A 143,215-nucleotide genomic window follows, 5' to 3' on the forward strand; every position below is an offset into this window, starting at 1 on the left:
AAGGAATTTAGCATTTGTCAGTCTTTTTTCTTTGTCTGGAATTAACTTTAATTAATAGCACAGGCTCTTCAAACATGGCATGTAATTAAAATTCATTGAAATCTTATGTCTAGGCTAAATTTGAAGAAAATAGGTTGTAATTAAACAAAGTTATTAACAGTTACTATATCTAATTATTGTGACTACATGGTTCTACTTAGGGTCAGGTGGGAGATCATTATCCCAAACTCAAACACATCCAGGAGTTACAATGAGAACTAATTAAGATGGGAGATATGCACAGTTAAAACACCCCAAATAATGCCAAGTCTCTGCAGTTATGATGCCATACAGCAGCAATGTTATGACTAAGATGTATTACCTCCTGTGGCTCCAGATTAGATGATATTGGGATGTTTAAGGATATTATGTATGTTCCCTGTCCTTCTCAATCTTTGGCATAATGACCAGGCGAGGACTAAGTATGTGTTCCCTTACCCCGCTATGTCTGGAGTTCTTTTTTTCAGTGTAAGCTTAACTGTGTTTCCATAGTTATTCTTGCCCCAGGGAATAATTGCAAGATTCCTCTGTCATTTGTAACTCTTAAATTAGTTACATGTACTTGTCCCTTTTAACTCTATTTACACCTGGTTGCATGTCTTGCAATGAGATAGGGATGCAGAGGCATTCTGCTATCTGCATTGTGTTATCCTGAATGCCAGCTCCCAACATCGGTATTTCTTGCAGGTAAAGACTTTTCCTCTGCCCCTCCTTTCCTTGCCCTCTATCTTTATTAGCAGAAGAGCGAGAAAACAAAGAACTGACAAAGATGAGTACACTCTCTAAATCAAAGCCCCTGGAAATGCTTTTGTCGGTTAGTTACCTTCCTAGCAAGAGTGGGAGTTTTATACAAAATTTCCCTTGAACTGTTCCTTCCCCTGCCTAGAAAAATGCCAAAGAACTTGGACAAGAGCATTTTAAATGGCATCTATCTAGCACTCCTTTGTTGACTATTTTGCTACAGCTAATTAAAAGAGAAAAGCCTTTTAATATTTAAGCACCATTAACTCAGCTGAATTATTAAATGTCAATTTGCATTATGTGCATAAAAGGATCAATAAACAAAGAGAATAAAACAATGGAGACGGCTGGGGTTAGGGAGATGTCAGCTCCTCTTATCGGAACCAGAGGGAATCGCTCGCCTGGCTGCCGGGTTGCGGTTATTAATTATTGGTACTCAAGAGGGAAAGAACCGGGGACTTTTTAGGACTCTTCACACCAAAGGCATTGCAGGGAGGTAAGGGATGCTGTCAAGATAAAACACTATTTGGCTTGATTTCCAGGGGTGTTGCACAGCCCCAGTTGCCTCAGCTTTGCTGACAATTCGCAGGCATTTCCTTGCTGTGCTCTCTCTTCCTTTGGGGTGGAGTTGAGCTGTCATAGTTGTTTTTTCCTCTCTAGGCCATTTAGTTTGCTGCCATTAGTCTTTGTGCTTGAGTTGCCTGTGCTGGAGAAAAACAAGATGAGAGAAAATCCAGTGGAAATCAGTTTTCCTTTAATAAACCCTTCTGACCTGCACAAGAAGTTTCCTTCCTCTACTCCCTGTGAGCATGAATTTAGTGCTGTATTAAGCAGCCTTGGAGGCCAAAGGAGGGCCTTTGCATTTTAAGGCACTAGACTAGAATTTGGAGGTAAGGGATCAATCCCTGGCTGTGCTTCAGCCTTCCAGTCTGACTATGGATGTGCCATTTTGTTTCTTTGGCTTTCCCAGCTGGCAGTGTGCAATAGCAGCATTTCCCCACATAATAGTGCTGCTTGGGGATAAAAGCATCAGTGTTTTGTGAGGGGCTCTACAGGAAACAATATGAGCACAAAGGTGCTCATATTTCCACAGAGGTGCTATATCACGAGCAGCACCACCGTCTGTAATCTTGCTCTTGCAGGGAGCAGATAAGCACCCCTCAGAGGGATGCCAAGTCCCCACTGTCCCCTCGGTCCTTGGCATCCCTGCCGGGGTTGTCAGTGAGTGGTTGTGCTGGGATGTGTGCTGTGGTTGCCTGTCCCCCATTAAGCAGTCTGAGCCTGAGATCCGACCTCGTATAGCCACTATACTCTCATCTGCGAGGAAGGAGCCTGCTTGCTGGTGACCTGGGGTGCCTTTGGGCCTGGGTATCACTGTGCTTAGAGCTTTGAATAGAGAGAGAAGTGCACTTTCCCTGCTGCCTACCACTTTTCAGTAGCAATATTAGATTTTAGATAATGAATTAAAGGTAACATTTGTGTTTGCAGTTCTTTCTGACTGTGGCAAGAACAAAATGGAGATTTTCATCATTCAGTGTTTTAGTATCTTTCCTGCTGCTCTTCTCACCCTCTCATTCCCACAGCAATCTCCCCTCCCTCCATTTCATGATTTAAAATAGCCTTTCACTTTCTGCAGAGGTTAGGTATAGCAACAGGTAAACACGGTCATTTGTTGAATCTTTCTTCCCTTGCATGGAGGAAATGTTTGCTCTGCCATCAGGGTGTGATTGCCCACACGTCCCTAAACTGGCTTTGAACTATCTAGACTGGGCCCTGGAAGCAGCAGAGCTGTGACAGGTGAGAATTTAGCATAGGTTAAGTGCCTGAGTATTTACCCAATTTCTCAGGTGGGTGTTGTGGTCTGCACTGAGCTCTGCCTCTGCAGAAGCTCTCCTTACAAAGATGGAGCTGGTTCRGCCGTGCAAACAGCGAAGTCTGCAGAAGAGCTGGGGCACTAGCTGGTCAAAGCCCAAAGTGCCTTGCTTCCCTTACGCCCCTGCCAGGTGCGCACCCTCTGGGGCAGCAATACTGAACATGCAATGCTCCCTTTGGTCCTCCATATAGAAAAGTCCTCTCCTTGCGCAGCTCTTTCACTCCTCCTAACGTTCGCCAGACCCCAGTTTCCACCTAATCACTGAGTCCAGACCTCAAGGTTTAGCTTATTGACCAGCATCAGCTGGCTTTTCCTGGAACTATTCCTTCCCAGTCTGAGTTAGTCTGCCCTGATTTGTCCCTGGTTTGTCCTTTGTTCTCCTCCTTGTCTTTTTTTTTAAATTTTTTTTAATACTCTTGATGCTTGAATCTCTCTTTGTCTTCCTGTGATTCCAGAAATGGCTTTAGCACATGGGTGAGATGTGAGTGAAGTTCTCATTTGGTCCTTAGCAAAGTCTGGAGCATTCTCTGCGCGTCCTGCCAGCTGGGCAACCACGTTCAAAACCACTCTGTCTGCCTTTCCCTCTTTTAGTGATTCAGGAGCTGCAGCTGTTGCCTGATGTTTTTTTCCCTTTTGATATGAAAAGGAGCCTGTAGTTATCCATTGACTGGAGTTCAGGCACCTTTGCTGCTAATCTAGTTGACAGATGATTAGCAAATTGACATTCTTTTCTTCCTTTTGAAGGGATGAAGAGTCTGTGTTGTGCTCTCCTTTCATCTCCTGTGTTAAATGGTCCAGCAATAAAACAACAGCTGAGTTTCAAAGTGTGCAGTCTGTGTGCTCAGGCCGCTTTGTTGAAAAGTCACTGCTGTACCAAAGTGGCTTAAAATAGAAAAAGGGAAAGGAAATGGAACAAGCAGTGCCAACAGTGACTTTGAGAATGAGCTGATCTTGAATTCAGGGAAGAGAGGAGAGAGGCAAAACCCTTGGGACTGCTTGAGCAAAGCGCATTTGCTTGCAAAGGCTGTTAGGTCCTGGGGATGTTGTCTGTTGAACTCTGCTGCGTGCACTGGCAAGTGCATCACGCAGCACCTCTGCGGGGTGAAGGGTAGTTTTCCTGGCTGAGTCTGGACCTGCAGCTTCAGTCAGTCATCCACGCTGGGAGGGAGGAGTGAGAAAGGCAAAGAAGAAAGTGCGAGATGTCTGAAGAGCAGGTGACTTATGCCTCGGTCTGAATCAGCTCTTACAGGTTGGCCCTGGTGCCCAGATGGCTGCTCGGGGCCGCCTGGAGACCAGAGGCAATGGCAGCCCAGGCTCTAGTATGGTGCATGCAGGAGGGCAGTGGCTGGGGTGTTGTGTGTGTGTGTGTGTGTAACCTGCTCCAGATTTGCTTTTTGGAGCTTTTTGATGCCTGTCATTCTCGTATCTGTCTCTCACCACCCTCCCTGTGAAGGGGTTGCATCATTGCCATGGTAGAGATGGGATCTCAGGCTCGAAAAATGAATTGGGTAGACTGTGAACCAAATACAGGTTTTTCCAATTTCCACTCCAGAAGATAGTTTCTCTCTCCTTTTCTGCATTTTAATGATATTAGCAACCTCTAAGTACAGGAGTCTCATAAACTTTCCAGATTATGGTGGTAATAACATTGTACAATACATTGCTCTGGGAATAAAGTTATTTTATCCTTTCCACTTTCCTTCTGTTTTAATGTGTAAATATATCATGTGACAATATAGTTTGAAATCTCAGTGTAGACACAAGGACGTTACAAGCCAGCCTTTTCCAGAGGACAGGCCTAATGCTGCGTATTCAGAGGCTGATTTTTTTCCCCTTGGAAAGCAGTTGGCTCCAGATATACGGTTGGCCCAGTTGCTCTGGAGCAGAGCAATTTGTGTTGGGAGCCTTCCCTAAGCTGATCTCCCACCTGGAAGTGGAATGGAGGTGATGGTGCATCTGTCCCTTAAAATGTTGGTGGAGAAAAAGGTGGGGAACAACCTGGCCTGTCCCCTCTTCCCCCTAGAGGTCGAGGTCTTTTTTGGGGTGTGTCTGGGGGTTTGCTGACCCAAAGGGTCAGGCTGAGAGGGATCCTGCTTCAGCAAAACTTAGCAGGGCAGGTTGTATCCTTGCAAGGCTCATTCTCAGTGGACCCCTGCTGAGAACAGCCAGGATTACTGCTTCCATTTCAGCCACTTGGCCTCATGCTCCAACCTTTCTTGTCCTTCCTGAGAGACTTCTGTGAAACTCTGTTTACTCTGACAAGCTTGGTCCTGCCGTTCTGTTGTGCTGGCAACGCGCAAGCTAGTGCTGTGATTGCAAGAGAGATGCTACAGCTTGATGAGTAGTGGGGATTCATTTACAGTGGTGTCTGCTTTCTATGAATACAGCTGAGGGTCCTACTGAAGGTAACAAAAGCAAGTTATAAAGACATCTGTGAATGACACTAGATATATATAGCCTTGCATTTTAAGCTTCAAGGCAGCCCAGTGGATCCAGGGAGAATTTGGGAGGGGAGGGCATAATGACATAAGACAAAATTATGACAGAGGGCTTATCCTTAGGGTTGTAGTTTTGCTGTAGACTAGTGCCATATAATGCTTCATACTGCAGAACAAGGGTTAGTTTGAAATATATTTCTACCAAACCCAGAGAGGAAACAATGATGATGAATTATTTTGGCACTGGAATGGTAGCAGAAAACCTTCAACTCTTGTAGCACTGAACTTCATGCTTTTGCTGTGGAACTTCCTCATATAGAAATGCCTCTAAGCAGGTGGCAGGAAAGGGTTAAACAAGATAGGAGAACATATGGGTGTGGGATGGCTAAAGGGAAAAAAGTAYGCAGGCTGAAAGACTTAAGGCTAGAGAGATTGTATACCATGCAGGGTACAGCAGAGCAACTTAGGGAAATATTTAACTGGGAGCAAGAGCAGCAGATAAAAATTCTGATTCTCCATGGGGTAGCTGGAAATTAGCTTTTGCAGCAAAGTCCTGTTTGCAAAGGGAGAATAGAGGCACCAGCCAGCAAACACAGCCCAGAGAAGTTGAAGAGAGTTAATAGGAGCTTTGCTGCAGCAGGGCCCAGGACCCCACTGAAATACAGACAGCACAGGTTGAGGGGAGGATGTGGTACAAGATGGAAAGGAATGGAGTCTCTCTTTTAATCGGAGCAGGGATTTTTTGGCACAATGAACTGGGCCACAGTACTGTGAGGGATGCTCTGTGCAGTGTGTGTAGGGTAGAGGTGTGATGGCAGGTCTGCTGAGAACAGATCCAAGGGCTGAGACAGCACAATGAGGGACTACCATCTGGATTAAGGGATATTGGCAAAGGTTATACAGGCATATGACTTGCTCCTCTGCCCTGTTTGTTTGATGACCTTTCATGTTGATTTCTCTTGATAAGTCACTATTTCACTTAATTTAAAATGTATAAATATACTGTATATTATGTACACACACACACATTCCTACATATGTGCATACACACTCCTACATATATGCACATATATAAGTGCACACACATATGCTTGCACATATATAGGTTTCTGCTTGCTGCTTTCTTCTTGTGTGTTCAACAAGAATCTGCTGCCCTCCAGGCAGGGGAAGGTCTCTCATCTGCTCAGCTGTCTCAGTGAAGCTTAGACTGTCAGTTTCAGTATTTCATGGTGATCAAGCGATGGCAGGCATGTTCCTAGGAGCCCTGCAGATGGTGAAGGCAGGGGAGGCTGAGGATTTCCTCTGTTTGTGCCATCATATTGTTCCAATAAACACACTGTTTCTGTTAGTCAACAGTTTGGATAGTAATAAGCCTACAGTGATTTTGCCAATGAAGTGCCGCCAAGCTGGAAGGACAGAAGGGGTGTGGAAAGAAGGAGGAAGTAGCTTCCTGCATGCCCAGTGCTCTTGCCCCGGTGCTGGGCGGCTGTCACAGGCGGGGGAGCCCCAGCAGCAAAAGCAGCTTGCTGCCGTTCAGACCTGTGGCCGCTCTGCGTCACTGCTGCACGGTCAGTGCATTGGAGCGACACCAGTTTACACAGGCCCTCAAGGGCAGATCTCCTCCACTACTCAAGCCAAACTCGCCCTGGGTCTGTGCTGCTGGTGGATTAGACCAGTGTAAATCTGAGCACTTCTGTTTCCCAGGTGACTGTGTTTAGAGCATTTTTGTCATCCCTGTGGCTTAAAAAAAAAAAAAAGTCCTTGAAGCTCAGCTAACCTTTGGGGAAAAAGTGGGTGCTTGGTTCAGCTTTAACAAGTTGTGCAAAACCTGTGCTTGGTTCAGAAGGCTTACTAAGGCTCTTTGCTTTAAACCCTTTGATCATCTCCTCTGTGGCTTGTTGATTTGCATTGTATTTCACTAATGGGAACTAGAGCTGTGACACTAGAGTCACCTGGAAGCCTTGTAGCAGCAAGATGGGGAAGTATATTCCAGGGGACTCTCACTGAGGTGCCAATTCTTAGATGCATTTGTGGGTTTCTCTGTTCCTTGAAGTGCGACCAGAGTTTTCCCCTTGAACAAGCACAGGTGTCCCACTGGGCTGCCCCATCACCTTCAATATATCACAGCTGCTCTGGTGATCACATGAATGCTTTTGCAGTAAGGAGCCAAGGGCTGTTCATGCAGGCCTCCAGAGCTGAGGCTTTTTTCTCCTTATGAAATCCTGTTCTTCGAGAGATTGTCTTTCCCTGTTGTTGGTCAGGGCTACAGTGGAACATAGCTGTTGTTTCAGGACAGGAAGCTTTTCAGCTTTTCTCTGGGAATTATTTTTCCATATATTTTTCCACTGCACTGGTCTCTGCTCATTTTTCTGGCTAGAGTGGCAGTAACAGGGCTCTGCTTTGAGTCCTGCCAGGAGCAAAGAGCCGCAGAGAATACGGTTTCCCTGCTGCTTCAGAGGCTGTTCCCTCTGGGTCAGGACTGAGATATGTTGCTTTGTAATTTGGGGAAGAATTGTATTTCCTGCCGAGTGTGCTATGCCTGTTCTAGGGAAGCATGCTAAGAGCCATACAAAGCTTCAAGGCCCTTTCTGACATTGCTCAGTAGTTATCCTGGCCCCCTGCAATGTAAATCATAGTCATCAGATTTGCTTAGACAGGCACAGAGCAGCTGTGATTTCACCAAGTTCTTGCTTTAACCATTTGCTTATACTCTATCCCTGGAAGGGATGAGAGCAGGGGAGTCTTCGGTTCCCAGCCTGTACAGGATAGTCTCACAGTAAAGCTTCATATGTTGCTCTTCAGTCCCTAGAGCTGCTAATCCCAATAAGACTAAAGGTTTTAAAACAGCAGTTGATACCAGCCGCTCAGCAGATGGGGAGAATTGCTCAGATTTCCATCCCGTGACACCTTTGGGTCTCTCACACCTGGCGCTGCTGGTTTTTCCTGCCTCTGGCTCAGGAGGCTGCTCTTCCACCCTGCCGTGAGAGCAGCCACCCCGGTCAGTGGGCGACAGGGGCTGCGGTGCTGCTTGTTTCCCTCTTTACCTCTTCTTGCCTTTCCACAGCTCCTGCTCAGGCCCAAATCATCCATGCTGGGCAAGCGTGCGTGGTGAAGGAGGACAACATCAGTGAACGTGTTTACACAATTCGGGAAGGGGACACACTGGTCCTGCAGTGTCTGGTCACGGGACATCCCCGGCCACAGGTAAGCTTTCAGTCTCACCTGTCACCCATGCTCCCCATGGCATGTCTCTGCTCTCCCCACATAGAGGAGAATCGCAGGCAGCAGGGTTGCCCAGCATGTTGGAGTTGGCTTCCTCTTTTTCATTCTTTCTGGGCTTCTTAACAGGTTCTGCAGCACAGAAGCTGGGTTTCTTGCCCTTTAGTGGCTGCAGCGTAAGAAGAGACTAGAAGTCCTTTACAATACAGTGGGTAGGGATGCCCTACAGCACATGCACTAACAATTTAAACTACAAAGTAACAAGCTTTGCTTTTGTGGATTATGGTCTCAGGAACCTACCTAGAGATTCTTGTGGTCTTCAGTATGTGGAGTCCTAAAAAGGCCGGAAGCCAAGGCTGAACCCACTGTACAAACCACTCTCAAACCATATCTCTCTCTACAAAGCAGGCACAGCCTGAACAGGGATAGAGCAGTCTTTCCCCACAGGCTGGCCATAGGAGTTGGTCCTTCATGATCCATCTGTCTCTTAGTTTCTCTAGATGTGAAGGCAGTGGGAACCTGCTTGGGGGAATTTGAAAAGTTGTTTGTAGTGCACTTGACTGAGCTGTGCACAGAGTCCCTTGGTCACTGCTTTTTGCCACTGACCAGAGGCAGATTCAAACTTGCAGTGCTGGATATGTCCACTCTGTGGTCAGAGTCACAACTCACTGGAGTGGTATGGAGCTGAGCATGGCTACCTGCTGTAGCCCTTCCCCAGGGTCTCCAGCAGGTTGCATAGCCTCAGGCATGTGCAGTCAGCTCCCCACCCTTCAGATACTTAAGCAGCCTGGTTCAATGCTAGTGTGTATACGTCTATAGAGATACTGGAACAGAACATGTGTCAGCCTGCTCTGGGACAGAGTGTGGTAGGAGCAGTGGCTGGCACATACTGTAAGGTTGGATGTGCCAGAATACACCCAAGGGAGCCAGCCACACTATGTGTGCCTTCTTGGCCCCCTTCCCCAACCCTGCCAGTCAAAGACATTTGTGGTGAGAAGCCATACATCTGCCTATGCCAATCATCCCCTCCATGGACTTGCTTATGAGGAGATACTTGGCTGAAAAGAGGTGACAAAGGAGAGGGAGAGAGACTCAGCCAGCAGAACTGGAAATGGATTATTCATCAAAGCATACCCTAGAAACAGTAAAAAGAAAATGTTCTGAGCCAGGCTAGCCAAAATGATCAGCCTAGGCCTGTGACAGTGATGGGCAGAGGATGGCTGTCTATGGCACAAACAAGAAAGACTGCAGGGCTGGTCCTTCCTGTGGAAGTTGAGAGTGTGGGAAGATTCAGGCAGGTCATGGGGTTTCGAGCCTGGAGCAGAAGAAAAGATTGCTGGAGCAGAGCCTGATGGAGACAGCATGCTAGTGAGTGACACTGTGGTTTGTCACTGCCCAGACACTCATGGGGACACCAGAGTGTAGAACCACACGTGACCATGGAGGCTGGAGCCAGCTCACATAAAACATAGCATGTGTCCTATCTCTGCTCTCCTTCCTCATGGACAAATTTCTCCCCTAACTAAACTTTTCTCCTAACCTTTTTTAAATCTTTTCTTTTCCCTTCTATCAGACAGTCATTAAAGCTTGAAAATGTGGCCAAAATACTTAAATGAGATTGAAATTGATAAGATTAAAGAGCTGACTGTCCCTCCTGTTCACAAGGACACTTCAATCTGAGATACTTGGGGCCTTCATACAATTTTGTAATAAGCCTACAAAGGCTAAATAAATCCATGGTCATTAGCTGAGAAAATCTGCTCAGTCTGGTGCTCTGGGAATGGGATGTAGACACACCTGCTTCTTTTAGAGCATCAGCATCAATCAGGTGATGACAATGAACTTTAGGTGAAGGCTAGGGTGGGGTCAGGGTATCTGCTGCTTCTCATCTGTGGCCAATGTTGAATGAAAGTCCTTCTCCTTTCTGTTGGCTGATGTTGCTGGATCTCAGTCCCAGAAGCTAGACAGCACTGCCATGGGAGACAACCAGAATCACCAGCCCTGAGAAAGGAGGTTGTTGACTTAGGAGACCACTGGGCTGAGAAAAGCCATCTCTCTCTTTCATTGTCTGGGCTGCAGAAAATGACAGAGAAGCCTGTACCGCTACTGCTCAGGCTGTATCTCCTTACAAACATGAGAATAACGGTTCAATGTTTAAGCATGCTGTCCTCTTGCCACCATTCACCGTAAAATACTATATGACTATGTTGGCCCAACAAGCCAGGATCTAAAGACTAAAACATGTGACATAAAGACAAAAAATGCAAAATAGTCCAAAATCTGAAGGGATTTTTTCTTTTCTTTTTCTGTATCTTTAAGAAAAAAAAACAAAGTAAAAGCTTGTGCACTGCAAAAGGATGACTTGCAAAAATAACACACAAAGGGATTCCTTGAGGGAAGGGGCAAGAGCAATAGCAACTGCAGTTGCACCTCTTACTTGGAGAGGCAAACAGCTGAAGTAGCCTTATTATCCAGAGAGAGGCAAAAGGGCACTGTGTGAAGTGCAGTAAAAGCTCTGTAGCTGTGAGCTGGTGTCTGTTGTAGATTCAGGCTTATCGACCATACGGGCTACCAAAGCTTATTGCTGAAACTCCTGTGCTGTGCAGGTGGTGGTTTTAAACTAAGTTGCTGGGTTTACAGGACCAGAGCAGGAGTGGCAAATATGCAGTGTGGGTCTGTTTGAATTAGGGGATTATAGTGGACACTAGGATGTGGGGGTTGGTGATGGGTGAGAATTGACAGCTGGTGTATCGAGACATATGGAGATCGGCAGTTGAACTTGGGTAAGGTCTGGCAGTAATGGGCTTTAGGGTCCATTTGTGTGAATTCTGGGGAGGAAGGGAAAAGGAGAAAAGGGAGTGCTGCTATCCTCTGTGATCTCCGGTTTGTATTGCTGATAGCTTGCATTTCTCTCATTCTCTTCCTGCAGGTGAGGTGGACCAAAACCGCTGGCAGTGCCTCGGACAAATTCCAAGAGACGTCGGTGCTTAACGAGACCCTTCGGATTGAGAAGATCCAAAGGCTGCAGGGGGGCCGCTATTACTGTAAAGCAGAAAATGGGGTTGGGGTCCCTGCCATCAAGTCCATTCGAGTAGATGTGCAGTGTAAGTCATTTAGTGGCAACCCAGACCTTCCCACAGTTCTACTGTGTGTCTCTGCCTTGCTGCGGGGCTGGCAGGGAGCTGCATTGCCCTAGCACCATACGTACCCAATTCAGGAGCAAAGGGACCAGTGAGATGTCTCCAAGGTCCATCTCCCCAAGGGGGTTAGGTCTGCCTAAAGAAAAAGATGTCTTTGCCTGTCCGTGTAAACCATGCTTATCTATATACCATTATCCCTGTCACTGCTAGGGGGGTTCCTAGCACTTGTCTGGGGTGTAGTGTTGTAGATGGCTTTTGCTTTCTTTATCTCCAGTTTGAAAGTGGCTTGCTCTGCTCTTTGAAATCAGCAGCACCTCGAATGCCTAAAGCGCCCCTGAAACCAATGTCCTGCTCCCAGTAATGCCACCTCTGCAGGATGGTGGAAATGGAGTAAAAGATTCTGGGATGCACCTAAGGAGGCTGAGTTGTGCATAAGTAAACATGAAGGAAGCTCTGAGGACCTCTCAGTTTTAGTASTGACCCAATGTTTCTCTGGCTGGTTGTGCTGCCTCTCTCTTGTGCCCTGGAGATGCCCTTAGTGACTCTTCATCTTGCCATGGATCCCATGTTTTAAAGGTTTCTCATGCTGTGTTAATGTTTATTCTTGGGCTGCTGTGGCCAAAAGGGAGGAAAATTAAATTTGTCCAGTACCCTTTGCATAGGAGGAATCAAAGATCTAATGTCTAGGCCACTTTTGAGGAGACATGGGGAAGATTACCAGTCTGCTCATTGTCTGTGGCTATCAGCTGCTGCAGTTTCCTACAACCCTGGTAGCACCAAATACACCTGCTCACTGTACTGCAAGGGCCTTGCCATCAAGAGGTTGATGATAAAAAGATGTGAAGTATAAAGAAGCTGGAACTCTCCTTTCACCCCCACCCCATTCCCCAAAATCCTTCTAGCAAGCCTGTCTTCTGTGCTGAAGTGCTCTGTGGTTATCTCTCAGCAGAGCAACCTCCAGGTTTCACAGCCCAGGTACCTGTCTGGAGTCTGGGCAGAGTTTTGCTGGCAGCAACTGCTGCCTGACTAGGTTCCTCTTGGGCCCACTGTCTAGCCCTGAGATGTGAGATAGTGCATTCAGGCAAACTGCTGCCTTCAGTTTAGATTTGGTACCCTCCCAAAGTACCCCATAGACTTGAACATCCTCAGGCTTTGGTAGACTCATGATCCACAGTTGCTTTATGTGGATTGGAGAGGCTCCTGTTTTAAGCCAGCTTTGCCTGCTGCTCTCTGTGTTGGTTTTAGCATCTCTTTTCCTTCCTTGCCCTACCTGCCTTCCTCCTTGCCCCCTACCCTCTTGCCCCACCCTGTGTTGGAGGCAGTGTAGTGTGAACACAATCCTACAGTCCAGGAACACAGATTGCTTCAACTGCAGCTCATGACACATTGGATAGGATGAACATTTCTTCATGGACATCGAGTAGGTCTGTTCTGAGGAGTCCTGACACCCACCTGGATTTGCTTGGCTCCTCTGCCCCTTCCTCCTCTTGCCTGTGGTGGAAGCATTTGATTGCTCTCCATTGCAAAAGGAACTTGCTTTTCTTAGTCCTCAGTATGACATTTTGCCAGGGCCTGTGTCTCTAGGAGCAAGTCTTTGGCCTCAATCTCTCTTTATGTGTTGTGGGCAATCCCTTTACTTCTGGGATGTGGACTGGAGCTAGAGTGATGTAGCGTCCCATGGTGCCTTGTGCAGCTCTGACCTGTAGAACTATGGGGTGGCCAAGGACTTTCTCATACTAACATCTACTCTGCAGATGGACTTGGTAACGCACCTCTGTTCTGCTCGCTTGGTTTTTGGGGAGGAAAGTCTATTTTCTGCTAGTATTTGCTGTAGGTACAAGGAAACACATAGGAAAAGCCACAGTTTTTGTTGAACACTCACCCAGGCAACCTTCAGCCGAATGAACCAGAATTTGAAAACAAATCCCTTCTTTCCCTGCACCCCGATTCGTAGTTAGAGGTAAGTAATCACTCTCATGTGAACCTTGGTGTTCTTGCCAACCAGTGCTAGTGCTCACTCATACTTTCAGTATTAGGTGGYAAGCTTGTATGGAGAGCACCATTTGGTGCAAAGAGGATATTAAACTGGAAGCACTAACCTGTGTAGCAAGATACTCCCTTGCCCCTAGTGTGCATCAAGTGAGGCTTTTAAGCACTGGTTAGACACTGGCAGAGAGGCAGCTGCTGCTTGGAGTATTTCCATGTGGGAGGGAGGAAAGTAAAGAGAAAGAAAGAATGGATGTTTACAAGCTTATATTGTGCATGAAACATCCCATGTGATCATCTCCATGAGCAGCCTTGGGCCAAATTTATCATTTGTGCAGCTCACTGACATCAGTGTTGTTCCTTCTACATCAAGGACATGTATATCATCGTAGGTCTTATTTTAGCTTTTCTCAGGAGGGTTAGGCTTAGGGCTCACTGGTATTAAAAAAGACTGAAAGATTTGATGGAGGAAGGGTTTAGCAACCAAAAGGAAGATATTGCTCCCCTTTTGGGGAGTAGCTGGGAGTGAGGAGACCTGGATGGGAGGCCTCTTCTTTGAGGGGCAGGGGAAATGTTTTGCTCTACATCCTACTGAGAAAGGGGAACTCGGTGAGGTGGTAACTGCAGTTACTCATGTAAGGATGAGCAAATAAAGGGGCAGTAAGAATAAGGAAGCGGGGAAGAGGAGAGGCTGTGCCCAAGGTCCTGGTCCAAGAGAGTTTGATTTAAAATTCCATCACCTTATGGCTGAGTGCAGACAGCACTGTATGGAGAGGGGCCTTTTTTCTCTACCCACAAATGTTTTTCTTCCATGTTGTTTTTTTCTGCCTTGTCGATGTTCAGCTAACAGCTCTACTCATATTGCTGAGCTGTGGTGTGGTCAAGTCAACAAATCTCAGGTCCCATTACAAGTGCTGTCTTCCAAGCATACAACTCGTTAAAATATGCAAATCCACCAGTCCACGCTTGTGATTCAGCAGGGAACATGCGTTATTTGGATGACATGTTAACAGAAACTCATCCTTACCCTCCTGCTTCCTCCATTCTTCCTGGAAACCAGATTCCAAGCTTGCAAATCTCTTAAAAAAAAAAAAAATCTCTAATTTTCAATATCTTGAAAATTAAGTGGCACAAGACAGCGGGAGATGATGGGCATATGTTCTCTCTGGCAACATGTGCAGAGGACAGTGCTGGCAGCACGAGGGCAGGCTGGATGTCTGTGCTTCATGTTTTCTTGCAGTTGAAGATGGGGTTGCAAGGTTGCTGAATATGCAGAATTGCTCCATTGAGCTCAACAGGCGCCTTACAAGATATGCTTTAGGGCATGAGGACAGATTGCTGTTTTAATGGGCCATTTGGCCCAGTCTTGTCAAATGGGATCTTTATGTTTAACCCCAATCAATCAGCGTGATTCTGGGAGGAGAAAGACTCATGTCCTCTGAGGTTTTCCTCATGCTTCCTTGACTTTCCAACACTCGTGTCTGGTGTAAAGAGAAAGCTCCCTTTTTATAGAAAGGCAGCCCTTGGGGAGCAGTGTGCCCTGGGCTCAGACTGCTGGGTGTATGCAGAAAGCATGCTCTCTGCAGGGCTATTGCTTGTGTGCTTGCAAATGACAAGGTAACTGTTGATCAGGTCATGATGGCTGTGTCTGTTGTGGGTATGGTAAGGGAGGATTTGGGAAGAGTTTTTTTGTAAAGGGAGAAAAAAGAAAAGAATCTGATCACTTTAGGAGTGGGTGATGGGATCACAGTAAGCAGAAGCTGGTGAAAAGAGGGAGAGTCAGTGCAGACCTTGAAAAGGAGAAAGTACCCAGAGGTTATTTTAATAGGAAAAAGAGAGAAGCTGTACCCAGGTATCACCATGTTTTGCATCTCGTGTTCTCATGGCAGACACCCCACCAGACTTGCTCCTGTCTAGGAAATGACTCTGCACCTCAGCTCCTTGATCTTGTCCTGATTTCTACCCCCATCCCTTGACCTGAAGGTTTGTCATGTCTTTTGGGAGGGCATCTCAATGCCATGGGCTTAGACCCATGATCTCAGGAGGGGCCTGGGAATTGGAAGGTGGGAGCAGCAGGAATGAGGATGCAGTAGGGTTTCCTGGGATCCTTCTGGCCTCTCACTGAAGCAGAGAGCTGTGATTTGGGGTGGAGGGTGTCACTGGGGAAGGTGAGGCAGCCTGCTGGTCTGAGAGGTGTGTGGTGGACAGTTTGCTTGAGGACCACGTGGGAGCTGCAAATCAGAGGGTGCTTTCTATTCTCTGAATGTTGTGTGGTGAGTGGGAGAATTTTGGCTTCTCCTGTCCGTTCCCTTTAGATATCGTTTGTGCTATCTGGCCTCAGATCAGCTCTTAATTCAGCAGTTGTCATTGGCCAAATGCGTGGGAACTTTACCTCTCCCCATGGCCCCTGGAGTGCCATCTGCTCTGCAGGCTGTCTGTGCTGGCCAGCTTCACTAACAACTGCTGTGGACCTCCTTACCTTCCTTCCAGACCTAGATGAACCTGTTCTCACTGTTCACCAGACCATCAGTGATGTACGTGGCAGTTTCTATCAGGAGAAGACTGTCTTCCTCCGCTGCACCGTCAACTCCAACCCACCAGCTCGCTTCATCTGGAAACGGGGAGCTGAGACGCTTTCCCACAGTCAGGACAATGGGGTGGACATCTATGAACCCCTCTACACACAGGTGAAAAAAAGTATACCTGCAGCTTGTGTTGCACATCTCGGTGATGCAGGTTCTCCATTCTGGGTGGTGTTTCTCTCCCTGCCTGGGTTAGGATGGTGGGGAGAGGGTGGTGGTCATTGCAAGGAGTACTGTCTCCAGAGGGCTAGTAGTGCATACTTACAGCGTGCAGATCTCCAAAGAGCAGAGCAGCAGGAGGGAACGTAGCAGCCAGGAAGTCCCTGCCTTGCCAGCCTGTCTCCCTCAGAGCAGGTCACAGTTTACATGAAGCCAGTTGGATGACTGAGACTATTCACCAAGCAGTACCTGGGATTGGGTCTCCTCTGTCTCCCAGCACTAACCTTTTTCTTAACTGAGCTCCAAGCTCCATCAATAGGGAAAAGCGCCTCCTGTTTAGCAGTGCGAGTGAATGGTAGGAATTACTATAGACTTCATGAGGCAAATAATGAAGAGCTCTTCCTAATGGCCGCAAGTAATGCAGGCAGCCTAACTACATGAGTACTTTCTCAGCGTCTCCCTGTGATAAGGTATTATTCCAAGTCCTTTCTGCTTTTCCTGCTTACCTATGCTGGATTTGTCCCTGCATAGCTATGTTACCCCTGGAAATGCCGCTGTCTTCACAGTAACAGGTCTGCCAATGAAGTGGGAGAAACAGGGGAGCCTTTCTTTTGCTGAAGCATTCTGGGCACATTATCCTGGGCTTTGCTCCAGCTTTGAATGCCCTTCAGCTGCTAACCAGCCCTAGTGCTTTCAGCAAGGCTGTTGGATAGCATGAGGCAATGATGGGCCAGAAGGGAGGGCTGAAAGGGCAGTTCCTGGGGCACCCATTTCATCCCACGCACCTCTCTGTGCGCCCAAAGCTGGGTCCTGAGCACATTCTGGCTGAGTTTGATTTCTGAGCAATGCCCCGGGCAACCTTTCAGTTAATGTAGTCATGTTCATATTTTATTGAAACACGCCAACCCTGTAAGTCATGGAAATGGGCAGTCAGATGGAAACATTCGGGGGGTTAGGAGAGACAACAGAGAGCTGCAGGTTAGCAGCAGATTTGCAGAAGTGCTGTAGGCCAGCGCTGCTGTTTGTCCCTGAAGAGAGCTTTGTCTAGTTGGGTGCTGTGTGGCATCCAACCAGGACGTTCTTGGCCTTAGAGGAAGTCACYATGCACTCTTCCAGCTTTCATTAAGCTCAGTGTGATTACCAGGAGACATTGCTTAATGAGGGGATGTCTTAGGACTTGAGATATTGTCTTCAGCTAAATAAGGCATCTGGCAGAAATTTACTTATATGTTAATTAGCATTAACATATAAATGACCCAGTGTCCTGCAGTTCCTGTCAGGCAGTGTTCCTGCCATGATGGGTCATTCCCAGCTCTGAGAGAGTGTGGTAGGACTGCTACGCTCACACAGGCATGCCCTTGTGGTCCTCTCACTAATACCAGTGTAAACCTGTGAGTTTGGGTTGAGAAGAGTTGTGGTTAACAAAAACACACTCTCACTGTTGGGAGAGTAGAACTGGAAAGGAAATGAAAACTTTACTGTATGAGCTTTTTAAAACTGATTTACAATGTAGGTTTATACACATTTACCCAACATTTACTAATCAATAAACTGAATACATATGACCCTGTGCAAATCACTAGCTGACATGCACATTGTAAATGCCATCATTTATGTGGCATAGCAACCAATCTCAGGGGATGAGACTTTCATAGGGTTACTCGTCTCCTAGGTATTTATCTTTCTAATTTACCCAGTTCAGATCCTTGTTCTCTGAATATTAGCATGAGCTCCTTGTCCTGTCGCTTGAGGTTGTCTCAAGAGGATTTGTCAAGCTGACATCTTCTTATGTTGTCAGGCTTTTACAGAATGGTTTCTCCAAAAGAAATTTAGACAAACAAAGGCAGAAGAATAGCGACAAGCTGTCATGGAAGACATATGAGTTGCAGGGGGTGCAAACCACAGGAAGCATCTCAGAGCTTTCCACATCCTGTAAATATAAATTTACAGAATACATCTATGATTAAATTAACAGCTTTATTCTGTTTCTACAATATGCCAGTAACTGATAGAGTGCCAGAGTGTGAATTTTTTCATCACCCATAGTATAAGAAAAGTCTGTCGATTCAGTGCAGTCACTCTGGATTTATGCCAGCATGAATGCGATTAGAATCTGAAGAAAAAGAGATCAGAAAGGTTTGAAGGTTTCTTTAAACATTTCTCTGAATTATCTTTTTTTTTTTCTCTACTGCAAATTTTTACAATTTAACTGTTGAACATGCCATATTTTGGTCAGCATTAATGCCTGAATCTGCTCTGGTTTAGCTTGGGTTTGCAATGTTGTGACCCCACTGACTTCATTTGGGTTCCTGCTGTTTCTTGGTGTGAGAACAGGGTCTGGTCTTGGACATTTAGGGTTTTTCAAGTTCTGCAAGATGATTCTGACAGCAGCTGACAAGAAATTATGCCTAAACATGTTCAGCAGTGCTTTCAGGGTTACATGAAGTCAGTTGCTGGGGGTGTTCTGAGCACTTCTGGAGAAGGAATTATCACTGCAAACATTTTGTGTCTCCTTTATATACAGCTAGGGAGGCTTGGAGCCTGCACAGCTCTCTGAGGTTTCAATGAGAGCTGCTGGTAATCTGGCATCTCTGGGTTAGGTTATGGATTTGCAATGATGAACTGTGCTTTGTGCACCTGTGTCTTTGTCCCCTTCTTTCCCAACTCCCAGGGTGAAACAAAAGTTCTGAAGCTGAAGAACCTGCGGCCCCAGGATTACGCCAGCTACACGTGTCAGGTGTCCGTCCGTAATGTCTGCAGCATCCCTGACAAATCAATCGCCTTCCAGCTCACAAACACCACAGGTAAGAGCAGCCACGAAGGAGCCTCAGAGCCCTCTGACAGCTTGCCTGCTGAACAGCTATTACCTCTCTAGGCTGGTAACGTTGCACCCAGTCTAGGGCCTACAGCAATTAGTATATCACCTCATGCTTACATCTGTGGGGGTAAAAAAAGAATCCTTAATGCAGAAATTTTTTGGCCGGGATACTTTAATTTCTTTTAACGCTGTGTATAGCTGGTGCCTTGGCCAGGCCTGTCATGAGATCATTAAAACAGACTACAAGTAGGTGTTGAGGCACTATATAGATTTTAATCCAGACACTTTTATTTATTTATCATTTTAAGTGACTAAAAATAGATTTGATACAGTGTGGAGCAGGGCAGATACTGCTGAAATTCTTACAAATGTTTCATTTATGAGGGACTCTTGCCTGGTTTGCAAGACTGCACTCTGGAACCTCCCAGTTAACTGGTTCTGCTGGTGTTGATGTTTGTGGAAAGCAAATCTCTCTGGCAACATACATACTACATACTGATATGCATGCTGGCAGTGCTTGAGTGAGCCTCCAGTCGTGAACAGAATCAATGTGGTGCCTCTTGCTTGACCTGCCATGACCAGTTGATAACTAAATATCACATACCAAGTACTTGCAAGGACAWGACTGCAATCCATCCATTAAAAAAAAAAAACAAAAAACCAGCAACAAAAAACCCCAAACCAAAACCCTCAAATGTGTTGAATATTTTCAAATAATGAATAAATGTCAGAAAATTGCTTCGGGCTCTGGAGTATTTCATGATCAGAAAGAGAGGCAATGTAGTTGTTTGAATTATTCACCTCTGTCTAATATAACACAAAGCAGTTTGTATCCCTTGTGTCATCTTTGTGCAGTGGAAGCAGAACTCTTTTGATGTCGCCAACTGTTGATGGGATATTGTTAGTACTGTATAAATTATGTTTATTGATCTGACTGAGCCCAGGGCGCCCGACAATGGTTGCATCACTTTATGTAGAAAGAAGAAAATAACGAGCTTAAGAAAAAGTGAACTATAGCTAATGTCAGGAAAAACTATTCTCCTTGTAGTAAGATCTCTGTGAACATGTCTTAAGTAACTCATGTCACTGCTTGAGTTCATCTCAAAATGAGACTATAGAGAATGCTGGAATATTCCCTTTAAAAACTTAACTTGTACTGTTGAAGAAGAAAGGGATCTCACACAGCTGTTCTTTCCTGTTGTGTCTACCTTTGAAGAGTTAGAAAATCAAATTTTTCTTTCTGACCATTCTTCCCCGCTAGCCCAAACACAGGGTAACTATCCCTCATTTTGGTCTAACCCCTTCACTGAGTAAACAGGGAAAATGTATTTTCAGGCTGAAGCCAGATCAGAAGCCAGTATATAGCTGAATTTACACCAGCTTCTTTGGTACTTACCTAAGCTCTGAACTTGGTCCACATAGCACATGCATCTAGTGCTTTTTTCTTGTTATTTAGGTTTAAATGCATATTTCTGCACAGTTACAGTGCAGCTTGTTACAGCAATCTCAAAGGGACTATGGAAAATGTTCATGTTCATAGCAAATTGTATTCAAAGCTACTGGTGAATATGAAACTGGCATTGCACTGTAAGGAGGGTTTGTGTTAAATAATATTTCATGGTTGTGTTATCAGGCTTACCCTGTAGGTAGTATTGTGTGTAGATGAGAAAATATTTAAAGAAAAATATTTAATTTTCTCCTCTTTCCACATAGATCTTTTCTTTCCCTCTTATGGCTCGTGCATTAGCAACTTCCTTAGCTGTGGCCGTGTCCAGAATTCTGAGCAGCTTTGCTCGCGATGTCTCTGCTTTTGCCACCGAAGAAGGCCCAAAGGGCGCTAAGGTGCATGGAAATCAATCTTTTAAATATTTATAGACCCAACTATTACAGACCTTGAGGAGAACTGATGGGTCAGGTCATGTAGGGCCAAGGGAATCTTCTCTTCCCAGTTTGTTTGCTACTTCTTAGCTAGTTCACTTTGGCTCCTTCCGCAGTGGCCTTTAGACAGATTGTAGGCTCCAGTGTGATGTGCTTCTCCCCTGCTCTGTGTCTGCAGGTTGGTCCATACAGCCGGGGATCAGTTTCTGATGTGCAGCCTTAATGTGGAGGAGGCTTTTGCCTTCTCCTCTTCCATTCTGCTGCTGTTTCGTGGCTCCAGAGCAGCGGGTCAGGTCCGGCAAGATTACAGGCCCGGTTCAGTGCTGCGTTATCGTTGCTTGCTCTGATGGGGTTGGGCTGATATTTTCCCTTCCCTTGATTTCTGTGAAGTTAAGCAGCCCAGCTGGTTAATTCTTCTGCAGTTTTACTGCAGCAAATTGGACTTCAAAGGGAATTGAAAGTGACTCTTTGTTTTTAATGGTCCCCTTGCTGCTCGACAGTCTCCGCCAGCAGGTTTTCTTCGCCAAGAACAAAAGGATTTGCCACAGGTTACAAATAAATGATATTCATCGCCTGCATAACAATGTCTGCATACTGTTAACCTCCGTCCACTGACAGGAGTGGGAGTGGGAGCCCATGCAGGCTCCTACAGCCAGGGCTCTAGTTGTGGCATGCTGCGGGAGCTTGCTACTTAGAGCTGTGTGGGCAGCACCTTTGCTGGTTCCCTGTCCCCCGATACATGCACAACCTGCCCTGAGGCGATGCTTGCCCCAGCATGTCACTTTTTTTTCATGTTGCCTTGCCCAGAACATGTCACTGCTCAGCAGGATGAGTGTTGGTCAGATATGTGCAGATCAAACGTTGCAAGAGCCCTAAATATTAGCCAGGACCTGACTCGTGCTCCCTAAATCTCATGTCTTCCCTCTGGACATAGACTGATCTCAGTCCTTCTCTAGCTCTGACTGGGATGGGGGAAGATTCCCAGGCAAGAGGCTGCATCTACCACCATGTGCTCTTAGCTGAGACCAGTTCAGCATCAGAGGGCAGGAGCAGCTCTTCGGTATCAGTGAGACCCAGCTGACAGCCTGTTAGAGGCAGGAAGATGTCCTGCCCGCCTATGGCAAGTTGAGCCACTGTGTTTTTGGGCTTCGCCGAGTCACATGAAACCACTCAGAGCCCAGGGAGGACATAAAAATCCTTCTGTTGCTGCTTACTGCACACCAGCCTTTGGACACTGTTTCAAAACTCCAGCAAAGAGGCCTGTCAAAGGCGCTGAATACAGGCTGTGGCCCCTCAAAATTTAAGGGCTCCAACCAAAGTCCTCAAAATGGCCCATACAGCTGGCAGGAGAGCATTGCCTTCTTCCTTTGGCACATCTGGCCACATCTGGCATGAACAGGGTGTCTGCCATGGTGAGCGAGAGGACATTTGATTTGGTTCGCCAAAGCAGTATGCCAGCATAGCAGTAGTTGCACTGCTAAATTATGGTGCTTGTGCTAAGGAGAGAGCAGTACTCCTTGCCTTGTTTGTATGGGCTGTAATTCAGAGATCCAACACAAACCCAGCACAGCTCATTAACGCAGGGTCCAGGGAGAGGAGAGACAGAAATAATGATGCTGTTAAATCAGGCTTCATGAATATGGAACAATGTCTGATTTTGCATTATTATGGCTGTTACTTGAAACATACTTCCCTGCCTTTGTGCGGAGGACTGTTACTTTCTCAGTTCTGTCTGGATGGAGCCAGTGATGGGGCTGACAAGGGCTTTAAAGAGCTTTTCATGAGGTGAAATGGAGAATACAAAGGGAAGCTTTTTGGATCAGTTCTGGAGAGGGATGGACGGGGGGAGGAAATATAGTGAGAAGCATGCAGAAATAAAATAAACCAAAAATCAAGACTAATGTATCCAAAGAAGGAGAGGTTGCCTAGACATTTTGGATCAATCCCAGTTGTTGAACTACAGCATAAAAGAGGATCCCCAGGACCTGTACCCCAGGTCTATAGAAAAGTGTATGTGACAGCTGTGGAGGTGAGTGGGAGTAACAGTGGGTGCTGAGCTGCTGTTCGTGGTCTGTTATGGTGCAGGCAGGTTCTGTCCTTCCAGGTCAATCTCTGAGCTTAGAGAGCCTTCAAATGGCTAGTGAAGGCTTTGCCTCTCAACAACAGCTAGTTGGGTGTGAGAAATGGAGCAGAGTATCATGATAGGTTAGCTGAAGTCCTTTTTTATTGGGAGACCTTCCTCAAAGCTCCTTTTTGGATGGCACCTGTACATGAGAAGAGTGGACTGATCCTGACTGATCATGAAACCAAACGGATGCTGGGATTGAGCATCTGAGCCTCTGAGACTGTCCTCTGTCCTTCACCTCTCTTGGGGTGAAAGAGAGCCTCCTTGCAGCCTCTTCTTGCTCCTCCCCAGCTGAAGGAGGCCCTCTGCTCTTCCCCATGGTCCCCTGAGGCTTGGGGCTCCTTTCTTCTGGTTTAAATATGTCTGCACTGTGCTGTTCTTCTGCCTTCTCCTTCTCTGTCCCTGTTGGTGTCTGAAATCCCAGAGATGTTAAAAGTAGCATGGGGTAAATTAGTTTAGGGGAGTGTGTCTGAGGAGTCCCCTTTCCCTACACTACTGCTCTTTTGAGCTCAAGTGGATCTCTTGCTATTCAGAGCAGGCTGGCTGCAAGTATTATTGGCAATCTCATGGTAGAGGCATCTGTCCTTGTGAGGTATGTGGTCCGTTTATATACAGATGAAAGGCGAACATGAGGTTGAGAACTGTGTGCAAATCAGATGTGATCTTTCAATCTGGGCATCCAATTAGGAATACTCTTCTGCCAGGTTTGCGCCCACTAGCAGGGGTACATTCCCACAGTGCCAGATGGTCAGGCAGGAGGAGCCAGTGCTCTGCCCTCACCTCTCTTGGGAGGGTGACAACTGTCCACCATACACTGAAATCCCAGAGAGCTTTCCAACAGTCTGGATCAGGCCCCGAGATGCTAAGCTCAGTCCATGGCTGCAACTTCCTGTGCCCTGTGACAATGAATCTCTTGTTTTTGTGCCTTTTTTTTTCTTCCCCAGAGCACACTCAGTCCAGTGTCCTGGTCCTGCCCAAGGTACAGGCAGATTAGTTTTTGATTCATGAAGCAGTGTTACAGCAAGGGAGATACAGGTGCTCCAGTAGGAGCAACCAGTTGAATTTTTATTCCAGTGCTGCTTCTGCAGGTCCTGCTTAGAGTCAGGGGTGTTAAATACAGAAAAAGCAGAAGGCACTGTGGTATCTGCAGAGGAGTGGGTTGGAGTGCAGTACAGGAAGGTAATGCCGAGCCACTGTGGCTTTCTGTTGCCCTTCTGCCTTGCTGCAGTTGTTTGTATCAGGAGTCAAGAAGTCTCTAGCCTCTGTTTTTTCACTGCCTAATTTTGTCTGGTTGCCATTTCTACCTGTGCAAAGGAGATTTGTTAGGCTTTTCCTCTGACCTGACCTGACTAGTCTTGATTCTGGACCTTGCTTGCTTCAGCCCTTCAAAGAAAGTGTTGTGACTGGCTTTTGATGCTTTTTGATGCTTTTAAAGTCCTAAGCCCTGGAGGACCTGCTCTGAACACTGTTAAAATATTACTTAGACCTAATTGTGCCCCAGTGCTAAGCACTGGTTGTGGAATGTTTCAGGTATCATCTCCATTCTGGGTCTGTGTGAGGTTCTGCCCGTGCTCTTTCCTAACTGTAACAGAGGTGGCTGCTCTGACACAGAGTTATGATAATGATGATGCTTTAAGTTCACAAATGCTATGTATTTGTAATGAATTCATGGATCCCTCCAGCTCTTCCTGCTCAAATCAGCTTTCTTTAAGAACAAATCCTAGAAAGTATGAAGCTGTGCGCAGGCAGGCGGGTGGGTCTTCCTCAGGCTCAGAATTGTCCCTCTTTGTTCTCTTCCAGCCCCACCTGCTCTGAAGCTGTCAGTCAATGAGACACTGGTGGTCAACCCTGGTGACAACATCACCATGCAGTGTTCTCTGATAGGCGGCGACCCACAGCCAGAGGTGGTTTGGTCTCACTCGCCTGGCCCAATGCCTCCCAACAGCCTTGTGCAAGGAGGCAACTTTAGCATCTGGAGGATCCATGTGGAGGACTCGGGCTACTACAACTGCACGGCCATCAACAATGTGGGGAACCCAGCAAAGAAGACAGTGAACCTGCTGGTGCGATGTAAGTTGCTCTTTTTCTTGAAGGATGGGTTTTCAGAGTGGAGGGGCTAGATTTACATTTCTTCTGATTGTTCTTGTACAGCTGAGGGTGAATGTGATATTTAGCAGAGATTACTAGTCTGGAGAAGATGTTATGCAATCTCCTTTGCTCCCAGACCTGCAGCTGTTCCAGGGCTGCTTGGACTGTAGCACTATGCTCGGCTGGAGAATGATTCTAACCTGCCAGATGTGAGGCCCTGGGGATCTTTTGTGGGATCACAGCGGGGTGAGATCTTGGGACAGATTTTGTGCAGAGGTGTTGCCTTTCTGAGGAACAAAGGACTGGTGTCCTGTCCCTTGCAGGACATTTTGCTGTTCCTAACTGGTTTTGCACTTGTGTTCCTCCCAGCCATGAAGAATGCCACATTCCAAATCACCCCTGATGTGATCAAAGAGAGTGAGAGCATCCAGTTAGGGCAAGACTTGAAGCTCTCATGCCACGTGGATGCTGTCCCCCAGGAGAAGGTTGTCTACTCCTGGTATAAGAACGGGAAACCAGCCAGGTTCTCAGACCGGTTGCTTATCACCAGGAATGACCCCGAGCTCCCACCTGTGACCTGCAGCCTGGAGATTATTGACCTGAGGTTCAGTGACTATGGCACCTACTTGTGTGTGGCTACCTTCCAGGGAGCACCCATCCCTGACCTCAGTGTGGAGGTGAACATCTCCTCAGAGACAGGTGAGCCCTCTTGGTGGTGGCTGGGGGCCTCAGAGAGCATGGGCCAAGGTTGGCGTCACTATCTGCCCCCCACTCAGTCTCTCGGGTTCTTTTGAGGGACCTCACATGAGTGTCTTGGACCCAAGTGGGGAAAACTACATCCTCAGGCAAGCATTTGACTGTGACTGGAGATGGGTAATAGTTACAGCTCCTCTGCCAGTTGTGCTGTGTCCTGACAAGGTCTCCCTTTATGTTTTCTTCCTATGAGAAGTCCAAAGTGCAATTCAGCCACAGCCACAGAGACAGCTTTTTAGGGTATGATTGTTCAAAGAAACCCCCAAATGTGGATATATTGTAAAGGAAGAAGGAGGGAGTGGAATTTCACTCAATTTCCAAAGTCCCTTTGGTGAGAGGGTTCTAAAAGGGTATTGAAGCTGCTCTTCCTTCTCTTTGGCATTGCTTATGAGGAATGTCCCTTTGTCAGGGCTGTGTCCAGGAGAATGGTGTCATCTGTTGCAGCAAATTCTGTGAAGAGCTTTAATGTTTTCTGGAGCAGTTGTAATCTGTCTTGGGTACTCTCTGAAGGAGTCCAAACATTATAAATGCCTCCCCTCTTTAAAATCAAGATCAACATTCACTGCTCCCCCTTCCCATGGCTTGGTGAGAACAGGACTAAGCCTTAGGTGTGTGTCAGACACCTCTGGTGACTGTAATACAGGGTCTCAGGCCTGCCTCTGAGCTTCTGGTGAAGCAGGGGGTCCAGCTTTGCTCTCCGTTATATCCTTCTCATCTTGCAGCCTTCCYGGGACCTCAAGGGGATGGCACAGAGCAGCCTTGGACTAATAATCTGAGAGCTCCCAAGGGGAGCCAGCTGCCTGCAGAGTCTGTCTTGAACCATCACAGAAAGTTTTATTTTAATCTCTGGTTGTATTGAGCCTGTTAGTCAGGCTGATCCCAGTCTTGATTCTGGACCTTGCTTGCTTCAGCCCTTAGAAGAAAGTGCTGTGACTGGCTTTTGATGCTTTGGGAATGCCCTGGCTTTCAGCAGAAACACTTGGGCCAGTCCGCTCTCAAAGGGACTGCACCAAGCACTCATTAGCAGCCCCGAGACCAAGCCCTGACCATGCCATGGACCTGTCAAATGCTGAAGGCTGGCATTCCCTTTCTGCTAACAGCCCTGGCAGGTAGGGCCATGTCTGTGCCAACCAAGACTGCCCTCACTGAACTGCCAGGGAACAAAATGGGGAACCCAATCCTGGGTACCAGTGGCTGGCTCAAACCCGACTTTCCCAGACCTTGCATGGCTGCTGTCACCAAGAGCAATCYTTTTTGCCCAAGATCACTAGATGGCAGAGTGCAGTTGTCTCTAAGACCAAAAGGGTAGGAGGTGGTGGGAGGGAGSGTTCGGAGATCCTGGATGTCCCCACCACAAACCTGGGCAGTCTGTTGGCATGGGCCCCAGCTGGACACTGCCTAACAGAAAGCGCCTGCGATGGCGGGGTTGCCCCGCACTCTGGCCCTGTCAGCCAAGGGTGAGCCCCACGTGGGTGCGCCAGACAAGGAAGGGCAGGAGAGCAGTGTGGAGCATTTTGAAGCTCCTCTTCAGCAGCCTGGGCCAGCAGACCCCTTTGTGGCTGTCCCTTCCAGAGAGGCCCTGCATGCAGCGTGACCAGCAGCAAAGGCCCGTTCAACCTGCTGCATCCCCGTGGGGAACAACAAGCCTCCTCTGATGTGTGGGTCCCACATGAAAACCCAGTGGGTTTTCCCCAGGGGCCAAATTGGAGGAGGAGGGTGCCAGTCATGGCCCCATATTTCCCTGCCATCTGCTTCTGTTCAGCTAGCGAGGCCTGAGCTTGCCAAGGTGGATCCCTCCACTGAGCAGCTCTGAGGAGGTGGCTTTAATTAAAAAAGATCTTCAAATGCAATTTACAGCTTTTCCCCATGAAGAAAATTGCCTCTCACCAGGTGAACAGCCACTGGCAGTGCCAGGCAGCAAGAGCGCTGTTGTCCCTTCGCATCGTGCGGGACAGGATGTGATGAGATTCCCTAGCCCACAGGAGACCTGCAAATTGAAAATGTGGCCTCTCTGTTGCATAGGGGGGTCACTGCTGAGGGAGACTGGGCTAGAGCCAACCTAAATTTGCTCTTAAAGCAGCTGTGGGCTGTAATGTGTGCAATTATTGTCTCCTTTGCTGGAGCTGAATTGAATTAATATTGGTCAGATCAAATTGTTATGACCTGTGTAGTTCTGAACTTTGTTTTAAAAGGAAGTGAAGTACTTGGCCCATGAAGCTGTGGAATCATCAGTCCAAGTGTCACTACTGTCAGCTAAAAGACTTGAAACAGGAGCTTTCCAGAAAATGATTGCTGCTGTATTACCGCAGTGGACTGTTAACTCTGAAGCCTAATACAAATACTATGTCAACATTACATGGGTTTAAGCATGAACATCCACTTCCTGGGTTCTTGGTGGAGCTGGGGGCATGAACAATGAACCAGTTCCCACTGAAACCCCTGCTCCTTTTAGCTGCAGTCCTTGGATTTCTTTTGAGCTTTATCAGCAAAGTTTTGTTTGTCAATTAATAAAGGGCCTGTGCCTTTAGCTCTGGCCCCAGCCAGACAGCAGTTCTGCTGGATGAGCTGTTCTCAGTCTAGCCTGGAAAAGATGCACAGGAGTGGTCTTTGCTGGGGCCCATCTCTCCCTTAAGTGAGCCAGAGAAAACCAATGCACTGTAAATCTCAATGTAAAAGTAAACAGACGTTTAACAGAACTGGCTCCTTGCTGTGGCTTAGGAGGGGAAAGGGGTCCTGGATGTCTGACAAGGCTGGAGATGAGATCTACAAAGCATTAATCCTATAGGCCTTGGTTCCAGACCAACCCATGTGAGAGAACTAGATGCCTTGGCAGATGTGACTTTTCTGTCTTGGCCAGAAGAGTGAAGTTCCATTCAGGGAAATTCACTGGCCAGAAATGGAGAAATGGATCAAAAAGGCTTTTGCCTTGGGGTTCATTAGTGCTAGCCCTCTGTTTGACAGCATTTTGCAACTGATGAGGTGGGAGCTGAGGAATGTCCCAAAACAGCTGGCCCTTGTTGTTGGCATTGGGATGCATCATTGGAGAAGCTGGGATCTCCTTTGGTGCTCTGCAGCTCCAAACCCTGTGGGATGACTTACAGGAAACGTGTCCCTATGAAGATTGTACTGGTACTCCCAGTGCCATGTTGAGTAGAAAGCTTTGGAGTTCAGGTCTTTTGGGGTGAGTGGATGCAAGCATCTCTCAGTGTTCCTTGCTGGCTGGAAACTTAGTGTAAAACCAGTCCCTTCTTGTTATCTCCATTTTAGTGCCGCCAGTCGTCAGTGTCCCCAAGGGTCAGTCCACCATCACTGTCCGGGAGGGCTCCAGGGCTGAGCTGCAGTGTGACGTTCGAGGGAAGCCCAAGCCACCCATCATCTGGTCCCGGGTAGATAAGGAAACCCCCATGCCTTCAGGGACAATGACGGTGGAGACATATGATGGGAAGCTGCGCCTGGAGAGCGTGAACCGAGAAATGAGTGGGACCTATAAGTGTCAGACAGCCAGGTACAATGGCTTTAACGTCAGACCCCGGGAAGCCTTGGTGCAGCTCAACGTGCAGTGTGAGTATAACCATGTGGTACTGGAGCGCTGGTCTGAATGCTTGTGTGCACAAAAGCCTGTGGACTTTCATTGCTGCTTTTGGGCAGGGTTGACCTTTCTAACCAGGGTTTAGCAGAGACATCTCTTTCATTTGAGGGTCCCTGAACAGTTTATATTTAACTGGCCTGGCTGCACAAGGCAAGGGCCAGCATGGATAAGTGATAGGGAGGAGGATGTTGTGTGTGTTCATACACAGTGCTCTCCATTCCCCTCTAGGTGGATCACCTCAAAACAGCTATGCCAGGTGTTTGTGTGCATTAAGTACATGCAAGATACATTCAGGATATGTTAGTAAGATTGTAAAGTTAAGCACTTTGTATCAAATTGTATCAAATGGGTGTTAATTAGACCATTTCCACTCCACCACCCCTTGTGTGACTTTGTTTCCCCAGCTGTCATTTTTGTATGTGCCTGAACCATTTTGCATGAATATTCCCCTGTGAGGGGGAATCACCATCACAACAAAATCAGTGTTAAGCAGACCCTAGTAGGGAATGCATAATCCCAAATGGTTTCCATGCAGTAAAGCTGCAAGTAACAGAAAACTGATTCTTAGCATGTGGTGTATTTGGTGATTTCAGTAATGCGTGGTGCTCCCASCCCCACTTGCAGGTGATACCTGCACATGAAGGAGAAGGTAGAGGGAAGGATGCTGCAGATGTCTGCGCTGCATGAGTGTCTCAATCCTTTCCTCTCCCTCCGCAGAACTGCATGTCTGCTCAGTTCCCCGGCTGTTGAGGTGTGTTTTGACATGAGGGGGACAATAAGACAAGCCTTTGAATCCGACAGGGCAAAGGCAGTTGGGTGAAATGGCTCAGTCTGGAGGACTGGGACTGCAGGAGCAGCCCTCCCTGCAGAGCACATCCCAGCAGGAGAGTGTGATTGCTGAACTCCTGTGGAGTCTTCCTGGGAACATGGCAGGCATGGGAATGGTAGGGAGCAGGTTAATTTGCACCTGGGCACGCTGTCTCAGGGCTGTGACTGAAGAGCCTCCACGCACAGCACAGCACAGCAGTGCTCATTAGACACATCTGCCACACTCCTCCCAGGCTGGCCACCCCAGGAGAAGAGAAGTGAAACCTGAGCTCATAACCTGGCTGAAGCCAACCAGACACACTGGTGACAGATGTGAGCTGTTGGGAGCACAGCAGTAACACAGATGAGCCAAACCCTGCAGGYACTTTGAGTATTCAAAGATCCCCCTTTAAAATGATCTGTCTGTCCATTTAAGAGCATGTCAGAAATTAAATTACAGGATGCAGACAGGGCAGTCTATGCAGATTTTGGGGCAGGTGAGTGTGTGTGGAGAAGCTTCCCCTAAACAGGGTGGAATTGTATATCTTGGTTTAAGCATTTTTGGAAGTTAGGCTGGGACAAGTATACAGTGCTCAGCAGGATATAGGAGAGAGGGACACTCTTGCTCACTGCAAGAGCTGATGTGAGATGGAGCAAAATTTCGCTCTGGAGCAAAGAACCATCAGACCCACTGGTGTCCCCCATTCATTGTTGGTGTTTGGTGAAAGCTGTGTGGTCCCTACAGACTGTCATGCCCTTGGAGAGAGAATGGAAGTGCTGAGCCTGGGATGAATTCGGGCTTACTAGATGGTCTGGAGGGAAATCACAGCCCTGAGTCTTGGCCAGGAGGGAGAGGATGTGACTCCCCACACAGAAGAGATGGTAGGTAGAAGCCAGAAGCTGTTGTGGGGCTGAACCCTTGATGTGACCTCTGGGAAGGCAAAGATGTGATTAACTTCAGTGCAGTGTAAAGAGCAACTCAGTGTACTCTTATTACAACTCTCCCTATGGGTAAGCAATGCTTTGTGGTGATTTAGCCCAAGTAATGGTGGCATGGTCCATGTGGTAGTCCACCCAAACTGCCCTCYTCCCTTCTCAGTTAGTTCCTTAGTTGGCTCTGGGTTGCATACTGACCTTGGGGCAGACTGAGCTGCCTCCTCCTGCCTGGAAACTGTTTGTGGAAGGAGCTTACAGTGGCACGATCTGTTCTGTGCCTGAGCAGGTAGCTTTGGTTTTGGGGCTGTCAATTTACTCCTTCCTTCAGCATGAAAAACAAACTGCAAAGCAAGTAAATAGGGCAAGCATCGCCCCCGTCTCCTTTATAGACCCTGCCCCTTCAAAAAAAAAGAAAAAAATAACATACTCCCTGTTTACGCCTTTCCGTCTTGTTCATGCAGTTGGAAGGAGGTGGATGCCCCGGTGGGGACCTGCTGTGGTTAATTGAAATGCTGCTCTCCAGTTGGGGCAGCTCATTAGCTCGGTCAGTTGCTCTGGAATTCTAATCTTGTCGGAAATGGGAATCGTGTGGCTCCTGCAGCCTCCGTGATGAGTGCTTCCCCCCGCCTCCCCCCAGCCTGCGCTTCCCATCCGAGCACCCGCTTAGGTGGTGTGTGTCCACACAGGCCATGGGTGCCCGTGGGTGTGTGTGTGCATGCAGCTGTGCTTGTTTGTGTGTGTCCGTATGAGCTCCTTTTGAACCAGCTCACTCAAGGGAAGAGCGAATTCTGGGTGATAATGTGATGGTTTCTCTGATTTGCTCCAAAGCTAAAGTTGCAAAATCAATACAGCAGATCTGATTAGATGTCAGAACCTGTTTCTGTGTTTCTCTTTTCTTTTTTTTTTTCTCCTTTCACCCTCATGCCTATAGTTCTGTATTGTAACAAACCAGCTCAGAAATAGGCTTTGCCAACTGCACTGCAGTATTGGAAAGAGAGAGAATGAGAAGACAAAAAGAATAAGTCAGCTGTCAAAAGAAGCGTTTGGGCTTTTTATTATTTTTCGTTTTTTGCAAGCAGAAAAATTTGCTCTTCTTTTATCTTATGAGCTGTAATTGTCCATCATTGGCTCTCAGACAGGCTGGATAGTCTGTTCCCTGGACTTCTTGGCCTGAATTGTAGAGCTTTGGAAGATTAATAAGTTCATGAAAGTCCTTGCAGCCTCATAGTTCTGTTGTTAGGATGAAGAAATGTTATATACTAGCTAGAGCCAGAGATTGGGCTTGTCAGAACTCCTGGGAATCTAGTTACCAATCGGAGTGACAATTTCTTGTCTTTTCCTGTATCTTTAAAACAGGRATAAAACTAACCTGCCTTTTTGAGGATTTGTGAGGCATAATAAAGATAGCACTTTGAAATCTTTAAATAAAAGTAGTCATAGAAGGGCAGGGTATTGTTATTAATAATATCAATCTTATTGCTAATGCTGTTGTCCAGGCTTTTTTCAGAGCTAGGTATTCTCTCAAGAAAACCCCAGCAGAAAAATGAATCCTTTTCAGATATGGGTTAAAATCAGAGCTGGGTCACCCTGTGCAGATGAGATCAATGTAGGGCTGTAAAACACACTGTGGGCTTGAAAATGGGCAGTCCTCTGTAGATTTTGGAACACAGAGTGTCATTTTAACCAGTATGTATGAAAGAAGGAAAAAGAGAAAGCATGCATGTGTGTGGGTCAGTGAAAATGATGCTACCTAGATGCAAATCTAGCAAGGACATAGCAACTAATTGTGAAAAATATTTCAGCCCTGTGTGCTAAAAACCTGGCCAAAATAGCATTTCCATGACTTACAGATAATAGAAGTGACTCTAAACTCTAGCCTTTGCAAGAATCAGCCTTTGAGATGACTGCTTTATCATGGTGATGTGACATTTGCTTTGTTAGAGGCTCATGTAACAGTGTGGTGTAAATAGCAACCCACGTACATTATCCTGCTTGGATGATAATGTGTCAGCCCTGATGCTTTGTCAAGCCTGAACACCATGTCATAAGCTGCTGGACAGCTCTGTTACAGTCCAACTCTACCTTGCCTCCTCATCGCACCTCATCCTTGATGCATCTACTCCAGTATTTCCTTACTGATCTATTTATTTATCCTTTCTCATACCACTCAGTACTTGCTGTTTCAGGTCGAGAAGTCCTTGATTGTCAGAGTCCCTTCTCAGATACCCAGGCATAGAACTGGTGTCATTTTACCCTAAACCACAGCTCTCCTTACTGCACTGCCTGTGGTTTGGTGGCATTATGGGGCCTCAGTCATGGGCAGCAGCAGAAGTCTCCATCTGATGTGGTTCTCTCCATTTTTTTTTTTTCTGCTGCCTCAGTGACTTGCAGCTCATCCAGACTGTCCTGCTGCTGTGCTCCTCTGAAGGAAATGCTTAACTTCATTTATTTTTCCAGCAATGGACCTGGCCTCAGTGTAGGGGACAGGAGGAGGCTGGGCAGCTTGCCTCTTGTCGGAAGATGGAAGAATGCCCCCACTCCCACAGCATCAGATCCCAGGACGTAGAGGGATGTCATAAGGACAGGACTTTTGGTGGGGGCGTGACTATCCCTTTAGGTTGTCTTTCCCTTTAATGGGCCTTGCAGCAGCTGGTTTTCCCCTGCAGACTTGTGGAGGACAGCTAGGCTGAGTGAGCTGGAGTGAAGGGGCTGAGCATCATACGCCCTTCCCACCATCCCACGTGTCATGGCATCTCACGCCCATCGGCTGGCTCTGTGGGCAGGAGAAGGGCCAGGTAAGACTGGACCAGATGACTGTGCTGGGCAGTGTTGCCTGGCCCCCTTTTTTCCCCTCAGCAGGGAAAGAGAGAGACTGGATTGGAAATGAAGGATGAAATGATTATTGCTCTTAGGGCCTTGAAAAGGAATTCAGCAATCTACTGGCTGCAGCAAACTTCACAGCTTAATTGCCATGCTAACCAGGGAAGTGTAGTCTTGAGTGGCCACAGTCCACTGTGGTTGTGGCTGGAGAAGAGGGTCTGCAGACCCACAGCCATGAACCCTCCTTCTGCTCCTGTCTGCTCTTACCACCTACATTGCTCTGCCAGTGGGAAATGCTCACCTGTATCCAAAAGATTGGGGGCTACCCTCTCCGTGGCTGCTTGCCCCACTCAGGTGAGGCTTCCTGTTATTTGAAGTCAGGATTCCTCCCTAATGAGGAGCAGGAACGTACTTGCATTGCAGACAAGGACTTTATAGCTTTGGAGACTACTGATTACCTGAATAGATTGTCCCTCTTGGCTAGATGCCAAAGCCCCATCTTTAAGTCTTAGGGCAGAGCAGCCCTGTCTGCTCTATTGAGAGATGCAACTAGTTCACCAAATTCTGATTATTGGAATAATCAGACTTTTGCAAGTGCCATTCTTGTCCTTGGCAGAAGTCTTGGCATATCTAAGTGCCCAGAGGAAGAAGAAGGAGGAGACATTTACATAGAGTTGACTTTGTTTTCAGCAGTCCAGACTGAAAGCTGATCCTGTTTCTTATCTTTGGGTCATGCTGCAAGTGAGAACTTAATAGCAGGGAAAACCAGAAAATGGATCTGCATTAACCTGAATGCTTCCTTCCTTGGAGTAACCTGGTCTGCAAATTTAACCCCTCCTGGATCCAAAATAACAGTACACAAGCAATCTGGGATTGACCTCCAAAGAGTTAAGCTTATTGCTCTTAGGTAGAGTTTTGCCACATGAAGCAGCAGCTGGATTATTGTATTTTATCCTCAAAGTATATTGAATATTTGGTGCAAGTAGGAAAGTAGATTGACGTTCTCTTCACAGGGACAGTTACTGTAATTAATAGGATTTCAGGAGATACTGCATAGTCCTAGACATAGGCATTGCCCTAAGGCCAATGACCAATAGGTTTGATTCTACCCCTACCTGGAAGGCAGCCAGAATATGCTCTGGTAGGAGATCTGTTGTCCTTGTCACTTAAAGAAATGTTCTGGTATGCACGGATATGTTTTTCTATCCCAGCTCACAGGCTGGCAAATGTTATTCCTGGTCACACACCATTGACTCATTCCTCTTTAAAATCCTGCTGAACCCATTGGCAGTGCTGTACGTCAGATGGGTGATAGTCAGCATCAATTTCCCCTGTTATCTATGTAGCAAACAGAAAAGCAGGAGGGGAGGAGTGATACTGTAAATAAGTAAGAAGCATCGCTGGATCTACACAACTGGAAATGGAAATGCATTAAACTCTGTTTCGATCAGCTGTTAAAGCCATTGCTCAATGTCAGTGCTCTTTGCTGGTGCCCTGCCCCCTCTGAAACATAAGCTTGGATATTAACTGCTCCATTAAAAGCACTCTTGAGACATGCTCCTGGCATGGAGATAGTTTTTCAGACTGAGTAGGACTGGGCTTTTGGCCCCTGGAATCTCCCTGCAGCTCTTATTGCTGCTTATGTGAAGGTCTAGGAGAAATGAGATGGTGTGTGGCCAGGGCTGGCTGACCCATATCTGTGGCTGAGCTGGTTTCTTCCACTTGCTAGATTTGACCATGTGAGCTGGAGTATGGAGCCATCTGCTAAGAATTTTAAACTTGGCTGGTTTCATTTGTCAGTGTATTTATTGATAGTGGCTGTTTTGTTTTTTTTTATTGTTTTTGTCAGCAAAGCCCATCCTGATGCCCTATTACAGGCTGATGAGTGCCATTCAGAAGCTAACTTAGGGGCAGAAGGCAACTTCTCCACCCTTGCAGTGGCTGGAGCTTTCCTGCCCTTCCATTCATGCTCCAATATCTCTGCTCAACATCCTGCAGGTCATCTTGTTCCCAAGAGGGAAATCCCAGGCTTCCATACCATCCAGAGCTTTGGGATTCTCTGGTTGAGTTTAAAACATCAAAGGCTTAAGAATCAGCTGAGTTTCTGGAAGGGTACATCTGTATTCAAAGCCAGGGGGAAACCATGCTTTCTTCAAGTTCAGTTTTTGCAAACCAGGAAACTTGTTAGTGGAAAGAAAATTGTAGTCATGTCYGTGACCTTGAAGCATCAAACTGAACAGACAAAGCCTGACCTTGCCATCCAGTCCCACTTTGATGAACATTCCCCCTGTTTATTCCCTAATTTGTTGTACAGAGGTTTCTGTGATCATGCTGAAAGTATCTTTCTGTGTGTTTCTATCAATACACAAAAAAGCCCACTTTAAGAGCACAGAGTTTCGCTCCTGTTTGTCAACATATGTTCATCTAAATAGTAATGTGTCCAGGATTATGTTGCTTAGAGTTTGTGTTTGTGCATATAGCCCTGTCCTCAGCTGTACAGCTTTAGGATTGCTCATGCCATTTCCTAGCCCCTGAGTGCTAAAAGCTAATTAGAGTTGTCAGTCTAAGGACAGGCTGAAGGAGTAATCAGGTTTACCCCGTCATGGCTGTAAATCCAAATGGCCATGGTTCAGAGGACAGTAACAACCACAAAGGCTTAGTTGGCCTCGGATTTGTTTTTACAATTACTTTCTATTGGTCCTGGGGTTTGGCTGACAGAGACCATGACAGCGCTCACATCGCTGTTTCAGATTGACTCTTAAGATGGGGTTGTACCAATGCGGCTGAAATGAGGATGGCTCCTGTTTGTCTAGGACCTTTTGGCCCTACTCTCCTGCGAGCCTCATAGCATTGAGGGGCAGTTAGCCTGATSCTTTAAGGAGCTTTAGTCCTTTGCTCAGTGGAAGCATCTCTCTTTGTGACCATATTTGCAGTCTTTATGCTTGCAATCAAAGCCCTGGGATTCTCAGTGCTGCTTTTTTGTAGCATTTGGTGCGTACAGCTTTGGAGGAAAATGTCATACATAGTGTAAAGCGGTTGGATGAATTTTGACTGGCCTGAATTTTTCCCTTTCTCCGCTGGGCGCTGGTCTCTTCTTTCTGCTTGCTGCTGTATTGGGAAGGTTCCCACATGCTGCTGCTCACCAGGATGTTCTTGGGAAGTCTCCCTTGTGTCCTGAGAGCTTTTCTGATTTACCTCTTTGATGAAAATTGGTCTGACAGAGCATGTCTGTGTGCCGTGGCAGCCAAGAGATATATGAGACTTGAGACAAAAACTGAAAGGCCCAGATGGCAGGGAGAATTCACTGGAGCAGCGGAGATTGGGGAGCAGGTCTGGCAAACCTGGCATGTTCGGCGTGTGACACTGCACATGTTGGACGCAAAGTACCGGGAGGCCTGGTGCTGCCTCTCCTTGCTGAGCCCTGGAGAGGTGACTGTGAGAGGAGAGGGGGATACCCAGCCATGTGCCTCAGGAAGCTGGTAATGGGGAATCCTCTTTAGAGACAGGACCTGGGTCTGCTACATCTGATAGCAGCCTGCCTGAGCTGCCCTTCAGCCTTTGTGCAGCTCATTGCTCATCTATAAATGCCTCTGTGGTTGTAAAGACTGGTCGAGTGAAAATTTGCATGAGAATGTCTAACCTAGAGAGATGAATTTGTTTCCAGAAGAGAACTGGTTTAAATCAGTTAATCCATTTCTCAGTTATTGTTGGGAGAAACAAATACACTTTCAATAACCTGCCTGTATCCTGTTTTTTGGCCAGACTCTCCAGGAGAAGCAACTTAATATTATGAAGAGATAGAGAGACATCTAAGCTGCACATCTTGGCAGAAAAGGAGAAGCAAAAGCTCTATAGATGCAGTGATGGCAGATGGTGTTGGTCATCCTCTCTCTTTGGACAATTGCTCAGCCTCTGTGGCCCTCTTGGGGCTGAACACCACACCTAGTGCTGTTCTAATTCAAACACTCATTTTAAGATCTTCCTGCCCTGGCAGCTATTTTGCCCTTAGGACCTAGCTCTATACATCAACTTATCAGGATAAAACAACTCCAGAATCCTCTCAAACACTTTGTGTTGGGCCTCCTTCGAAGATGCGAGTGTCCAGGTCCGGTCCAAATGTATACAGGAGTGTCCTGTGACCCAAGTACTGTCAGTCCTCCCCTGTACTTCTCTGGTGCTTATTCTGAAGAAACCACTGCTTTTTGAGGCCTATGGTTATTGTCTGAGTTTAGGCTATAGTTGAAACCACCTGTATCAAAGATTTGCAAACTGTGATACAGGTACAGCTGATGGTATCATCTACATCAAAGCATGGTGGTACCATACTACATTGAAGCAGTCTGGCTGGAGGGAGAGGTTGTACTGGTTCTGCTTCTGTTTGCATGGAGGTCTAACTCAGGTTCCTCTCTAAACAGTGGCAAAAGTACTTCTGCCAGGCACTTACCCCCAGCCACCTGATCAACAGTAGTTTGTTTTGCACAGTAGCAGTTCCCAAGCTTTCTCTCTTAAGCTGCCCAGCACCCATAGATATCAAGGCCTGTGGATCTAATTCAGGATGTGGGAATTGGGCCAAGGCAGAGAAAAGGCCATAAGTCCTGAAGTGCGGGGCAGTGGAATATGCTCTGCTGTAGGTGGTGGTGGATAGGACTGGGATCCAAGTTTACAGGGAATGTGGTAGGGAGAGGAGAACATGGTAGCTGCTGGTATAGGTTGGGTGAAGCAGGTATATTTGAAAGAGAAAGGCCTTGAGTTTGGGGTCCTAGATTGGGGAGCCGGGAGGATGGGAAAGTTTGTATATATGGTCAAGCAAACCAGAGCTGCTGCTGACAGATTTGGAAAGGCCTGTGCTGTACTGACAGCTGAGATGTACAACTGGCATCAGGAGATAGGTGGTGAGGGAAGTGGTGGATAAAGGGAGTTAGAAGGCTGCTCTCAGCTCTTGTATTTTAGATAGTTTAGGACTGGGATCATAGGATAAAGGGAATGCTCTGTCCCTGTGAAATTCTGCCTCTTGGGGACTGGAAAAGCAGTGTGCTGAGTACACAGTTAAGGGGAGAGAGATGCCATAGTCCAGGACTCACTGGAGGACCCGGGAGGAGACAGAGTGGGGGGGAAAAAGGTCATTTTCTCATACTAACTCTCAACCTCTGTAGAAGAGCATCAGGCGCAGAGAGGTGGGAACAGCTGTCCACACTTGTGGGGGAGCACAGAACAGCAGTCCTTACTCAGGGTGTGTGCTGGGGGAGCTGAGGCTCTGTCCCTCCCTGGGTTTTCACCCTGATAGAAGCTATGTGGAGCCGTGACATTATGCCTGTGGCTTCACTTTTGTGCCGTAATTTTCAGGCCATGAACTGTGGTACACAACACCTATGAGAGCATGCAGGAGCAGAGCTCCCTTGCTATCCCCCACCTCTCCCTGTGTCCCAGCACTGGAGCAGAATGTTTCCTTCAGCCCTGCTGGAGGACTTCTGCGGGTGCCTAGAGGCAATGTGCAGAATAGCAGTGCCACTCCTGAGGAGGGGGATTGCTCAAGGAAAGACCCTCTGAGACACTCCCAGTGTGAACAGAAGCCCTAATAGGAAGCTGAGCATCCCAGGGGGATTTCTGAAATTTAATTAGCTGTGACCGTCCTGACCCAGAGCTCTGAAACGGCACCAATTACATTCAGTCCCATAGGGAAATCTTTTGCATGTGAATTAAATTCCAGTGGTCCTCAGGCTTCTTTGGCAGCTTAGCAGGTCTTCCTGCTGCCARCTCTGTGCTGGGACCCTGTACTGGACGGCTGAAAGCTCAGTTTTTAGGAGAGCATAGGGGCTTTTTGGAACTTTCTGTAGGAGGATTCTGTTCAGTTACTGGTTTCTACTTTTCCAGTTGGGCAATCTCTGAGAAAGAAATTGCTTTTCCTTCGGAGCCAGGAGACAATGTTTTCTGCACGCACAGAGATTGCATTTGCACCACGTATCTCACCCAATTTCACTTCGTGTGGCCTCTGATTTCCATTCCTCTTTGCGCCTCTGTTACAAACACAAACAAATGTGTGTGTGCACATACTCCCAGCTTATCTCAGCTCTTGCTTCTGATTTGGATTTAATTGGTCTCCAGGACTGAGGAAAAAAACAAACAGCTTTCTTTTATGCACCTAGTGAGAAACCTGCAAAACCTTCATTGGTCCTAGGAATTGACAGACATGGCTAAATTTCCTATTTGCATGCAGACCTGTTGCATTTTCGTATGATTTTGGAGTCATTGTTTCTAGGGTCATGTGTGATTGCAGGAAACCATGGAAATTTTTTGTTACTGTTGACTGGAAGGAAGCTGACTTCTGAGCCTGTTTTCTTGTTTGCCAAGCTGCTAGGGGAAGAATGGGGTGTAGAAGAGACTGAAAATTACTCCATGCTTGTAGGAAAGAAGCATCTGGGATAATTCCCTGCTGGCTAAAGAAAACATGGCAATTGAAGGCCATTCTAGGCAGCCCTTTATAGGCTCTTGATCTGTTGTGACCTGCTCTCACATGTGATGAAATGAGTGCTGTAAATCTCACACATTGCAAATGTGCTGCAACTCTGGGCCCAACTTAGCTGAGTGTTTGATGGGAGAAGTTGGCTGCAGTGCCAAAACTAACAGGGTTTCCAAACAATGACTGAGACTGAAGTCAAGAGAACAATAAATAAAAGTGACATTTGCACTGAATAGAGAGTTTCCTTACCGAGTGCTGACTGCAAAGAGATATTTTACTGTCCTAATCATTAGCTAGAATGCAGTAGCTAATAACAATTTAATGCAATATAGACGGGCTTAACAGTGACAGCCCTGCTGGGATTTTCTTAGCACTTCATAGCATATGTGTAATACAGGCCCTTTAGCTAAGATCTTGTTATGCTCTAAAATGGGGGATTGAGGCTTGAGGGTACGAGGGGAAGGGAGCTGCACTCCATGTAAGGTGATCTGCTGGAAAGAGCACAAAGGGTCTGAAGAGATGAGAAGATGGTGGCAGTTTCTTTTTTTCTTCCCCCTCATCCCCCTTGGGCTGCCTGTAATGAGGCACCCTAGATATTTGCCTTGCAGCTGTTTGCACATGCAAAAGTCCAAGTTTATGTGTGGAAATGGGCAAGTTTTCATTTCGATCAGCTTTCTAGGAACCAGCTCGCACATGTAAATGAAAAGATGCAAATAAGCCTACTTACAGGTTTTGAAGGGAGGAGGAAAGATGGGATTTTTTTGGAAATCCATTTGGAGAAGCTTACGTGTTCCAAAGCCCCATCAAAAAATGCTCTTGTGACTCAAGTGTGGGGTGGAAGTCTAGCTTCCTGATCATTGTGAGAAAGCAAAAACTCTTTGACTCTCTTTGTAACCATTTTGTGCCATCTGTCTAGAAAGGAGAGTTATTTATGTGCCAAGCATAGTCTCTCTCACTAATACAGATGAGGAACAAGGTAAATTTATCTTTGTGGAGCTACATTTGGATTATTTGTGCATTTTGGTGCAACATCCACTCACAGAGTGAGGTAACAGAGAATTCACAGTGTCCCTCAGTAAGTTGTTCCAGTGCTTTTTTTACTCTCATGGTTCAATTGTCATGAGTTAATCTAAGTTTGTCTCATTTCAGTTTCCAGCTACAAGCTCTGTTTGTGCTTTTGTCTTCTCACATAAAGAGCTATTTGTTGTCAGCAGTCTCTTCCTTATGTAGCCTGAAATACCAGGAACAAGTAATCTCTTAGCCTTTTTTTGGTATATGGTCTAGATGGAGTCTCTATAGCCATTCACTGCAAGGCATGTTTTCCAGGCCTTGCATCATTTTTACAGCCCTCTTCTGAGTTTTTTCACCATCATTCTGGCAGTGTGGCCATCTGTATTGAATAGATTTTCAAAAATTATTTCACTGATGTTGTATGCAGAGGTAAACACCTATTGTGAGATGTGCATTAGTTATCCTTTATTTAATCATCAAGGATTTGGACATCTTTGGACTAAAGAATTAAGCTGAAAGCTGATGTTCACTTAGTTTTATTCACTCAGGTTCTTCTTGGAGTCGTTATCTCTTTTCTGACAAGTATGATTCAATCTTTCCTCACTGTTTTTCCTTCCAGATCCTTGAATTATGCAAATTGATTGCTGACACCATAAACCCATTCTGTCAAGCAAACTAGGTTGTCCTGTGTGATGTACCTATCCAGATTGTTATTTACTGTTGCATACTTTGTGTGTCCTCTACAAATACTAATATCTTACCCTGACATAGGCACTTAAGGATGGTGGTTCTCAGTTATTGAATGTTAAAAAACTGCCTTTGTGCAGGAGGGAAGGAAGCAAAGCACAAGCCACATCCCGGAGTCGTGCCAAAGTCTGTGCCCAGTCACCCCAACTACAAATGAATGTAAGGTCATTGAGACACCAAAGGCAGTTATGAGTGATGCTGGCTACACGGCCTAAACCGGTGACTATCAAATTAGCATGCCTTAGCTATGCCAGCTTGCTGGCTGGATCTTTGAACTTGATGAAGATGTCAAATAGTATTAAGAGGTTCATATGGGACCTCAGTAGAGAGGTCTTCCTAGGGAAGATCTTCTCTCTCACTTGTAAGATCTCAGTGGCATATGCACCCATTTAAAATTTCTTTTTGAACTCTTGAAGTTAATGCCTTTTTAATCTGTTTAACTTAGGCTCCACTTGAATAGTATTACATCTTCAATTAGTCTGCCATGTGGAAACAAGCCAGGATCTTTCCAATGCCTGAGATATTCTAACAAGATAGTTACTTTTCTGTTGCCTTCTCAAAGGCAGTTTGTTTGCCAAGGACCCATAAAACTATATTAATCATCATTCATTTTTTTATTTTGTAAAGTTGCATCTCATATCCATCCTCCATGAGATCTTTTTCTGAAATCAGTGAAGACTATAAAGGTTTCTTGTTACTTGGCCTGTGGTCTCCTCTGCTTACATTGACCCCATTTGTTCGTATTTGTACTTCCATAGGAGACAAAAGTGGGGAAGATACTGAATAATTGCATCTCCTTCGGTATTTGCAGGATGCTATCACATCCCTCCCCTCAAGGGCCTAGCTAGTTGAAGCTTTCCTTATCTTTTCCTACTTCCTGCATCATTTTTGAGATTTTCTGATCTGTTGTTAATCTGTCACTCTGCCATTCTTGCAATGACAGGTTCAGCTCAGAGTACACCATTCCAGCTAGAGTCTCACAAGCAGACTGTAGATATGCCTGTCTTCCCTTCTGCTCTGACTTTAGACACAGATTTAGCTGTGGAATTAGCCACAGATATTCCCCAATTCGAGTCCATGTGGGTCCTTTCCAGAGCTGCAGAAAGATTTGTATCCCCGCCTCTGCCCACCGCCACGGGATGGCTCAGCAAACATTGTTAAAATTTATTTTAAAAGTCCTCTTTACCTGGGGTATTTCTTATTATGTGAGGTGTTCTCATCTATCACAGAGAGACTGGAAGAAGCAGGATGCCACATTAGTGTCTGCTGCAGCAACCCCTCAGGCTGAAAACTGCTATTGACTGTCTCAGGCCTGCATCCAGTTTCAGAGCTTGATGCAATGGATGAGATTGGTGGAGGTAATGGCCTTATGTTTTGTGTCCCAGAAGAGTCAGGAATAAGAATAATGGAAACTTTATAGAATTGATTTCAGGCCAAAATGTTGGACCAAAATCCATTCCGACCTGAGGCCATCAAGAGAAGAAAGGAAGCATGTACTGCTCCTGGTTGTCCTGCAGATTGTCTTCGCTGTAAGCTAAGTCCTCTTCATTCAACATGAAAAAGTAGCTGTGTGAGATAGGCATGTGCCTGCATTGAGTGGACTCTGCTCCTCCAAATGATTCCTTTGATGCTGGCCCAGTTTGAGTTCAGCCACGGAAGCAGCCTGGAAAATCAAATGTTGGAGCAGATTTATCCAGTGAGGAGGCTTGTTAATAAATTTCCCTCTCCTGGTCCAAGTCCAGCAAAGATGGGACAGAGCTAATGGCCAGATGGGGAGGTTGAGAGAACAAGCTGCTGTCCTTGAGTGTCTGCCAGTTCTGTTGTCGGCCTCTTTCCTGTGCCCTCTGCTGCAGAGGAGATGCTGAACCCTGGAGAGGGATTTCTGTGAGCCTACACCTACAGCTGACAGCRCTCTTCCTAAATGCAGTGAAAGATGAGAGCTGCAGGGCTGTGAATGTGCTTCAGCAGTGAGGTTGTTGTGCTGCACTGTGGAAACATGGTGTTTGAGCAGCAACAGAGCAGCAACACACTGGGTTTTCAGTGCAGGAGAGAGTCCTCTCACCAGTGACACTGACTCCTGCTGAGGGTTGGGAGAACTAAGACCATTGRTTTGACCAGGGAACTGGCAGACAGCTCCCCTGGATACTGACTGGTCCAGATCTTACCAGTGCCTTTTGGCACTGTTTGAGAGAGAGGCTGGTCTGTATGGGAAGCTTCCTCTCTTCCTATTATATGAATAAGTAAAGAACCTTTGTATTAACTTGTTGCACCTAGTTTTGTGTTCTGTGTGCAATAGAGTCTAACAGTGCGAGTCACGTAACCTCTCCAAAGCTTGGTGTACCTTGCTGTTAAAGGCATGAGGTTAAGTATGAGTATATCAGTCTGAGTATGTGAAAGCTATGAAGCTTAATTATTGAAACAGTTGAGAAATTCACCTAAAATGTAAGAAGAAACGGCTTACAACCCATTTCTCTTAATCTGTTTATGGCTGGGGCCTCGTTGGGGCCTAGAATCTTTCATCATCCTGCCATTGGTGTTATCCCAACCTAGATTCAGAAAATTGTCTCCATAATGATCTAGATGGTCAGCAATTTTGGGAATGAGGTACAGGAAAATGATTCTCCTTTGATTTAATACAGTTGTACCTAACTGTCCGCTGAAGATGTGTTCATGAAAAGTATGATGATTGTTATGACAGGTAAAGCAAGTTTTTTCATAATAATTAACTAATTGAGGAGCAGTTGCATGCAGGGACTTGAATTCACACAGTTAAATTCACACAGACAATGATGTGAAGGATGGAGAGAGAGGGCAGGACTGTCAGACGGAAGAGATGGTGGCTATTTGGCAGGTGGCATTTTGGAGCAGGTCACCATTCTGAAAGACCTCAGCCGTTTCATCTGTTAGACTGACCACCTGAACGTAACTCCATTTTTCCATCCTTGGCCCTTGATTGATTTGATCTATCTTGAGTCATCTGAAGATGATGGTGACGGTGTTGAAAAGGTAACCACCCAGAAAGAGACAGCAAAAATGCTTATGGTTAAATATGTTCCTGCCTCCATTCTCTATGCCATATCTACTGAGTCTGTGTGTTTAAATTATGTACATTTCTTAAGTTCCTGCATGCACCAGCCCCCTTGTTACATTAGTTCATATGGGAAAAATTGCTTCGGTATCTGTTGACCTCAGCTGTTTCATCTATGAGACTGAATGTCTGACATAAATCTTTCAGTGTGAGCATTTTTTCAGCCTCTCTCTGAATGGTTACATTTTCATTGTCGTTATCTTCCTCAGATGAATCAACATCAATCAAGGGTGAAGGGTGGAAAAATGGGGTAATGATGACAGTTAGTAGAGCAAGGTATTAAACAATTGGTAGCAGAACTCTGAAACAGCAGATAGAGAAAGTGATGGAGAACAGGGTGTTGCGCTATGCTGAATTCTTTCCATCTGAGGAGCGTGTGGGAGTTGGCTAATATTTGATGAGCATCTTGCTCCATTTCTAGCAGGAAGACCTCTGCAGGGCAAACACCCCTTGCTGACTTCTGACAAACACTCCATCTGTTGACTTCTTTTTTGGGGAGCCTCACTGATAGTGCCACAGCTTCCTCCTTGGTCCAAAATCCCTACTAGGCCTTAAGGAGAGTTGAAGGAAGTGTCAGGTTTGCTTGGGAAGCTTGTCCTCTTTCCACTCTGTAGATAAGTGGAGAACCATTGCATTAACTCTTCCCAGCCTAGCTTTACTCCATGTGTCCTTTTTGCTTAAGAGTATAGGCAAAGAACTCAAATATATTAAGGAGTGCTGGTTAATATTTGGTTATTTTAATGACCTCAGACTGCCCTCCTTCCCCTACCAGGCTCTTTCTGCCTTGGATCTCTCCCACTTCTAGCTCTGACCCCAACTTTGCATTAAAGCAGGTCTGATTTTTAATCAACATTTCTGTGTCTGGCTATGTTGCCTCTAGCTTTGCCTGCCTGTATTGAAAGCAGCTGTGGAGGGATCATCTAGTGCTCCCAATTTAGCTTTCAAACAGCAAACAGAAGGTGAGGTAATGCTCTAGCCAGCTGTGAGCAGAAGGCTCCGACCACCCGTAGCTCTGACAATCATTGCATTTCTAAAGCAGGGACTCTTCTCCCTTTTGACAGGATTGTTACTCTCAGAGGCGCTTTACCCTGCAGCCTCTCTGCTCCTAACTTTCAGTTCTTTTATTAAGAAGATCCAAACATATGGAGGCGATTGAATTGCTCAGGCTGGTGATGGAACAGGAACCTGCTGCTATCAGATTGCATCTTGGAATCAACAGTCACCTCTACCTGGTAGCTCTTCTGGGGTATGGGTGAGATCCTCCATGGGAGATGAGGGGAAACTCAGTTGATTCCTCATAGGCAACTGCATATTCTGGATGTGAGCCCTAGCAGTGGCACTAATTGGATGCTGTCTGAAGTCCAAAGATTTATCGCTAGATTTGTTGTGGGGAACATGCTGGCTGGTGTCTGTTTTCTTTCCCAGGGTAGCTCCATTGTGGCAGGAAGCAGCTCAAATGCAGGAGATGGCTTCTGTCCAACAGTAGGACATGCTGCCCAAGTTTCAGATGTGTGTTGTGTCTCAGCTTACTGACGAATTCATTAAACAAGGTGCTGAAAGTAGAGGTTCGTAAGGAGGAGTGGTGCTGGTCCCGTCTGTGCAGGTGTCCCACAGGCATTTACTTTAGCCTAGATTCAACCCAGCTAGCAGAGGTGTGAGGGCTGGGGTCACTTTAGGTTGCCTCTACAGGCAGTGGATGGAGGAAGGTAATGCCAAATGGAAGGTAATGCCAAACTGTCTGCATCCTCCTCTGGAGATGTCCCTCTCACTCTGTTAGCTTTGGCAGGAAGTGATGTTCCTAATTTGGGTGCCTCAGAGAAGAGCCTGAAGCTAGATGGGATAAATTTGGGCCTTAAAGTCCTGTTCCAGCTGGCTCCAGGTTCATTGTCAAGCATGGGGAGATGATCAGTCCTTTCTCAGCTGTTCCAAATCCTGCTCAGGAATACAGAGGGCCATCCTAGGACTATGAACACTGCAGACTGGCTGTTTTCCTTCCATTTTTCTTTCTTTACACCATAGGTAGAAGAACAGGGAATGCTTCCTGCTGCAATAGGCCAAGCAGTTCTCTTTCTGCTCATAGGTTGCAAATGGTACCTGTTGCTCTCTGCCCTGTTATAGGCCCTTATGCCCTGACTGTCTCTGCCAGGCACACAAAGAGATTCACACAGAGCTGTACATTCAGATTTCTTTTTTTACTTTTCTCCTTCCCCCATTGTTTGTTTGTGATTCCTCTGGCATTTAAAACTCAGGGGTAGTATTTCTGCCTGGAGAAGATAAAATCTGTATATGAACTAAGGCTGTACTCCTGCCACCTGAAGATCAGAGGAGGAAAAGAAAAGGGAAATGTGAAGAAAAAAAAAAAAGCCAACATCATCTTGTCAAGTTTAGGAAGAGGAAAACAGGGCCAAGTTTTCCCACTTTCTAGTATTGACATTGGGGGCTGCTGGGGTAGGACAGAGTTCATCAGTAGGACAAAACCCACCAGATACAGAAGCACTTGAAGTAGGTTTAAGCTGCAGCACAAGAGTCAGGTTAGATGGTATGAAAAACAAGTGGTAAGCCCTGAAGTAGGAGGAGAGATGTGGATTCTCCATTTTGGGAGAAGAATCTCATTTGGCTCTTTTTTTCCTTTTTCCCTCAGTTTGCACTGACATTGAGTTGCTTTATTCCCAGAACTACCCAGTTAAGTAGCTTTCCTATGAATTATCAAGTAGTAAGATAACTGGTTCCCTGCCAAAAGTTAGTGCATATGGGATGCTTTGGGGGAAAGAAGATCGTTGACTGACTGTTAGTGAATGTTTAGATCTAAACTATTTATATGCTACTGGGAGTGGCATGACACTGCCAGCCTATTATGTTAAACAGAAGTATGTAAAAATGGGTGTATGTGTATGAGTCTACATCTTGCTGTCTTCTAAAAGACACCGGCAGAACTGAGCTGAGTGTTGGTGGTCTGCCACCACTAGGGATGGGAGGATGTCCCTCTTGTGGGTAATGTGGGTCAGTAGGAGAATCCCACATCTGTCTTAGGTATTATCCTGCTTCGCTGGGCTGTGACTAGGAAAACTGGCTGTGAGTTAGAGGCAGTATTTTCCTGCAAGCCTGTGGTAAAATCTGGATTTGGGTTATGCCGTTGACCTGGCAGTAATTGAAGGCATTAGCTCTGAACTAGGCATGCCCACTCTCTTACCCTCTTTACTTCTCTTGTGCATAACTTACCTGATTGGGTGATGTGTGGGTGAGGGGAGGAGGATTATCAGCATGCATTTCACATACAAATGTGTATGTGTCTTCTGTACACACACCATCTTTTCCCACTCATATTTTTCAATTAGGGGAGCATACTGTTTTGAAACCAGGCACTTGAAGGTATGTGAGGCATGGGAATGAGGTGGCATTATACTGCAGGGGAATACTTGCCTTTGTAGTGTCTTGTTAGCGTGAACTAATTGGGTGGTGAGTCTGAGTGGAGTTCCAGCATGTCTGGGCCAGTTTTTTTTTTTTTTTTGAGGAGGCATCTCTGTGAGGAAAAAGGTCTGGAAATTCCCACCCAGGATGGACTTTTTTCAAAGCACCTTGTAAAGTGTGCTGGGGTCTCACATATTAATCACTACAGCTTGTTACGCAGAAGGGGAAATTCTTAAGCAAGAGTCTCTTTATTAAAGCAAGGTGAAGACTGGCTGAGCTAATTGGCTTGGAAGTTCAGAGGAGAGGAAAGCAGAAAAGCTGGTAGTGCATATATTTCATTTGCTCTTCTTTTAAAAAGCAGTCAACTAGCACAGAGCTAAGCCTTCTTTGCTCTGAGCCCTGCTTCTTCAGTCCCTCCTCCCACTTGTCTAGCAGAAAACAAATTTGAGTACATTTTATTAGAAATAACAATACTTGCAACTTGTTTTTCAAGCACTTAGCAGATATAAATGTTTTGTCTCTTTATACATGGGGAGACTGAAGTACAAAGGCAGAAGGCATAGATGAAAGAAAGCGATTCTGGGTTGTAGCTGAGATTGGTTGAACCAGCCTTTTTCCATGTCCCTCTTCTAACTACTTGATTATATCATCTCTCAGAAACAAGCAGATGAGACTGGGCTTGTAAATATTGGTTGGATGTTTGCTTCCACAGGGAAACCTGCTTYGGCTGGTGCCTGATGTGCATTTTTGGAGTGTGGATTGTGGGTGCTACTGGAGGGGAATGGAATTGCTCAGCTGTGATTTCCCAGCCTTGTGATGATAAAAGAGCTTTTAGCTCAAATGGGGAGCTAAGTTCTCTCCTGGAGCTGACACCATTTTATTCCTGCTGTGAGCTTGAGGGTGCAGCATCTTGATGGCTGTGATGTCTTCAGCACCCCAGATTATGGGACCAGGTGGCAATGGCTGGAGAATGAAAGCATCCTCTGCCGACACCACTTTGGTTCTTTAGGGAAGGTGGGGCTCGGTATGACTGCAGGATGATGCCCCTCAGAATTTAAATGGATGCTGGATGGGTTGGGTATGTCTTATAAGGCCCTGACAGCAGCCTGCACTGATTTCCTTTCCAGAAGGAGAAATTACTGTCTGGTTTCTTTAGCCATTTTTGGTAACAAAACACACCTAATAGTGGTAACGAACCAGGAAGGGCCGTCTTTCTTACCAGATTTTCTGTCCCCTTTGCAGTGTTAATCCAGTAAGTGAATGGTCAATTACCAGCTCGCGCACGTGGTTTAAGGAAGAGACTACAAGCAGGAGTCCCACCAGTGCTGTAAAGGTGGCTAAGCAAGGAAGGAGTTCTACAGCAGTGTGGGCTGGGAGCTGCTGAAGATAAACTTGCTTTCTAATTTAGTGACACTTGCTGTTTTCATCGCTTGGGTTATGTGATGCATTTCCTAATTTTAAATAACGATGTAAATGAATGACTAGAGTGGAGGGTGTTTGTCACAGGGGAGGAAGCTCGGGCTAAGGTCTGAAGTGTGGATCAGGATACAGGACTCCCGTGCAGCTTCTGTCTGATGCCGCTGGTTTGCATAACCTTGGGCAGGCCATCTTTCTGCCTGTGCCTCTGTTTTTCTGAGAAGAAAAGAATTGATGACACCTTCCCTCCCTGACAGCCCACCGAGCTGCCCCAGAGCCTCCCAGTCCCTGTGCAGCCCTCTGCAGGGTGCCCACTGAGCAGGGACAGATGGGGCAGGGAAAACGTGACAGGGTGAACTGGGACCTCCTGGGTGAGGGCAGAGTGTGAGGCCCAGGCATTTTGTTGGCTCCAGGGTTCAAGCCATCTGTAGCAGCTCTGGCCTGGACATTGCTTTGGTGCCCTTGGCAGTAGGGGAAGTGTTGCAGGAGGTGAATCTCTGTATGGAAACAGGAGTGCAGCAGCCCATGGCAGGCTGCACAGACTGGCTGTGCAATGCGGCTTGCCTGTGAGTCATGAGTGAGCTCCTCAGCTCTGACAGCCCTTTCCAAACAAGTCGGCATTTGGGAATTGACCAGGATATGCTATTCGCRGTCCTCAGGCTACAGTGGCAAAGCGGAGCTTGCATATGTGTCATGCATAGTAGCATTGTACCATGGTGTCTAGGATTTTTGACTTTTTTGCCTGAGCTCTTAAAGACAGGTCTTCTCACTCTGTGTTTCCCTGTTCTGCACATACTGATTTGTGTTTAAAAAAAAAAAAAAAAAAAAAAGCTTGTCTGATTTCTGTGCATCAGTCCATTCAGATATGAGCCTTTTTTTGCCTTTCATCCATACCAGCTGCAGCAGCCTCGTGGCAACATCACCATTTTTCTTCCTGGACCCAAAGGACAAGTCAGCTTCCCAGACAATGGGTAGGAGTTGCAATAGGAGTRATACGTCAAGTCAGACACATCCGCCCCTTAATAATAATAATAAAAAAAAGCCTTTTTGTTTTTACCCACAAGAAGAAAACTTTCCACAGTGCATCACTGCCTTGCTGGGATGTTCTAACTTTATCCTGGTTGGAGGAAGCATCCCTGACACCGGTGGATACCTTCTGGAGGCTTTTAAACTTGATGGGAATCTGCAGAGATCAGACAGCATTTGCAGGGATCACTGAATACCCCTCCCTGAGCTGTGCCAGAGTGGGACTGCATGGTAACAGTCCAAGGAGACTGTGGTCTCTCCAGTAAGCACTTTGGCTCTTGTGAGGAAGAACATTCCTCCCTTCCCTAGGGCTAAAATAAAAACAGACTTTTAAAACAAATATTTACAGACTTGGCCACAGCCCAACAGCCAGTGCATTTCTCACTCACCTGACAGAACAATGCGTTTCAGTCCTAGTTATCTCCAGCAAAACCAAGAAGATGAGAGGTTGTCGGGGGCAGAGACCAACACCCCTGACACTTGACGCTTCTCTGTTATGCTTCCCTTGCTTTTGCCCTTCATCATCGTGAGCACCGTGCTAGCGTAGCAGCCCCTTCAGTGCAGAGCATCTGCTCTGGCTCACGGCAAGGGAGCTGCCTGCAGCCTGGCTTTGCTTTAGGGTGCCTGGCTTGCCGGTGAAAGTTGCTTGTGTTTGGCTGGTTTGATTTGCTCCTAATGAGGAGGTGAGTGATTATGTTTTCTCCTGTCGCACAATAATTCTGCTGCGAAGGCAGGCTGCCCTGCCTTGTGTTTCACAGCAGCAGCACCTTAAAAAGGTTGCCAGAGGAGCCTTGCTCCTAGAACAGTGATGTGCTGCCGCCCTCACCCCTTTCATGGTTCTTCCTGCTGCGCTAGCTCTTCTGGAGTTAAGCTGTGCACTGAGGGAAAACAGTAATTGTCTATATTTGTATTCTGCGTTTGCTGCCAGGGGATCCCAGAGCCCTGCGTACGCAGAGGATTTTTACGCCCTCTTGAAGCGTGGCAACCTGTTGCCTGGAATGTGGCAGCTGTTTAACAGAGCACCTCTGCTATATATGCTGGAGTTCACAGGAGACCTAAAAGGAGATTGAGCAACCTACCAAAGGAGTGAAGAGGGCGGTGCATTACTCTCCTCCAAGACGGTTCCCATCTCAAACTATACCAGAGTTACACAGTTCCCAGTTCTGGGGAGTCAGATGACTGGCTCATTCAAACGAGCTTTCTTTTGCATTTAAGCTGTGGCTGTAATGAGAAAAGGCTGTGTTGTTATCTGTTAGGATTTGCAGTCTGAGTGCCTGCATTCGCACTTTTGGTCTTTCTTTTTTTTATATATATAATCTACCTGAAGAAGTGTGGGCTCCCCAGCAGGCACTAGAGGGCAGAACTGATGTCTGGCTCTGTAGTTGCTGTTGACCTCTCTTTTTCTTCATATCCATTGGCAGACTTCAGCAGCAGCTGCCCCTTGCCATAGCGCTGCATCCTTTGCACTGATCAGATGACCTGTTTCTGCTCTCTCTCCAGAAAACCCAGGGGCTCCACAACTATCTGCAGGTTTAAGGCTTGTTGGGCGTTTCCTAGTGCCGGAGTAGAGAGGAGAAAATGTAATCAATTTTTACTGCATAGGTACTGTCAGACATTCTCTTCACAAGGTGATAACATAGGCCCAGAGCCTGTCCCTGTGCAAAGCAAGTAAATCCCATTTCCCAGCTGAAGAAGATTAAATATTTTCTGCATCCTTGGCTGCCTTGCTGTTTCTGCGTCCTAAAGAAGCATCTGGATGGTCCCAGCCCCGCTCCTCTGTCACCTTTTTTTTGTCCTCGGACGTTCCTCCAGTGAGACACAGGTTATGTGCTTGATGGGGGGACAATGCACTTCATCCTCTTTCAGTCCTTTCATCTTCCTCTGTCCCAGCTCCATGCAAGGGTGCTCCTCCGTGGAGTGAGCAAAGCTGCACTCCCACCCCTCTCTCCACCTTGTATGAGGTGGATTGCTTGGAGTACATCTGGAGTAGCTGTGCCATTTTTGAAGCTTTCCTTTCTTTTTTCTCTCCCCTTTTTCTCTCTCTCTCTCTCTTATTTTTTTTCCCCACCTCACCAGCAGGCCTTGATTAGACTGTGAGACCCTACCAGCTTCAATTAAGGAGCAGATGTGACCCAAGAAATGGGATAACAGCTAGGGATGGAGATGACACGTTCATGGCACTAGGTCTAATCAAACAACTTCTCACATTATTCTCACTGTGAGGTGGGAGATGTGCAAGTCAAAGGCAAGTCAGTACTTGGAGCACCTGCTGAGACACATTGCTAGCAAAGCCATCTGTAATGAGCTGACCATGCCACTCATCACGGCAATGTGAGCTCAGACAAGGACTAGTTTTAATCTATTTAAATGCAATAAAGGGCCCAGAGGTTGAGATTTGAGAATGGGTACCTGAAAAACAATCAGTCACTGTCATCAGGGGCTGCTGGGTGGAGGGGATGCTTGTATGCTCTAAACCTGTGGTTTTGACTGTGTCTGTAGGAGAGAGGACACTACGCAGCGGAAGGGTGGCTATGGTAAAGATGAAGGAGTCTCTAAGTGTGCCCTGCTTGGGTCAAGCTATGGGGGGCAGAGACTAGTGTGTTGGAGCCCTCCAGACACGGCTGTGTTCACGGCAGCAAGGATGCTGTGTAACCTACATTTCTTGGTGCAGCTGTGTCTGTGGCACAGCAGATGCTGCCTGTTGCAGGGTTTTCAGGTCTGGTTGTGCTGTGGCAACTCTGTGGACCTTTAGAGGAGATAGGTGCTCTATAGATCTGTAGTGCACAGAATTTGTCTGTAGGAGAGCAGGTGCTCTGAACCCAGAGAAGGTGAGTCATGATTGTACTGGAGCTGCGTAAAACTGTTCCTTCTACCTCTTTCCCATTCAGGCTAACAGCTAGTTTGTGTTCAGGCAGCCTTTCTCATTTTAGAAAGAGAGCTTCTGGTTATCCTCATACTAAATGTTTTAATTAAGAATTTAATGCAAGTGAAACATGTCCATCAAATGGCTGTGGAGTTTGAAGTTCTCTGCCATTGCATTAAATAAGGGGTGGGCCCCCATTTAGCTTTCCCCTTGATCTGGCTCAACCATGCCCAGATCATGAGGTTGCCATAAAGTTTTACAAGTGCGAAAAAACAAATCTCAGTAGGCTCCCTTTGCCAAGGAGGTGGCCACATATCATTATTCTCATGTTATGGGCAAGAAGGTAAACAGAAATAATTCACCTCCCAAGGTCAGGGAATTGTTGGCAGAGATAAGAATAGGACCTAGGGTCCTTATAGCCAGTGTCTCATGTTTTGTAGACTCCTGGATTGCTGTATTTGGGAGAGGCCCTGAGCTCTGTGAGGGCAGACAGTGCGTATCACTCTGTCTAACGTGGTGCCTCTGTTTTTTAACCACATTGGAAGTTAAAAGAAGAACATCAGTGCTTGGGAACCATACTTGCCCACTTGGGGAATGCAGCTCATGCTGGATTTGAGGAGTGAGGACTATGGTTATTCTGATTAGGATCTGAGGATCAAATCCAAGCCATGGTGCTTACCCATGAGAGCTGTACATTTTATACATAAAGAGCAGCTTGGTAGCTCCTCCAAGCAGTGTTTCAGTGTAGGATGAGTACTTGCTGAAGGCCATCTCTACCTMGTAGACAGGAGGCAGGTGGTATGTGACTCCAGCCCAGACAGAAGGGGATGTCAGATGGCTGTTCCTGCTTTTAGTTTGGCAAAATCTGGCTCCCACTGAAAATAAATATCCTCTTGGACATAATAGGTGCCTCTGTCCTCAGACGTGCTATCATGGTGACTGTGCTGAATGAGATGGCTGTTCCCTGATGGCATCCCTGTCTGTTGCTCTTGTTTGGTCTCCAGTCCCCCCTGTGGTGGAGCCAGCATTCCAGGACGTGCGCCAGGGTGTGGGGCGCAGCGTCACCCTGCGCTGCACCATGCTCAAAGGGAGCCCCATGAAGGTGGCCACCTCCGTCTGGCGCTTCAACGGGACGCTTCTGGCCCAGCCCCTGACAGAACAGCAGGACTACTCTGAGCTGAAGGTGGACAGTGTGAGCCGGGAGACCAGTGGTAGCTATGAGTGCAGCATTTCCAATGATGTGGGAGTCTCCACCTGCCTCTTCCAAGTGTCTGGTAAGTCACAGAGTACACATTGGTGGGAGATGGGATAATTACCCCTGAGATGTGCAGGACGGATTGGGATGTGCTCATCCAGTGTGTGCTGCTTCTTGTTCTGTTTGCAGCTGGCTTCCTCACGATGACCTTAAAGGCTTGGGAGTCCTGGGGTTTGTTAGACAGAGTCATGGAGATGGGAAGGTTGCTCCCAGTAAACTGAAGCCAGTACAAGCAAACTCACCCACCATCACTGCCTCCTCTGTTGTGTTCAGAAGGGATGATTTTCTGTAGGCCAAAGCAGAGATCTGTCTCCATCACTCAGGCAGTCTTTCAAGTCTAGAATGGACCTGGAGCAGTAGGGCCAGCCGCTGGTACATTTTAGCAATGTTTGAACACTTGCTTGAAAAATGTGGGACTTAAAGCTGCCATTGGCTTTCAGGCGTGGCCAACACAGTGCAGTCAAGTATTGACCAAGTGGGAGTGAAAGACTCTACATCCACCCAGCAGGCTCCAAAGACATATGATTTCCCCTTTTAAAAAAAAAAAAAACAGGATCATGTATTCCTCTTTCTTCCCTATGTCTCCAGACTGTCTTTGTATCATGATATCTGCTAGGACAAAAATGAGATGAGAGTGGACACTGATACTCAGTGATTTTACTGCTGAATTTTCTGTGAATCCAGCAAGCACCATAACGGGACTTCTCTTCAGCAACTGCTAGAAGGGATGGCAGAGTTATAGCATCTAAAACCACACATCTGACCTAGTCACTTCAGCTGATCATTAAATCTGTTTTTCCCATGACCCCAGAATTGACTTGGGCACCGATTTCTAGACAAGCTCTCAGAGGAAGTTGCCTTGATAAGCAGTAAATTCAGCCAAAATACTGGGTTTTCAGTCCAGGGCCAGTTTATAATACATTTCAAGATAGGGCTGAGCAAATAAGAAAAGGTAATATAAAAGAGACCAGATTTTGAAGCAGATCTTTCCTGAGGTTTGAAAAAGCTCATGTACCAGAACTTTCTCTGCTCTTACTCTGTGGTTTAGTGTGTGCTGTAACTCTGTTTGGTCCGTTCTCAAGATCTTGCTGTCACCCCTTGAGATCTCCTAGTATTTGTCTGGCAGTGGATTTTGCTTCAGAGCTTTGGCCTTTTTTGTTCTGTCTTCCTGTGCTTGCAACTCTCATATCACTAGCTAAATTAGGACAAAGCATACCCCACTGTGAGCTACCACCTCAAACTTTGTCCCTAGCAAGCTTGGGAGTGCTCCCAGGACCTGGATTTCTTGCTGGAACGGGTGACGAATGTATAATGCTATCTGATGTGCCATGATGTGCCCCATGAGGTAAGATCCCTGCAACAGAAAGCAATGTTTATCCCTAGAGAGCACTCATCAGGAATGCAGCGAGCATTTGTTTTGCTGCATCCCTTCTCCGCTTCCAAGGCATTGATACTGGATGCTGGCTTTTCACTTCCAAACATCTCAGCCTATGTCCTGGACAGCTACAAATAAATTAGACCTCTGAATTTGTACAGCAACTTGAGAAATAATCCAGTGCTTAGGCTGCTACACTTGGACTCAGGAATGCTGGAGTTTTAATTCCCTGGTCTGCTGCCGCCTTCCTGTATGACCAGGGGGAATAGCTTAGTCCCTTTTTTTCTGTTTCTTTTCTGTGAAACATGGACCATTAACCTTCCTATTTAACAGGGAGGCAGTGGTTCATTAGTGACTGTGAGGTGTTCAGATGTACAGGTAACAGAGTACATAAACCTGCCCAGAATGGATAAGTCTGTGTGATGGGATTAGTTTCTTCTGCAGATGGGAGATTAGCTTGTGTTATTTTGGAAGGATGGTGAGACATCCAACTTGTGCTCCTTGAGCAGGTTGTCAGGGTCACCCATACTGGTCATGACCTGCCCTCTCACTAGCTACAAGCACAGACAAGCCCTGAAAGATTGACTGCATCTCCTTTAGCTTTTCCCATCAGTTGAAAGCAAGAGAAAACTTTCCACCAACAGCAAAACTTTTCAGAAAGGAAGTTCCAGAAGTATATGTGCTGCATTTCTATCACAAGGCTTTTTTTTTTAAGCTTCCGTTTCTATCTTAGAGTCAATTAATAAGTAATTAATATTATGCAAGATGACGATCATCATCAGTTCTGATTTTATTTCTGAATCCATTATGAAGCTTGACTTCCACAGTCAATACAAGTTGAATAAGCAGCAATTAGTCTCTGAGGTGGTTCTGAACTTCTTGCTTGTGCAAAAATTTAAGTCRATAAAAATAATAAGAAAAAAAGGACTTGGAAATAAACATCAATATTATCCATCTGAGTTCATAAAAAATAAACATTGAATCCTTTCAAGCCTAATTATAACCACATAGAATGGCAGGGCCCATGATTCAAGTGGAAAGGTAGAAGCGTGTGCAGAGGACTGATCAGGGCAATGGTATTTATGTCTGTTCCACTCTCCAGCAACCCACCCTGTCCAGACATGTTTCTCGTCCATGCGGGTCCTGGCAGGACCTGAACTCAGAAGGGAGTGTTTTGGTTGAGGCCTAGTTCCTGCCTTGCCCAGGACCTGCCAGAAACCAAAGTGCACAGGGAGAAAAGAAAGTAATTTCATACAAAATTACTTCATCACTCCTTTCGCGACAACAGGTCAGAGATAGTTACAGGTAAGACCTTGAATTAATTCTGTCTTGCTCTGAGGAGCTGTGTGCAACACCTAAGCCAAAGTTCATCTGCTTGGACATAGTGGTGTTTTGGGACAATTTTCGCATATAATGGGAAAGGAGACTACTTGAGCCTGTAGCACTTCTTAGTACAGGCCTAAACTTGCTCTCCTTCCAGCATGAAAAGCCACGGTCCAGCCATGCCTGCTGTCCCTCTGGGCTGTATCTCATGCCACCTTGTGACAGTGCTCATCCAGTTTGGTACCGGAGACGCCCACCTTTGGCCAAGGGCACGCACCATGCGTTAGTCCAGTGGTCTGCAGGCTGTATGGCAGTAGCCTCTGAGCCCCGTTTGTTCAGGGTTCAGGTCAGCAGCAGCTGGGGAAAGCATAGGAAATCCCTCGTCCTCTCAACCATCCTATTTCTCTCTAGTACATCATCTCTTCTGTGCTTCCCTTCCTGCTGCTGCCCTCTTTTTTTAAGGGGAAGTGCTGGTTTAGAAAAGCCATCTTCACCTGTGCAAAAGCCCCTGTTGTTTTTACCCTGGCTGAGGTCAGCATCCCCTTTGCTGAAGAGTCGACTGTCATGCTACAAAGAGGCTGGAGCACTGCGTTGCCAAGGCAGGGAAGATGCAGAAGGAGCAAGGTCTTCTTTTTAATGCCATGGTCCCTGTGTGATAAATAACATTTTTCTTATGACCTACTGGCCAAATGATCTTTCCTCAGGGACTGTTAGCAGGAGACTCTGTAAAGCAGCAGATGAAACAGGAAAAATGCCAGTTTAAGGCCATTACCTTAATCTAAAATACAAAGGTGAGAGAGGAAAGATTAGAGCTGGTTCCAGCTGGAGAACTGAAGCTGTTTCCACCTTTTCTGGTGTCAGTCATGCCCCACTGGCATTGCAGGGTTGTTAACCCTCCCAGTAGGTTAGCCTGTGAAAACAGTAGTGATTCACAGAAAATGATGGCATGAACAGTTTTAGCATGTCAGTGTGGTACCCAGTGCAACACCAGCTAGAATAGTAATTGCTTGTTATGTCAAAAGTGAGCTGATGAGTTAGGGGAGCAGAGCTGTACTACTTTCACCACATTTCCTTGTAGTTTATATTCTTCTTCCATYGCACCCTTTTACTTTCCTCCCTCTTTTTTTTTTTCCCTCTCTCCAGCAAAAGCTTACAGCCCAGAGTTTTACTATGACACTCCCAACCCCACCTTGAGCCAGAAGCAATCCAAGAATTACTCCTACGTCTTGCAGTGGACACAGAAGGAGCCTGATGCAGTGGATCCTATCCTCAAGTACCGCCTGGAAGTCAGGCAGGTAAGGTTTGCTCTTCTGGAGTCTCAGTGCATGTCCTTGGGAAGAGGACCTCTTGGCAGGCTGTTACATCCGTGTCTGCTTGCCAGTGAAGAGCTGAAGTTAGTGAAACAGCCAGGCCCTGATGACCTTGCACCTTCCCTACTGAGTGGGAGAGGCAGGCTGATTATGCAGCTCAACGTTCATTTTTAAGTCTGATGTTGAGTACGATCAAGAGCTTTCAAAGCCCTGCTGCCTCCCATTGGACCGTTCATGCTCTGTGTTCTGAATGGGGTTTACAACCCCACTGTCTTTAGTAGATGTTAGAGATTTTACAGGCCAAGGATTCAGGCAAGTAGAATACCTGCCTCCTCATATGAAATAAAGGGAATAAGCTAAAGAGCTCTCAGGTAGAAACTACAGGGAAAAGTCATTGGCTGTTTGTGTTGCAGAAGGTCTTTTGTGCCATCGCAATAATGAAGCTACTGGAGTTGTATAACCTCTACACAGGAAGAGAAGTGGGTTTCAAGGTTTTCTGAATCTGAAGAGAAATCATACTGGGGGGGGGGGAAAGAACTGATGGAAATCTAAAGGCATCACTTATTGGAAAAGGTTAGGAAAAGGAGTTTGATTTTTAAAGAACACATTAACCTCACAGGATACTTTCATCCAGGCTCAGCAAAGTGCCTACATCCTTCCAACATCTTGTAAAAGGGGAGAAACTTAAAATTAGTGGTTCCTGCCGTTCGGTGATCACTTGGAAGCCCATGCATTTTGCAAGGAAAAGCTTGTTTACTGTAGATAGAAAACAAAATAATTTAAAAAGATCTAAGCGTGTCTCTCTCCTCTAGGTCTGCACAGTAGGCTTTAATTTTATGTCTCTGTTTGACTGTGAGCTCTCTGGGGTGGGATAGTCTTTGTTTGTAACTCGTACAGCGCAGAGCACGTTGTCAGTGCTTAATAATAATTCAGGACACAGGGGAGCCTCTAATAATGAAGACAGTTTGTCACAGTACCACTTCCCTGTTAGCTGAGTTTCACTGTTATTGGCACTGCAACTCAACAAACTAATTTGTGATTTTTATCCTTCTCCAGTGATGTTGAGTTTTTTTCCTTCTGCACAGTGCTTATAAGTAATCTTGTATCTGATTCTCATTGAGCTCCTAGTGAAAGGGATTAAGAGAAGGAAAAATCACATTTCTGCTTCAAGTTGTGACCTAAAGGAGGCTGAGTGCTGTGAGAGTTTAACCCTCTGATTTTGTTCACACCCCATCAGATACTGCTGTTGATGTTTCTTTTTTGGCATTGCTGCATATTATTGATTATTGGGTGGCTTGTTTTGGAGAAATGTTGTACCGTGGCCCTGCTGTAACCCAGTCTCATGTATAGGCAGGGTCTTAGAAAAAGCTATGGGTGCCATTGTGGTGGGTGAGTCTGAATAAGGGATGGCAGAGAGAAGAGGAAGCAGAGAAGTTTTGTTTCCCACTTAAGTCAAGCACAAGTAGGGAGCAACCTGGAAAAGGCTTACACAGTATTGCCTCCTGGTTCTCCTCCTACAAAGTCAGCTGCATCTCATGGGTAGGTCTCCACCTCCATGTGCCATACTGGGGTTTCACAGGGCCCTTTTCATGTCCTTCCTCCCTGACCCCGGAGGATCACATCCCCTTCTTGTCTCCAGCCTGCTCATTCCCAGAGCTGTCCATGTGCCCCTGCTCTGCTGTCCTGGTGTTTTCCCCGAGATGTCTCACTTGTGCTCCAAATAGCCATGAGAGAGCTCCAGACCTTTCATGCTTTTCCCTGCTCTGCCACCCTCTCCCCTGTCCTACAGGCTTTCCTGCTTTGTCGCACCTTCCCCTCCATGCCAGGGTGTTTGGGCTAAGCTTTGTGTCCTGCTGCTCAGGCGTCAGAGTGCAGAACATAGTGACATTACTGAATATAGGCGTGAAAAGCTCAAAAGCTTAAAAGTGTTGTTAACTGAAGAGCTCTTAAGAAAGGAGATTTGTCTGACTGAATGAAGAGCTACTGTTTGTCTGTGAACCCCCCTCACTGGATACACTGGCTCCCAGGCACTCGCTATGGTGGCACAAAAATCCTCCTAGGATTGAAGTGGGATAGCCTCCTCAGATAAAATGTGCCTTACACAGGGCCACTCACGACTGATTTACTGCCAGCATCAGGCTGATGAAAGCTTAGCCAGCTGCTCAGCCCACCACCTCCTCCAACCCTGGGAGACTTCTGCCCAACTTCAGTGGTGAGGGGGGATTAACTCTTGCTGAGCTGGAATCGAATGGATAGCCAGCTGGCATGCCACTGGTTGTGAAGTGCTTTGCTAGGTTTCGTTTCACTCTCCCAGTTTACTTGAAGAGTTCTTGGCATATGTAATATGAAGATCCCTAAGTAGCAGGATGCTTTGCAAGGCACCTGGGAACCCTCGAATTAAATTTCCTTGCTCCAGTTGCTGAAAATGGGACTGGATGAGAGTAAAAGTGCTGCTTATTAATTGGCTGGTGCTGTGGCTCTTCCATCTCTTCCTGTTCAACAGCTTCAGAGGACTGTTTGGGCATTCCTGTGGGGATTGCAACCAATCTGGGAGAATCTGGTTTCCTGAGAGATGCATGGGGGCTCCCAGCAAGACAGGCAGGTGCATTTCCAAAGGAGTTGATGGTTCCCAGCACTGCTGTGCAGGCTGGCTGGCACAGCAGACATACCAGTTGCAGCAGCACTAGAATTAACCTTAGATTAAAACCAAACAAACAGCTTAACGGCTTGGAGCCACTGACTCAGGCAAAGTGCATACAATAGCAACGTGGAGCAAGCTTCTTGTAAAACCTCTGTTTTATGTCTCAGCAAATAGGCTGTATTTCCYGGAGTGCCTCAGTCAGGTGGGCTAGGCAGTGACATTGTGCTGAGTAGCAATTCAGAGGGGAAAATGTTTCCACCGAGGAACTGCAGGATCCTCACAGAAGTCTGTTCTGATGGTTTGAAAGTTTTTTTCTGTCTCTTTTCTCCCTCCAAGTCAACTGATCCAAATGCTGACCACCTTAATGCTTTACCTTAGCAAGTGAATCTAATGAATTAGCCTTGGGTGGTTTGATTGTGAGCAGATCGTGAGGCCTTCGGGTATTTTCTTCCACGTGTTCTTGTAGCACAGAATGGCACTGAGGCACTGCTCACCAACTGAAACCCTTTTTCTTTGCTCAGGGATTCAAAGCAGCCTCCCCAAATCAGATATTTGCTTAAAAATAAAAAGCCTTTTAAGTTGCTTGTTTCTCTCTGTGTATTTTATCCCCTCCAAGAGTTCTGCTCTAACTTTAAAGGGAAATGAAAAGCCATCTAATATTGCAAGCAGGTTGCATCCTGGAGGAAAGATCTGAGCTGGGCTGGTGGTTACGGTTACAGGGGATAGTGGCAGAATTACTGTGCACTTAATGAGCTGGAACCCATCTGTGACCTGAGGCTGCAGGAGAAAGAGGAAGGAGAAGGTATTGGTGCAGAAGGAAAGTTTAATCTTCATTGTGCCCCTCAAGGAGACCTGAGGCTGCCGTTTCCTCCATACCTTCTGATACGCAGACTCAGGCCAAAACAGGGCCAGCTTAACACATTCCTGCCTTTAACCTACTTGGAAAAGGCTCAGGTTTACCTGGCAGACAGACCCCTGTAATTTGCACTGGGCCAAGCCCTGGACCCATTTGTTAAATTAGCTTCAGATTAATTCCTGTCAGGGAGACTGTCTTTAATGAGACTGGCCCCGTATGATGCCGGAATAATTGTAAGGGGAGAGAGACTGTCTCTCTTTGTTTGTACTTTCATCCCCTCCGTGTTGGATAAACATCCCCTGCTGACTACAAAACTCATCTGGGCTCTAGAGCCGGCTGCCACTTGCCTCATCAGCCAGCCAGAGCAGCATTAATGAGCGCTGTGGCAGTGGGGAGCCAGTCTCACCGTGTGGGGAGGTGACAGATAACAGAGCTGTTTGGACATACATAGGACAGGGACGTTAGCAGGAATTTAATGACTATGATTAAAGCAGAAGGTTAACTCTGCTGATGGTCATTGCAACTCAGCAGGAGAGTTTTTACGCTGAGGCCCATGGGCTGCAGAACTGTATCACTTCATTTCTGCCTCTGAGTTGTTCTTTTGCTCTCCTCTGAGCCCACTTCAGCAGTGTCTGTCAACTGCTGTCTGTCTTTGGCTTCCTTAGCCCATGAAGCCAAAAGTCCCTCTGAGGGCTGACAGAAAGGGCAGGGATGTCTCTCTCTCTTGCTCTTCCTCTCCATGTACCTGCTGCCTGACTGAAGCAGGGCTGGTACTCCTCAAAAGCAAGCAGTGCACCAGGCCGTATTCTTTTGTATATTTAGTGCAGAACACTTTTAAYTTGCACCGCTGTGATTGCCCCGTTCACGCACAGCCTTAGCTTGATGAACCTATGTGCATGGCCCATGGCTCATGAGGAACCCAACCTCACGAACATGAGTACATCTTCCAATGCTTATACATTTTAATTTCAATAGCTGCAATAAAATAATCTCGCTAGTTTGTGCAGCCAGGGTAGCACAAACCACCAAAGCAAATGAATCCACCCAGCCATATATTCATGTGGTGCAAGGACATCCGTGCTGAGCCACATCAAAGGGCTGTCTCCTCCCGTCTCCAGCAGTAGCCAGTGCCTGGCAAAGAGTGTATAAACAAGGCAGGAACATATAGTATTGCTTCCCTAAAATGCCGTCTCTGCCTCTGAAGATGGTAAACCTGTTTGTTTATTGGGTCCTGGTTTAGGAATGGTTATGAACGCAGAAGGGCAGTGTACTCGTGTGGGTGGTGCTCCTTGCTGCAGCTCAGCCCTGTACTCTGGGAGGTGAATGAAATCCCTTTCCTTCTCCAGGCATGGCCATGGCTTCAGGCAAAACTGTTTGGGAAATGGTGCAGCCAGTGCCTCGGGGGGAGGGGGTGGGTTGCCTCAGGGCTACAAAAGAAAGAAACTGTGGGTAAGGCAGGCAGGGGTGACTGAACTCGTTTTACCAACAAATGGGCTAACATTTTGCTGGCTCCCAGGGATTACACGCTGTCTGGGAAACGTTGCTATCACCAAGGTAACCACTTAACACGGGACTGTGCTGATAGGCCTGTGTCCGTAGCCCTCATCCTGTGGCTTCTTGCTTGTGCTCCTAGTGGGTCCCATCCTGTGCTCCCTCCACTAGTGCTGAGGTAGGATTTTCAGCAGGGGGACAGTGCAAGAGAAGAGGTGAAGCAGTGAGGTTTGAGGACAGCTTAGCTAAAAAGCAGTCAGGGTTGTCCTTCTAACTCCTTTTTGTACTAGAAGATCAAAAGCTTAAAGGATGGATTAATGGCTTGTGAACTGGGGAGGGCACAGTCCCATTTTGGATAAATGATGTCCTGTGCTGCGTTGCCTGGTGGTACCTGAGGATGGGAGAGGGTGCAGCGCCACTTCCACTTGCCAGTTCTCTGCTGAGTGAAGCTGAGAGGCTGCTTAACTGGATAACCCAGTTTGATATCCCAGTGTGGGGCATAGACAGGGCACATGTCCACTGCCATATGAGTCCCTTTTCCTTTCCTCCTCCTTGCTGGCGTATCACAGTCCCAGCTGGCTACACTGGGGAAGGGGAATGTGGCTTCCTGCAGAGCAGCACCTGGTGGTCGTGGCTGCCTGTAGGGTGCTGCACAGATCAAAAAACCTGTGGGGCGTGACAAATGGCACATCCCTTTACAGTTCACCATTTCACTTGATACAGTGCTGGTCCTGTGTCACTGGCGTTAGGCATGGGGACTGCAGTGACTTGGCCTCACCATGTTTGCCCAGAACTGAATTCCAAAGCAGACCTTCCATTGTAGGATGGTTTATAAGTCATGCCTGCTGAAAAGCTGCTTTAGTCTTGTTTTCCTTTTGCCTTCCTTGGCTGCCAGTTTGATGTCYGATCACAGGCTGCTGTCATAATGGGACAACATCAAATCAACGCAATTCCGTCTTCCTGCAGAGCTGTCCTCTGTAGTGGGGAAGTGCAACCTCAAAAGAAGGTTTTTCAGCTCTAACTCTCCCCTCTCCCCCACTGATGCATTTTTTTGTTTTAACTTTTGTTCAGGCAGTGAGAATAGGCAGATTACATTTGTGCTCTTAAGTCAATTGCCTTCAGTTATGCTAGCGGCGTAACTGATGCTGTGCAGAACTCAGCCCTGAGGAAGGTGGAAAATGATACAAAAAGAAGCCAGTATGTCAACAGGAGGTGTGTTCGGTGGATGGTTCAAACAGCCATCGTAATGCAAAGCAGGGGAAAGCAAGGGGAGGGAGAGATGCGCTGCCTTTTTAGGCTGTGAGAGGAGGAGAGGTTTGGGATGTGTGGTGGGATTGAGTGACAGCCATGTGCTGGTGCACAGAGAGCTGGTTAATCAATAGCATTTGATGGACGAGCTCTGCCTGAAGCTTGATGGGATTGCTGTGTGGGGCTTCGGGGGGGAAGCAGCAACTTTGCCACAGGCATTTGGGAGCAGAGAGGGCAGGATCCTGCCTCTGCTGTGCACTCTGCTGCCTGAAAACGGGATGCAGTGTCAGTCACTGCAACCAACAGTGTATTGAGCCATCTCTCTTTTCCTCCCTTGCAATCTGTTGCGGGGGATGTGCCCATGGTATCAGCTGCTAGAGTGTGATCCTTGCCACATGTGCTGAGCTTCAGACCAGCTGGATGTTGGGTGCGGTTGGGGAACAAGGAGCTTTTTCCGTGTTTCATATGTGTATTCCTTATGGCCTAAATCAGCAAACACAGAGCTTTCCCCCAGTGCAATGGAAGTGAGTTCCTAGCCCGGCCGTTGTTCACTGCAGACAAAGGTGTCTGCCAGACCAGGTTGTTACTAGCCCTGTTCGCCAGAGACTCAGAGTGCTTCCTGTGAGGTTGGCCAGGGAGACGCAAGTCCTGTACTGAGGTGCTCAGTACAGGTCTGATTAGCATGGGTTAGTCAGGTGAGTTCAGTGGGGCTGGCTAAGAGCTATGGGATGAGATTTCCCCCTTAGGTCTGCATAAAGTTTTTCAGTTCTGCTATTGAAACTTCCCTCAAGAGCTTAGCAAGTGATCCCTAACAAATGAATTACTCTGACTAATTCTGTCTTTTTGCATTCACAAATTGCTCTTCAGTGTGATTCATGGCTTTCCTCAGCTGGTTGTCTTTGGTCCACAGATCATTTGCAATTAGTTAATTGGGAAAATTGGCAATATGAGTTGTAGCAGGTTAGTTATGTCTCAGTCTCATGCTACCATTTTTCTTCTCTGCTAATCTAAACTAAGCAAAGTATCCTTCCCAAAAGAGAGTCACTGTAAGTTTTATAAGCCAATTTGCCATTCAGAAGTTGTTTTTCAGCTGAGATTTCATCTTAGCACTCACTATTCATAAGTACTGCTCCTAATGTAATTCAGGCACTCGACTGTGCAAGAGAACAGGATATCATTTAACTTTCTAGTGCAAGGCAGTAATTATGACCAGTTTTCCAACTCTTAGCTCTGTTTGGAATAGTTACAGAGCTTGAGAAAAGCAGTACATGTAATTTTACTGGAAAGGCTCATGTGGTCTTAAACACATCTAGTAGCAAAATCTCATCTCTAGCTCCTAACACCACTGTTCAGTGATCATTCAAGGTAAGGAGAATGTGAGAGAAGAGAAAATCACATTCCCCCAACCAATATACCTCTCATAGCAGCCTTGGCAGGCTTGAGATGTTGTTTTCACACCATTGTGTCTGCTCCTATCTAGCAGGCTGTTGGACTGTGTTTTACAAAGCTGGGTGCAGGATGAAAATGCCAGCCAGATATCAATGATAAAAGTGAGAGCCTTTTTTCTGCATCTCTTATCTGTACCCCTTTGGTGGCTTCAGGGGGTACATGCTAGTTATTGAGTCTTTCCGAGAGTCCCTGTCAGAAGACAGTGACGCAGCTTCCTCTCATTTACTCTGCTCATTTATTGTTTTCAGTAGTTAATCCACATTCCTCCCACTGCCTTCGAGTCATTTCTTTCTGCACCTTCTCTCCTTTGCCTGCTCCCCCTCTTTATTTTCTACCTCTCTTTCTTTTGTTTCTATTTTCTTTTTTGCCTTTTTTTTCCCCTGTCTCTTCCTTCCTAGAACATGTTGGAGATAAGAGGAGAAAGTGAGTGAAGGGGGAAGGGTTTGAGAGAGAGATGCAGTCTGTCCTGTAGCTAGTGACAAACAGGCAGGAGCAGGCACTGGGGAAATGTTTTGACCATGTTTCATACGGAAATTAAACTTTTGCAGTCATGCTGCGAGTGCAGGCAGCATGGAGTAACATGAAGGATTTTATGGCTCTCCCTGTATATTCTGCACTGTCTGTCCCTTCTGTACTAGAGATAGGACAGCAAGTGCTGTCTTGCAAGAGTTAGAGGTTGCCCATAGCCTCTGGGAGGATGCTTGCCTGTATATCTCCATTATGTGTACCAGGCTGAGAAGTCCAGGGGATCCCACACAAAGGCTGCTCCTGCTCTAGTAGACAATAGTGCTGTCCTTTATTAACTATTGCTTTTAAGTATAAAGGTGTCCTAACAGTGGGCTCTGCCAGGGTCTGCAAGGAGCCTGAGAAAATGGGCCTAGGAGATGATATTTCCTGTTGGTTCAGCAGATCTTGCTTGGCAAGGTATAAGCGCCTTATAGATAAAATGGCTCAGACCTCAACCTAACCAGAGCTGGGCAATCTTGGGCTACACAGAGACAGCTGGCTTTTTCTTCTTGGAGCTAGAAGTGCTGACAATATGGTACGCAGACACCCAAATAGGTCTGGCTGGAGGCAGCTGGGTCCAGTAAGAGAAAATGGGTGGAAGAGGAGTCCATGCTCTCTGAGATTTGGAGGAATATAGAGTTGGACCCAACAAGGCACTGAGCAGTGCCGTTTTTCAGATATGAGGCTCAAAAAAGATGGGAGCCATTGCTTTGGGCAGGAGGTGGCTGTGGAACAACAAGAAGGACATTGTCCCTTGCCCAGCTTATGCCTGTGGTGGAGATGAGGAGGTCATTTCAGGCTCTGCAGTGTAGTCAGGCACAGGTGGGATCTTGTAGCAGCAATGTAGAGCTCCCACTCCAAACAGAAGGACCCCATGTGCCTTCAGGATCGAAGGGGTGACTGGCAGACAATAGGAGAGAGATAACAAGCGTGGATGGATATACACGTAACCTGTCTAGCTCAGGTACCGACTGCAGTGACAGCAGCCCAGACTCCTTGCACACACTGGGGAGCACGTGGCTCTCCCTCCCTTTCCACACATCTCCAAGTTCAGGTGCTGGTTTACCCCTTTCTTTCTCCAGCCCTGAGTTCCCCCTCCCCAGGACGTGCAGCGTTGTGATGCCCCACTCAGCCTGTGGCTCAAGAAGTCGCCAGCCATGCTACGCCTTGGCTAAGGCTTTTATTTGACTGTCTCCCTGACAGAGTGAAGATTAGGTCTGTTCTTCTTTGACCAGGGAATGTATGCTAATAAAATACATATTGCTTTCTGATCAGCACCTAATGAAAGACATTATTGAGGAGTGTGGAACAAGCACTTACAGTAATTCATGACAGCACCAATTTGGCTTCTCTGGGAAGCTGTAAACTGCTGCTCTTGGCACCTAATGAGAATGGGCAGCTGATTGTGTGTGTGAGAGAAAGAGAGGGAGAGACTGTGTCCTGGTTTAGATGGCTCCAGCTGTCCTTTTTACTTACTGAAGGTCACAGTTGCTTCTCCCTTTGGAGCTGGAGATGTCTCAGTCCAGAAGGGGAGCCTCCTCCTAAGGACAGTTTATACCTTCCAGGACTCCTCGTTTAGGCTGAATAATGAATTTGCTTTGGCCAGTCATGCTTGTTTAATCCCAGGATTGGAACCTGTGCACTTGACGGATGAATAATATAGGCATGAATTTCAGTTCACTGGTGTGCTTATCTGGCAAATGCCAATTTTATGTTTACAAGTGTGATTATTTGCTCTAGAAACCCCTAATGAGTGTTGGTCATCAAGCAAGGAAAAGGAAATAAAAGCAGGTTGAAATTTACCCCACCCTATAATTGATGCTATTAGTGCTTGACATCATTTCCATTCAAGGCAGTGATGAAGAACTAAGCAGGAGCATGTTTTAATTCAATCCGACAGGCAAAAGAGGTTTGGTGAGAGACTATAGAGAAACATCACAGCTATTGTCTTCATACCCAAACCAAATTTCTCCTCTACCCAGAGCTTACCCAAATGGCTTTTCCAGACGGCAGCTGCCCTGCTGGGCATTGAGGCAGCTCTGAACAAAGCTACCTGGGGGAAGGCATTTTCACTGTGGCCAGTATCAGCCAGTCAAATCAGAATCCCTTACTAGGAGTCTGCTGCTGAAATTTGAAGCTAACACCAGTCTGGGAGGCAATGCCACTGCAGTGGAGGATCACGATATCAAACAGAAAGATCTAGTGGACTGAAAACTGCTTGAGTGGTTTAAGTGGGATGAAATTCAGAAGTACAAATGCAAGGTCATGCATGTGGAGAGCGCTAGGAGAGGATTCTGCTTCAGGCTGGGAGCTCATCAGTCAGCAGCGGTTGAGGTGGAGGAATGACACTGGTGAATGAATTGACATCAGGGTGACTGTGAGCTGCTGGTGGGATGCAGGCATGAAAAAGGGCGAATGCGCTCCTAAGTGAAGCCTGAGGTATTTCCAGGGAAAGCGGAGAAGTGCTAGTGCATCCTACATACAGGGTTGGGATATCAACTCCAGCAAATGGGACCATGCAGAAAGGGATTGTAGAAGTGATCAGGGGAAGTGAGAGCCTGTGTTATAAGAAGAGATGCAAAGTGCTTAGCTTGTTTAGCCTAGCAAAGCAAAGGCTGAGAGGGGGTGTGATTGTTCTCTATAAAAACATCAGGGGGTCAAGCAGCAGGGGGGGAAAAGAACCATTTAAGCTAAAGGACAATACTGGCACAAGATCAACTGGGTACAAGTTGCCTGTGAGTAAATTCAGGCTGGAAATGAGAACATTAGGGCAGTCAGGTTCTGGAACAGCCGTCTAGGGGGAGGAGCAGGCCAAACTGGAGGGGCTTTTCAGATGAGATGTGATATGTTCATGAAATGGATGAGCAGAGGTAGCACCTGTGGTGACAGGGGACTGGACTCTATGAGCCAGGTGTGCCCTTCCCCTACTCTGTCCCTGAAGTTGGCCATGCTTTTCCCTTCCCTAAAATCCTGAAGGACAGGAGGTGGCTGCCAGAGGAAAGGGAGTTTATCACTTTGCCGAAATACAGAGAGTGAGAATCAAATTTGTAGTGTCCAAATGCATTGTCGTGGACAAACCCTCTTCCGCTGCTCTGTCCTGTGGTACTAAGGTGACATCCAGGACCAGAATCTCAATCCCCACTGCTGTTTGTCAGAGAGAGGATGGGATGAAGCAGGAGAGAAGGGTCATATTTATGGTACATTTTTTCCATCAGTATAGAAAATACTGAAATGTCATGTTCAGGAGAGGTCCCTAAAATTCTCTGTCCCAACTTCCCCCTGTTTCTGAGTGTTTTTTTAAGTCCTGTTTTCTCAAGGAATTTTCAGTGATCTGATTTCCACTCATGGAACTTATCTCCTGGACTGTCATTCTCCAGCATTAGCCACTGGAGGGTTAAATACCCTGGTGGGAGAAGCCTTAGCAAAACCGCTTACAGTGTGAACAGCACAATCCTGGCACTGGGAGCCTGCAACCAGGAGAACCCAAGGTGTAAACCCTGTGTGTGGACAACTCTGCTCCATTTCCCAGCCTGACATCCATTCATGTGAAGGAGAGAGGGGCACCACAAGCACTCCTATGGGTTTGACCTTTGGATGATTGGCTCCCAGTCTTTGGCACTGTAATCTTAAATCCTCTCATCATCTTTTTTCTTTTTTTTTCTTTTTTTTTCTTTTTTTTTTTAAGACGTCCATGACATGCAAGTCCTCTGCAGTTATCTCTCTGTGGCATGTCCTGTAGCTTTGGAGGTGCAGTTGAGGCAGAACGTGAGGACAAGGCATGTCTGCTGTGGTGGCTTGGTGCTTTGCATTACAGAACCCTGCGTTCACCCCAGGAATTGCCACTGGGGCCATAACAAGGCTCAGCTCCTGCAGGTCCCAAGAACAGGGTGCTTCTGGCAGAGTCTTGGGAAACATCTTTTCCACCTGTCACCAGTTTAAGGCCACAGACATTGCCAGTCACATCCCATCGAGGCCAATGGTGTGATTGTTCCTGGTGCGTTCCTGGTCCCTGTGAATGACACTCTGTTTGGAAGGGGGCCAGTTGTGTCTTAGCTGGGCTTTCCTGGAGTGAATTTATGGCAGTCTCAGCCAGAGGGGAAATCTGAGCTGAGATGATACCTGCAGCCCCCTATGACAGATCTATATAACATGCCCAAGGTTCCTGGCAAACAGACTGAGAAGTGGTAAAAGTGAGAGGCTCTTTCTCGTGCTGATTGGTATTGCCTGACAGAGGAAAAGTGCCCCTCTGTTGCCGTCGCCCACTCCCAGCCCTTGGAGCATGCTAAACCAAGGTGTATCTATGCCTGATGAAAAACTGGGCCACTAGGCTAAAACTGTATGTGCCCCTGGGCACATGAGAGAGACAGACACTCTCACACCTACTACTTTGCTGGTTGCTTGAAAAATGCATCCCACCAGCTGCACAGGTTGTTGAAGAATATTTTCTCCCTGTTATTGCCCAGTTCTCCTTTCAAATCTTTTTGAGGGGCCTGTGCCTCTAGTTCCGCCAAGTCCCTCACAGCTCCTGTCCCCATGCATGTCTGCTATCCAAGGTGATGGGTTCAAGAAAGCCCTGCTCACTACCGATAACTTCTGCGGTGGATGAATCACTGCAGCAGAGCAATACAAAGGCTGCCTGACACAAATCTGAGAGGAGAAGTCGGGGGGGAAGTCAGCCTAACACCCCCACTGCATACGTGCTGGAGACAGCATTTGTCTAATATACTCCCCTCTGGAGCTGTATGGGGAGTGAGGAAGAGACTGTCCGAGGCAGGATGACTGCGTGTGAGACTGCTGTGTCACACCAGCCTGCCTTTATGTGTCTACTCTCTTTTCTTCTGCTGCATAGAGGCCTGTGTGATTGGAGACGGGAGTTTTCCRTGCCCTGCATATGCGGCTGGCTGATGATCATGTCATCTGTGTGCCTGCAGCCACTCCCCTTTTAATTTGTGCTGTACGAAGGAGCAGCCGGGGGAATCTGAGTGAGGTTGAAAAAGAAAAGGAGAGAGAGTGAATGAGTGTAGAAAGGATTCAGAGAGAAGATATTGCAAAGCAGGGCTAGTGCTCATGCCCTGAGCTGAGTAGTTGTTGAAGAAGTGGGACAAATAAGGAGAGAGAGTGGCAGTAATGAGTAATGATGCTAGGAAGTAGGATACCCACGGAGCGATTCCTTTGCTCTGATCAGCTTTTGGGGAATTCTGCCCAATTTTAATGTACGTTTTTCTAGCTGATGTTTGTAACAAATCTCTGGGGCTCAGTGCTGAAACAGATTTGCTTTCTGATTTCACTTCATCCCTCACACAAGCATGCAGCTGTTTAGTGTGCAGCTGGTTGTAAGACCATATGCATGGCTGCACAGGTCACACCAGCTCCCAGCACATGCAGGTTGTCATGGTCCTGTGAATCCATGTCATGGTTTGTTGAGTGGCATTGTGACATTAACCACTGACAGAAGTGTTGTTAATATACTTTGGCTTTCTTATATCAGTTAGCTGATACATACCTGGCTTAAATATCATTCAGTCTGAAAACAATGTTCTTCTTTCCTCCTCTGGGTGTGAAACCTTTGACAACACATGTAAACATAAAACCTAGCCATGGTGGTGTCATGCCTTGGACCTCTCTGCTGTGGTTGTGTCCCAGGTGTGAAGGCAGCAGAGGGTCAGAAGTAGTCTGGCACCCTGCTTTTCTCTCTGAGGCTCTCAGTGCATTCCTGAACCTTGAGCCTGCTATGCTGACCACACTGGGAGAAGCACTCTTGATGGATCAAGAACCAGCAGAGATGATAAGACGAGGCTGGGTGGACGAGACCTACCAATATGATGTAATGGTGAAGAATTAGGAGACCTAGTCTGCAGGTCTTGGAGGCTTGATGGCTGCTGTAAATGTTTGAGTCTGTGTGCGTGTTCTCACCTAGCTGCTAATACTCCATGATGCTTACAAGTGGCAGGGGGAAATGGGTAGGTTGCATACTGTTGTGTGAATGCATACGTCCCATGTGGGGCTGCTTTTGCCCTTTGTAAGGCTTTTCTGGCAAACCCATTCTGCAAGTATGTTCCCACCTCTGCATCCTGTGTGATATTTGCAGCCAGCTGATAGGAACAGTGTGGGATTTTTTTGTTTGTTTTTTCTCTTCTCATTCCCTCCCTCTCATTATTTGAAAAGGAAGGAGGTAAAGGCAGAGATGAGGCTGTGCGCTGCACTGTACTCTTGCTCTGGCCCCACAGGCAGCCTCCTGAGCCTGGTGATGAACGAGCGCATTGCTGGGTGCTGCGTGAGATCCTCCACTGAGGCTTCAGCATCTCTAATAACGTGGCCAGCATTTTACCAGCCTCCACGCCTGCCTCTGCTTTATTATCTACATGACAGCAATATTAAGCTGGAGCACTGGGCCAGCCTGATCAGAAGGAGGAAGGAGGCTGCAGAGACACCAGGGTAGCATGGGAGATGAGCACACACAGAGCAGGAGAATGAAGTCAGCAGCAGATTGAAGCAGAGGATTAAAAAAGGGTTCCTGCTGGATTGATGTGTGCAGCCCTGCACAGACCTGCTGCTAGCAATCAGGGAGACAAAGGATGTTTGAGGGGACAGAGCTAAACCTTAGCCATAATGTTGCTGTCTGCTGGGCCTGAACTGGTCACTGCAAGCAGACACCTGGTTCACACGCATGGAGTGAGCAGTTGGTTGAAGCTTTCCCCTTTTCTCCCTTGCACTAATTTCACACCTCTTCAAATGTGCCAGCAGCACCCCGGCCCTTCTTCCTGTTGGCTGCAGCTAGACCAGGAAAGAGGCCAGCAGCATCCTAGGCTGCATTAGGAAGAGCATTGACAGCAGGTCAAGGGAGGTGATCCTTCCCTACTACTTAGCATTGTGAGACCACACCTGGAGTGCTGTGTCCAGGTCTGGTCTCCCCAGTACAAGAGAGACGTGAACATACTGGAGTGAGTCCAGTGAAGCACCATGAAGATGATTGAGAGACTGGAGCATCTCTCATATGAGGAAAGGCTGAGAGACATGGGACTGTTTAGCCTGGAGGAGAGAAAGCTCAGGTGGGAATCTTATCAATATGTATAAACACCTGATGGAAGGATGTAAATAAGATGGATCCAGACTTTTCTCAGTGGTGCCTGGTGACAGGACAAGAGGCAACAGGCACAAACTGAAGAACAAGAAATTCCACCTGAAGATAAAAAGCCACTTTTTTACTGTGAGGATGACTGGAGAGTGGAACAGGTTGCCCAGAGAGGTTGTGGAGTCTCCATCCTTGGAGATATTCAGAACCCAACTGGACACGGTCAGGTCCAATCTGGTGCTTTAGTTCACCCTGCTTGAGCAGGGGGTTTGGACCAGATGATCTCCAGAGATTCCTGCCAGCTTCAATGATCCTGTGATTTGGTGAGATTGGGCCTGTGCTGCTCTTTGCCCAAAAAGGTCGGTCCTTCCAAGAATGTCCCAGGCCAGTTCTGTCAGGATGCCAGGATTGTTCAGACTGTGATAAGGATGTGTGGAGGGCAGTCTAACTGGTAGCCACAGGGTCGGCTGATTACAGCTTGAATACAGACAGTATACAGGCTGAGAAAAGAATTGGTCCCAAAGTATTTTGCAGAAGAGACTCACCAGCTATCCTGGGAAAAGAAGGCATCATCTTCAATGGACGGAGGTTTGAAAAGTCATCGCTGGTGGCAGACAGGCTAGTGCCACCTGCATCCACATAACTGGACTCTGGGCAAGGTTTCTACTGGTGTCTGTAGGCTGATTTTGCTGACAGACTCTTTGAGCACAGCTATGACCTGAATGATGGAAGCTGATGGGAGCTCAGGCTCCGGCACAGGACTGTGGAACAGTCTCCATCAAGGCCTGTAAAATCAAATCAATGTCATTCTCCATACTGTAGGCCTATCGGAGTGTTTTGCAGCTCCATCTCAGCAGGAATGAAGATGTCTATTGATGATCTGGTGGATTTTTCTCAAAGGGAGTTTCTTTGGATGTGGGGCAGATGATTTTACAGAGAGGAGGAGTCATGTTCTTCTGCACATAAGAGTTAAACTCACAGTGAGAAGCAGCCTGAGAAGAAAGGGAGTCCTAAGGGAAGGGGAGAAGCCAACGTTCCTTTCTTGCTCCTCCTCATGCATTTTCCCCAAGTGACCATGGATGCAGTTTGCCTCCTTGCAGGGCTAGAGCTGGACTCTGGTCTGTTCTCTCTCTCTCTCTCTCTCAGTCTCTCTGGCCTCACAAAACTTTTCTCCCTTGCTCCAACAGGAGGAAAATCCCAAGCCCCAGCTGTGCTTTGTCCATTTCCTGGTGAACCAGGTATCTCCTAGGAAGCAGGACAGTGGCGACCTATGGCGAGCATATGTGTCTTTCTTCGTTTCTGATTCACAGCAGAGCTTAAGTGAGAGTCAGGTGTTTATTTGGTTAAACCCGTGTGCCTGTGAACATAGACCTGACTGGGGCCTCTAGAGCTTTGCACTCCAGACTGGAAGGTGATTTCTAGGTGTGTCCTGGGTTAGATGATGTGGGAGAGTAAGAGATTTCACATTGCTCCCAGAGGCCTTAGATACCTAAATTCCACATAACTCACAGCTGAGGTGGAATTTGCACTGTCTGAATCTCACCCGCAGGCTTCTCTCTGATTTCCCATTTTGTTTTTCTTCTAAAGGTTATGGCTAGATGAGGAAAATGGCTCCTGACCTCCTATTTACAGAATCACAGAATCGCTGAGGTTGGAAGGGACCTCTGGAGATCATCTAGTCCAACCCCCTGCTCTAGCAGGGTCACCTAGAGCACGTTGCACAGGATTGCGTCCAGGCGGGTTTTGAATATCCCCAGAGAAGGAGACTCCACAACCTCTCTGGGCAACCTSTTCCAGTGCTCTGTCACCCTCACAGTGAAGAAGTTTTTCCTCATGTTAAGATGGAAGTGTCTGTGTTTCAGTTTGTGCCCGTTGCCTCGCGTCCTGTCGCTGGGCACCACTGAAAAGAGTCTGGTCCCATCCTCTCGACACCCTCCCTTCAGATACTTGTACACGTTTGCTGGCTTTCTTCCCAGCGCCCAGGCACTGAGGCAGCCTGCAGGGAGAAGCTGTCGCCAGCCCCCCCAGTCAGGCTCCACTTCCCAAAGAGCTCTATGCTAGGAACCCTACCGCTCCAGCCCCCTATTTCTGGCTTGTGACCCTGTCCTCTCCTCCCAGGTTGTTGTTGGTCTGGTGCTAATGAGCACAGGTGAGGTTGCTGCCATTGGGAGCCAGGTCTGCTCTTGCTTGGCAGAGCATCCATGCAACGGGCTGACAGATGGAAGGGCTTAGTGGTAGGGGTGCCAGCTGGATCAGCACCCAGCTTGTGTATGTGCAGATGGGGTGTTGTTGCTATGAATGGATCCTGACAGCAACCTGGTGCCAAGTTCATGCTTGGTTCCTGGAGACACTGCTGTGGTCCTGCCCCCTGGGATTCCTCCCAGGTGCCTTGCGGGAAGTCACAGAGCTGGAGGAAGGCACAGGAGCCGTTCCCAGCCCTCTGACTCCTTTTGCTTGGGAAGGAGGAGGGCACAGAAAGCAGTTCCTTGAGCAGCCTGAGCCCTAATSTGTTTAGGGCAGAATCAAAATTCTTGTTCACTGTGAGAACCCCATGCAGCCAAGGGCCCCCAGAGGCCAGTCCCTGTCCCAGGCATGGTAACACAGCAGGATCTTGTCCTGCCCTGCCTCTTCACTAGGGAACACCATCCAACCTGCGGAGATGAACTCAAGAAAAGAGGTGGGTTCTGGCCATGTTGGAAGTGAACAGGGCTCTGGCATTGGAAACTCTCCAATGGCAGCCACTGCTTCTCAGTTTGAACTTAGGGTCATGTATGTTAGGGCTGGAGGCAGGCAGAGGAAGTATTGCACGTGTTTGGTTTTCCTAAATGCTTCCCCTGCATCCCTCCGCTTCCCTGCCTTGATGATGGCCTTCACTCCACTATGCCTTCTCTCCATGTTCTCACCCCAGGCTTTGCAAGCAGCCAGATTTGCTGTAAATCTTTCTCCCTGCTTCCCTATCTAATTCCATAAATTCAGAGTTAATGCTGAACAGTGATGGATTGTGATTTTTAGCAATGATATTTTCTCATTCTTGAAACTTCCCTGCTGCCTTGGCAGACTGAGTGATGTTTGGTTAGTGTGGTTTGGCTTCTGCTGCTGTGGGCATCAGAGAAAGAGAAAGCCTATGGGTAACTCTGGAGGATCACAGAATCAAACTAGACCCTTGCTTTGCTCTGCAGAGAAATATAGGCATTGGGGGCTAGGAGTCAAGGGTGTATCTTATGGCAGTGAGGTACCAAATGAAATGTCATAGGGCCTAGTATAACAAGCAAATGAATTCTGCAGCAGTGGTGGTGAATTCAGTGATATCTTGGCAAAATGCCATGCTCTGTGTGCACAGGGCTCTGATGCACTGATGGAGGTGAACTGGGTTCATTCCTCCCCTCCTGAAAGCTTTGGTCCAGACATAGAGTTGCTCCAGGTCCCATGTTTTAGGTTCTCACCCCAGTCAGAAGGACCTGAAGGCCTTCCTTCAGTGAAAGTTCAGATCTCTGTTCTGAAGCAGAGGTGTTTTTAAGCCAATTCTACACAAGGCTCTTACTGAAAAACCAAACTTACTTGGCTGTACAGGAAAGAGAGGAACAGGATGCTAGATAGTGGGTAGGACCTCTCAGGTTGCTAGTCTGAGGATTCCCTTAACGCTGTGGGTTCTTTCTCCTTGCAGCTGGCTCAGAGGAGCACCATCCAAACCTTCATTTCTGTGCAGAAAATGGAGAAAGGCCTGTTGTTGGAGCACATCTTGCCCAACCTGAAAGTTCCTCAGAGCTATGAAGTTCGCTTGACGCCCATCACCAGCTTTGGGGCTGGAGATATGGCTGCTCGCATCATCCGGTACATGGAAYGTAGGTGTCTCCTCCTCGGTCCTGGCTGTGATAGCAGGCTCGAGCCTCCTGTTGTGGGTCAGGCCTAGGCACACGGGTGTGTGTAGAGGTTGTCTCCTGTAACCCTTGGGTGGATCCCTCTGTTCTCCAGTATTTTGATGGTGTGGTGCTATCACCTTTGGCCAAATTTTGGCTGTTGCCATCAATGCAGAGCCCTCGACAATGACCTCTGAGGGTCAGTCTCCAACTCATGCTTCACTCAGCAGCTCTGACTCATGTTGTCTGCTCTCCAGGTACACAAACCCCCAAATCCCCAGTCAGGTGATGCTGAGGTCTCCCATGACACCTTGGCTTGTCAGGGCACAGCTAATGGGCACTGCATATTAGCCACATGCCCACAAAAGGAAGAGGATTTCAGGGGGTTTCAACTCTTTCCAGAGCTGAATGCACAGTTCCTTTCCTAATTAGTTACTCATATACCTGTAGCTCTGTCTAATACCCTTGATCCCAGATTGTCCCATTGAAATACATTGAATGTGCTTCCTCTCCCAGCATTCCAATAGCTCTTAACTCTCCCTGTTCCCACAACCTTATGATTTCCTTACTTCACTCAGGCATTTAGACCCTTATTTTAGCAGACAGACCTCTCCCGCTATGTTTGCATTTCACACAGCCCTCTTGTCCTGTGGAGTGACACTGTGTCCCAGTGTCCCCAGGGATACTTGTTGCCTCAAATGTCCACAGTGTCTCAAACCACTTTTATTTCCTTTATAGATACCAAGCAGTAGTTCCCAATGGATATTCCAGAAAGAAACTGCTTGGGATGCCAGGAGGGTCTCCCTGTGCAGTTCAGGCATCACCCCTCATGTGGGGTTTTCTTTTTAAGATCTGTCTCTTTTTGATCAGAGTCATCATCTTGTTCCATCACCAAGACAGACATTGAGCCTTTGTGCGCAGCTGTTTTGCAGGGATGCTGCTAGGAGATTTGTGCATCCGTGACCTTTCTTGATGTGTTGTTTTATTTTCAGACTTTGACTGTGATTTGAAGGAGTAGTAGCTGTTCTGACTTGTTGTTTTTCTCTTCCCTTTTCTAGCAATCAACTATCCCAACCCAACAGGTAAGCCTCAAGGCCTTTGCATTTATTTTTTGCCTGTAATGCATGTTAGTAAAGTGCTCCAGCAGAACTGCCAGATCAGACATGCCAACAGAGCTGGAATACAGAGCTGACCTTGCCAAATCTTTTTCCCCAAGAGAGGACGCAATTGCATGCACTGGTAATGTTCCCATTAAATAATGCTATTTGTTGTTCCTTGAGCTATCACCAGGAAAAATACACCTGAGAAATGCCTCCCACTTTACACCTGATATCTCTGTGAGTGGATAGGTTGTGACCTTGAACCCACCCTTCTCCTAACRTTAGCAGTCTGCACCCAGAAATCAGATTATTAAATGATCCCAAAAACATCTGTTTTTTAGGAATGCATAGCCTCCATCCTGTTCTCACCAGGAAGGATACTGCTTGATATTTCTGCAGGCTGGTATGGAGTTTCCAGCTCAGATCTGGTTTCTCTTGTAAACTCCCTCAGCCCAGTTCCTCTCTTCTTTCCCCCAGTGTCATCATTCTTTGCTTGCTCATTTACCTTCTAGTAATTCCTGCCAAGGCAGCATGACATTTTGATGCAAGGCCATCTTTTCTGAGCACCCAGAGTTCCCATTGATTTTGAGAGCAGAATACACAATGTTTCAGAATGATGGTCTTTAACAAGAACATGATGGTGCCCATAGAGCATAAAAGAAGATTGCTAGTGTGTTGTAAGTATTGGTGGAATGATCTCCAGGGGATGAAACAAAGTCCCTTTGCTTCAGTTGTTGGATATGAGCCCAGACAAAGCTCTTGGGCAGAGATGGGCAGACAGCTTGCTAGTGGTCCACAGAGAGCAGGCTGGTTCCAGATAGCTGATTCTTTCTCCCTGTTTCCAGCTGCTGAGTCAAATTAAAAGAAGCTGAAATGGCATTCTGTCTTTTAGACAAATAGTCAAGTGCTAAATTGCTGCAGGATAGTGGTGGGAAGGAGAAGCCAGGGTTGGGCAATAGCAGCCAGGAATCAGGGTATGGGGTTATCTTAATAAGGTGGCCATGAGACACTCACTCTTATAGGTTCACACTGTGAGGGGAGTTTGATATCCCAACCTTGAGATTGACTGCCTTAAAGTTGCAGCCACCATACTTGCTTTAGAGAGATGCCACTTCCTTTCAGACTCACTGACCAGTGAAATATGAGCCTTAAGACTCTCAGCTCTGTCTCTGGGCCACAGCTCAGTACCCAGCCTCTCAACACAGCAGCATGGAAATCCCTGCTCTTACCTCTTATTCCCCTGCTTACTGCATTACCCCTGCCCCCAGGGGAAAGGGTTGAGACAGAATTACAAAGGCATCCTTACGCTAGGCTGCCCAGGCAAATTCTGGGAGCAAGCATCGAGAGCTCTCGAGTGAAAGGCAAAGATTAGATGATTAATGCCTCTGGCAGCCAGATCCAAGGGCATGCACAATGGTGATTAATTTACAAACTCTGAGAGTCACTTAATACAATTATTTCTTCATGCATTTTCTCTCCTAGACTAATAAGATGTTAATGACATTGGGGCAGGCGTGCATGTGGCATGGTTACAGAGCCAGGTGCTGAGGTTATAAGGCAAAAGCAAACTAAAGATAGGGAGCAAAAGGAGGGAGCAAAAGACATTGAAATTTTCAAACACTTAGAAGTTAGCAATAAGACTGACAGTAAATCTTAAAAATCAGTCTGGTTCTAGGAAAATAACTTCTCTTAAAAATCTCTTAGAATAACTGTGATCATTTTGGTGTCATAAATTCCAGTGCTGGGGAATCTATTCTGCCCCCTTACCTCCCCCTGCAATTTCATTTGGATATAGCCTTCACCTTCTAACCCAAATCCTGCAGTGCTGCCCCACAAGCTGTTCCAGCTCACTGGCAGTGGGTGATTTGGTTTCCCTGGTTCTGGTGGATGTAGCCTTCCAACCTCGGTGATGGAAGCACAAAAAAACATAAGTAATTGCTGTTGTTTTCGTGGCTAGCATGTCTTGCCCTTCCAGAGCAGGAGTATTTTTTCTCATATTTCTGCAATCTTGCTGTGTGTAATGTTAAAACATTTTGAGATCATGGACAAATACAGTGGGCGGTGATCAGTACCAGATGCTAGTTGTTATAGGTTAACCTGTCTCATGGTTCACTGTGTAGTGCTTCTGTGTCCTGTCTCTGATAATGCCTCATAGTCCAGCAGAATCTGAACTTGTTGCCCCAGTAGGACTATGAGTGAAAGAGATGTGAACCCAGTGTTTAGAGTTGGATTCCTCAAATCTGTGTCCATTCCTTGCAAGTGTGTGTAAAGCAGAGGTTAAAACAGGTGACTGCCACCAATTCCTTGTATTGTGGTGGCAAATCATGTTGTCTGCATCATATTATCCCCATATTGTAGATAGGGAAATTAAGGTGTCTGCTTTAATTTCCCCTTTACAATATGGGGATAATATGACCCCACCAACTATGGTATTGTGAAGCTTTCTTCCTTTACTGATCATAAATGTTTTAGAAACCTACCATGGGAAATGCTGTCAGATGCTGCTTCTTAAATCCCAAAGCGCTTGGAGGTCATAATCTTGTTTGCATTGTCTTCATCTTATAGATGGGGAAACTGAGTCCCAGAGAGCAGGACTGACCATGGGTTACACAGTGGGTCTGTAACAGAGCTGAGGCTTGGAGCATGGTCTCTTGTGCTCCAAGCTAGTGTTTCAGCCATCAGACCACAGCTAAATGACGAAGGCAGTTTTATTCAGTGCGCTTCCATCTGCTATTCACCCATAGTCTGCAGCTAGAATTGTATTATTATTTTTTGTGTGCATTCATCTGGCAGCCAGAATTTCAGGGCCAGGGATAGCTTCCCCCTAAGGACATGAAATGAAAACCTCCATTATGTTTCTCGAGGAGGTGAAGCAACAAGAAATGCTAATAGCCATGGCAGAGGGTCTCTCCCGTGGGAATGCAGGGAGGTGTCTGTAACCAGGAGCAAACAGTTCCWCACTTTGAGCCGCCGCCACTGGAAAGCCTGCCAAGGAAATCTGTTTGGTGAAGGCAAACTTACTCTAGCCTTTGAGCAACCAGCTCTCCTGCCAGTTCCACCTCACCTCTAACAATCTAGAGAACAACCTCTGTGTTCAATATTTAAACCCGTTATTTAATTTTTAAACAGGAAAGTTCCTTTGCTCCGCCATGCTGAGCCAGGATCCCTGGCAGATGGTGCAAGTCTGAAAGAAGGTTTGCTTCACACAGCAGAGATCAACAGTTAGATTGCTGCTGTGACCTCTGAGACACAGCAGGTCATTAAAAAGTTTTATTTCCAGTGGATGTGCCAGGTTTCTCCCAGTGAGCCTCACTTACAACCATCCAGAGGTGACGGTCTGGCTGTGTCTCAAACTGTACCGAACATATCCTAGTTATTCTGGTCGCCTCCACTTCCAGCTTGGAGAAAAGTCAGAGCTTCCTCCTTCCTGTAGTTTGTTTTGAACTAAAGGACCAGGAGTCAGAACACCTGGGTTCTGTTTCCAGCTTTGGCACTGCCTGCTGTGACCTTAAACATGTCTCTCCATACTTCTGCACATCTGTTTCCCTGTGTGTAATGCAGGAGATAAAGAGGCAGTGCTACCTCATAGAGAGGCTAAAAAGCCTTGTTCATTAGATGTTGCAAAGTGCCTTGAGATCCCAAGCTAAGCAGAGGCAATGCACTGTAGTAATAAAGTCCTGCACAGCAAATGGTGTTGCATGCAAAGCCTAATCGTGTGTGGTATCAAGGAGCGCTGGCTCCTTCTCCATTTTATGCTCTGCACTAGAAGCGCTGCCTTCTAGAAGTGACTGTGTCTGAGTGAGAGGGCAGAATGGAGTTAGGGCTCTGTTTTGACATTAAAAGAGCTGTAGGTCTGTGTTTCACACACACAGCACCCTATGTCTTGTCACGTGGCAAGTGGCCTGTGTGCAGCAGTACAAGCAGCCTCTTTCCTGTAGTCTTCTGAGCTCTCCAGTCCTGCTCTCTAAGCAGCCTCATCCTGTGGGCGTGTGGGACTTCTTACAAACGTGGCATGGCAGAGGAAACACTCTTCTAACTGCAACCAACATCCTGCGACCTGGAGCCAGGCAAATGTTTGTCTTTGGTCCAATGGCAACAAGCCTATGGTGTTAGATCAGCCCAACAATATCAGAAAGTTTGTGGCCTCCAGCCCCTCCCCTCAGGACCAGTGGGTGTCCGATGCCAGCCATGCACTCCCTCATCTCAGTCACGAGGGCCAGGAAAGGACCCTTAAAAGTTGCTTTCTCACTTCTTTCTCTTTTCATCTCCTTGTGCTGGGGAGGAAAGGAGCCCCCAGTCCTTCCGGTTGCTCTGCCTCAGATCCTGCAGGCGTCTGCCCTGTCCACTCCCCACTTCCCCCTCCTCCTTCAGCTCCAGATGCCATATCCCCCTGTGCTCCGCACTACAGAGCAGTGGCTAATTTGGATTAGGATGCTAATTAGAAATGAGCGGATTGAATGGAAAGCACTTAGCCGGGGTTAATCAGCAGCTAAGTGGCCAGCCCAGCCAAGCTCCCTCTGGCTGTGCTCAGCTCACAGAAGCCGCTGTTTCCCACTGAGCTTACAGAAAAACAAGCTGCTCGGATCATGGACCAAGCCCCTTGCTTGCAGCACAGTGCACAACCAGTGTCAGTGAAGGCCTTTGCTCACTGGGTGAGATTGCCTCCTTTCTCACTGCTTTGGCAGGATGCTGGGGAGAGCCGGGCAAGCAGGGGGAGCAGCAGTGTAGAGCACCCAGTTCTCTACCATGAGGGTCTGCTTTTGACAGCAGTGTGGCAGACAGTAGTTTTCTCTCCCAACTGGAAAGGGATAGAGAAGGCTACTCAGYAGGAGCAGGGAGGTAGAGCATCTCAGAGTTAAGATGCTGTTCATTTCATGGGCAGTCTCTCCCCTCTGGTGCCAGATGGCAGTTCTTGGTGTGCGCAGTGGGCATCAGGAGGTCCTACCATCACAATGTACCATGTCTCAAGCTCTTGGCCCTGCCTTGTCCTTGCAGAAAGCTTCTCTTGTCCATCCCATCCTTGACACCCAACCCATAGGTTTCTGACCACTGTCTGCCTCGTACATGCTGCTGGAGTCACCCAGGCTTGGACAGCGAGCCTGAGGCCTCTTGCTCAAGTGCCAGAGCAAACCACCACTGAGGATACAGGAGTGCAGGAGCTCAGGGAGGCATTCAGGCTTCTCTTCTTCTGGGCCTGATGGCAGGAACAGCTGTGGGGAGTAAACCGCAGACAGTTGAGTCATGCAGCAAAATGCCATGGACAAGGTTTCTAATACATACCAAGCCCTAAGCAAGAGGCTGGTTTACCTTTCTGTATATGTTCTTTCATGGATTTTAGGCACATTATCTTCTGGTTTTGTAGCACACCCTATTACTCTATTACTACAAAGGCAGAAGGTAAAGGGATCTATGTTTACTGTATCTGCACCACTTGTGAGGTTTGAGCTATCACTCACAGCCCATTCCCTAAACTGAGGAGTGCTGATCAATTCTGAATTCCCACCCAGGATCTTCTCAGAACACTAAGCACTTTTCATGGCCTGCCTTGGGTCCGTTTTCTCTTGCTCTTCTACCTATTACCTCTGTCCCTCCCTCACTGTGACAGCAGTGCAAAGTTGCATCTTGGCCTTTGGTGTTGTGGCTGAGGAACTGGCCCTTTACCACAAAAGTGAATGGTGAAGGAACCATCTTGAATCTGGTCAAGTCCAATCAGGTCTGTTCTCTGAGAGCCCATATTGGGTCATGTATATGCACAAGACTTTTTACCTGTCTAAGAATATTGCTGTAGGGTCTGATTATCTCATGACCTCGGGGTAGCAATAAAAGCCATATTGTGCATGTGGTTGATTCTACATAAAAATCCTTTGCCAACATAACTTATTTTGATTGGGGAACCAGCATAAGTGGCAATAGCAAATGTGCCTTTTAGCTGGAATAAAATGGATGTACTGTAGCTAAACAACGCATTTCTAGCTCTGACTTGACCTCTTCTCTGCAGCTTATTTTTTCATGTGTGCCATAACTTAGTTTAATATCCAGCCCAAAGCAGGGGGTCATCTGCCGATTTTTTTTTTTTTTTTTTACTTTCCTCTCCTGGGGAAATGATTCCACCATAAAGTTGTTCTGGTTTAGTGTCTCTCATGGCCTGTTTATCTTCAATGCTCCTCTTTTTCATTTTATCCTCCCCTAGGCAGGTAAATGCTCCCTTAGACTCCTGCTCCCTTAGACCTTCCAGTAGAATCTGTCTTTCTGTTTGGTCCCAGTAGCATCCATTTAGGTAAGCCATCACATCCATCTACCCGATTAACCCTTCCATAATCATTCTAGATGGATATATTCCCTTTCAGCGTCTTCCTGAGGTCAGGGGATGCCCATTGGTCCCTGGTTTGACACACAACCCCAGTGGTGATGTAGCAGTGCTGTGTGCAGTCTCTGCCTTGTCCCCCTTGTGTGCCCTCCACAAGCAACAAGGCCGTCTTGGGGAGCAGGTCTGAAAAGCATCAGCTAACCAGCCTCTTTTCCTGCCCTGCAGATAACACCTGCCGCTTTGAGGATGAGAAGATATGTGGCTTCATGCAAGACAAGATGGACAACTTTGACTGGACCCGCCAGAACGCCCTGACCCAGAACCCCAAGCGCACTGTCAACACGGGTCCCCCCACGGACATCAGCGGTACGCCAGAGGGTAGGCAGACTTCTGGGTTTCTTTTGGCTCAGCCGGGCTTGGTGTGTATTTGTGGAGGTGAGATGCAAGTCACTCCTTGTCTTTCCAGAGCCTTGACAGGAGTCCTGCAGCTCTGGAGCTGGGGGAGTGCTGATCTGTAGGCATGCTTCTCCTCCACAAGGGATGCAGGGAGCAAGCAGTTAATGTGCATGTTACTAATTGGCATTAAACACACAATTAAAACGCCCATGACTTTGTTTAAGGGAATAGTAGGAGCATTAGTTACCAGCTAATTGCCTGCTGCCTAAAGCCCTTATTCCATTTGATGCTTGTTTTGAAGTCACAAAAGGATAAGCAAGTAGGAAAACATCTCTAGTACCTAGAAATGGCCTTGCTGGTTTAGGTAGCTGTTTGCTCAAAGAAGGTCTCAGTGGGACAGCCAAATCTCTTCAGTACCAAGGTGCAACATGAGAGAGCAGGTGGGAACTACCACGTGGGGTGACAGTGAGAGTGACCCACCCCTGACTAGAAGGGACTTCACTCCTGGCTTCCTCAAGGCTGGGTGCTGACTATTGCTCACACTGGCTGTACATGGAGTACATACTTCAGTCTTAGCTAGGTATTACTTTTCTTTTTCTCCAAAAAGGAAAGTAAATTTGTATGCAGGTGCATCAGAACAGATGGGAAACATCCAATGGCCAGCTAAGGAAATGGCTTTTCCTATTAGTGTTCAGTACACCAGCCTGATCAAGCATTGTAAACAATGCCAACAAATTAAATAGCTAATCTGTTCCTCCCTGGGTTGTTAACAACTCCTTTGGTGTTGTTTTCTTTAGATAACAATATTGTTTAGGCCAGATATACTGGATTCTYTCTCCCTCTGCTTGAGGCAGATGAATTAGGCCGGATTGGTTTCACTGTCTTCTTTCTAGTTCCTTTCACATTCTGGTTCCCTTCTTGCACAGAGCAATCAGCTCTGGGGCTCCTCGTGCTGCAGGAGAAAGGTTCATTTTGCACCCAGATGGATGTGTGCACTCATGTTCAGGGACTTGTCTGCTGCATGTGCTCACACTGAATCTGCTGATGGCCATCTCTCCTGCTCTCTCCTAAATACTTCAGAGGCAGGTGAGGCACCTAAGGAGATTCTGTGAGTGTTTCTGGATGGGATCATGCTCTGGTGCAGAACAGATGAGAAGAACAAGGCCACATCTCTTAGAGGAGGTGTTGTTTCCCAGCCTCTGTCATCCCATCGATTACAAGGAGGGAGACTGCATGTGTACTGCCTTTCTCCACCACTCCCTGTTGTTCTGTAGGTTATTACATGTTCATCGAGGCATCTCGGCCCCGGGTGACAGGTGACAAAGCCCGGCTGATCAGCCCCCTCTACAACATTACTGCCAAGTATTACTGTGTCTCCTTCTACTACCACATGTATGGGAAGCACATCGGTGAGTACCCTCTGGGGAAGGGGCAGTGCTGGCTGCAGAGGTGGGTAATCCCACTGTAGTGATGGCTGTAGGGGAAGACCTCCAGCCTCACCTCTGCCAGCCATGACCACTGCCTGTGATTCAGGTGGRTGGGAGTCTGACTGCAGTGCTCACAGCACCAGGGCGGGCTGTTGTCCTCAAACACTTGTCCCCATACACCCATGCCAGCAGTGTCAGGATTGTGCGCTGTAACAACCTGTTCTCAGGCCTGTATCTTGCAGTCAATCACCAACCCCTTCCCCTCTGGCTTGCACCTCCACTAACATAAGGCTTCCCACCCTCAACAAAAAGAGCATTGTACATGTGTTTGCCCGTATTTCCCTCACTCATGGCTGTAGGCACCTTGATCTAGGCAGTGGAGCCTAAGCTGAAAGGGACATCCATCAGAGAGGACATAGAGGCAGAGGGGGTTTGTGGGACCAGAGCGTGCTGTGGTGACTGCAACCGTTTTGGGGTGGGCAGGGTGCATGGACGAGGGCAAAGCCCTGCTGAGGGGGCTGTCTGTTCTGCCTGACTCGTCTCTAGCAGCAAGCCTACACGTGCAGTGAGCACCACAAAAGTGCTTGGCACACTAATGAGTTTCCATAGCCAGTCAAGGAGCAGTTGCTAATTCGTCACCTCTTGATTATAATTTCATTAATTTGAATAATAGATGCACTCTTCTCAAAGCACGCTGGGTTATTAATCACCTGCTGGACTGCAGCCTGACTGAAAAATCAGGGCCCAGGCAGAGATATGTCTGCCATTCAGTAAAGAGGGTTAATTAACAGCTCTCTACCTTGGCACCGTTGATGTCATTGGGACGGACCAGGCTCTGGACACTAGTCATCACATCCTTGTGCACGTGTGCGGCCAAGCAGAGAGGTTAAGCTCCAAAATCTAGGATCTTCCTGTCTTAGTGAGGGCCAGGCTGAAACCCTGACCATGTGGATGCAGGGAGGAAAGGGTTGGACTGTGGTTCTCTGAGCAGGTCTCCATCTCTGTCCTTGCACTGAAGACTCACATTTGCCTTCTACATTTGAAGTCCAGCTAGGTCAGCAGTGTTTCTGTGCACCTGCATTTCCCCTGTAGATGGGCTGCTCTGTAGTGTCTTCATGCTGGTGGTGGCAGGTTGTTTGGGAAGATCCTTATCAGTCCCGGTTCACACCAGGTTTTCCTGAGCCTGTTGGACTTGCTTAGCTAACAGAGTCCAGCCTTTGATGCTGCCTGGCGTATTACCTTGTTCTTTGCAGTTTTCCACTCTAGTCAGCGTGCTCTGCTGCCTAATTCCTGCATGTCTTCTCCTGACATCTCTGAAAGGGATTTCATTTTTTGTCATTGCGATGAAGGGTGGCACAGACCAATGGAGGAAAGAAGATGTGGGAGACTGGCAAGGAAAGAAGATGAGGGGGAGGAAGCCTCCACTTGCTCTGTTTCCTTTAGACATACAACTGTGTGTCCTATTCCCAAGCACACTTCACTGGGAAAGTAAAAAGCCCCTCTTTGCTTTTGCTCACTATGGGAAGAGAGTTTTGTTTGATAGCTCATGTGGTGGTTTGTTCAGAGACTTGGTGCTCAGGAATAAATTGATTCCTGACATTTGGTTCTTAGCATTTTAACTCTTATTCATTTGTTCCACCCACAAATTGCCCAGCGCAAAAGATACAGTGACTCCAAAGACCTAGGAAAGCCACTAAGTGCCATTTTCTATTCCCCAGCTTCAAGCACCTTTCATATCTGTTGATTTCTCCCTGTTGATTTGTGGTCCCCTGCCTGCTCCCTGTTTCCCCTCTTGTTACACAGAGGGGCTGTTAAATTTGTGTGAAGTGGATAGATTGTTTAATGTTATGTTGTGTGATGATTTCCCAGGGCAGGTGTTGCTCAGCTGAGAACAAATAAATTATTTATAAATTAGACTGATGAGACAGAATCAGAGAATGAGAGAAAAACAAATGAGAAAAAATTCTTTTCTCTTGGTCTGTTAAAGATGTGGCTTGGTCTATGAACCCATAATATATCCACACAAATTGAAATTCAATCCCTTGTATTTGCTCTCTTCTCTGGAGTTTCTTACTGGGCCAGTCATGATAACCTCTAATTGTTCTGGCTTCTCTTTGATATATTAGGGCACCAGGGTGAAGCTGAGACCTTTCAAGGAAAAGAAACTAGGGTTTGGTAACTCTAAAATTGTCTGTTTTTCACCATTCCCACTATGCTACTTATTAATCCTGGAGGATTTCTGCCTTTGGCAGCTCTCCAGCATAGCTGTCTTCATCCCTACACCTGCACAAACCAGTCTGCATTTAGGACACGCTCCTTTCCAACAACAGATCTAATGGATCAGTCTGCATTTCTTGTGTGTGTTCCTTACTTTCTGACTGGTTTTGCTTGTGTGAAGGTTGGGGAATCCAGCCAGAAATCTTCAGTCTGCTTAGATGGTGCCTAGCTTGATGTCCTTGGTGGCTGAAGTCCTATCGGAGTCCCACGGAGAACTGGTAGCTTGGCTGAAGGCAAAGCAAGTTTCTCAGTTTGTTGCCATCCCTTTAGCACCCATTTGGAGGAGAGGAGAGAGTCCCCCTCAGATACTGGCCTCCATGCTAGGACCTCTCTTGCCAAATGAGGAGAMAGACCCTGGCCTCCTAGCTGTATCACATATGTGACGATACAGTAGCAAAGATGGGGTGGCTACAACCCTGGGCCATGTTTGTATTGGTTGCCATTATAGCCATCTGTCCCTGATGCCTGCAGACACAGTCATAGCTTTTGGCTCACCTCGTGTCAGCCTAGTCCTACCAAGCCAGATGCCAGCCTTGCTGCCCAGCTGTAGCATATAGTAAAACTATATCAGATAGCTCCTATTGGCAGATGGTGCCAGCAATAGGATATCTCTTAGCCCAAGCCTCTCCTAGCAGCTCCATCTCCATCATGGAGCCATCTGACTCTCTGTCACTATGAAAAGAAGCCTTATAAAAACCCGACGTTTATTTATTTTTTTAATAACCCTTTTATTACCTTTTTTTCCCTCTCTCTACAGAACTTGAAAGCTGGTTTACTCTCACAATTTGACTATAAAATATCCATAGCCATCCAGGCAAATCTTCCCTGGGAGAGTTCCCAGACACTGCTTGTTTATAATAGATATGACGAAAGAGAGAAACAGAATACAAATGGAGTGTTTGTAGCCATGGTATAAAATATTCAGCGACTAGCAGAGCAGGGTGATGTTGAATATCTCTCAGCTGGTGAGAGAGCAGGGTGAAGGGGAGCTCCCTGGAGGCAATTCCCATTCTTCTGGAATTATTTGGTCATTGATTTTCCTTTCTCCAGTCCCTTCTGGAGTGAGCATTCACATTGCCCTATGGTCCTGCAAAACTGAACACAAAAATCAGTGTGAAGGAAGGGGGACAAATCTACTTTCCACCAAGCATTCAAGAACCATGGTGCCTAGGGCAGGCACAGATATATCAAATGAGGAGTTGCTTGTTTCTCACCTTTCTCCTTCAGGAGAGAAGTTTAGCCATGGCAGGCAGTCACCAATCACCAATCCAAAAAGTATCTTTGTCAAGTTGTCCTGGTGAGTCAGAGTCACAGCTGGGGAACATCCTGAGAGTCCCTGCTTCAGCTGTCAGACTCCTCTTCCTCGCTTCCTGGAGGCTGCCTGGGAGGGACATGGTTTGAACGGACAGCGTGCTGACGTGTCCCYGATGGACTGCTCCCACCACCATTCCTTGCCATCTCTCTGTCATGTCTCTTACCACAGTGGCAGTCAGGTTATGATCCAAACAGCCTCTAGCCCATTGCAGGATACTCACACACACCCTGTGGAAAGAGTTGCTTTCAGTGTCGGTCCCCAGGAGGAAGGTTGCTTAGAGGGAGTAGGAAATTTCAGGCACAGTGAATTTAGCTTTTTGTGTTGCCATTGTGGTCTCCATGGTTCAGTGATCACTAACTCAATTGCTCCCTATCTTGTGAGCCATTAACTGTGCTCATGGGAAGAACACTTGGATAAAAGAGCTTACTCACTCATGGGGGTACCTACATCCAAACAGTGATGTAGGATACATCCAAACAGGACTTTCTTTTAGTTTCCTTCTGATTAGTGAGCTCACTGGTATCCCCTTTCCAAACTATTTTTGTTGTATTTTTAATAAAGCTAGTCACTGTCTTGGCAAGTCTACACCCAGGCTCAGAATGAGGTATGGCCCCAGAGAGGGCTGAGAAGAAAAAGAGCCCTCCGAGTCCTGGGGTATCTCCCAAGTTGGGAACGTTCAGCTGCTCCCTGTAGTAACACTGGCAGGTTCTGGGGCTCAAGAGCTGGGTTGTGGTTGAACACAATGGCTGAAGACCGTGTTCTTGGCTTACAGTTTTATACTTTGAGCTTGCTTTYTGCTCTGGTAGTGTCACAGTCTTACTTTGGCTGCTTCCTCTCCCAGAAGTCAGAAACAGACTAATTTTCTGGTATAAGTCTAGCTTCTATGAAACTGCTGGAGAATTAAAGGTGCTGTTGTTCCAGCTCAGTGCTGACAGGAACCTTATCTGATCATGCCAGCTAAGTAGGGTCTGACCTATGTATAAACAAGATGGGTAGCTTCCAAGGAAATCGTAAACTACTGTGAGAGGCAGTGCTGGCGATTGATTAAGAGGGATTTTAGGTCTGAGTCACTAGAAACAATGAGCCATGATCAGACCACTTGCCACAGCATCCAAGTTCAAGAAAACTATGAGCTGTTCAGTGGAGGAAATCAGGTCATAAGCGGTCCACTTATACTGATGTCACCTCTGACCCCATCCTGCTGAGTAGGGAATACAGATCTGGATGACCTGACAAGCTGAATTGCTTCTTTATTTCTTCAACTCAAATAATGCAACTGGTGCAAAGGTGTGTCTGAGAGGTAATGGTAGATGACTGCAGGAGGAGCCAGTGTTAGCAGGGGATGTCGTGTGGCTGCTTCTTTTTTATAACAAGTGAGAGTACTGAGAGCTGTCAGGTCACACAGATTGATAGATACCAGCTATGTCAATATAAAAATGATCTGAACCTTGAAGGGGTGCTTTTTGTAAAATTCAACATCTTAGCTCCCTCGCTCCCACCAAACCTCATGGATAAATGCATTCTGTTGGCTTAAGAATATGGCACTGTACTACTGCCTGCAGTTATACAGATGTCAGTCCCTACCCTGGAGGTAGCTGCATTTTGCCAGAGGTATAAAGTTTTCCTAATGTCTAAATACATAGATTATGAAATCCATGCCATTGTCTCCAGTGCAACTGTTCTATGCTCTAGAGATTACATCACTGGACTGATTGAGGGAAGGCTGATTTTCCTAATGAGAGTGATTCACTTCCTTCTAGACTCTTGAAAACAAGTTGCAGTTAGAACTAAGTGAACAATTTGTAATGAAAAAATTTAGTCGGTCTTTGTTAACCCCTTCTTTTCCCACTTGTTCAGATGGGTTCTTGGCTTTACTGATTTGTCCATTGATAGATGCATATTTCATGAATGTTTCGTCCACAGCAAGCTGTATTGATATGGACCCCTCAGATAGACTGTGGTTTGGTTTTTTTTGAAAGTTACTCAGATACCATCATCACGAGCAGGAGTATAAATACCTGTCAAGATAACTACATATTTGTACAATGTTATTCAGGCTCTGTAGGTTTGATTACAGCAGCTCTGAACTGACGGCCGTTGAAGTCATTGTTTTTCTAAAGACTTCAGTGGGCTTTGGATTAGAGCCACAGATCTATAGATTTTTAAGACCAGAAGGGACCAACAGATCATATAATCAAACTTCCCCGATAACACAGGGCAGAGAACTCCCTTCAGTTACTCTTGCTAGAGCCCAGTAGATAGTGTGTGTCTACACCCTGACTGGATGTTTAGTTAGCAACAGCATGCTTAACACAATTTGCAGACGTGGGACTGAATTGTTCCCAACCCAAAGAGCGTGGCATATAAAGGCAAAAAATATATGGAGAACAGGGAGAGAGATTCATCTGTGGGTTGGCTGTATGTTGTGTTTATTCCATGATGTCTTTATATTGATGCAGACTTTCTGTTAATTACCTTAAATCTAGGTGCACTGATCCCTGCCTTTCCTTCCCCCCCACTAAAATTGGATCTCTCTGAATTGAGCTCCCAGTGCAGATAGCCACTGAAAAGTTGCCTTTTTCAAAATTCCTCTTCTGCCGTCTTACAAGCCATGATTTTGCCATGTTCCTGCTGCAGAATTTATTGGGAAGGATGTCAGTGGACACAGACTGTTGACACAGATTCATTTACAGATGCCCTGAATGCCTAAAGATCATCTGTGGTCCTGCTCACCTGATGTGAGTCACCATGGCAGTTGTCCTGTAGGAAGCTGCTGTGATTCCCCCTTTCCTCTGCACAGTTAGCAAAGAGTCTTCCTATTCAGACTTGGCCCACAGCAGCGGAAGTATTGTAGAGGGTTGAGTAGCTGTAACGATATACTGCAACCTGATCACCTCCTGAGATGTCAGGTGTTGCATCAATTATTCAGACCTTGGAATTGCTAGATGCAAAACTTAACAGACACTTAAGAGGAAATGGGAGCTCTAAGTGCATATCCTAGTACTCCCAGGTGACTCTTCTGTTCTCTCCATGGAACATTAACTGTTTCATGAGTGCCCAGTACCGTAAAAGTACAAGTGGAGACTAGTGTTGATGATTGTTCCAGGTGCATCTCCGGAGAAGCCCCTGGATGCTCTGACTGGGTCAAAAAGGGTCATCACTATTTTGCACTACTCATGCAACAGCCCCAACCCATTCTTGAACTTCACCAAGGTGTGACTGTGTAACATATATTGAAATGCTTCCCAGAAAATCCAAAAACGCTCAGCAAGAATTAGTCATCACTGTGGCTTCCAGGGGTGACTGCCTGTCCCAAACAGAGCTCTGCAGAGATCTGACAGGCATCCCAACATCTGAACTGCCGGAGTTAGCAGATCCAGGCTGGGAGTCTCACTGGCACAGCATGTCACCTGGAAGTTTCCTGGGGAAAGTGCAGCCAGCCATGAAATGGGAATGGAATCTCTTACTATAATCCGTCCTGCATCAAAGCTGGGAACAGAACCTGCTTTAACAGCCTTCCTGAAGTGAACCAAAAGGCTACTGGCCTCTCTGCTTTCCAGGCCTGAAACACTGATGTCTCACAGACTCCTTTGTGTCAGGCAGAGGAGGAGACCAGAGAGCAGATTTGGAGCAGTCTTCAGTTCAATAGGAAGAATATGTGATCTCAGTTGCTCATTCTTACTGTCTTGCCTACTTCGGCATTGCACTAAAACAGCACATCTGCTTCAAACCCTGTGGTTGTGCAGCTGCCCTGTGCTTGGCTTCCAGGACTGAGAGACCACAGATTGGGTGACAACAGGGAAATAGGTTGTTGATAGGGATTGAAAAGCGATGTGCAAAGCCTTCCTCATCATACATACATCTGCTTCTGCAGGGCTTTTGTTAGGAAACCTCTCCCCAAACCTCACTTGTATTTTGGAGGCTATAGGAGGCTCCTTCCTCTGTGACTGAAGTCTTTGCAAAGACTGCCCACAGAAGGGAAGCAGGCAGACTTCCTCCTGCCTGGTGGTTGTGCTCTCTTAAACCTGGTAGTGTCTATGAAGCAGACTTCTGTTTCAGCTAAGCCGAGAGAGAGCTGAGTGCAGTGTGTGCTCTCAGTCTGAGAGCTGAGAACATGAGTTGAACAAAGTTACCCAGCTGTCTCTGGTGGCAAAGATGAAAGGGTCAAGTATCAAAGCTGGGAGAAGAGAGAGCATTTACCTGGAGGCACCTGGGCATGTCATGAAACAGAGGGTGAACAAGGAGCAGGCAGACCTCACAGGAACTGTGGTTTGCTCTGCTTCTTGAGTCTGCAGAATTGGTGGGGAAAGTTACCTGCACATGGTCTTCTTGCTAGGTTCCTCGTACTCCTATTTTCCCTCTGACCAGCCTCTTCTCTCTAAGGCATTACCCAGCACTTCTAGGGGTCACTGGATATGGCAACAGTAGTAGGGAAGGAGCTTCTTGGCTGCCTTCAACAGCTTTGTCCCAGAAAGCATCCAAAGGGAAGAAAGATGGGCTGCTGCAGCTCACTCATCTGAGGTACAAAGGAAATGTATTGATCTTGTCCCCAGGCTGGCCAGCACTGCTGCATATGCAGGCTGTTCTTCACAGCTGCTTCACCAGAATAGGTCTCCCTGTAAGGCTTTAGGACCATAATCCAGGCAACCCCTTCTGGGGTTTGAGGTGAATTTAAATGCTTAATCTATAGTGCTCAAGTTAGGAGAGTAGTGAGTGACTCATGCTGCCAGGTCCTGGCCCCACTCAGAATGAGAGGAGAGGGATTGGAGTGTCTGAGGAAGGCTAACACTAGCTGTCTTCCTACTCAAGACAAACTGGAGTCTGACTACACCAAATCACACTCTAGGCCTCCTTTGGGGACCCAGAAGAGCCCCATCTGTATACACTGAGACCCTGTGCAGGTATGCTTGCTAGCAGCTGAAGCTGGGGCCCAGCCCTACTTCCCCATCGCATGCCTGTAAAGGCTAATCCACATGCTTTTTGTTCCCCGGCCCCACATGTCCACCAGAAGTGGTTCCAAGCAGTCTTCCACAACTGCTCATTTAATCAAAGGAGAGATGGTACCATATTCTGGAGGATTAGGGCCATGATAAAGGCCAAAGAAGTGGTAGGACCAGGGCTGTTTTGCTGCCCTAGGCAGCTGCCCACCTTGCCCTGAGGGACTGAATGCCTTCGTGGTTGAATTCTTGCTGGCGTGGACCAGCCTGTTTATTGGGAGCTGCAGAGAGAGAAACAACAGCAGCAGCCTTTATTTCAGCGCTGAGTATGTGGGCTTCCTTTGCACTGGCTGTGTTTGAGTCAGAGGCAGTACTGAGTTCATCCACAACTGTGGCCCTGCTGAGCTCCTAGCTCTGAACTTATCCTTTATCCTTTATCAGCTAGTCTTCCCTGATCACTTTGCACCTTTAGTATATCTTCCTTCCCAACAGAATTTCACTGAAGAGGAGTTTACTTTAAACAAACAAAAACAAGAATTTGATCCAGCTGTCTAGTTTATCTATTCAAACTCAGCAAGGAAGGCAACACTGCTGTCTGGGAAGGGTCTGGTTTCTGCCTGCTCCACCTTTGCATAGATTGTGTTGTTACAGGTCTGCTTGGAGAGCTCCCAAAAGACTAGGGTGAACTCTCTGGCTGYATAGCTAGAAGGGAAAGATTGTAGGTCTTCTCCACTCCTTTCTTAGGGCTGGATGGAAAGCTGTGTTTCGACTGGGATGTATGTCCTCCCGGTTCTATGACATTAGGTAGGTTTCATCCTGTGTGTTTTTATATACTGAGGATTTTTACTAAAGAATTCCCTAGGAGCAAAAGGCAAGCCCCAAATATGAGGTGATACAAGTTGTTCTCAATCTCTAGAGAAATGTCAAGGCTGACTTCTTTCCACAATGCATCTCTTTCTTTCTTAGACTGGAGAGCAAGGGAGGTTCCTAAGGATGCACATCTTCAGCCTTTTACAGGGATCTCTGGATAAAGTCAAGCTGTAGAGGRAGGTCTGGGCTGTAAAACAATAGGAGACATTTCAGATAAATATATGATTTTGCTTATAATGCAAATGCTACCCTTTCTAGGCTGATGGTATTTCTTAAAGAGTGAGCAATCCCATGAGAAAGACTCTCTGTGTAGAGAGATGGATGTATGGGCAGAGGTAAAATATCATACATACTGCTTATTGAGGAGATATTCAAGGAGCTGAAGTATTAGCGTGAATTACCATGGCCCAGCGGACACAGAGCAAATGGGAGCTTCTCTGCGTCCAGACAGTGCCCTCTGATGCGGTGCTGTGTATGCCCCTATGGAAGGAGTTGTAGCAAGGCAGGCTGAACCCCTGTGTGGGGATCTCCATCCCATGATGAAGCACCGTGCTGTCTTGTCCCCACTGGCTGGGTGCATGCTCTCACCACCGGGCCTGCCATGCTGCAATGCAGGTATTTGAAGATTCGCTCAGCTCAAGATGAAGTTTGTTTTCCACATTGCTGGGCTGTAAATAAACAAGTGTCCAGCAGAGAGAGTGGCAGGCACCAGCCTCCCTCCTTGTCTCCCTCTACCTGTGGAGGGCAGAGGTCTCCAGGAAGGATGGGGAGGCTGGGGACTGGGAAACTAATAGGCTGAGCATCCAGACTGAAGGCAGCCAGGCCTCAGGCTGAGTGGGGGATAGGCAGAGGGAACTTGCTCCYAGACTGATCCCACCAATGTTGCAGCCCAGCTCGTTAGATCCACTATGAGTCGCCATAATGACTCCTGTGTTTGATGTGGGCAGGCATCATGCAGCACAGCAGCATGATGAGCTGGCACATGGGAGCAGAGCTGTTATCCAAGGCTGTGTTCAGGGGTTGTGAAAACACAGCTGGGGTTGGAGCTGGGAGTCAGATGCCTCATCTGGCCTGTAGGGAAGAACATTCTGTACATATTGTCCCCTATTCCCCTGTAAAAAGTTTAAGTACAGGAAAGGGATGTGATTAAACGAGATAGCGTAATGAGTTTGAAGTGAAGTTGGAGAAAAGCCTGAGGCATCTCAATCTTTGTCCTTGCTCAGCAATCCTGGAGCACCAGACTTCATACCCTCCCTCTGCTTTGTTCTGGCTGCATATTAGATGAGCCCTTGCTTTTCTGCCATAGCATTGGTTTAATGTTACAGAGTGTAGAGATTTTATTTTCCTTTTTTTAGTTCCTTAAGCCTGTTGTCCATGCATAAGAAAACCTGTTACTGATTGCAAACAACCTCTGAGGGAATTTTGCATGAAAAGGGGTAGCAGGATTTTGTTCTGTAGAAACAGCATCAAAGATGGATGTCTCTCATCATTCATCTTTCTATGCCAGCACTTTCTCTAATTAGTCCGTGGATCAAATGAGCAAATGAGCAAAGGAGCTCAAGCATAGCTCCATTACAAGTCTGCTCCTACCACATCACCATCTGCTCTGCATGCACACAGGCAAGTATGGATATTCTGGAGAGAAGAAGCTATAGCTGTAGTTTGCCTGCCTTCCTCCCATTAGCGCTCACATTCTTCATCACACGAGACACGCATGACCATACAATTGAATTTATGCCTGCAGTCCCCAGGTACCCTTCCCCACAAATATATCCCCCTCAGGTTGCCCATCACATGTCCACCTTGCCTCTTAACAGAATTGCGTTGTTGCTTCTCTGCTGATCCATTCCTTCCATCCCAACATTCATATGCACGCCGAGCAGGCTGGATAGTGATGGATCATGGATCAACCTGTGCAATTGGCTTTGCTGTGTCAGGGAATATTGCTTCAAGCCCATCCTCATTTGATGGTGGTTTAGGAGGTCAGGGTTGAAATGTGGTTGTTTCTTTGATTTTTTGAATCCACAGTAAAATCCAAGAAAATTCCCTATAGCCAGATACAAGTAAGCAATTTTACAGGTTTGCTGTAGGGGAAACATTGCCAATCAAAACTTAACACATTGATGTTTTTATCCTCAGAAAGGCCTTGCTACAGCAGGGAATTGGGGGCACTGATTCTGTTGAGCCCTTTCACCATAGTCTTCCCCACCGTAATTAAGGTAAAAGAGAATACCATAGCAATTAGCAGGCCTGTGACACAGCATTGACCATGCTCAGTGCCTCTCTAAATCTGAAGGTGATGCCTCACAAGTAGAGCTGGGATAGTTGGGCTTTCCAAACCCTGGCAAAGACTTGGTTTCCTTGGTATGTATGCAATCTCTGAACCCTACTGCTTTGAAATCACTGAGGAAATGGCTACAGGAAAGGGTCTGTGCAGTGACTCTCTGACCTGACACAGGGGACCCTGCACATCATGCTGAGACCAGTTAAAAACATGGTGAAATAAAGTCCTGGGTCATCACGATCGGAAAGCAGCCAAGAGGCTTTAATTGTGTTATTCCATGTTATTAGCATATGTTAATGTCTGAAGCATCATTAGAGATAGTAAAAGAGTAGATACATCTTATCAGGGCATGAAGACAGATTACATTCCTAAAAATTATGCCTTAGTACAGGCTGATATTCTCTGTATCTATTCATGCTACCATTCTTTTTTCCATTCTGTTTCCTCCCTCTCAGAGCAGTAACTTTCTACCACAGCACTGTAACTGAGAACACCAGCCTGCTGCTGATTGCTTTTCATTAACATCCATTTAAAGGAGAGAGAGAGTCCTGTAGTTGTTCTGGGGATTATGAACAGTAATAGCTTCCTTATGGGAACTTTAGTTTGCTCCTGGGATTTGCCTGCACTAAGCTTTGGGCTTTTACTTTGTGATCACTTACAATAAACCACACTTGAGGAAGTGCTCTAAGCCCCTGTTAGAAAGGTAAGGGCCCTTTTCTCCCTTGCCTGGTTTTAGGCCTCACATTTGTTTTACAAGTGACTCTCCCAGGCTATTGTGTGGTCTGAGTTGTCTCCACACTGCATCTCTTTCAATCCACCGGACACCTCCTGCCCTGAATCTGTTTCTTCTTTTCACCTCAGTTTATCTTGCCTACAGTTGAAATACTGTGGGAATTTCCATGGAGGCTTCAGGGGAATACCCCTGTCTGGCTGGTTTCAGCTGGATGCCAAGCCTGAACTGTGGCTGCAGGCAAAACTTCTTGTGGATAGCTGATCTCATGAGATTGCCCAGCCCGGGGCAGGTATACTACAAGAAGGCTGTTGGGAGCTGCAGTGAGGTCAGCCTGCATGCTGCGTGTGAGCCTACAGCCAGCCCAGCTCCTGGCTGTGAATCCTGACTGACTTCCTGATGCAGCCCACAGAGCTGTGCATTGTGGGGCACAAACCTCCATCACCCTGCTCACAATATTATACTCCCTTCACTTCTTCCCTTCAGTTGTTCTGCCTTCCCTCCACGCATACTTCATTTATTGAGCTGTGTGTCAAACACCACATACCTCACCCCAGCATTCACCCTCCCAGCTGCACTGCAGAAAATTCTCACGGAAACCTCTGCCTTCTCTGCCATCCCACATGGACTGTGCTCAAGTCCTGGCACTGCGGACCCTGCCTCCCTCCTGGTACTGCCTGTGCCAGTGCTTCTGAATCTGCTCTGTGATTCAGTGTGAATTTGCAGCATGACAGTGAAGTCCCCATCCCATGGAAACTGAGAGAAGACCTTTTTGTGTTGTGAGAAAGTAACATTTAAAGGCATCCCTTGGGCTACTGTATTTCACAGCCCAGCTGGTGCTCTTTTGTGTGAATGCCGCTCTCCTGAAATGCCAGCTTTGGTCTTAAAGGGAGGCAGCAGAAGGTACGGCTCCCGCTCACTGTAATTGATTCCTCATCACTCATGGCTAGCCTTTATTCTTCCTTTTGATTGGGAAGAAGGAATAATACAGATTACAAGGCAGATGTTAAGACTGCCTTTTTTGCGAAGAGATACCAACAGGCTTTCTGGTGTCCTGGGATTTTCATTGTGTTCTTCTGTCTCTGGTCGGCTGGAGATTTACCACTAGATAGATGGCCTGTCTTTGTATGTGCATCACCACCAAGTGCCCTTAGGAAATGCCAGAAACATCTGATGGAGGAGATGAAGAAGGGAGGACGACTACAGAAATAGGTAACAAAACTGGCCAGCTGGATGTGGATTCTGATATAGGAAGCTGGGCATGACTGCAGTATAAAACCAAGCTAAAGGGGTGGCTGTGGCAGCTGTCACTCAAGAACAACCCGGATGAGCCTTTTGTATTTCCACTGATGAAGGCATGATGGCTGGAGAGCAGGTCCCACTTTGGTTTTTCTCCAGTTTGTCACCAATGGAAAGACAGAAGACGCTAGGCACTCCCATTCTCTAGCATCTTCTTTCTAAGGTCTCAGAGCACTCATAAAATGTTTGGTACGTTTCTGAGTTCCCCTCCAAGCTAGTGAATGTTATTATCTTCTTCATCATCATCATATCATTCCATATCATGAGGCATGATATGATATGATATCATGAGTAAAGTGCAGAGGGTAAAAGCAATTTGCTCAGGATCATGTGGCAAGTCGGTGTCACAGTGAGGAATGAGGTCCTTACTCCCCACACATCAGTGACGTGTGCATTGGTCACCTCCTGCAAAGTGGCATTTGGATATATAGTCTCTAGAAGGCACCTTTGGGATGTTACAAGCCTGAGGTGGCTGATTCGGTCTGAACTCATGTGATGTGCTGAAAGCTACACAGGGAGTGAGGATAGTTGATGAGGCATGAGAAGGGTGTCACCAGGTTGCACAGAGGTGGGTGTGGGCAATTGTGGGTTCACCAGAAGTCAAGAGCTATGGACACCAACTCACGTGTCCTCACAGTCCTCACACTACCAATATCTATGTAGGCCTCTCTTTCCATTTGAGTCAGAGACTTCATCTACCTTGTGCTTATGGATTTTGAAGACTCTAAGTGGGAACCTGAAGCAAGGTTTGATTTTAGGACAGTGGGCTGAACCCAAAGCTTTCACTTGGAAAGCACAAAGCCCTGCAGCACTTTTTCCATCACACAGCTGGCTCTCTGGCCAGACTGAAGAGTATAGATTAAGAAGCTCTGAGCGATTAGAAAGGTGACTCAGGGCTTTCTGTAGCATAGGATTGCCATGCTATATGGCTGTGTCTGAAGCTCAGATCTGCAGGTTTATTTCCAAGCACCTCCATCACAGGACACATGGCCTTGAACTGGACTGACAGAGTGTGACAGACCAACACACAGAAGAGGAGAATACACTAGAAGGCCTATACAGTTTTTAAGGCCTATGTGAGCCCAGTTCAGATGTGTCAAAGGCTTCATCCCTATTTAGTTCAAGGACTTGGAGTCTCTGTCGTGCCTCCCAGAAGCACATTCCTGGTGACAGAGTGTTACTGGTGAAGGGAGGTTTTGTGGTTCCTTCCCAGCCTTGGGGAGGCTTTGTAAGCTAGCGGGACTTGCAGGTAGGGCTACAAGCAGCAGATCTGACCTCCCTTTGCAGCTCTGACTGATTTGTAAGACTGTCAGGGGCACATTGCACAGCTGTCCTGACCTTCAATTTTCCATGTGTAGACAGTGATGGTTACTTCTCTGCTAATTAGAAACCATCTGAAAAAAATCTGCTTATACACTGTATAGTTTTATTAGAGGATTTGGGGGCCAAAAGGTGTGAGGACACGAAGCTGTCAGCCAGGATACGCTCAGGCTTGGTTTAGGTTTAGGCCAGGCATTCACAGCCAGTGCTTAGGAGGCACTAATTTGCATTCCAGATGCTTTTCTGGGTCCCTTTGTATTTTGCCTTCCCTTTTTTCCTAGGGCACCAAAGTTCATTTGCTGCCTGATTTGTATTAGCGCTGGCTGCTCAGCCAAGCTCTTGTACAGTGGATCCTAGCTGCAGTCCCTGAATGAGGTTGGAATAGCAGATGGTTTCTTTTAATCCTTGCTTGCTAGAAGCTTCATGTTAATTCTTCATTCACTTTCAACCCCTCACCTTACCAGCTCTGGAGTCATGCAGTGGCTGCTGACATCAAAAGAGAGAAACAAGCTGTGTCACTCCTCATCTTCGGTTATGTTCTGCATCCAATGTGGGAAGCTGGGTACCTCTGGGGAAGGGCATTTGACAGAGCTATTTCCAGGCAGAAGGATATTTTCCCCCTTTCTCTTATTCAGATTTGACTTATAGAAATTAGCAGTAAGCTCTGCTGTCTCCTTCCCCAGTCTGACTTCATCCCAGGTGATGTTCAGACAACTCAGGGAAACACTTTTTCCCTTTTGGACTCACAGTCTCACTCTCTCCCCATTCAGTCAGGCCTTCATCTAGTTTTCTGAGACAGCATAACAGACTCCTTCCCTTAGTGCTAATGCTTTTGAAAATATTTCCAGGTGATAACCATGCCCTTTTTTTCTCAGTTCACTAAATTATATTATATTTCATTCTTTTAATCTTTTATTGTAAGTCAGACACTCAGAATCTAAAAATTTCATCATCTTTATTATACGTCTCTGAACTCCCTATGATTTTCTGATAGCCAGCCACTCAACAGGGGTACTTCCAAGTCCATGTCCTTCACACAATGACCCTAAGGCTGATGTGCCAAGAAGGAAGAATGTCAAGATATCATATAGGAGGTTATATAAGAAAGGACTGTTCAGTCTCTTTCCATGACCTCTCTCTGCTGCCTTTCAGAAGGGCATACACAGACTGGAATGCAGTATCCTAAGCACAGTCTGAATATGGGCATATAAGTAAGGGTTATTATTGCCTCTCTGCTCTCAGATGTAGTACTTCTGTGTATGGAGACCAGAAACACTGATGAGCAACAGTGTGACTAGGGTTGTGGTTGTTTTTTTCAGTTCACAAGCTGAACTGAAAAAAGAAAAAAAGTGTTTCAGTTCAACCCAGAGCGAATGTTTAAAAATCTATTATTTTCGCTGAAACAAAAAAGGAAAAGAAAAGTCAGTTGTAGAGATTGCTAAAAGATATACTGTTGGAAGACAAATTGAGATAGTTTCATTTGTGGTGGAGGGTAGTGGGGGTGTGACGCTTTTTTCAAAGCATAAAATGGAAATGCTTTGAGATTTGTTGGCTTTGTTTTTTGTTTTAATGGCAGACAAAGCCTTTCGGGAATTGTTTTGGTTGAAGGAGCTTGAATTCAGTGCTAATTCACAGAGTATTTGTGTCACTCTGAAAATATATGGGCTGGGAGGGAGAGGCAGTGTAGTATAGGGAATGCTGCCCAGCGCTAGCAAAGAACTGCTTCTTGCTCCAAGACCTGCATCCAGGGCAAGTAGCTACTGAGCACACAGGTCGTATTTCTGCAGCTAATGACCAGGGCCAGGGGCAGCCAGAAGGCATTACGCTACAGAGTATACATCATGTGCTTGTGGTGAACTGGGAGAGGGGAACGTGAGTCTTGGGCTCTCCAGTTGAAGAGGGATGTGGAGAAGCTGGTGAGGCTCCAGCAGAGGGTTATCAGGATGGTACCTGATACCTGGGGGAAATCCYGGGGAAGAGAGGTTGAGGGAGCTGGGCTTACTCTGTTTGGTAAAGAGGAGGCTGCTATCAGCCCTTGGCTTCCAACTATCTGAAGGGTAATTACAAAGATAATGGAGCCAAATTTTTCTCAGTGGTATTAGACAATATAACAGGGGACAGCAGCCACAAACGGTAGCTTAGGAGGTTCATATTGGACATTAAGAAAAGCTGATCTCCTGAGAGGATTTCAAGACTTAACCAGGCAAAGCCATGCTACTCTGATCTAGAGCTGGAGACAGCTCCAAAGAGTAGATTGGGCTGGACACCTCCAGAGGTGCCTTGCAGACAGCATTTTTGTCAGCTGTTTCTTGCACTGGGCCGCACCAGCCACGCTACAAGCTTCTTTTTCATCATCCCATCATCTCTGTCTTCATCTGGGTCTGTATCCTCACTTGAATAGCCCAGATGGATGAAACATTACAAGTGACGCGTTTGTGTCAGCCCAGGAGAAAGCTGGCTCCTTCCAGAGGATACCGTGGCGCTGGGGCTCTGCAGACTGCCTCTGGTCTCAGTGGGGCATGTGAATGTGATGGTGGCATAAGGCTGGGCCCCAGAGCCACCCCAGGCTGTCAGCACAGCAGGCTGGCTTACCTGCCTGCCCCATGATGCCAGCGCCCAGTTTCTTTCTTACAGGCTCCTTAAATCTACTGGTTCGTGTGCGGAACAAGCGGGCCATCGACACGCAGGTCTGGTCACTCAGTGGGAACCAGGGGAACATGTGGCAACAAGCACATGTTCCCATCAACCCACCAGGGCCCTTCCAGGTAAGTGAGGTCCACAGCTAGTAAGAGATTTCCCAGTATGGGTCTGCATCTGTGCACAGGGGCTGATCAGACACAGGAAGGGCATGGGGGAGCTCTCCTCTCCCAGGCACCGGAGAGTGATTGCCTGGAAAGTTCACCAGCAAGAACTTAGTGGAAGCATGAAAATCAAATCCACTTGTCTCTGAAACCATCCAACTCTGTTATGCACAAGAGGTGGTTTGGTACTATAAATTTGCTGATTATTGTTAATCTGGGAGATGCTTGTTGTAGAGCTCCTTCTAAGCACCAGGTCTGTGCAACAAGTCTCTTGCTCCTGAGCAGCTGAAGGATGCTGGCCCTGGCGTGCCAGCCTGTTGGTGTAAGGTGACTCTGAGTGCTAGAGGTTTCTTATAGTGTGCGCTACATCAGCCCACCCTCACTATCTCTCCGGCTTACGAGTGTAGGACTGCCTGTGAATATGAACTGGGTGGCCTGTATCTACTGCTTGTAGAGTAGTTTATGAGTACCAGGGAAGTGTGCTGCTTTGTTACTGGAGATTTTATTGCTGATATTAGTGCCCAACATGTTACTTTGTTGTTGCACGACAGCTTGTGAGAGCTGGGCCTGTGCAGGCTGTTAAGTTGTGGTACTGTGGCAAAACACCCAGCACAGTTTTGAGTACTACAAAATAATAAATAAGAATTTAGTTACTCTTGCAAGTGCTGTTCAGTATTGGCTGTTTTATTAGTGCAGAATACTTAATAAAAGCAGAGCTCTACATGCTCATTTGTTACTCTGCACACACTCAGCATTAACTTACATGCACAGAGGTTGGTCCTGTAAGCTGTGGGGCCCAGTCTCCAGATCGTATGAGTACTGAAGAAATAGGGAGGAATCATTCACTTGGGGATGTGCACACATGCTCTGTCTTTCCCTGTCCACCCCAGGCATACTGCCTTGTTGTTTCAGAGTGACCTATGCAGGCTGTGCAGTGGTTTGTCTTTTTCAATGTTCACTGTGGTTTGAGCAAGTATTAGCTATTCCTGGGGGGAGGTGGGTATGAGTTTGCCAGTGCTAAGAATAAGATGAGAGGGAATCGTTAATGGGAGGAAAGTCATGACTGGAGGTGGATTTGCCGTGATGGAAGAGAGAGGGCCTATGTTTGAGGATGTGCTGGATGATAGGGATGGATAGTGCACTCGGCAGCATGACTTATACCGCACTGAGCATTACTCAGCCCTGAACAGTCCCCCTGTGCCCCTCCGTGCTGGATGGGCTCTTGCAGCGTTGTAGGGCTTTGCAGCCCCAGCACTGGGCTGCAACTGGGGCTCAGTGCATAGGGACAGGATGGGACTGCTGCTCTCTGCCTTTCCCCATTGCCCCAGCAGGCAGTGACTGAGCAGTACCCAGGCTGCCAGCAGAGGCGGGGGACCATGGGGACCACTGAGGGAGCTGAGGCTGACACAGCCGCAACTGTCCAGCTTGGAGAACAGCAGGGCGAGTCTCCCTGCTCTTCCTGATGTGGAGCGAGGGTGGGAGGCCAGGAGCTGACCCATCAATCAGCCCAGAAACAGGCCCCCTGCAGGGAACCAGCCTGACAGCTGCCTCAGGTATTGAAGAGCATGGTGTCCTGAGATGGCCGTGGAGCAGCCATGAGCAGCATTAGCTTTCTTTCGGGGAAGTGCTTTGGATTCTGTGAGAGGAGGCATTGCCCCTGCGAGAGAAGAGGGAGGTTGGGAATAGGAACTGCCATAAAAGTCAGCTGCTAGTGTTTGAACCCTCCTGAGAAATGGCTAAGGCTGTGAGAAAGAGGGACTTTCCCTCTAGGGCTGCTGGGACCTTATGACAGCCAGTCTGTGCCCTACTCGTCCCTGCAGGGCCCCGCAGTAAGGCTATTCCTCCAAAGGGAGAGGTTCCTCTGCATCCTCAGCCTCACTCTGTGCTCTGTTGCTCTGCTTGCAGATCATCTTCGAAGGCATCCGTGGCACAAGCTACGAGGGGGACATTGCCATCGATGATGTCACTCTGAAAAAGGGGGACTGTCCGAGGAAACCTATTGGCCCAAATAAGGGTGAGAGTGTGCTTACCTCAGAGGAAAAAGAGTCAGTGTGAGTGCACAGATGAATGCATGTGCTAGGGATGTTCAGCTGATTTCGAACCACATTCATGAATGGATGGGACCCAGCAAGATGGTCTGACTGTTTCAGTCAGCAGAGGGGCTGCCAGGCCCTTGAAGTTGTGCTTTGTAGTTGTGAGTCAGCAAGAGCTCAGAGGAATAACCAGATCCTTTAGGGACTGTGCTGCCAGATGCCAGCTTGCTGAAGTCTGCATTAATATCTTGGGGTTGGGATCTCATCCCCGACATACATCACAGGTAGCTAAAGGCTTCTGCAGTATCTTGTTTCCCAGAAACCCTAGACACAAGAACTTTGGAAAGAGAGAGATCTTCAGGCTTTAAGGGCCTCTGCAGCATTAAGTCAGTCCTTCTCCAGCAACAATATTCTGCATCTTGGGGCCTAGAGCCAGGGAGAACTGAGCTTCTTCCCATTTCCCTCCAAGCAGAGAGGTATAGCCAGGCAGAGTATCACACATGCTGGGGTAGGAGCAGGCTACCTGAGCTGGATATTGCTTCTCCCCCTGATCCTCACAGTGGGTGCTTCGGCTAAGCTGTAAGCATCCATGAGACCATGCTCCATGTCTTCCCTGGGGAGATAATTCCCCAGCCTAATCCATCAGAGTCAGATAGTCAGCTTATGGTTCCTTCAGCTTGATTTTCTCCCATTCCCATTAGCTGTACAGTGGTCTTCAACACTGTCGCATTTCTTGTTCTTCAGAGTTTACACCAGTAAGGTATTTACACACAAAACAATCATTGTTCAGGCAAAAAAAAGACAGCTTGATTTATGAATTTAAAGTCAGAGCTAAATCCTTCCTCTGTCATCACCTTTTGTATCCCACTAGCCCTATCTCAGTCCAACCACATCTTTCACGTTCCAGCACTGCAGAAATGGAGACAATTCCAGTCTCACTAGCATGTATCATAGCTTAAAGCCATAGCAAGGTGCACTGATGTTAGTCCTTGAGTGAGAATCACTAGTGTGCCTCTTGCCTCAGTGTAGTCCTGCCTACACCCTCAACAAGATGCGCCAAGTGGGCAGGAGAGCCAATGTTCAGTGTATACAGACCAGAGCCAATCAGAAGCTTGCGAGCAGGATGTAATTTTTTAATTTATTTTTGAAGGAAGAATAATTATCAGAAACAAAAACTTTTTGAGAAAGAGTCACTTTCAGCAATTTTAACTCCAAAGGTGAAAGGGGAAACAAAACCTCAAAACAGTCAGAATACCCTAAAAATTTTAAAATTCCAGGTGAAGTTCTAGGTCTGTTTTAACCTAGATTGGCCAAGCTCTAGCCAAAATACCAACAGAACTTTTTTTTTTGATTCAAGTTCAGTCTTCTGGGGAAGAAGAGAGGGTTGGTTTGCAAAAGTAACTAAGATTTAACATTTGCTCCTGACCTGGAAAAGAATATTTTTAGAAAGCCTTGAAAATGTCCAGGGAAGTGTAGAAAGATCTTTCAATAGATCTGGGATGTGCTTCATGGTTTGGGGTGGGAGGGCAGGGTATGGCACTAATGTGCATTGACTTGTTTGATACATCTGGATCTATCCCATCAGTAATTGCCTCTCTTTCTCTCTCTCTTTGGCTGGTAGCGGTTGCTCTTCCAGGAAGTGGAGTCCCAGTCCTGCACAGCCCTTGTCTTTATGGCCCATTGACTTTCTTCCTTTACGTGCTGCTCAGATGATGGCAAGCAAGTGCTCCTGTCTTCGGACCGAGACATTCCTGCTCCTTTCCTACTCAGCCACCTCTGCTCCTCTTCCTCCCCTCCTCACTGGCACACCAAAGTGTCCATATGTTACCAAAGACTGATAGGCATGATCACGCGAAGGGGTCTGGTTCAGAGCTGGAGGACTCCTTGAGAAAGTCATAATGTCTAAAACAAACAAAATTAAAAAATAAAGACAAAAACAAAAAAGCATGTGTGTGTGAGAGAGAGACAGAAAGAAAGAGCAGAAGGAAGGAAGGAAGGAAACAGAAACACACAGAAAAGAAGGAATGAAAGACAAAAATAGGAATGAAGAAATGTAAAGAGCAAATGAAGGAGGAAAAACCACCCCCATGTTTCCTTGGGAACGTTGGACAGGGCTTCCTCAGGGAAGTGGGGACTTGTTTTAAACAAACAAAGATATATTAAAGCACAAATTTCTACTGGAACAGTTACCCTCTTTACTGCAGAGTCCACTGCCTGGTGGACATAGGCCGCAGTGCTCCCCTTCGGCTCTCCAGGCCCTCCTGCGGGCTGCGGCTGCCCCACTCCAGCTGCAGAGCCCTACAGTAACATGCTGCTGGCCTCAATGTGGGGCAGCAGCTGCCCCACGTGCTGGTGGCCGGAGCATCTTGCCTCACACTGCATGTGCTTCTGCACATCCGCATCTTCCAGGCTCTCGTGTTTAAGTGCCCCGTGTGTGATTTGCTTTGGCTGGCACTGCCTTCCTTTCTCCACCTCTCTGTGCTTCCCACCCTCTAGCCCAAAGAAGATGGATGAGGAATGGACCCGTCGCGTGGACCATGCTGAGAGGTGGAGAAGTCCTGGCTGAATCCGGCTGCAACACTGGCCTTTGAAAGCCTCCTTCTCTCTCAGCACCTCTTGCTGGGCAGAGAAACTGTGAAGGCAGATCTGAGCTGCAAAAAGGAAGGTCTCTCTGTGGGGCTGAGGGATGCAATGGGATGGGGTGGGATGGGGTGGGGTGGGGTGGGGCAGGAAGGGGGGAGCCATTGCAGATCGGCTTCCCTCTGTGAATGCTGGGATAAGAGTCACCTCAGCCCTAAGCCCARGATTGCTTCTCAGCCTCTCCTTTGTTAACTATTTATTTTGGTCTTTTATTCAATTGTTTAACTTCCCCCAGCTCAAGCTTTTTGGATTATGGGAAGAGTCACACATTTCAGCCTTCTCCACCACAAACCGCAGGTCCTCTACTTGCACCCCAGCCCCTGCCAGTCCAGACAGCTCTGAAATTGCCATCTCACATCCTGAGGCCTTTTTAGCACGTGCAGCCCATTAGCTGCAGAGAGGGTGAAATGTGGCAACATCATTATTCCTCAGGGGAAAGGTGGCTGAATTTTGTCAGCATGAACAGTCTTGCAGCCACTCGACTTCCATCATTAAAGTAGTGGGCAGAGAAGCTGAAAGGTGGAACAGGCAGAGAAATGCCCAAGGATGGATGAAGGCAGGAAGTTTGATCCAAAAGAGAGGTTTACTCTGAACTATGGACCTGTTTTGCCACTAAAAAAAAGGGGAACAGACACAGTGATTGGAATTTCATCTTTTTCCTGCTGGCATCATGAGAGGGTAAATCTGATGTCTCTCTGCTCCTGACCTGTCACAGCCAGGTTTGTCCACTCCATTCTTGTGGCTTGGTCTAGGGGGAAGTCAGTGTGGAGGCACTTGCTGCTCCAGATGAACCTCCACTGGCCAAGTCAGAGCCATAATAGCCTTATTGCAACTGGAAGCTGCTCTGGGTATATCTTACCTCCCTGCACAGGGCAGAGCTACTGTGGATTGGGGTTTACTAGCCCATGCTCAGGCAGTTCAGTTAAGCAGGACTCTTTCCTCTAAGGGACAGCCCATCTGAACTCCACATCAGAGGTGTCGCAGAGGTACAAGGTCCCTAAAGAAGCCCCCAGTGTCCATGGCTCCTTCCCTGCTTCTGATGAATATATTGGGACAATAACATTTGACTAAAATCACCTGAATGTATTATCTGCCTCTTGTATTGCTCGGCTTCTTGAAATAGTTGATGCCTCATTTCCTCCACTGATGAAGGGGGAAAGCTTTCATTTAATCCCAAGAGATCCAGTTTAAAGTCCTGAAACCCAGTTCTCTCCAGCTGCTGGAAGGGGGTTCATCTGCACTAATGCTCCCTGGCCAGCATCAGAGAGAAAAAACATATCAGCTCCAAGGGACAAGGGGAGCTTCTTCATATGATGTCTGGCAAGACATGAAAGGGGATAATAAGGGTCTCCCTTGCTCCTGTTGTTTTGTTGATTTTCTCCACTTCCAAGAATGAGGACTGTGCCCTGTCCATCTTTTCCATCTCCATTCCTCTCTCCAGAGCCCAGACCTTGATCACACAGAATATTTTACTGGGAGACTTGAGGCTGTCTCTCATGGCCTGGCAATGCTGTGGGATGTAGTGGTCACCTAGAGTGATTCTGCTTCTTGCTCCCCATTGCTATTTTCATGGGCAGCTAGCACTCCTACCACTCTTTCAGCTGAGCTCTTTCAGTCCAGTGCTTTTCCTTTCCTTGGGGTTTGGTGGAGGCAAGAAGTCCTCCTCCTGCTGCTGGTAAGTCTGCTTTTATTCCTAGGAGAGAGCTGGTACTTTCCAGGGGCCCTTGGGTGCTTCCTGATGGCTCCTGATCTGTCAGCTGCAAAACATGTATGTTATTTTACTGATGCTGGGGGGCTTTCATTGAGCAGAATATGGAGAAGGGAGTGTTTTCCTGTCTGTAAGAGTTAGCCCAGGGTAAGCATGTCACCTTTTAGGCTATGAGGGATGGAGCATCTCATAGCCTTGCTTCTGCTGACTGCTTAGGCCCTTGGAAGAGAGGTTGTGCAAATACATTTAGCTGATGTTGGGCAGCAGAGGTGCTGCGAGGCCTGGGGAGGTGGAGCCCTAAGGTTCAGGCTCATGGACAAAGCATTATCTCTGAGGCAAGTGCCAGCAAAGGGACACCACATTTTTAGAAAGGGAGACCTGTGGGGAGGATGTCCAGGCCCTGCTGCCAGCACTGTGCCTGTGAAGAAGGATGCAAGTGCTTCACTAAGCTGACCCACCACTTGGGAGTCAAGTAGCCCATCTGGTGCAGTGGGTCCAAAGCAGAGCAAGCAGATCGCTCCAGCCAGGGATGAAGCCTCCTGCTGCTGAAGGGCTCAGGTGTGCTGCTCACTGGCCCACTGGCCTGCATATAAATCTCAGGGAGTGCCTTCCCTCTTAGATCTCTGCTCTGTTATCTAGCTTGAGAGCAGCTGGTGGTTGTGTTTTGGGGAAAGTCATTAACCCGAGTACCTCAGCATGTCAGAAGTACTGAGAAAGAAAGGCAGGAACTGATTTCCCTGGCAGATGTGCTCAGAGAGAGTGTAGCAGAGGAAGGAGGCACTTAGCAGCAAGGATGAGGAGTTTTGAGAGGAAGGAGGCTTGTGTGTGGTGTAGTGGAGGGGGCAGTGTCCCTCCCCTCTGAGGGAAGTAGCATTAGTGGTTTACTAACCCAGCCCCATGCTTGAGGGGCAATTCTCCTTGAGGAGGTAATGCATCCCAGGTGAAATATAAAGCCATGCTCCTTACCCCTTGCAATTAAAGATCCCCTCACAGTTTTCACAGTGTTCTGGCTAAATTACTGTCCTTAAACATAACTACAGATTGTCTTCTTAAACATCTGTTGCAGTCCCAACTGAGTGCATTATGTTTCACTTCCTGATGTTTTATGTTGCTCTGTGCCTATTGAGTAGTTGCTATGTTCCACTCCAGAAGTGACTGCATTTCAGTGATGGTGGAGATTATTCCTGTACATAGTATGAAAGTCCCTGCAGAAGAAAGTGCAATATAAATTTAAGAGACTGCTTTTATTTACAAGGAGACCTCTGCTTGGTAGTTGTAGAAATACATTAGGAAGAATGCTGTGTGGGTGTAAGCTGATATATACTCCATTTCTTTCTTTTTCAGGACATAAAACAGAAAATATGTGTGTGCACAGGCTCCTGGGTGTAAGTTGTAGATATTAGAAGTAGTGAATGCTACTGTGTAGTTACAGGTGGGGCTTCCAAAGAAACTTTCATTTGAAACCTCTTTTTGCAGTTGTTCATTGTATTCTGAAAGAATACTTTTTTATTATGGTTTTCCACAGTTCAGTGAAAGTCCCAATAACAGGTCATCAACAGGACTTGAATCCAGGGCTTTTAAAAATAAGAACATAAATTCCTACCACTTGCTCTAAAAAGCAGCACCTGGCTGGTAATAATAATAAGTCATTATTCTTCCATGTAGATCAGCCACTGGAAAGCGACAGAGCTAATATGCTTCATTTGATGTGATGTTAAGTAATTTGGAATGCCTGAGTGTAACTCTTTCCAGGCATACGGGAGTAAAAAAAATGTTTCATTTGTATAAAAAACTTCAGTGCATTGCTTAACGTGCAAATGGTTCAAAACCTAACAAACTCTGAATTGTTATGATTGGCATGTGTGCAGATCTGCCTCTGCAGATCACACAGCATGCTGCCTGAATATCAGCTGTGGAAGAAATGATATGGAGCTCTTCTTCTGGGAAGTAGTTCAATTCTGGGAGGAGGTAGGACAGCAATCAGGGAAAAACTGAGGGTTTTTTAGGTGTTTAGGCTGGTAAATTTCAGGATAGTCTAGCAAGAATAATTTATGGGTATATGTGTGTGTGTAGTAATCATGATACAAATTGTGTTTTATTCCCTGCTGCTATTCAAAGTACTGAAATTTAATTTCTTAGTATACAAAGTCCTGTGGGAGCCCTACTCCAGAATGACGCAAAAATGTTTTAGTGCCACAGGCGGAGCAGGCGCTGGGTCCCAGCCCCTCGCCCTGGCCCTGCCCAGCATGCTGTACTTGGAAAACAGCCCTATTTTGGGGTGGTGTCCTGCACTTCTCAGTCCGAGAGGGACGGTCACTGGGGAGTAGGAATTGGTGCTGTTCGGAGAAGTGTCTGTCCATTGCACCATCGCTGCTTGTCTCCAGCATGAATTGTTCCCCGTGCAAGGTGCTGGCAGAAGCAAACCCTGCTGCCCCCCAAGCTCTCAGCAAAGTTGAGGCTGGGAGTTTTACCTGCGAGTAAGTCCAGTCTCCCCTGACTAATCTCAATGCACTGCAGCTGGGTGCAGCCAGACTGCTCAGTTACTTTGCCATCAAGGACCTTCCTCAAGGGGAGGGAGACAGCAGGTTAGCCAGGTTGGCTGTGTCCTCATGCTGTGTGGCTGTGTGGCTGGCTGGCTGCTGGGGACTGCGGGGCTCAGTCCCACTCGTAGCTGCCTCTGGCACTTGCTATGCTCTGCATTGTTTAGATCTGGTCTGGCGCATTAGTCTTCTTGCCCCTGGCAGCCCTGGCATAGCTGGTGGGACTGCCTGGGCAGCAGTGGTGCAACTGGAAGACAGGAGCATTTCAGGGTGCATGTTGGCTCCCTCAGGGACCTAATGCAGGTTGCATCCTGGTGCAGTGGTTTGGTTTCCTCAGTGACAAAAGAGATCTCCTAACAGCCCCCTGGGCACCTGGAAGGATGGAATAAAGCTTATTAATAAAGGAAAGGGAAAGGTCAGGCTCCACGCTGCATTTCACTGGTCATGGGCTTTAAATACCAGTGTGGGCTCTAGCCTGCAAGTTCTCACTTGCTAGATGATGGATACTAAAGAAAAGCCCTCAGACTAGACTTCACAGTCGGACCTGTACCAGTAAGTTGTGCCAATCCAGCCCCGGATCCTCAGCGCATGCTTGTGCGAAGAGGCCTAATGACCCTGAGTTGAGCCAGCTGCCCATCAAACAGCAGGTGCCCCAGTGGTAACTAGCATGTGGAGCCGCGTGACGCCTGCCAGGCCACCCTGCCTGCTATGCCAGTGCTCAGGACAGCAGGCAGCTGAGCTGACGAGCAAGCCAGCCGTGCCCTGGAGCCTTGCCTCCTCCTGCATGGAGCGCTGCCGTGGCCCGCGGGGCAAAAGCCTCTGCTGGCGTGCAGTGCAGGAGCTGTGCCGGCACAGGGGATCCCCCGGGGAAACTACGAAGGGAGGTATCACTCAGATCCCAGCACACGAGCACTTCCTTTCACTCTGCTGTGGGATTTTCAGCATGGGACAAATAACGAAGGAACAAGGGAGAGGGAGATGCTGTCCGTGTTGGACAGTGTCCGTGTTTGTCCGTTACAAAGGGAGAGGTGGGTGAATGTGTTTTTTTCTGGAGAGCTGTGAAGGTCTGTGATAAATCTGGGTTTTGCATGGGTCTGGGATGGCTTATAAACCATTTGCTGCTGTGGAAGGAGGCACAGTTTTATGCTTCTGTTAACTCTTGTCCTAAAGAGGGGTTTGGCCATGAATGCCTGGATTACAGTGGGATTTTTTACCCCCAGGGTGGCTCCAACACAGCATAATACCAGGGCAGCTGGACATATCTCACACAGTGCCAGTATCCACAGCAGTGTAGGCACTCAAAGCTCATTGCTTTGCTGACTCTGTTTGATGTTATAATGGCCAGATCCTTGGCTGAAGCATTGAGCCAAGCAAAGGGCAACTGCCTGAGCAACAGCCCTGCATATGTAGTTATATGTTCTCCCCATCTACCCACCAGACCTATAAGATAAAAAGCCTGCTGCTGCTAGCAAAGAGTTCTTTGGCTCAAGGAGCCATGCTCTGGTCTGCTATTTAGGTGAGGTGTGGCTTTCAGTTGCATAAAACCCAGCTGTTATAGTGGAGATTTACTCGCTGGTGTTCAAAGCTTGCATAACTACGGTATGCCTCAGATAATCAGCAAAGCCAGGCACTGGGTAGGAACTGGAACATGCCAGAGGTTAACCATCCTCCTTAGCCACTCTGGGTGAGTAGCAACTCCTTTGCCCTCAGCATTACAGCTGCTCAAGGCACAGGCTGAGACTGAACCAGCTAAGAGAGAGTGCTGCCCCACTTCCCTGTCTGTCTCTCAACCTCTGCTGGCAGCATCAGCTAGTTTTCTCTTGGTGACTGCTTTATATAGCGTGGCACTGGGGTGAAGCTGTCTCCAGGCATTGCTTGCACTGGTAGATCCAGCACTGGTGAGGTGAGATGTTTGACATTAGCAACATGTAAAGAAATCAGGACTGGAAGTTGAGGTGTGGGTGCCTAGCAGCTGCCAGCAATGCAGTGGGGAAGGACATAAAAGCCCTTTTTGGAGGCAGCAGCATCACTGGCTGATTCCCACCCTTCCCTTCTCCCACTGTCCACACTCCAGCCCATTGCAGGTCTCCTGCTGGTCCAGCCCATCCCTCAGCCATCCCAGGAGCTGACTGCAGATGTTCCGCCTCAAGTGCCTGATCCTGTGCTGAGAACCTCAGGCAAGGTGCTGAGCACCCTCCAAGGTGCCACATTTGGTGTGTCTTGTCTCGTTGGGCCTTCTTCTCGGGAACCAGTTAATGGTATCTATAAACACAGTGACAGAAAAGGCCACAGCAGCATGGTCAGCAGAGGTGAGGCTCCGACAGCACCTGCATTGTGGTGAGAGGAGAAAATATATTTCTTTCTGTCTTTGCAATGCTGTAATCACTGACCGGGGACAATATTTTAAGTCTTCTGTGTGTATGGCAGCATGTACCACACGGAGGCTAAGCAGTGAGGGAGCTCTGAGCACTGGAGATTTCCCTGGAGAAATTCAGATGCCTAGGGGGGAAAGTGTTCACACACTGGGGAGCACATGAGCTTTCCTGTGCATTTATTTGGTTATTTTCTAGGGGCCTCGGTTATGTGCTATGCTGGGACAAGAAGACTCTCTCAGAGTTTGCTGGAGGTGACCTCTTATTCTCCTTAAGCCTGGATGTTTGTCCTCCTCAACTTCCCACCCCCAGCTTCCCAGTGTATTGATGTAACTGCTGGCATGAACTCTGGGTAAAGTGGCCTAGTGTCAGTGCTTTCAAATAGAGTAGTTTGGCCCATATTCCCAGTTCTTGAGACCTTCTAGATTTACTGTCTCACCATAGAGGGCTCCACAGCATGCATTTATCTCAGACCATTTCCAAAAAGGTGGGAATGCTACAGATTTTTGTGATTTTGGTCACATCCTTTCCCTGACAGCACAGAGACAATCTCTAACCTTTAGATGGGATGGAAAATTTGGTCCCAACATGGTTTCGCTTGGGTCTCTTTTCCCAGCCAGAACCATCCTGTCTGTGTTGCAATGCACACAGTGGAGGGGCTGTCACCCAACATGCAACTGTCTTATGGGGAAGCAGCTGCGGCGTCTCCCACCTTTGGCCAGGGCTGAGCTTCAGGCAGTGTTTCCCATACTCTTCCTCCCTCCATCCCCCGCCCTGAACTCATCCTCGCCAGGCATTTCATTTCCAGCCTGGAGAGATTAGCAGAAGACTTCATCGCTGGATCCCACAAAAGGGGATCACACCAAAATCCTGTCCTCAGCAACGCGAGTGGCAGGAAGAACCAGCTCAGGCCCAACAGTGAGCCACTTCAGTGGGATCCAGACCCAGCAAGACTGCACCACCCTTATGCTTCCAGGTCGCCGAGGCCAGTAGATAGAATACGTTGACCTGACAGAAGCGTTTATAAACACCCCCCAAAAATAAGCTACACACAGATTCTGTGTATTTGGGGATAATACAGAGGACAGGGGGGGTCCTCTCATGTCTCTTGTTTCTTTTCCCATCGGTATCCGGGGTGGTGGCCCTGGGACAGAGCCCCATCCTCCACCCACCTCCCTCATTGCCACCTTGTTTTGTCCTGTCCTGCTCCACCTCTCATAGGGTGCCACCACTGTCATCAAGCGGAGCTGGGACCCTCTCACCACCACGATACCAAGCCATCCACAACGTTAAAAGCACAAAACACAAAGGGACTGACCTGAACCTTTGAAACAGGGTGAGATGTTTTATAAACGTTTCCTCATCCACCCCCTGACCCTGACGCACCCACCATGTAACCTATAGACTCTCAGTATGGATTGTTTCATTCAAATAAAGCTGCAGTACTCCAGTGCATGTGTCTCTGTGTCTGTCTGTGCCAGGCTAGGATGACAACCGGGAAACCTGGATACAGCTTGCAGTTTGTGCTTACAGTGGTTGAGGCAGGGAGGAGCTGGTATTATGCCTAACACTGAGGTGCATGTTTGACCCTTGGGTGTTTCCAAGAGATCTGGTTAGGTCCCTGGGGAAAGCTTCTCATTTTTGCTCCCCCCCCCCCCCAGGGGCAGCTGGTCATGGGACATGGCACTGGTAGGTTTGGGGCACTCAGTGCTGGGGGAGCTGTGCAAAGGTCAAGTGGGGTGGGCAGCACAGAGCCTCGCTCTGCCCTTCCCTGATGCTCCATTACCTCGCACCCCTGGTCACCTTTTCCAAATCTCTCCTTTCTGCCCCAGGCCTGCTGGTTCCTGCTGCTGCTAAGCAAAGTTGGTCCTGTTCTGTCACTCATTCCTGGCCTTTCCCGTGAGGAGAGGAGGCTGGGCAGCGGCTCCAAAACTAGTAGGTGCCAAACAAGCAGGCAGCTGTGGGACTTCAGTGTGGCACCAGAGCCTCTCATCCCAGTGCTCCTCTCCACCCTGGGGTCTCCAGCACAGGCTCAGTTACTCTGGGGCAAATCCTGCCATTAGGGAATGAGCAGTGCAAGCCATGGCTCATGCAGCACCAGGGATTTTCTCAGGTGAAGATGCCTTCTCTGTGCCCACAGAGGTCTGCAGAGCTTTTCCAGCTAAAGCCCAAGTATAAATTGCTTCATTCCAGCACTATGGCTGGGGCATCACTAAAGACAGCTGGATATGAAAGCCTCAGCATAGGTTTTTTTACACGCTATGAGCTGCAATTGTTGGCCGGGGCTTTATAGATGCTAAAACATTAAAGCAGCATACAAGTACCTTCCCTGACTGGGGGCCAGCAGATCGCATAAGCTACAGCCATACCCTCCACTTCTGCTAGGGTTATAATGCTAAGTCAGTGCCACCTAGGGCTACAAGAAGAAAGTTTGGAACAAGGGTCAATGAAAAGCAAAAGGGTCCTACAAGCCAGCCCAGCATTCTGCCTCCTATACTTCCTTTGCGGCAAGCAGGCATGAAACCTGCTGGCAACATGGCTGGCCGGCTCCTTCAGAGGAAACTAATCACATCTAGGAATCCCTCCCTTTCCTTCTCTCCCATAATGAACAATAACTGCTCCAGATGGGAGTCTGGAAGGGGCTGGATGTTGGAATCACTGGGGAGCTTCATGTCTTAAAGATGGGAAGTACCACTGAATACATGCGTGTATATATATATATAAAATATGTATGTATAGACATATATATATGTATATACACAAACACATATCTATATACACAGAGTTGACTTCTGTCACCCCAGCACAAGCACAGTTCACCCTCACCATGCCTGTTGAGACATAGAGTTCAATTCTACAGTGATTTTTTTTCCTCAGGGCCTCCCTCCTTTAGCACACAAGCTAGAACAGCTCTGGTGATGCGCAGGGGTTGGGTGGGAAAACAGGCTGTAGTCTGCAGGAACCTGGCTTCATTTCTTGTACAAGCTGGGAGGTACATGAGGAAGGGGCTGCAGCCAGAGAAGGAACACATGAAGCTGCTAAATATCACTAACAGAGCTGGAATCTGCCCCAGCCACTGATACTTTGTCCTGTCACTTTGACTGTATTTTTGTCATTAATAGTTAATTCCACCTGCTCTGGATGTCCCGACACTGGGGATCTGCTTTGCAGAAGCACTCACAACGGCCAGGGTGTTGTCTGCTATTGAATGTTACACACACGAAAAGCATGTGGTCCCTGACTCTCTCAAAMAGTGTACTGCCATTGAGAATTATCTCTGGGAATTAAGTCAGACTTTGTGCCTATGCCTTACTCCCTGTCTGTGGTCCTCCACACAACCTACACACTAATTCATGCCTGGATTTTATGCTGCAGTGAGCCATATTCTTCCCATGGGAAGAGGAGGATGTGTGGGCGGATTAGAAACTAGACTGAAGTGCAGATTGTTCCCACAAGGTGCTCTGTACTATTGATTATAAAGCTGCTRTGGTTCAGCCCCTCCTGCATGCACTGGAGTCACCTCCAAAGGTAGAAGCCATGTTAATTTTGTTAAAAGTCTGTGATCGCTGGGAATGCCACACCAAAAGGCCACAAGGGAATGAACCATTTTTGTCTTTGGCTCAGGGATTGGATGCTGTGCAATAAAAAAAGCCTGGAGCCAGACAGTGAGTGATGAAGATCTAAAGGTGTATCGACTGTGTGCTCAAGTGAACCTAGTCCTTCACGTGAATCCTGGAGAAACGGTACTTGTGCAATCATTAAGAAGGGGAACATAATGGAGATACATGAGGAGGTTTCGCTGCTGTTCTGCAGGCTTCTGGCAGGCTCAGTGTGGGCACACCACATTTTCTGCCTGTGTTTTCACACATGCCTTGTTGGAGGGAACATGTTCCTGTGCAGGACTGCCCTGGTACCTGGTGCTTGGTGGGGGCTGTTTCCTGGTGYGGTGACATGCAAACCGGGGCTCTCATCGACTACCTCTCCCCAGGCAGCAGCAGAGAAGAGAGGCTGCTCCTCCTGGATGGGGACCCAGCTGCACCTTGTGGGACAGGATGAGGAGCAGAGTGGGAGAACAATGTGGCTGGGAAGGTGATCCTGGCACTGGGATAGGGTGGAGACCAGCAGAGCGCTGAGCTGGGACACCAGGTTTTGGTGAACAGCCCTGCTTGACAAGCAAGAGGATGGGAACTGCGTGTGTGCTTCCCTGCCAGGTATCTGGGGATGGATATGGGGGGCTGGGAAGGCAGATACAGCTGTGATCTGTGCAAAATTGTGTGCTGTGTCTCAGTGAAGGAGGTTGTGAGGTGGCAGTGAGTTTGCAGGTGTGTCAAAGTAGAGAGGGCAAAGCTGCGTGCATGTAGGTGCAATGGGTGTGATGAACTCATATGTAGGATTGTGCCTATGTGTGAGGGCTGTGTGAGTGGCAGATTTTTTTTAACATGTCCTTGGGATCGCTCTCTCCCCATCCTTCTTTCCCTCCAAATCCCCAAACAGTCCTGCCTGGCCCTGAGTCTGTGGCACTTTCCCAGAGAGGAAGAGAATAGTTTTTATGAGCCAAAACTGCAGAAAATGCAAAAGTCTGGATTTTAAACATTCTGACCCTGTTTGTTTAAGACCAGAGAAAAAATAAATGATACTGACTGGGGAGGAAGATTTATGGCTTGCACAACAGAGCCAGGATTTATAAGCAGAACATAGTGACCTAAAAAGCAGAAAAGATTTAGAGATATGGGCTGTAGCTACAGCCCACCATCACCAAGGGGAGCTGGGCTCTGGCAACATCCTGCCAGCCCATGCGAGCCCCGGAGCAGAGCGGGGTTGTGTGTCTGGCTGGGAAAGCCTTGTCTATCAGCTCAGCATGCAGGGAAAAGGGAAGGCACGTTGGGTTATATTAGATGCTAGGGCATCCCTTGATGGAGGGCCACCTCCCTCTAGTTCCCTCTCCTCACACATGTTGTCATGCTCTTCTGTTTAATGGTCTCTTACATCCTCCGCTCATCCATCCACATGACGATTTTGGCTTTGTCCCTGATTCCCTCCCCCAGTCCTTTTCTATCAGCAATAGCCCTACCCTAACACTAGCTGCAGAGCTACTCCTGGCCTTTTGCTCCCATTTAATCTCTCATCCAGGAGATGAGGGTGGAAACCCCTCTTCCATCCACGCCCCACCACTAGTACTGTCCCACCTTGCATGAGACCAGCCACCTTGACTCCTTCAGCCTCTCATAGCTGCATCTTGGCCCTCTTTGCCACCCTGGGGACTCCTGACTGGAGGAGGCAGATGGTGCAGCCTGGACCCGCAGTGCTCAGCTCCTCTGGCCTGCCTTCATGCCCCTTGGGACCCTTGCTCTCCTTGCCCCAGCCCTGTGGTTAGCCCCAGGGGCAAGCCCAAGAGTGATCAGCCACCAAGGACGCCTCAGATTGCAGACAGGACAGCAGGCTGGACATGTGCCAGCCCAGGGAGGGGGAAGAGGAGGTGTTAGGGTGTGCAAAGAGCAAGGGAGAGAGCAGGCCTTGAGCCTAACAGGACACAAAATGCAAAGGAAGCCAAGCTAATAATCTACTTTTGTGGCCACCAATCTGCCCCTGGGGAAGGCATGGTTGCTGCTCGCCTCCCCTCTTTGGGAGTTTGACATCTCCTCTTTCCAGCTGGAGCAGGGAGCCTGTGTTTGTGTGGGATAGTCACCAGGGAAAATAATCTCCAAGAGCATCGCTGCCGTCTGCAGCTGGGGGAGGTGGGCGCCCTGCATCCCTTGGTTTCCTTCCCTCTCCTCAGGACTCCCTGACTTTGTTATACCGGGGAGATGGACACAGAATGCCTGAGTCTTCTGTGCCAGCTTTGCTACTTTTTCACCACATACGATGGCGTAAGAAGTCACTGCCCACCCTTGTTCCTCAAATATGGCATGAAGCAGGTTACTCCTCCCCTCCACAGAGCAAGGAGCAGGGATTAATTAGCTAATGAGTGTATATCGCCTTGATGAAAGACAGGCTGCTCCAGCTCCCAATTACCYCTCAGCAGAAGGGTGGCGAGGGGTGCCAGCACAGGCTGAGGGGCTGTGCGTGGCAGTGCAGGTTTCAGCAGCTGGAGCCCGCAGCCACCCCATCCCTGTTCCCTGTGAGAGCGGTCTGCTGGAAAGGACCAGAGCTCCCGGTGGTGACAGAGATCGATTAGGCCTCATCAGTTAGCCGGAGCCAGGGTGTATTTATAGCCTCCACAGGTCAATGCCAACTCCAGTCAGTGAGGAAAGCCACACAGCTTGGGCACGCGCTGACATTTCCCAGGGAGGCAAGCTACTATTTCTCACATGGCTGCCATCAATATTTATGTTAGGCTGTGGCTTGCTGGCGTGGTGGTGGGCTGGGGAGGGAGCCTTCATGAAGGCCTGACTGTGCTGGCCAGCACCAAGGTGCCTCCAGTGCATCCAYGGCAAACCCCTATGAAATCCTTCAGGCAGACATTGCAATGCAACCTTTTCTGGGGCAGAGCAAGCCACAGACAGGCAGGAGGATGCAGCCATGCTAAGGATTGTACCTAACCACTGCTCTGGGACTGCTCCGCAGTACAGTTATCTGGCCTGAAGGAAACCCCATGGACTTTGGTTCTTCTGGGTTTCTCTGTGGCAAGCAATGGGACTACCAGCACCACCAATGGGAGAGGAACGTGCAGCTTTCCAGAGCTCCCTTCTGCTTCCCCAGTGTCAGTCCCTTCCCTCTGTAACCCTTTTCCCCCAGGGTCTGGCTACATGCTTCTCCTGTGGCCCTATGACTGTGTCTGTCATGACAATCCAGCCCTGGTTGTACTTGGCTCCATCTGCCTCTGAATGGAGCTGGACTGTGGAGAGAAATCACTGTGGCCTCCATTTTCAGACAGGTTTACAATCATGAGACAGACTTTGCATCTGGGGTGAGAAGACGCCTATGAAAACTTGCAACTCCCCCAGGCAGAGCATCTCAGTCAATGTGGCCAGCAGAGCATTCAATACAAAAGCCATCTCTCTCAGCTCTGACAATGAAACGATCTAACTCCAGCAGCTAAGAAAAGCTGGGATGTATGGGCCTGATCAAGACCAAAGCCCTCAGATGGGGTGGCTGGAGCCAAGGGAGCTGTGGGGAGACTTGGAAAGCCAGCCCCAGTTCCCTTCCTCCTTTGTGGGTGAGTTGGGGGCTGCCTTCAGAAACCAAGTCCAGCCATTGCCAGCAGCCCAACTGGCTGGCATTGTTAGCCCAGGTGTTCAATTACTGCAAGGTTTGCATAGTGTGCCACGTGCCCTGGTGGAAATGGTGTTATTCCCCAGGCTCTAAGGAGCGATTTAACCAGCTCTTCTCTCACTAAACAAGTGAAATAAAAGCACCAAAGGAGGCACTAAGATAGAGAAGCGTTCCTGCTTTCCTACCCCGAGTATCAGGCCCTGGGTCCTGAGCTCTCCCATGTTCAGCTGGGAATTGTCCTTCACACACTTTGAGGCAATGGCACAATGAATTCCCCTTCTCTGTCAGGCTATAAGGGAGATTCCAGAGAGATGCCAGTATCTGACCAGAAAGGGCTGAAGATTTATAAGGAGCTGCAGGAGGCTCTGACAGCCACAAGTGAGCAAGGATTTGCTTGTCATATCCTCCATTCAGCCATCACATCTGCAGTGTGGCACAGAGGTACCAGAGCTGGCCACAAACTGCTAGGCTTGGGCCTGGGAGCAGACTAGTCACAGCAACACGGAGGCCAGCAGTGACTGTGTGGCTTACCCAAGGCAAAGGACTGCAGCTCACCTGCATCTGGGTTTTACACAGCCTCACTCCCAACTACCTTAAACAGCTCTGTCTCCCACTGCTGGCAACGCTACAGAGTGACTTCTCCTTTCACCAAAAACTGCCTCCTGCATTTGGTAGGGAAAAAATTGCCTTCCCCAATCCTGCTGATTCTCTGCTCGTAACATGGCCTTCCCCCTCCTATTCCAGTGCCTCACCCCCAGCTCCATCCCTGCCTCCCGCTCACGCCCTGCACCCCCGGCTCATGCCATTTCACCCCCCACTTCTCAGCCCGCACTCAACCAAGAGCAACCTGGAATTCATGCCCGGGTCTTCAGAAAATCAGGGAGCCTGAAATCATTTGGTCCCTTTTTCTGAGAACACTGACAGGAAAGCCATAAAAATGAAAAATTCTTAAAATAACATGCAACACGAAGAAATCGTGTGCCTCTGATGGCTACCACCAGCATTCCTGGCTGTGCATGCCTGCCTTGTCAGCCTTCTCTGTGACTGTCTCCATGATTTATGGTCTTAATAACTAAGCCTGAATCCAGCTGCCACCCGGGGGCTCATAAACAGCTGCCATTCACACTCGTGTAGCGCGTTCAGGTGCTGTCCAGTCCATCTTTTCAGAACAACCCTGTCCCTTGCTCCTCTCCTTGGGAGGAGTCACCTGTTTCTGGTGGAGATCTCCAGACAGGCCTTTCCATTTCCTTTTGGCGGGACAGGGAGGGAAGTCACCATTGTGCTCCTCCAGTAGCAGGGGTAAGGCACACTTCCCCACATGCATGTACGTGTACTCTCCTGCAGTGCACTGGCAAAACACCAGCTCCCCCTCTGCACAGACAAATCCCTCCCCACACATGTTCCCACCAGAGGAAAGGGTACAGAAGAAGGCAGGTTATCTCTTATGGTCGTGCACAGAGCCTCCTTAGGGGGTGAAGCAGGTGTATTGTCATTTGGGTGATGGAAGGAGGCGGGAGGCAACAGCTTTGGGGATCCAGACCCGCTGTTCCTCTCGGGGCAGAGTTTGTGTCTGCTACACCCACCCTTGGGTGCATGGGGGATATGTTCCCACTTGTGGGTCCAGTCTGTCCCAGCTCTCTCTTCACAGGGGAAAGGGTGGGACTTTTATGATAAGCAAAATGTAGAGGCCTGGCAGAGGGGACGGAGCAGGTTTCAGGACTCTGGGGCCAGGTGGAAGAAATGAATGAGCGAGAGTTAATCTCAGGACCTGGAAACAGAGAAAGATGCAAGAGCAGGGGGGCACTGGAGGTGACCACAGGGTTTGAGAGCTGGGGGTGGGAGTCCCATGTTGAGTGCCTTAGCAGGCACCATCCTGGCACGCAAGGGTCTATTCCCAGGAGCAAAGCACATTAAGGTCATTTCTCCCAGCTTTCTTTTCCCATTGCCCCTTGAACTCTGGGGCACTGGTAAAGCCCTGCTGACTCCCAATGTCTGGCAGACTCAGTGCCTCCTCTTCTGCTTGCACTCTGGAGCAAATTGTTGAGAAGCAGCAAGAAGGAGGTGAAAGGCCGCAATTAATCTCCAGAGAGTCTGGCTGTGGTTTTCTGAATACTGCTCTAAGGTCTCCTGGCTTCTTGGAGGTAAGATTAACCTCTTAGACTAATTGACAGCAAGGGAGAGGCACAAGACAGTTCCTCACCTCCAATCCAAGCTGCAGTCCTGCCCACTACACACTAAGCATCTGCCATGCAACTGGTTCCCCTTGTACCCTTCTTTCTGCAGATTAATTACTCTCTAATAGTTCCTTATCTAGTGCTGTCAAAGGTGGTTGGGGGGGAGGGTACCAGTCTTTCCTCATCACAGGGCAGAGAGAGCAGAGGAAAGGCACTGGGGCATCCCCAGAGGAGCAGGAGCTAATGAGCTGTCTGACTACAAGCATTTGCTTTGCTTGTAATACCTGGTAATAGGTATTGCCATAGAGGTCGGCTCCTGAGGAAGCAGCACAGAGAGGGGTAAGGCCACATGTGATTTAAGCTGAAAGAGGCTCTGATTTTGAGCAAGTTTCATTGCCACAAAAGCCAGGTGGTCACCTAGATATATGAGCACTGGTGCTTTGCTGAACATCAGATGTCAAAAAGCCCCAGCCACAGTAGGAGGAGGTGATGGATCCAGCCAAGAGGAAAGGTGGAAGCAGGTCAGTCTGCGGTGCAGTGAGTACCCACGCAGGTGGGAAGTGTGTTGGAGGGAGTCTACCTGTCGCCCATACTGAGAAGAGGAGATACAAAGGGAAAGACCACTCACCAGTGCTGGTCAAGGGGGCAAAACAGGATAGATGCCCTGTGTGTTGCAAACATTAAGCAAATAGTCAGGGCAGAGGACTGGAGACCAGCTGTCAAAGGACAGCCAGCCTCTCCTCACCTGGCCATCATGTGGGGAGCTGGACTTTCCCCTAGACTAGCCCCATGCACAGCTCTCCAGGGGAGCTGCCCTCAACAGGAGCTGCTGGGGGGGGGGGGGGCTCGTGGGGACCAAGCCCTGGCTGCAGCGAGGGAGGCAGCCAACCAGCTCGAAACAGCTAACAGCTCTCCTCAGCCACCACAACATGACAAATGAGTCCAGCCCCATGGAAATGTCACCATCTGAATAGAGTGTGAGCTCATTCCCCTCTACCTCCGATCTTAGCAGTGCAGTCAGGCCAGGATGAATAGCCAGCACCCTATCCCTGTGGAGCAAGCATCATGGAGACAGATTGGCCTAGCCTCCCACCTTGTGATGAAGATGTCCAGACATGAGAGCAGGGGACCTATGAGATTTCAGGGTGTGACCAGGGGCTCCAGGGGCTGCTAATTTATGGAAGAGGGGCTCCCCTCCTCTGCCAAGGCAAGGAGGAAATGTAAATGGATGAGGGATGGTCTGGTCAAGCATTCAACCTTATTATCTAATATGAAATATGAGCAAATGAGATCATTATAGTGAGATATTGATTCATAGCAGAATGCTCCATGAATGCCATAGCAATAGCTCTCAGCTTTCACAGCCCCTCACCAGCTGCAGAAGGCAAGAACAGGCTTTTTACTTTAGCCTGTACATGTCTGAGAGATGGTGCTTGCTAGCGATGGATCTAGCCCATGTGGGCAAGGACAAGGCCACCTTCTGTCCTCTGAGTTGGGCTTCAGAGTGTTGGCCCACACTGGACAAACACCTTTAGGAGCTCAGTGTGCATGGTCTGGGTTTCTTGTGTCTGTGCTCCATCAGGTCTGTCAAGGGCAGCAAGGAGGGAAACAGAGTCATGGTGGTGGAGAGGGCAGGAAGGCAAGAGACAGGCTTTTCTAACACCGCCAAAGACTTCCTCAGTGGCCTTAGCCAAACAACTTAACTATCCTGCCCGCTTAGGGCTTGAGCGCTTGCCCACTGAGAATATTTTAAGCCTTTGCTGTCTATCTGGAAACAAGTCTCCAGCAATGTGGGTAGCTGCCCATTAGGAAGTTGCCAGCTACATTAATATTGCCTAGATAAGTTACTAGGTTAGTTTTTTAGACAAGTTAGTAAAGGTTAATCCCCTGAGCACCCTACTGAGGTGCTCAGCTTTTCACTGAAATCTGTATACCTTGTATGTATTGCATGTGCTATAGCATATAGTATGCACTGAGACCCACATCTGTTTTGACCTCTGTCATAGCCCTTTAATCTTTGGCCTGCTAGCATGAGAGCCAATGTGGACACGTGGTGTCAGATGGGGGTAGTAGGGCCCAGTTGTTCTCCACACTAGTCACTTCAGTGCGACTTACTTACTTCTCACTTCTGAGACATCAGAAAAGACTTTGGCAACCAGGATGGGAATCTTCTGCTCAGATATCAGCTTTCACAAAGCAGGCGTTTTAACCAGTTTTGCCCTCCCTTATAGGGTAGAAATAGGACACTATTCAACTCATTTTAAAGTAACTACTTATTGCCACTTCAAACTATATTAAGGTAATTCCCTAGATGCAGGAAACTTCACACAAAATATATGGCCTTCTGTTCCAAAAACACAGGCACCTGCCAGTTGTACTCCCTTTGTCCTGCTACCCCACTGGCTATGAAGGGGTGGATTTCTTTCGCAAGACAACAGGCAAGTCACTGAAAGGTGTCAGGGATAGGAATGTCTATCAGGACCTGTTAGCACAGGAATAGAGTTACCTTGGAGCTGTAATAGAAGACCATCAACTGGACCATTAACTTCAAATGGCTGCCAGCGGAGGAGGGACAAGAGGCAGGACACTATGTGAAAATAGTGTGACTGGTTCCTGGAGGCAGTCTAAGATGCTTGGGGAAGGTGCTGCAAGCAGACACACATTGTATAAATTACGCTTTGCTACTCTGGCATCATGCCCCTGCCATCCAGGAGAACAGATAAAGGAGTTCATGATTCAAAAGGGCTGTCCAGTAGCTCAGCAAACTTTCTGAGAAGGAAAGTCCTGAAGGGTACAGATTGGTTTGATCCCACTGAAAGATCCACTGTGAGAAAGAGGATGTTAATGTCAACAACCCCGTCAAAGAATAGCTGTGCTGTGGAACTCCTCTGTACAAAAATGACAAGCTCTCTTTCTTAGGAAGGGCAGCATGGTCCCAGAAGAACTGTGTAATAGTCAGAGGTCTCGCAGACTCAGCAGGTTTGCTGATATTCCCACTGTGGGGGTCCCACAGGGCTCCTCCATTGCCATCTCTTCTCTTCCTTCAATATACTTTGTCTTGGTGATCTCATCTCCTCAGACATCCTCCTTCCCAGGCCTCAGACCTGTCAATCCACAGACAAGCCTGTGAGTTTTTGCTGTTCTGTTGTGCATGCATATGGCTACTGTGATATCTCCTCCTGGTTGTCTTATTGCCATAAGGAGTTCAATACAGCCTTATCAAATTGCTTAATCCAGACCACCAGCTTTCCTACTTACAGCCTGAACCTCATTACCAAGAGACATGTCCATTTCCCTATCCCACATGGACAGGTGGCAAGTCAGATTAGCTGTGGCCCCTCCATCCTCCTCAGCATCCACAATCCCAGCTCTCCCACCCCTGTCTCCCCTTCCTGAGGAGAGGACCTCACTTCTCCGGCCAGACAGCATGCACTCTCCCTATCGGGTTCTTGCAGTCCCATCATCTCCAGGAGATGTCTTCTCCTTCCTGATAGCTCTCCTGTTGGCCCTGCTCTGCCCTTCTGTGTAGGGACATCTCAGCAAACACAGCCAGATCTTCATTTCTTGCTAGCAGCGCTTTATTGGGGTGCAGGGTGGGGAGAGACCTCTCACCTCATTTTGGCCATCTATAATTTAGACATCTGATCTGGGATGGTCACCAAGGTGCTCTGTCTTAATGGAGAAAGAGAGGCAGCTTTGGTGGAGGTTTGTCTCACCTATCTTAAATACCTGTTTGAGAGGGGATGAATCACCTTTTCCTACACTGACTATATCAGGAGTCCAGGGAACTGGTCTGGCTTTGGGATAGCTACTGCAAGGGGAAGGAGACCACACTTGACACCTAGCAGGGGCCTGAGCATGCTCTTCGACCCAGTGAGAGTTGTGGAAGTACAGCCTGCAAAGTAATTCCCCACAGAAGAATTAAACCACCAAAGGGGAAAAGGGCTAGGAAGTGGTTCCCCATACATGGCCTTACTAGGGGGAGCATAACAGTTACCAAGTTATGCTCAAATGTCTCTTCATCTTCTTCAGGCATATGCTGATGTCTGCTGTCTGAATTTTTAAACCCCCAAACACTGATTAAAAACTACCCACTGACAGAGAAAATATTTGTTAGTTTACTCCAAGTTTATTAGATGTTAGACCTAATTAAAAGTTCCAATGCATGGTAAATGCTTCTTTAATTACAGTGAGACAGGAACATTAGGATTGTGGTTTTTGTAGAGAAAATACATCTAATTAGGTTGGTATATTTAGTGCATTATTTCTATCTATGCGAAATATGTGGCACTACATGCTAGTTATTCCAGTCAGAGCTTTACAGAAATGTATTCCAATAAAAAAAAAAAAACAAACCACTTTTTTTAATTTCCTCCTACAATTTTTTTTAAGCTTAATTTATTCTTAATGAAAGAAACTAGACTAAGAGTCTCTGGAGAATGAATTTCCTTGTTTATGCACAAAACAGATAACAGGCATTGTATAGATCAGTACCAGGATCTTTGTTAAGAGCAAGTGGGGAGCTGAGAATCCACCATTCAGTCCTCCATCTCAGCACATATGTCACCAATAGTGAGGGCAAGTTTTTATGACATGGCCACTTGTTCTGTGAGAATGAGACAATCCTACTCAGTTTATCCAGTTAAACAGATATCTACACAGTCGTATTGCCAGAGGCACAATCCTGCCCTTCTCCCATTTCTCCCACATGCATTTCCATGACTTTCAAAGTATCAGAGCTCAAAATCCTGTATTGTGCAGGCTGCCTCCACAAAGCTAATAGGCCACCTAATCTCAGCTTCATGGGACATAAGCTTTACTTCCAATTCTTTGCATAGGAATAACCTTCACTCCCCTGCTGTCCTTGTCCCACAGCAAGCTTTGGAGAGCAGCAGTGTAGAGGTGACTGGTGTAACCCTTTAGCTGTGGATCCATATTGTGTGAACAGCAGGATTGCCCCAGCTCCATGCTGCCATTCTGGGGAGGTTACAATGTGTGTGAAGGGAAGAGCATGTTGGAGGGCAGTTTTAACCATCTGAGGAACACCTCAGGAATTTTTGGTCTGTGTTAACTATAGGCTTTTCTCTTGCAGTGGGGGACAGTGAAGTCCAATGCATTTCAAAAGCCCATGATTATAGAGTTCCATGTCAGGACATGGGTGCCATTTCAGATTTTGCATCATTTGTAGGTTTTCCTGACCTGGTAAAACCTTTCTAAGTAATGCTGGATGTTTGTTGTTTTGGAAGTATCTTTGAAAGAGCCATTGCTACTAGAAGAAAACAGCATTTATTAAAGAAACAATTGTGGAGAGAAAAAGGCAACCCCCCCCCCCCCGAATCTCTGCAGGCTGCCAGAATCCATGTTAACAACGTGAAAGTGCYGAGCTGTCGCTGCCCCTGTCAGCCCAGGGGGAGGGCAGTGATGATTGATGGCCAGGGCCTTGCTGAGGCATCAGTCTGGGCACTTTCTTGCATGAGCACTGYCCCACTTGATGGCACTGAAGCAGCTGCTGGAAGATGAGCATGGTATCCCAGCAGCAAGTAATTTAGAGCCTTGAAAAATCAGGCAGCATAAACGTAAAACTGTGAATGAGGCAGGGGCTGAATGGTAGATTTTGAGTGTCCCTACTTACCTTCCTGAAAGCCAGTAGGTTCACACCAGAGGCCAGGAGAAGGAGGAGGGAAAGGGCTGGTACATGGAGAGTTCATCCCTGGAGAGTCACTGATTTATCTTCCCAAGGACTTTAATGCAGCTGGAGTGCACCGACAAGTCTCATACATTAAGGCTCATATAAATGTCCCTCTCTCCTCAGCTGGGCTTGTACCCCATGCAGTGACAATGCAAAGCCACCGCAGCCCGGACTCCATTACTCAGGCAGTCAGGGAACCAAAGCCATCTCCAGGAGGTCTGTGGCAGGGCATGGGGGGCAGTGAGGGGGACACACCTCACAGGGCGGTGTGGTCACCAGGTGTGCCCCCACCTAGCCCTGTGGCCCCTCTCCTCTTGCGCAACATGCTGCGTGGGGTAAGGCCCTGGCGTTAGAAGAGGGGAGGTGAGAGCGGGCGTTCAGAGAGGGCTGGCAGCAGCGGAGCGGGCGAGCACTCGCTTCCCCTGGGGGCACCCACAGTGAGTGGACAGAGTGAGGGAGGCAGGCTGTGACCGCCGCCTGGGGCCTGTAGCACTGTTAACGAGCACGTTAAACAGGCCAGTGGAGCTGTGATCCACTGCGATCCAACACTTTTACAGTGGGAACATGAAGGAACAGCAGTAAACTAGTGCAACCTTTTCACAGAAATCAATTATTTTGGGGGGGTGGGGTGGAGGGTGGGCAGAACAAAACCACTTCTGCTTGTTAGGCATGTAGTCCTGCATGAGAAGGGGAATTTTTCCTGAATTTTCCATGATGGGAAAATCACAGAAATGGCTCTGGGAAACCACTGGGCATTTGTGCACATGCATGTGCATGTGTGCACAGTTGGGGTGGGGGAGAGGGAGGTCCTTGCACAAAAACTAGCAGCCCTCTGCGTTTTCGGCRTTCTCCATCAGAGGAACTGAACTAGCCATGAGCTGGGAGGTCCCCCGAGGTTTATGCTGCTACTTCCCACACAGCACTGAGTGGAAGGAAGGTCTTTCTCAGGGCAGTGCCAGGCTCACATCTAATCAGATCCATGGGGAATTTGCCCAGAAAATCCATCAGATCAGAGTTTCTCCACCTCTGTTTTGATACGTGGCCACATAAGCCACTGAGAAATCTTCCTGCTAAGCATCCTGTGCAAAGAGCCCAGAGCAATTGCCATTTATAGCCAAACAAAACTTTGAAAGTTCTTTTATTCCTTTTCATTTTTCCCTTGTTGTTTGTTTTCCTTGTGCCTTTGGGAGAATGAGCAGATAGTGTGGGCTTTTCATATAGAAGACTATGCACAATAACTCTGCAGATGACACTCTGGTATCTTAGGGACTGTCAAAGATCTCTCAGGATAACGCTGCACTGCCTCACCTTGCTCAGCAAATGTTGGTCAATCCCAGATGCTTGTGATCTGCTCCTGGAATCCTTCCTCAAGCTTATCTCATTTCTCCTATCCATCAGTCCTGCTGAATGCAGAACAGAGGCAGCAGACTCAATGTCTAGATCACTTGCAAGTGCTGGGTGTAGACCCTCTAGTTGGGCCATGTAGCACTGTTGGACCTTCCATGACTATCTATCATCTGTAGCAGTGGTATACGTATTGCCTGATCTGTTCTTCACACTCCTGCTAACACAGCCCCTAGGAATGGTCCCCCACAGAGGGAGAATGGTGGCAAGATGCTCCAGCCACCTACGCACACTTGAAGGGTGTGTAACTTCAAACCAGACCAGCAGGACTTAGCTGTGTCTTTTCTGGAGCAACCCATTTGAAAACGAAGGGCTGAACATTGAGCAAGGGTCAGTGCTCAAGGCAGCTTCTGGATATACATGACATGGAGGCAGTGGGTTGCAGAGCTGGGAGGCGCGGGGGGGGGGAGCATGGGATGGAGAATGGATGACAAGTGGTACCAGAGTCCTCAATTCATGACAGTGAGACGTGGCAGAAGAGGGTTCTGTCTAGCCCCTCCCTTGGGCTGCACTCGTCTCCAGGAGCACAGGGGTTAGAGACATAGCTCATGGGTCTACACTTGCCAGAAGAGTTGGGGAGCTTGTAGCACGCCCAGAATATAGTAACTGGGGAAGGAGACTGGCTGGGCTAGGGGGTTACATGAGTGAAAGTCCTGATTGCAACATCAGCCAAAGCAAAAATGACAAGAGCTCTGTCTTCTGATTTCCATGTGTAGTCTGATTGGCAAATGGGGTCTGGCAGGAACAGTCCTCCTGGGGTTACTATCACATCGCTGCCCAGATGTGTTGTGAAGATTGTTTCTTTGCTTTCTCTGGAGCATCAGATATCAGGCACTGTCAGGGTTGAGATAACAGGCTAAAGGGACATTCATCTTGTCTGGTATGTTGTTTCGTGTATTGACAATGGCCTTCTTTCCTCCTTCTCCTCGCACCTTTTATTTACCACTTGGCTCCACAGCTCATGTGTTTTTCCAGGCAGCGATTGTCTCTTCCTATATATCTGAGCAGGGCTAGGCACACAGTGGGCATTACTGTCATATAAATGCTAGTCAGCAGCTCTGTGCACCTTCTTCAGCGCCTGTGCAAAAGACTTCCCCCCTCCCACATCTCCCACCCTTTTGGACTCACAGTCCCCACGCAGAATGTGTCAGCCTTCCCACCAGCTCTCTACAGATCTGTGCAAACCTCCCTATACCCCCACTGCTGCCCTATCCCCAATGTCTTTAAACATCTATAGCCCTTTTCACCCCCAGCCCACAAAACCTTTCTTGCAGACTTAATTCCCCAACAACCCAGCTCCCTTTCCCACAGCCCCCTATGGTCTCCCCTCACATGCCAGCTGCTGTGGCATCATGTTCCGTCACCTTCCCCAGTGGAGTCCTTTCTTCTTTTCTGAATGGCCAAAGGCTCTGCCCAAAGGCTACTGCAACACYCACCTAACCTCTCCCAGCCACTTGTACTGACTCAGGCTTTACTTACCTCTGCATTTAAAGGAAAAAAACAAAACAAAACAAAACTCTGCTCTGGGAGGGAATGGGGGGTTCAAAATTCTCCAATTTGATGCAAAAACATCACCAACTGGGAAGTTTTCTCAGCACGGTTCCAGGGTCCGGAGAGGTTCCTAGGTTCTGAGTGCTGGTTTCCTATCTCTGCTGCCCATCAGATGAGAGTACTCTGCTTCCGTCGCACAGTCTCTCTACCCCCCTCCTTCACCTGGCAGCAGCTCATCCTCAAAGAGTTGTCATTTACTTTAAAGATAAGGCTCTAAATGGATAATGCCCAGCTTTGATAGTGGGCTCACTACTTCAATGCACTATAAACATTCAGCAGACTCAACAGCTGCCTTTCTACTCAGCTGCCTCACAGCCTCAGGGCCTCCTGCAGATCAGACATGCTCTGCCTTAACCTGTCTCTCCTGGGTCTCTAGGGGATAGGATGGCACAGCAGAGAGTACAGGAGCCCTCCAGAGTGCTCCAGAGGGAGCCTGGACCTGGAGACAYGTGCACTTGTGCACTGAGGTCCCGGCTGAGACAAGAGCACCCTGCCTGTGTCATTTAAACCCACAACAAGGAAGACCAGAGCTTCTGCTGTAAGCTAACAGGACAGACAAGGTGGGGGAAGACCTGGGTAGACCATCACGAGGTGGTGGCACGTAAGGACAACAACAATGCTAGCAATACATCTCTTCCATCCGTGCAAGTGGACAAAACCACCCCTTTGCAAAGCTGTCAGTACAGACCACCCCTCAGGACCTACAGCTCTCCCTTCCCCACCAACTTGGGTGGTTCAGCTCTACCATCCCATTTTCTCTGAAGGGAGCAGTGCGATAGACATGTTGGCCAGCATGACCCTGTTCCTGGGCTCAGGCCGGGCAGGCCATATCCCAGTAGCAAGGGGCCAGGCTAGGAAGGAAGGGACAGGAAGAAGCAGATTCTCTGGAGATGGATGCAAAGCAAAGATTTAGCAAAGACAGCAGCATGGAAGCAGAAAGCTGGGATCCTGCTGAGCTGCAAGATGAGTGCCACTTTCCCACTGTCCTGCTGAGACATGTCCCCCCAAACTCGGATATAACCCGGGGCTGCAGGCACCTGCTGCAGCCTGCACCCTTCATCCCTTCTGTACTGAACATCTTGCTGCCCAGCAGGACCCACAGGCAGCCCCCTGGGGCAAGGGATCAGCCTGCCCTCCCCACAAGAGGCCACATTGCCCCAGGGGGAATAGCAGAGAGCCGTCCAAGTGGCAGGGCACGAATCCCCAGGGGTTTCCAGGGCAGCCCTGCCCGCAGCTGCAGGCTGCTCCCCAGCACAGGACTGCTAACATGAAAGGTTCCCTAAGGGCTGTCATTGGTCACAGGCTAAATCCCCTTCACGACATACAGATGACATAAAGGCAGTGGATTCTCTCCTCATTTTTGCCTATGATGTCACTTGGACTCTTCCTTAGCTTAGAGGGCAAGAGAAAAATAATGGTAGCTCCAGCTGCCATGCCCAAGAGAGTGATCTCCTGGGGAGCAGGGGCCTCAGAAGGGAAGGAGAGAGAGAATGGGAGGTTCGATGTCCATCCTTGCTACTTCATCCGAGCAGCCGCTTTCAGACCCTTCATCAAATGGTGTTTGCAATCTAGTCAGGCTGGTCTCAGAGAAAGAATTGGCAGGTCTGACAGGTCAGAAGTGGCAAAAAGCACAAGTTGTGCCCATCTCCCAGAATAGAGGAGCCTGCTTCCTGCACTCCCTTAGAAGCCTCTACACTTATTACGTGTAATTATGTCAAGTTGTGCTCACAGACAGACTGTACCTAACAGTTGCCACCAAATCGAAACCTGAGACTAGTAGCATCCAAAGCACAGACACTTAAGTCACCTAATAGCTGAGCTGAAAGAATACATCTGAGCTGCTGTAATCACAGGATCGGCACTGTGGGGAGTGAGCAGAAAGAGAGCGGATAACATGCTTGAAGCTGCTACACTATATAATAATAATATCTGGCTCTCATACAGGGTGTTTCATCAGGAGATCTCAAAGCATTTACAAAGCTTCCTCAGTATTTTCATTTTTCTAGGTAGGCAAAGTGAGATACCAAGAGTTGAAGTGACAGGGACTCACTCACCCAGCGGCAGAGCTGGTGAGGAACGAAAGAGCCACAAGGCTTTTCGTACTGAGTGGGGACGCAYGGGACAGGTGTTGGGAGCGGTGAGTAATCCACTCATGCAGAGGGAAGTAGGGAAAGGATTAAACATGTCTGTCTGATTGAGGAAAACAGACTTTTTCCACTGGCTTGGGAGAGAGCTGCCCCCATTATGCTATAAGAGTGAACAGCATATAATATCTGAGAAAAAAAAAAGTTTGTTTACTGATCGTAATAGGGGCTAAAATTTATAACCTGCTGCATAGCCTAACAGTGTCTATTAAATGCAGACGAAGCATTTGCCGAGATTGTGGAAAATCTACAAAATCACCTGTCCTCAGCGTCACTGGAGATGATAGAGCATTTCTGTTTTTATAAGGAGAATCTGAAAGAAAATGAACATTTCTGAATACGTGGCTTGGATAGAGAAATGGCCAGAGCTTTGCCAGGGTGCAGGGAATATAAATGATGCATGAAGGAACTGGGTACTCTGTGTTCAGGGAAATAAAACAACCCCCAACCAATGATTATAGAGTGAGGCTGATTTGACCCCAAACCTGCTTGAAAAATTGAAGTATTGATAGAAACAAGTACTAAAGATGCCAGGGATTTGTGACAGCATTGTATAATCTGTGCAACACATTAACAAAGGGTCTCACAGAAAGTAGTGAGGACAACTGTCAAAAGCAAAGTGCTTTCACTGCAAGAAATGGTACTACTATGGCAAGTGGTTTTAGTTCTTATAGAAATGGCTAGGGAAAGTGTCAAGTGAGCGCAAAAAGCATTAGGTGATGAAAGCAATGGGCTCTGATTACAGTTCTGTGTGCCCTGTTTTCAAATTTCAGCCCAGGCAAATGAAGGCTGATAATGGCAACAGCTGGGCTGTAGCGAGGGGAAACATTCCTGGCATCTTGCTCCTTTAATCCCCAGCCTGAAAGTACTGTGGGGAGGACACAGGTAATTTCTGGCGCTAGTGGCCCAAAGCAGCAGGTGAGCGTAGTGAAGAGGGATGAGGCAGTCAAGCTGTCCTCGTGTGGAGCATTCTGCACTGCTGAGGAAGGTGCTCTGTGAAATGTGGAGGGGGCTGAAGTGGGTACAGGAGGGTGGATGAGATCAGCTTCTGCACACTAATGACTGCCTTTGTCTTTCTTTGCTTGAAAACAGCAGTAAAATGTATGTCAAGGTTGTCTGCTGCACAGTGCCAGAGCACATCAGCCTGCAAAGCTCAGATGCTGCTTATCTGCGGGAATGGCAGGGAAGATCCTGGCCAGGAGTTTTGTGTGGTGGCCAGGGATGGACACGTAAATGGAGGAAATGGCCTGTCAGAGTGCGGGTTATCCCCCAAAGCACCATAACACCAGACAGACTTCTGTGCACTCTGTGCATGGCCCAGATCTGCACCAGCCCATCTGCCAAGTCTATGCTGACCACTTCCCAGACACATGTGTCCCCTGCAGCTGCTGAGTGGCCCGGGAGCTGCCTGCATGCTCAGCTAGTTCAGCACAGCCCAGGGCAGTGTGGGGACAAGGACCTCCAGGGACAGGGATTTCTGAGCAGACCATAAGTGACAAAGGGATGTGTCTCCTCTCTTAGCAGGTGACACTGATGATATCAAGGAGAGAACAAGTTCAGCAGGATGTTTTATAGCAGGGACCCTACAGAAAAGAAGCTCACAGCCGCACCGAAAGTGTAAGTGCATAAGCAAGACTCATGACCCTGCTGTTGCTACAACTGACCATAACAAAACAAAGTAGAAAATTTCTTCTTTGGCTACAGGGGGAGATGGAAACAGTCTTCCACACACTGCCTCTAAGATGTTATCTAGAGAGATATTGTAAATCTCCTCTCTGAGTGTTTTAGCCTGCTGCCTACTTTTGACAGCTTGTGACCCTTTCTCTGTCTCACTTTCTTCCTGCCCCCAGGACCCTGCGAGCACAGCACTGCTGTAAACAGAGCTTGGGCTGTGAACAGGGATGGCAGTAATCATCCCTTGTAGCAGAGAGAGATGTAGATGAGTCAAACCTAGCTAATAGGCTATAGCTAATGGACACAAGAGGCAGCATTATGACAGAAAAAGCATCCTGTCTGCCCAGGCCAGGTCTGAATGGGCATCTTCCTTGGAGAGCTCCATTTTACTATCCCCAGGCCTAGCCCTCATCTTAGGAGATGGACAGCTACGGACTGTTTGATGTAAAGTAGAAAGGAAAATGCTTGCTGGCTGGGGAAGAGAGTATTACGAAGAAGCCCAAGAAAGGGAAGAACTTGTACCAGCCCAGCACATTACCGTTTTCAAGTCAAACTTAACCATGCTTTGAGTTACTGGCCAGCATGTCCCTCCTTGCTGCAGCTACCAAGTGGCAGAATTGCTGTCCCAAAGGAGACAGGGCCAGGGTTCCAGAGGGGTTCTGTGACCTGCCACGTGTGTCTGACTGCTGGGAAGGGATGGGCACAATGAGAAAAGCCCTAGAGATGCATATAAAAAAGCACTGGCTGTGTTTTCCTTGGATTCAGCGCATGTGCATGGAGGTTAGGGATAGCCCTCCTCAGCCCGTCTTGACCTCAGTACTCTAGGGGAGCAACAGGGAGGGTTTGGATATCAAAAGTGCTGGATTACAACAAGAGAGCCTTTCTCCTAATCTCAGAGGCCAGGGCTTGTTCTTTGTTGAGGAAAGCAAGCAGCATGGCATGGCTTATATTCATGCAGCTAAACTCTCTTCTCCTCCCAAAACAGGATGGCCTCATCCATACAGTCTACTGGCAACAGGCCAGACAAGGTCACGCTGTTCCTTGAACTGAGCCCAGAAGTGCTTTAACCCCATGAGTCCTGCCAATTAAACACGAGGAAGTGAAATTATCTGAGAAACATTTGGATTTAAGAAGCTAAAATTCAAAAGAGAGAGGGAAAGCAGTCACTCAGCCGACATTGCTTTTGGAATCCAACCAGCTTTGGGAGTTTCATGCAATTAAAGATGTTTTTATTTAATAAAATGCATTTCCACTCAGGCTGTATACAGAAACAGACATATGGCAGAGAGAGAGAGAGCAGCTGCTCCCCAGCAATGGCGTCCCTCATGCCATCATCAGGCACCGCTATGGTATCTTCCACCTCCAGGGATTCCCACAGGTAATCAGGTCCCGAGCTGCTGCAATGCAGCTGCCTCTGGGGTTGGCCACGGCAGCTGATTCTCAGTGTGCGGCAGCGCTGTAGAGATTAGGCAGGGAATGAAGGGTATCAGCCTCAGTGGGAAGCTTGGTGAACAAAGCAGTGTCACAACTTTGTGATATGCTCACAAAAGCAGGGCTAAATATTGTCATCGCATCATTGAAGTCTGTGATTAAGGATTTAGCTAAGAGACAGTTCATCTAGAAGCAAAGTTTTCCTTTGCATCGGACCACAACAGTGGTTTTTGATGCAGAAAGCCACCGCTACTGTTTGCTTTAGCACTTTACATGTGCCTTGCAGGCTCCCCATCGGGACTTTGACCAGGCAGGATCCTGCTTATTTTAGGAGACCTGATGAAATCTTGACTATGGGGAGATGGTCTGGAGACTTCAAATGCTTTAAAATACCTAGTTCCCTCCAAAATTAATGAAGGGAGAGGACAGAACTGAGTCCCACATCTCACACAACTAAGTCCCACATCTGTTGTATTTATATAAGATACGTAGTCTCTATAAACTGCTGACAAGTCTAGTGCTCACTGAGCTCACTGCACAGCAAGGAGATGCCTTGGAGACCTAGGACTGCTTCCACACACCAGTGCAAATTCGGAGCTGTGATTCATCTGACTTCCTCAGAGGACAGGGAAAAAGAGGCAGAAGAGCCTGTACTCCAGGATCCTCTGCACTCATCGCAGGAAAATGAGCCATGGATCAGATGTTCCTTCGGCTTTCCTACTCACACCAAGCAGCCAAGGAAGGCTACCACACAGCAAGATCCCTCAAATGAATAACACCGTGAGGAGCTCTTGGGAGAAGCATTGAAGCAGTGCTTGCTTCCAGTAGAAACTGGAAACCTCCAAGTCTAAATGGGGATCAGAAACTCACCAGTAGGGTCTGTTCTGCAAAACACTATTCTGGTTCCCACAGTTGAGACACACCTCCACAAAACCTTACAAGGGACAGTGAAGAGAAGAGTTGGGTGACAACTGTTATCTTTGTGATTTACTCCTGTAACTGCGGGCAGAATCCACCCCTCACTCCCCCCCTTCCCCCCCAACCTTTCTTTAAGGATATCTGCCGTTGCAAATGTCTCCATGTGAACAAATCACCCCAGACTCCTCTTATAGTTACTGGGGAGAAAAAGCCATTTTAAGGACAAGAGAAATCCCACTTATTCTAAATGAAGAGAGCAGATGATGAAGTACACCCTGAAAAGCTCATCAGTGCAATGACTTGCACATTTTGTTATTGAGACCTTAACCCCTTGCTTTGCTCTTATACATTTCTTCTGTTCTTAAGTTTGGTTGCTGCAAAAGTGGGATCTCAGACAATCCTGATGGGCCCAAGACATATTTTTCATTCAGAGGGAAGGAACACAAATCAAAGCATATGCCCAGAAAAATAAAAGTTTGAGAACCAGATGCAAGTTTTAGAAGAGGCTGCAAAAGCTGTTTTGGAGGCTGGAAGCAGGAAAAGCCAGGCACAGAAGGCAGTCCCCAGCAACAGTTACCTTGCATCCTGCGGGCCCAAAACTTCTGTTCCAAGTGGCTTAAGTAGCTGGCCAACCCAAGGGAGCCCTGCCGATGAAAAAGCTTGCAGGAAACTCACACAGCTGGGGACATGGTGCAGCTGGCTCTGATATTGTGGAATAAAGCAATGTGTAATGAAGTTTTCTTTTTTTTTTGCTGCTTGGGTTTTGTGATCAGGAACCACACCCTTATTTATTTAGCAAATATAACTGAGGTGACTAATAAGCCAGCAGGTAGTTATCTAGTGGGATATGGAGTTAACAGTCAGTGCATGTGAATAAAGAAGCATCAGCTAAGAGTTTTCAGTTCATTTCACCCATACAAAGAAGGGAATTAGACCCGTGGTCCCCAGTCACCCAAGAACAGACTAGCCATCTGGCCAAGGGGGCTGCTAATAGATACAGGAATCATTTGGGAAACTGTAACATTGAGTGCCCAAATCCTACATGAAACTGTTAGTTAAATTTCTGCCTTGCCAGGTTCTGGTTTGCATTCCTCAAGCTAAAAGGGATTGCAGCTGAACTCCTAAACCAGGCTCACACTTTCTGGAAGAGGTAAGCAGTTGGGGTTGTCATATAGCCACCCCAGTAGGAAAATGTTTCCAAAACTCTGGCTATAGAGCACTAAGAGGTCAGCACATGCCAGACATTTTCTAACTTGCTCTAACATCGGCCTCCGGACTCTGAACTCCACCAACTGTCTGAGCTGCCATAATTGAAAATCCACATTCAAACTCCCTGGAGAAGAGGGTATTTTTTATGTTTTCTCAACATGATGTGAAATTTGCTGGTGTCTGTCATGCACCCTTCATTCCACAGGCTATCTCAAGGCAATCTCCACTCCCTGCTTCAGCTTCCAGTCTTCAGGCTTTTAAAACCTTAATGTAACATCAGAAAGAAGGTTTCTTTCTAATTTCCTTCTCTGCTGCAGTATTCACTCTCCATTGTCCCCTGTTGCACTTGAAGAATGATTCAGACCCATTGTGAACTTCCAATCTCTGAGAAGACTTTCTGAGTTCCCTTTCAGTGTGGCCTATTTAAAACTAAAAGCAAAACAAACACACAGAAGTCCACAAAAGCTCTATGTGTACCTTGCTACCTAGAAAGCAATTCAACCCAACCCATTATATTTTCTCTAGTAGTTTTAACATGCAGCATCTCAGGGGTTAGCACAATGAATGTTAGTCATAAGCTAATCAGAAGCAGAGATACTTAAATAATTCATAGACTGCCTTTCTTCCTGAAGAAGCTCAATACCCAGCACTGTCATACCATCAGTGCAGCACTACCAAACAGCAGCTCACTTCAGAGATGGTGCCAGTCAACTTGGAGATGAGAGAGGCAATTTCTGTGAAAAGCCATACTTGAGGAGCCATGGAGAGATCCCGGGAATTCCTGCTTAGGAAAGCACATCTTTCTCCCAGCTGGGCTAAGGGAGGGCACTGCTGTGTCTTTAATCTCTGCACACATTTCAGTAGCTTTGTGAATTGTAAAGCCAGAGCAATAACCTTTGGATAAGGGCCAAGCTGAAGGCCATCCCTTGGCATGGTATGGCAAAGTATCTCCAGTTGTCCTTTGGTTGGGTCTGTAGGGATTTCCTATGTCCTGGGAATGAGGAAGAGCTCTGCTCCCAGAGGCAGAGCTTGGATGGCACGATCCAGTCCTGTCATTCATGT

General features: G+C 47.5%; 1 protein-coding gene across 1 annotated transcript; it reads left to right on the forward strand.

Annotated features, from left to right (window-relative positions):
- Positions 1-6,331: 6,331 nt before the first annotated feature.
- On the forward strand, positions 6,332-109,525 carry MDGA1 (MAM domain containing glycosylphosphatidylinositol anchor 1). The gene is made up of 17 exons (XM_026059837.1): positions 6,332-6,395; positions 8,156-8,295; positions 11,240-11,414; positions 15,927-16,123; positions 18,849-18,981; positions 24,799-25,068; positions 25,456-25,785; positions 29,107-29,400; positions 55,012-55,281; positions 59,104-59,255; positions 78,199-78,376; positions 79,450-79,473; positions 86,024-86,176; positions 87,469-87,603; positions 105,288-105,418; positions 107,360-107,468; positions 109,109-109,525. Exons 1-17 carry the CDS (start codon positions 6,332-6,334, stop codon positions 109,198-109,200), a joined length of 2,847 nt encoding a protein of 948 aa, XP_025915622.1. The 3' UTR covers positions 109,201-109,525.
- Positions 109,526-143,215: the final 33,690 nt, after the last annotated feature.

The sequence above is a fragment of the Apteryx rowi genome, unplaced genomic scaffold (assembly GCF_003343035.1).
Source record: "Apteryx rowi isolate R43461 unplaced genomic scaffold, aptRow1 scaffold_160, whole genome shotgun sequence".
In the NCBI taxonomy this organism is placed as follows: Eukaryota; Metazoa; Chordata; class Aves; order Apterygiformes; family Apterygidae; genus Apteryx; species Apteryx rowi.